Source organism: Neomonachus schauinslandi, chromosome 9, assembly GCF_002201575.2.
Source record: "Neomonachus schauinslandi chromosome 9, ASM220157v2, whole genome shotgun sequence".
In the NCBI taxonomy this organism is placed as follows: Eukaryota; Metazoa; Chordata; class Mammalia; order Carnivora; family Phocidae; genus Neomonachus; species Neomonachus schauinslandi.
In genome coordinates this window covers 11,766,619-11,910,797 of record NC_058411.1, presented here as the reverse complement: position 1 = coordinate 11,910,797, position 144,179 = coordinate 11,766,619, and the positions used below count along the sequence as shown (strand labels likewise).

General features: G+C 44.8%; 2 protein-coding genes across 5 annotated transcripts in view; both read right to left on the bottom strand.

The window, feature by feature from the left end:
* TC2N (tandem C2 domains, nuclear) overlaps positions 1-12,404 on the bottom strand; it is a 24,167-nt gene extending 11,763 nt beyond the window's left edge. For all 3 annotated transcript variants that reach the window (XM_021679638.1, XM_021679639.1, XM_021679640.1), the window contains exons 1-7: positions 12,310-12,404; positions 10,745-10,975; positions 5,723-5,890; positions 3,828-3,919; positions 2,531-2,606; positions 1,867-1,967; positions 1,360-1,476 (exon numbers count right to left, since the gene is read on the bottom strand). In XM_021679638.1, coding sequence (XP_021535313.1) covers positions 1,360-1,476; positions 1,867-1,967; positions 2,531-2,606; positions 3,828-3,919; positions 5,723-5,890; positions 10,745-10,975; positions 12,310-12,376 — 852 coding nt within the window. In that variant the 5' untranslated portion in view covers positions 12,377-12,404. The remainder of the gene's footprint in view (positions 1-1,359; positions 1,477-1,866; positions 1,968-2,530; positions 2,607-3,827; positions 3,920-5,722; positions 5,891-10,744; positions 10,976-12,309) is intronic.
* Positions 12,405-55,680: 43,276 nt separating this feature from the next.
* FBLN5 (fibulin 5) lies at positions 55,681-131,292 on the bottom strand. 2 transcript variants are annotated; one of them, XM_021679641.2, is made up of 11 exons: positions 130,873-131,292; positions 126,756-126,810; positions 124,760-124,811; positions 120,992-121,246; positions 76,765-76,887; positions 74,029-74,145; positions 70,349-70,468; positions 66,450-66,572; positions 65,308-65,434; positions 62,536-62,731; positions 55,681-56,645 (listed from the first exon to the last, which is right to left on the bottom strand). In XM_021679641.2, the coding sequence occupies exons 1-11, from the start codon at positions 130,887-130,889 to the stop codon at positions 56,484-56,486; spliced, it is 1,347 nt and encodes a 448-aa protein (XP_021535316.2). In that variant the 5' UTR covers positions 130,890-131,292; the 3' UTR covers positions 55,681-56,483. The 2 variants fall into 2 exon arrangements, with proteins under 2 accessions (XP_021535316.2, XP_044773881.1); XM_044917946.1 differs by lacking the exon at positions 55,681-56,645 and adding an exon at positions 59,217-59,306 and having other exon boundaries at positions 130,873-131,256.
* Positions 131,293-144,179: the final 12,887 nt, after the last annotated feature.

Sequence of the window (144,179 nt, the reverse complement as noted above, 5' to 3'; positions counted from 1 at the left end):
TACTAAGAACATTTTTCCATGTCCTTAAAAACTCTTCCTAAACATTATTTTTTATAGCTGCCTAAGTATTCGATCGCATGGTGTTATGGTTTAATTTTGGCCCCAAAAAAGATATGCTGAAGCCCTGATGTCCAGTAACTCAGAAAGTGACCTTATTTGGAAACAGGGTCCTTAAAGATGTAACTGGTGAAGTTAAGGTGAGGTCACAGTGGAGTGAAGACACAGCGACAGATGGAAAATGGCATGTGAAGATGGAAGCACAGAATGAAGTCAAGGAATGCCAGAGATTGCTGACCATTACCAGAAGCTAGGAGAGCAGCATGGAACAGATTCTCCCTCACTGCTGACACCTTGATTTCGGACTTTCTCCAAAACTGTGAGAAAGAAAATTCTGTTGTTCTAAGCCATCCAACTTGTGGTACTTTGTTACAGCAATCCAAAGAAAGTATAATGCCCATGGTATATATACCATGAATTTTCTCAACCATTCCCCTATATAAGACATTTAGATAGTTTCCAGTTATTCCCCTATGAACAAAATTGCCAAGAATACTTTATATATTTTTTACTTGCATTTTAAATTATTTTCATGGAACACATTCTAAGTAGAATTACTATGTAAAGGCGTATAAATATTTTAAGGCTTTGATGTGTTTTGTAAAAATAATTTCCAGAAAGTTCTCTGTTCTAGAGTACCCTACAAATTTTTTCCTAATTTTAATAAGCAAAGAAAGAGAGAACAATGTGTAATTTAAATTTTTATTTCTATAATTACTAGTGAGAGTAAATTTTTTCACAGTTATTAGTTATTTGAATTACCTTATTTTTAAATCATATGTCCTTACAGAAAACACCTTTCATTTGCATGGAAAAACACTAGCCTTTCAACATATATGAGAAGACAAAAATGAAGATGTATTTAAACTAATGTGAAATCTAAAATCTGTAAAACCAAATATAGGATCACAAGTCTTCTGATTATAATAATTGGGAATACTTAAAAGAAATTTATTACAATCATGCAATTACTCTTCAAAATCAAAGTGGGCTAGGAGGAAAGAAGATGAAAATACAGACATTTATTTTCCTTTCATACAAGTAGTCTCCTTAGATATTGTTCATTTTGTATATACTTTAGTGATTAAGATTTTCTTTTTAAATGCATCTTAATATTGGACAATGAAATATCAAGTATTTTGGGGGCACAAAATTGTGTTTAAAAAGCAAGGAATATGTAATTTGCAATTTCCCCAAAATAAAACACTTTCTCATTCCAATTCTTCACATAGTTTAAAGTGACAAATATGAAAAAAAAAAAAAAAACCACAAAAAGAAATTCAAACACAAAAAGCCACTTACATTAGAGCCCTCCTTTGCTGAAGATTTGAAATGCACGGGTTTGGGCAATGTTAGTGTTCCTTTTATTGAAATAGTAGGAGTGTCTCCACAACTAGAAGGCCAACTTAAATCTCTGCACTAAAAAAATTAAAAATACAGTTTGAATTTTACAGAGGACCCTGACAATACAAATATTTGATGTATTTCTTGAGTTAATGACTTAAATAAAAACTATAAAAAGTAAACATTAGTGTACAGAGATCTTTTGTTTCATCTACATTAAAATAATTTGACATTTAATGTTCCAGACATCATATCAATTTCCTTCTTGAGGTTAAAACCACAATTCCATCAGACCTACAGATTTATTTTCTTTAGAGTCTTTTTAAAATACTGTTTTCTGCAAAATACCACAGAATCCTAAATTCTAAAGAAGGTATTGTCCTGTTCCACAGAGAGAGTAACAGATGTTTATAATGAAAACATTCAATTTTGTAAGAAAAGCTGATATTAACTAAATTAACTTACCTGCAAAACTGTGATCCAGATCTGCTCTACTGAAGAATTATAAACCACTTTCACATTCAATCTCCCAAAATCTCTTTCATCTCCTGACAGAGTAATTGTATCTAAATTGTAAAAGGACAAGGACATTTGAAAGGCTATGCAATCCTTCTAATCCAATTACGCTTTGATACAATCCAATTTTAAGAGCACAACTGAAAAATACCATTATTATTTTTTTTTCTAAAAAATAGAAATTTGTCACTTTAATAAGACAAAAATCACACTTCAATGTTATTATTGGAGTGCTAGGGAAAAACCTCCTATAAAAAGTACATGGCTTGAAAACTTAACTCAAATATAGTCTGAGAGACTTAAGTTAAAACTAAGATAAACTTTCCCAAATAACACTGATATGGCTTTAATCCTGGACGCTTCTGGAACTTCCTTCACTAGAATACTTCAAAACAAACAAAAGGCATTTAACTGTTTTGTGTTTTTTTAAAGACGCATTCATGTCTGAACACTAAAAAATGGGCCACCTGATCTGAGTATTCATATGCAGATAACAGATATAACCACCTGGAGGTTTTCTTTTTTACCTTACCATATATTTGCTCAAATTACTATTAGGTAGAAATAATTCACTTAAAAAAAGAATATAAAAAGAAGACACTTTATTCCTTACCCAGGCTTCTGTTACTGCCCTGGGAATTTTTCCTTGAAGAAGAAGTGCTAGGCATGCTGGACCATGAATCATGTCTCTAGAGATAAAAATTGTTCTTAAGTCCGATATCACACATCAAACTTTAAAGATTCTGAAACTTATGCCCCAACACCCACCCTAGTATCAAACTGCATGCTAACCATGTTGAAAGTGTTATTGGTCAGAATGCCCCTCTTTTAGACACTAAAGGGAGAGAAAAGCTTTGTGTGTGTGTTATCAGGAAAATCTTCAATAGCTTACTCAATCACATATGGGGAAAGCCTTTGTTGTTTGGGGTTTGGTTTTATAATAAGGAAAAAGGGGTTACTGCTTATGTTTCCTACTTGAAAGTACCCATAAAAATAAGAATACATTTGGAAGTGTCCTATTACCTAAAAACCTATTAAGTAGCAGTCATCAAAGTGTGGTCCCTCTGAACCAGCAAGATCAAAATCAGCGGGGAACTTGTTGGTAATACAAACTGAAGCCCCCAGTGCAGAGCTACTGAATTAAAAGCTCTGGGGGTGAGACCGGGCAGCCTGTATTCTAACAAGCTCTCCAACCTATTCTGATACACGTTCAAGAGCTGGTGCTATAAAGAAGTAATTCTGCAAAAAATTAACTCGACTGAGGATTACAAACGATTATTTAGAATACATTTCCATTTTAATAAAATACCTGCATATACATGCACATGGAAAAAAGCCGGCAAGTATATATAACAGTATTTTCATGGTGCTTTTAACCTCAGTTACAGGAATATAGGTGATTTGTCTTTTTACTTTGCTTAACTCTATATTTTCTAATTTTTAATAATAATCACAATTTATTTATACTTTTAAAAGAAACTTTTTAAACATCAAAAAATTATTCTATTTCAAAAACAGGAGGATGCTGTGTTAATATTAATGAATAATTAAAATCCTGTATCTCAATAGAAATACTAATTTTTACTAAGTAGGTAGCTATCTTCAATAAGGAAGGTTAAATCAATAAGCACTTCTAACCATACCATTTTAAATTCCAACTGCCTTCAAGATTGCCTGAGTACCTACCAACTGAGAGATGTAAGATTCGTTTTAAAAAAAGACTGCCTTTTAGTATTCAGCTGAGTGAAAAAATGCACATGGGAAATGCTAAGTGTTTATTCTTCAGCTATTACCACAGATTTATCTACAAAAGATCTACACATGTTGCTTCTAACGTAATTCACACATTCCTCAATTTTTAGCTTGAAAATAAATTATCGTATACAATTAAATTTATATCAATAATTCACCTGCATGAACCACTGAGATGAACTTGTAAGATCAAACATAGACTTGCTTAGTCCAGGGGAACTGGGAAGTTTGCTGGTCCTTAAATCACAAACTATGAAGGGACATGGAAAAATTTCTTTATATTAAAGAAGAAGAAACATTGGAATTTTACTTAATCACCATGAACTAAATCTCTATAGGAGTGCATCATGAATATTAATGCAAACTACTTAAGAAATAAAGTCTACTAAAGTTTAAATTTTTTTTTTCAATTATTTTACTTTTGTTCTAAATAGAAACCAACATAAATCAAACAACACATTTTCACAACCATATCAAATATCAAGCAGGAAAAATTCGTTCTTTTTGCTTACATTACATTTCTCCATTCCATAGGAATACTCTAGTAAGAGAATGTAGGTTTTCTGTGCTAAATGCAATTCATCTACATAATGAGCATTTACTACATTAAAAAAAATACTGAATTCCGTATTTCTAGTTTATATTTCTAGTTTCCCACCTAAACTAGAAGATTCTTTTTTCTTAAAGATTTTATTTAGTTGACAGAGAGAGAGAGGGAACACAAGTGGGAGAGGGAGAAGCAGACTCCCCGCTGAGCAGGGAGCCAAAGCGGGGGGGCTCAATCCTAGGACCCTGGGATCATGACCTGAGCCAAAGGCAGACAGTTAACCAACTGAGCCACCTAGGCACCCCCCCCTTTATTTTTTAATTTTATTTATTTATTTGACAGAGAGAGATAAACTAGAAGATTCTTAAAAAATGGAACTCGGTATATTAACTGTGTATTCTAACACAGTGCTGAAATAAATATTTAAATAAATACTTCTGCCTTGTTTTTAGCACCTCACCGTGAATTCAGTTGTTGAGATAGCTATATACATTAAAAACCTAAAACACAGAATTTTGTGAATCAGATATGTATGACAGTCTAAAATTGATACAGTCCTCAAATATTAAACTAAGAAACTTCTATGATCATGTAGGCATTTTCTGTTTTCTTTGTTTACATCTGTAATCTCATGAGTTTGTAAATTTATAATTTTCACTGACTGGAGCAGGAAAGAAAAAAGCTAAAAAAGGGGCGCCTGGGTGGTTCAGTAGTTAAGCGTCTGCCTTCGGCTCAGGTCATGGTCCCTGGGTCCTGGGATCGAGCCCCACATCGGGCTCCCTGCTCCACGGGAAGCCTGCTTCTCCCTCTCCCACTCCCCCTACTTGTGTTCCTGCTCTTGCTATCTCTCTCTCTGTCAAATAAATAAATAAAATCTTTAAAAAAAAAAGCTAATAAATATCTGTTGTAGAATTTCTGAATGGATAGATGATATACAAAAAATGAAACTTTTCAAAGAAGGACAAATAAAATAGAATTTGGAACTACCAATACACATAATTAATTAATCCTTCAATTTTTCCATTAAATAGAATACCACAGAGACATCATCATGTTTACCATATCACTTCTGAAGCCTGCTTTTCTCTTATTTTTTTTTTGTTTTTGATAAGAAGAATCATTTCTTCCAGGGTCTTAGATTTAACTTGATTTCTACATTTGTTAAAGAGAAACACAAAGAGTAAAAAGAAGAAGAAGAAGAAGGTAGCGGGAGGGGAAGAATGAAGCGGGGGAAATCGGAGGGGTAGACGAACCATGAGAGACGATGGACTCTGAAAAACAAACAGCGTTCTAGAGGGGAGGGGGTGGGAGGATGGGTTAGCCTGGTGGTGGGTATTAAAGAGGGCACATATTGAAGGGAGCACTCGGTGTTATACACAAACAATGAATCATGGAACACTTCATCTAAAACTAATGATGTAATGTATGGGGATTAACGTAAGAATAAAATAAATAAATAAATAAATAAAATAAAAAAAGAGAAAACACACAAAAAAATTTTCATACCTGATCCATACAGTCTCACTGCTTCTGAACGAGGAGGAAGGCGCCGGCTCAAATCGGGTGAAATGTGCTGATAACTAAAGCATGGGTTGTATATATCACAGCCGGGTCCGTGCTGGGATGAACTGGAAAGTTCTACCTTTCGATCTCCAAAAGATGCTCTGGCAGTTCCTGAAAGTAAGTCTAAAGTTTTATAACACCCTTTTCTTTTCTTTTTTTTTTTTTTTAAGATTTTATTTATTTGTTCATAAGAGACAGAGAGAGTGGCAGAGGGAGAAGCAGGCTCCCCGCCGAGCAGGGAGCCCGATGCGGGACTCGATCCCAGGACCCTGGGATCATGACCTGAGCCGAAGGCAGACACTTAACCATCTGAGCCACCCAGGCGCCCTATAACACCCTTTTCTTGGAGTTATTAGCTAACAGCTGGTGCATCCAAGGCAGAGGAAAAAATTTTGTCTCAAGTGACACCAAATCACATGTGTTTGAAATATAAAAAAATAAGCACACATTTATTGAGCTCTGCATGGAATCTTCTGCCAGGGACCAGCCATGAACCCTGCTCTCAAGGCAGTCTGGTAAATTTTTAGCATTTTTTTTTTGCCCCATAAACAATTCTGTATTTTGTGATCTGAGTTTCCTTTCATTTTTCTACTTACACAAAGAACAACTTTTAAGTAAAAAGATTATCATTTTTTGATGAAGATGCAGAACATTTATAAAAATTGACCGCATGCTGAGATACACAGAGCAATTCTCATTCTGGGACACACACACAACTGAAATGCGCGCACGTGTGCACCTCGAGACTCGTACAAGAATGTGCATAAGCATCATTATCCAGCATGGCCCCAAATCGGAAAAAGACTCACCCCAGTTCAAATAGGTATGTGTGTAATCCAAGCATAATACATAGGCAGAGGGGTGCCAAGAGGGAGTTATGATGCCAGGGACCTTTGTAAGGACCCTTAAATCATTCAGCACACAAGCACCACCACAAGTCTGTTCATGGTAACAAGAATACTGTCAGGAGTAGAGCACCAAAGATGACTCACTACCTTTATAGGCTATACCTAAAAAAGAATATTCTGATTTCATTTCTCCTTTACAGAATTCCAATTTTCCCCTCAAACGGTATACAGTGATACCATTTTTAAAGTTCAAGAGGAATTTCTCTCAATTTATAGAACCACAGTGCTATAAAATTAACATAAAGTAACATTTACATTATACCTCTCAAAAGCTCTAATTAAAATTTCAATATTTATGCAAAATGCATTCTCTTAATGGATAGGTATAAAGCAAGATCAGTAAGATGTTAATGATAGAATCTGTGTGTTACAAAGCAGTAAGCAACGGCTGTAATCAGACCCATCAGTAAGTAAGCAATGAAACAAAACACATTTCAAATACCTGACACATAATTTCAGTCATTACTGACAGTGGTCTGCCCTATCTCCCTCTCAAAATTTCCTTGTCAGCCCATCACTACTCACAAGCACATACACATACAGCATGCGCCTGTCTGACTTCTAGAGTTAGACACCAAGAACACTTTCTTGACTCTAATAAAGTCATCTTTCTCTCCAATATGATCAAAATCAGATGGCTTTACCACATACTCTTTGAGCCTATAATTTAATTGTAAACCAATTTCCTCATTCATTCAAATCAAAAAGCAATCTGTGTTCTAATGATCTAATAAAACAGACAAAAGAAGAACTACCACACATTGCCAGGTAGGTATTTCCTATTTTCTGATTATGAAAATAATACATAAGATACCCTAAATGTTTAAGAATACAGACTTTATTAAATAAATTATGGTACATCTATAGATTTAATACTATGGGGCCATTAAAAAGCAATGAGCATGAAAACATGTTCACAATGTGTGATATGAATAGAACAGACTGCAAAACTGTTTACGTGGTTTAATCCCAATCCTGTTAACAAGTACAAGAGAAAGAGAAAGACCAATGATCAGGGTACACCATAGCCAAGAGCTTTTAAACACTGTTGTTTTTTTTTTTTTTTAAGATTTTATTTATTTATTTGACAGAGAGAGAGAGAGAGGGAACACAAGCAGGGGGAACAGCAGAGGGAGAGGGAGAAGCAGGCTTCCCACAGAGCAAGGAGCCCGATGCGGGGCTCGATCCCAGGACCCCGGGATTATGACCTGAGCCGAAGGCAGAGGCTTAACCGACTGAGCCACCCAGGCGCCCCTAAACACTGTTTTTGAGAGACACTGCTGACGTGCAAAACAAGGCGATGGGCCAAGCACAGGGTTCCTCTTTCCTTGAAGAGGGAAGGAAGGGAGGGAAGGAAGGTCGGTCAATCACTCCTACCAAACCCAAGTCTCCTATAGATAACAACAGTACACTGTAGACCAAAACCAAAATGAACAAAAACCCTGAAGGGACTGGAGAGTGAGCAGAAGCAGGGCATATTCAGGACAGCACGGACTCTTGGAAGAAAGGGAATGGCCACTGTTAGCCTAAGCACAAGCCAAAGTTGGCGCTGCACAGGGCAGATAAAATGACAAAGGAAAATCCACACTCTTTCTGGCCTAAAGAACCAGATGGCAGAGTTCAGAGCAACCACAGCTGCTAGAAAGTAAGGTGGGAACCTTGGAAAGGAGAAAGCCCGGAATTCTGTGAATAAAGTCTGCTCAAATATCTGGCTGATCCCTGAGCCACACATATGCGGGGCAGACTCCAACTAAGGATACAAAAACCAAGCTGAGATAAGAGCTGCCATCAAAGACAGAATTTGCAGCACAGCCCAACCAAGTTGATTGCCTGGTTAAAAGAAAGAAAAAAGGAAAAGGAAAAGGAAAAAAAAACAAAACCCTCTTGTCTCAGAGTAATATAACAGATTCTAAAGTGTCCACGACACAACATCCAAAACCCAGAATACAATCCAAAATTACTCCATACACAATGAAACATGAAAAGGTGACCCATTCTCCAAAAAAAGACAAACCACAGAATCCAAACCTAAGAGCCTCAGATGTTAGAATTAGCAGATAAAGATACTAAAGCCCAAAGACACAGAAGAAAATAGGCTTACAATAATGCAAAAAAGAAAACGAAATCACAGCAAAGAAACAGAATCTACAAAAAGAACCAAATGTAAATTCAACAACTGAAAAACACAGTGTCTAAAATAAAAATTCACTGGATGGGCTTAACAGCTATATGGAGCTGACAGAGGAAAAAGACAATTACCTTGAAAATTAATAATATCCAATCTTAAGAAGAGAGGGGGAAAAAAACATTGAACAACAACAAGCAAAAGAAGTCTCAGAGGCCCATAAAACAATATAAAAAAGTCCAACGTATGTCTAATTGGAATCCCAGAATGAGAAGAAAGGATGGGGCAGAAAAACATATTTGGAAAAATATTCTAGATTTTGATAGGATTTTGGATTACACTGTTACATGCATTTGTCCAAACTCAACAAAAACAAACTTAAAACTGAGGCAGTTCTTTGTGTATAAGGTTTATGTCAAAAGAAGAAAACTGTAAACAGATAGTGAACTCTGGTAAATTACATGTATGCTTAAGTATTTAGAAGGAAGTGTATTAATGTCTGCAATTTACTGTGAAATGTGTTCTCCACCACCCCCAACTCAAAAAGGATTAATAACAGAAAGAGGAACGGATAAATAGATATGTGATTAAGTATGGTAAAATATTAATGATCGATTCTATGTGGTGGATATATGGGTATTCACTGTTGTATTCTTTCAACTTCTCTGTTATGTTTGAAATTTTTCATAAAAAACTTTGAGGGGGGTGCGCCTAGGTGGCTCAGTTGGTTAAGCGACTGCCTTCGGCTCAGGTCATGATCCTGGAGTCCCGGGATCGAGTCCCGCATCGGGCTCCCTGCTCGGCAGGGAGTCTGCTTCTCCCTCTAACCCTCCTCCCTCTCATGCTCTCTGTCTCTCATTCTCTCTCTCTCAAATAAATAAATAAAATCTTAAAAAAAAAAACAAAAAAACTTTGAGGGGGGAAAAAACATTTTGACAGTGTTTCAATGGACTAAAGCAAATTATTATTATTTTTTTTAAAGACTTTATTTATTTATTCATGAGAGACAGAGAGAAACAGAGGGAGAAGCAGGCTCCCAAGGAGCGGGAAGCCCGATGTGGGACTCGATCCCAGGACTCTGCGATCATGACCTGAGCCGAAAGCAGACGCTTAACCATCTGAGCCACCCAGGCGCCCCAAATTATTTTTAACATACAAGAATTACATGTTGTTTCTTCTTATCATCATTACTCCACTGGCCTCTAACAACATCAGCCAAAATTTACCCAATGAATCTATCTCACTCAAGTGGCTATTTAGACTGGGAAGTTACATATACACTGGAATATTACTCAGTCATCAAAAAAAAAAAAGAAATCTTACCATTTGCAAGGACGTAGATGGAACTAGAGAGTATTATGCTAAGCGAAATAAGTCAGTCAGAGAAAGACAAATACATGATTTTACTCATACGTGGATTTAAGAAACAAAACAGATGAACATAGGGGAAGGGAAGGAAAAATAAAATAAGACGAAATCAGAGAGGGAAACAAACCATAAGAGACTCTTAACCATAGGAAACAAACTGAGGGTTGCTGGAGGGGAGATGGGTGGGGGGATAGGGTAACTGGGTGATGGACATTAAATACAGCACATGATGTGATGAGCACTGGGTGTTGTATGCAACTGATGAATCACTCCACTCTACCTCTGAAATTAATAATACACTCTATGTTAATTAATTGATTTTAAAAAATTTTTTAAAAGGCCACATTTACATACAAATGTGTTGATTGTGGTCAGATTTCATAATGGGACCTCTCAAAAATATTATACGTTAAGTTCCTCTACAGAAAAAGCAAAACATAAAAAATAAAAATTTATACATAAAATAATTTTATATCTTTCAAGATACAAAAGAGCAAAATCACAGAAACAATAGCATTTAAATGCTATGTGTTGATTCTTAAATCCTGACGTGTCATTGTTTACCTTCAAGTCCCTCCAGATGTGAAGGAGTTCCTTGTACCCTGGGCTGAACATATGACAGCTTAAACTTGGGCACCACAAATGGTACTTCTTTGCCATCAGATGGTAATTTGGAAAGTAAGTAATCCTCAGTACAGCCAACCTGAGGCTTTACCGAAACAGCAGTCAAAGGAGGGACACAGACAGGTGTATTCTGACTCTCGGAGACTGCTTTAATGTCTCTCTCCCTGGAAACTGCATGTAAAAGAAGAGAAAAGAAAAATCACAAATATGAATGTAGAGTTATATATAATAATCTAAAGTTAGCATGCTTTGGTACTTACGTAATCAAACTGCAGATACAGAAACTACTACTCGTAGATCCTACCAAGCACTTCTGGAATCTACATTAATTCTGTCCAGGCAATATTTGAGAAATTAATATACTATTGCCAGAGTATATTAGCTTATCATAATGGTAAAAGCAGTTTTTAAAGAAACTCATTCCCACAAAAGAGTTCACAGATGGAAAACAAGTTTATTTTGTACTTAATTCCACGATGCTTTCGAGTAAAATACTGTCAATAAAGCAATTCTTGTTGTCAGTACTGGTGGTTAACATCAGTCTTAAATATATAAAAGAATTCTGAAAAGAAGCTGAAGGTCTCAAAGTCTACAAAAACTTTCACCTAATCACAAAATAAAATGTATTTTTACCCTAATATAATAGCAACTCTCCCTGTGCTAGCTTCTTTGACCCATTTCATCCCTATCTCAAATGCTCTATGATTCCTAAGCTGGTGACTTAGGATGGGGAGGTAAGGGACACCCAGAGTTCATCTTTATGTACAATTAGTATTGTCTGTTGACTTTAGAAATGAAAGTACAACAACTACTGTGTAGGAATTTATGAAATGTTTTAATGCAAAAAGAAGCCTTCGTACTCAAATATACTAGAAAGCTATGCTCTAGATGAAGGAATACAAGAAAAAACTAGAGAAAAATAAAGTTCCAATCGTAACTCTGAAGAGATGAGGAGACCATGCAATTGAAAGGGAACTCTCCAGGAGTTCTTTATAAATATGGGGTCTTGATGAAACAATGGGTCTCTTCTCCATTAGTCTTTCATTTGTGAAAAGGCATTTTTTAATGTACTGTTCATAAACTAGAAATTGTCTATTCAAATGAAAACATTTGCCAGAGTATATTGTCCCCAAACACACCCAACACTTTTCTCTCCCTGCCTTTGCCTGTACAATTTCATCCACCTATCATACTCAGGTCCAGTTTTCACCTTTTCTTCCTTCCTTCTTCCAACCCAGCTGCTGAAATCCATTCTAGACTCCTATACCAAATGCCATTCTCTTGGTGGTGATGTCCCAGGGTGTCTCTGGGGTTGAATGTTGAATTTCTCTCTCTCCCACCATGCTCCAGGGTACTTTAATACTTACCTAGTGTGCCTCCTATTTATGTTTCTGTCTCCCCCATGAAGTTAGGAAATACGTCTCATTATCTTTGTATTAAAAAATGCCACACATAAAAAAGACATTAAATACATGTTTGTTGAAGTCAAAAGAAGCCAAACTCACAATTGTGCTCTTCTGTTCCACCATAGAAACATCCTCTACAGCAACTCTTTATAAATTCTGCTGCCATTACATCCAATTTCCAATTCAGCAATTGATCCAAACTTCCAATTTTAATATTAACCTGTTCGTAGAATAGAAAACAAGTTAACATGATCACGCTTAATGCCATTAGATATCACTAAATAAATTGTATTATCTGTCTTTCTAAGATGAATGAGGAATACAAAGCAAAAATATTTAGAGGAAGATAAGTTTTTCATCTTATATGTAATTCTGTATGACGTAGTTATACAAAATTACAAGTTATTAAAATGACATACTCAAAAATCACTAACTGAACAATCCCAATGTTAAATCTGGAAAAAAAAGAAAAATTCCACCCTCAATTTTCTTTTTTGCAAGGTACACCCAAATCAATGCCCAAGCAAAATTTCCTAGAAAATAAGGCACTCATAAAAAGTGTGAAAAAATTTCACTTCCTCCAAATTATTCTTTTGGTAATCCAAAGGTCCTATAATGGGGCAATAAACAACTTCATACTTTATAAGTTGGTTTAACATTTAGAATTACACTAACAGAAAAATATATCTTAAACACTATATTTACACACACACACAGATTACCAGCTACCTAAACCACATATAACGTAAACTGGAAATAAAGGGAGTCCGCTTTATTTTTTTTAAAGATTTTATCTTTTTTAAAGATTTTATTTATTTATTTGAGAGAGAAAATGAGAGAGATAGAGCACTAGAGAGGGGAGGGTCAGAGGGAGAAGCAGACTCCCTGCTGAGCAGAGAGCCCGATGCGGGACTCGATCCAGGGACTCCAGGATCATGACCTGGGCCGAAGGCAGACACTTAACCAACTGAGCCACCCAGGTGCCCTAAAGATTTTATTTTTAAGTAATATCTACACCCAACATGGGGCTTGAATTTACAACCCCAAGATCAAGAGTCACGTGCTATATTGATTGAGGCAGTCAGGCACCCCGGGAGTCTGCTGTAAATTAATCAGGAACATAAAATTGTCTAAGAACTTCACATCCAACTGCCCACTTTGACCTCACTGACTTACTTCCAAATGCACTCTCTTCATTTATGCATACTTATACTCTGTACATTTTTCATGGGAAATTTCAAATGTTCACAGAAGATGATAAAATGGTATAAGAAAACCCCTATCATCCAGACTAAACAGTTACCAATTCACAGCGAATCTTAATTCATCTCTGCGTCCCCACTTCTGTTTCTGGGATCTGTAAGTAACAAATCTTCTGACTTTACTTCCTTTGTGTGGGTGTACGCGCCTTCAATCAAAATGACCCCGGGGGGTTTCCACTTCCCCAAAGTGGGAACTTGGATGATGAGGGAGCTACCTGCCAACCCCGGTAGGTGGCTTGCACCTCCCCCTTCAGCAGGTCATAAGCTGCATATTCTCAATGTAATATACTAGCTCCCGCTTCCAAACACAGTCACCAACAAATTATTTGTCAAAATGCTGGACTTTTGCCCATCTGATGGGAAAGAAATGATATCTCGTGTTGTTTTAATTTGCATCTCTTTCACTGTGAGGCTGGGCACGTTTTCATATAAGGCTAATCTATATTTGTTTCCATGAACTTGCTGTTCATTATCTCTTGCCCATCTTTTTATAAAGCTATTGGTCCTTTTCTGCCTCCGTTTATTTTTTTTTTTAAGATTTTATTTATTTATTTGACAGAGAGGCAGCGAGAGAGGGAACACAGCAAGGGGAGTGTGAGAGGGAGAAGTAGGCCTCCCGCGGAGCAGGGAACCCGATGCGGGGCTCGATCCCACGCTCCTGGGATCGTGACCTGAGCCGAAGGCAGACGCCTAACGACTGAGCCACCCACGCGCCCCGTTTTAGAGTATTTTTATATATTTGAGAGATTAATACATTGTCCATGATATAAGTGGCAAGCATTCTTCCAGTCTGTCATTGTCTTTTTATGGTATTTTCTACTGAGACAGAGAATGTGTGTATATATAAATATTTGTACACATATATATAGAAACATATGAGTGCTTGGATACACACACATGTAGTTATACTTACCTATGTTTTCCCTTTGTGCTTCTGGATTTGGAGTCACAAGAAAGTTTTCCCCATACATAGGCCATAAAAGACTTCACTCATGGTTTCTTCTAATACTCTGTATGATGTTACTACTTTCCATACTAACAGCCTCGTGTATGATATGAGAAGTAGATCCAATCCTACCTTTCCCAGTTGGCTATTCTGGTATCGAATAAATCACCATTTATTTAAAATTCCGTATTTTCTTCAATGATTTTAGAATGCTGTCTTTATTACAGACTAAATTTCTACACACAATTGGGCGTATTTCTGTATTTTCTATTCTTTTCAATTGGTCTGTCTTTTCCTGTACCACATTTTAAAAATTGTAACGGCTTATAAGAATATGCTTTCATATGTAGGAGGACTAGCTTCCCATCCTTACTGCTCTTCAATTTCAAGGTTTTCCTAACTATCCTTGCTTGTCTGTTCTTGCAAATAAATTTCATAATATGTCTAGCCCCAGGAGGAAAAATCTAATGGTACTTTCATTGGGATTCTGTTGTATTTATAAATGATTTTAGAAAAAACCTGCATTCTTAAGATGTTGTGTATGCCTACCCAGAGCATTAAGTCTGCGTTTGTATCTTTGGGAGTTTTTATAGTTTTTTTCATATAAATGCAGAACTTTTCTTGTTAAGTGTATGCTTCTCATAAATGGCATCTTTTCTTCCATTGTATCTTGTAACTAGTTTGTTTTAAAAATTTATACATTTTCAGAGTGCCTGGGTGGCTCAGATGGTTAAGCATCCAACTCTTGATTTCGGCTCAGGTCGTGATCTCAGGGTTGTGAGATTGAGCCCCATGTCGGGCTCTGCACTCAGAGCAGAGTCTGCTTGTCCCTCTCCCTCTGTTCTTCCCCCACCTCGTGCTCTGTCTCTCTAATAAATATTTTTTAAAAATTTATACATTTTCAAAATCCCTTTTCAGCCCTAGTTTAAAGAATGCATTCCTTGACCACTCAGACCATATTAATTTCTCTCATTTGTAAACATCTAGTGAACTTTAAAAAAAGAATTTTATATTTTTCTTGACATTTGTGACACTTGTTCTCTCTCCCCTTCTAGAATATAAACTTTTCAGAAACAGTATTATACTCACTTTCTACTTCACACTCAGCACCCTATATGATGCTGGGAATATAGTAGGAACTCAGCTAATATGTAGTTGATAGAGAAGGGAACAAAGTAGAACAACCAGCTCATATAAAAACTCAACAAACTCATCAAACCACATTCCTGACCCTAGTCAGCCTGCAAATACTTTACATTCATCGTGAGAAGGCCGTGGGAGGATGGTTAAAAATGATTACTACTTCTGGGGAAAAGGTCCTCAAAGTTGATGGCCTTGAGTCATCCAAAATGAACTGGGGACTATGGGGGAGGAAGGCAGCAAAGGAAACAAGTTTATGTGAATAAGAATAAGGCAGACAGAGTTTGCATGGCCAACTAGTAGAGGGCAGAGAGGTGCACAAAGAGAGAACCACAGACATCAGCAGAGGGTCCCACTCTAGTATTCAGCAGAGTACTGATCAGAGCATGCGTGCAAGCAAATTACAAGTCTGGGCAAAGACCACCAGAAAAGATTACAAAAACCATACCAACACTCACCAAGGTTGGTAATAATGCCTGTCCCCACCCACCAAACTGGGAAAACCACACAATTCACAGAATATTGGGTAGAATACTCAGAAGGGTCTTGCTTCCCTGGTGAGGAATAGATAGCCTTGAACACTAGTCTGCTTTCCACCTAACAAATTTAAAAAGCAAGACTCAAAAGGATCAAACCATTTTCCAAAAAACCATGTCCCAAATCAAACAAATGTTATAAAAATCTAAATAATATCCAGCACAAAAAGTAAAATTCTGGCATCCAATAAAAAATTACCAAACATGCAAAAAAAAATAATAATAATGAGAAAAATCAATCAATTCTGGGTCCCACCCAGAAATGACACAGACAGTTAAGGATATTAAAACCGTTCTAACTCTATATGTTCAAAAAGTTAAGAAGTGACATAAAAGATACAAAAAATGACCCAACTTCTAAAGATGAAAATTACAATATCTGAGGTGGAAAATACAGTGGCTGGGATTAAAAGCAGATTAGATATTGCAAAAGGAAAGATTAATGAACTGGAAGGTACAGTTAAAAGAAATTACCCAAGGGGCGCCTGGGTGGCTCAGTCGTTAAGCGTCTGCCTTCGGCTCAGGTCATGATCCCAGGGTCCTGGGATCGAGCCCCGCATTGGGCTCCCCGCTCGGCGGGAAGCCTGCTTCTCCCTCTCCCACTCCCCCTGCTTGTGTTTCTGCTCTCTCTCTCTGTCAAACAAATAAATAAAATCTTTAAAAAAATAATAATAATAATTAAAAAAAAAAAGAAATTACCCAAAATGAAACAAAGAGCAAAGAAGAATAAAGACAAAAGAGCAATCTGTGACCCACGGGACAATTTCCAGCAGCCTAATACACTCGTAATAGAAGTCCATGAAGGAGATGGGGGGAGGAAGAAAAAATATTTGAAGAAATAATACCAAAGTTCTTCAAATCTGATAACTACCAACCCAGATCTAAGAACCTCAACAAACACTAAGCATAGGAAGTATGAAGAAAACCATGCCAAGACACATCATAATAACATGGCTCAAAGCCAGTGATAAAGAGGAAATCTCAAAAGCAGCTAGAAAAAAAGAACTTGTCTTTTATTTCCTTAAATATAGCCCATCATAGTTATTTTATTTTTTTAAGCTTTATTTATTTATTGGGGGGGAGGGAAGAAGGGCAGAAAGAGAGGGAAAGAGAATTTCAAGCAGACTCCCCACTGAGCATGGAGCTCACAACCCTGAGATCATGACCTGAGCCAAAATCAAGAGTCGGACGCTCAACTGACTGAGCCACCCAGGCGCGCCCCCCACCATCATACTTATTTTAATAATCTATGACAGGTAATTCCAATACGTAAGCTTTTGTAAGTTTACTTCTATCTGTTGTTTTGGCTGATTCTTATTCAGGTTGTGTTATTTCCTGTGCACTTGGTTATCTTTAACAAATTATTCAGTGACCTTGAAACTTGACTTGTAGAACTCTTTACAGCCAAAGATGAAAATATACTCTCAGAGAATATTTGCATTTGTTTACCGTATCATTTTATTTAAGCAGGTTCCATGCCCAGCATGGAGTCCCACATGGGGCTTGAACTCACGACCCTAAGATCAAGACCTGAGCCGACGGGGCGCCTGGGTGGCTCAGTCATTAAGCGTCTGCCTTTGGCTCAGGTCATGATCCCAGGGTCCTGGGATCGAGCCCCACATCAGGCTCCCTGCTCAGCGGGAAGCCTGCTTCTCCCTCTCCCACTCCTCCTGCTTGTGTTCCCTCTCTCTCTCTGTCTCTGTCAAATAAATAAATAAAATCTTTAAAAAAAAAAAAGACCTGAGCCGAAATCAAGAGTCAGACGCTTAACCAACTGAGCCACACAGGTGCCCCTTACGGTATCATTTTAAATTCATACCTTGACATAGAATCTAATTTAAAAATGGGCAAATGATGTGCATAGATATTTCTCCAGAGACAGATAAATGGCCAATAAATGCATGAAAAGGTGCTTAACACCATCAGTTATTAGGGAAATGCAAATCAAAACCACAATGAGATACCAATCCACATACACTTAGGATGGCTATAATCAAAAAGATAGACAAAAACAAGTGTTGGCAAACTGGAACTCTCACAGATTATTGGTGAGAATGAAAAATGGCTCAGCAGTTCCTCAAATACTTAACCACAGAATTACCATATGACCCAAGAACTCCACTCCCTAGGTCTCTTATACCTACCAGAATGAAAAATATATAGCCACACAAAAACTTGTACACAAATGTTCATGGCAGCATTATTTATAATAGCCAAAAAGTAGATATGACCCAAATGTCCATCAACTAACAAATGGAAAAACAAAATGTGGTATATCCACACAAGGGAATTTTATTCAGCCATTAAAAAGGAATGAAGGGGCGCCTGGGTGGCTCAGTCGTTAAGGCTCTGCCTTCAGCTCAGGTCATGATCCCAGGGTGCTGGGATCGAGCCCCGCATCGGGCTCCCTGCTTGCCTGGAAGCCTGCTTCTCCCTCTACCACTCCCCCTGCTTGTGTTCTCTCTCTCGCTGTCTCTCTCTCTGTCAAATAAATAAAATCTTAAAAAAAAAAAAAAAGAATGAAGTACTGATTTGTGTTACAACATAAATAGACCTTGAAAACATTATGCTAAGTGAAAAAGGCAAGACATAAAAGATCACATATTGTATCATTTCGTTCATATGAAATGCCCAGAATAAGCAAATCCATAGAAACAGAAAGTACATTAGTGACTGCCAGGGGCTGAGGGGAGAGGGAGAAATGAGGAGTGACTGGTAATGGGTACAGGGTTTCCTTCAGGGGTAAATAAAAATGTTCTAGGATTAGCGATGATGGTTGCACAGCTTTGTGAATATATGAAAAACCACTGAACTGCACACTTTAAAAGGGTGAATTTTATAGTATTTGAATTATACATAAAGAAAAATAAGATATTAAAAAAATTAGACCTTGAAATGTTTTTGGACCACCAAGGTGATGTGAACTAGCTCCTACCACCACCCATGGACTGGTGGTTACAATTTCCTAAGGACAGGTTTTCTTCCCCTGTTTTACTTGGCATCAAGGCAACTTTCCTTACAGATCTTTGAAAGAGGTAGAGTGAGTTTTTGTCCTTGACACCACACACCTTTGGGAATCCCAGAATTAAAGGCAGAGAGTCTTTTGTTAGCTTGCCTTGTATTTTAATAAGCCCAGGGCTGACTTATAACTATGCCTCCAGTCCTGCAAATTCACCAAGTTCTTAATCAAATCTAACCAAGTTGCCCCGGTTTAGCAAATGCCCTCAGAGCAAATAAGACTTATGGATTCCTTTAGTCTCAGATTTTCAGCTTTCTTTTAGATTTTGGCATATTAATTCCTAAGTACCTTTTTAAAAAAGCTTAAATGAGCATTCTTAGCTATTTGCAGTGTGAAGGTTTTTCCAAATGTCTTAACTATATTCCCAACATGAAAATTCTATATTTACTTCTCAAGTTAAAATGAACTCTAGGGAGTTAAGACAGGATTTGCAAAAACAAAAGACAGCCTGATACAGTAACTTCAGTATTATAGGGCACCTGGGTGACTCAATCAGTTAAGCATCCGACTCTCAGTTTTGGCTTAGGTCATGATCTCAGGGTTGTGAGATCAAGCCCCACGTGGGGCTCCATGCTGGGAGTGGAGCCTACTTAAGATTCTCTCTCTCCCTCTGCCCCTCCCCCCCAAAAAATAAATAATAAAAAAATAAAGTAGTTTCAGTGTTACTTGTGACCTCAGCTGATTACGGTAGATATTTAAGATTAAAAATATATTCCAGGGAAAAGTTTACTTTAGAAAAAAATTAATTTGAAAGGGAGTCTAGTTTTAAAGAACTATGAGTAGATGACTCGTTCTTCTAGGTATCATGTCTCTTTACCCAACTAAAGTAAATAAGATTGCAGGCAAGGATATCCAAAGAGACCAAAGAAATATTAGTCCAGAAACATATGCACACATATATGGAAGCTTGACATATGATGCTTATAGATCACAGGGAGGAAAACCAGAATATTCAGTAAATGATGCTGGGAAAAACTGATTACCCATATGGAAAAAAAATGAAACTGGATCCCCATCTCACACCACACAAAAATCAACTGCACATGGATTAAAGACATAAATATGAAAGGTAGTATTTTAAAGCTTTCAGAAGAAAATATCAGACTATATCTCTACAACCTCAAGGAAGAGATAGATGTGTTAAACAAGATGCTGAAATCACAAACCGTAAAGGAAAAGGCTGACACATTCAACTACACTATAGAATGTGTCCATCAAAAACGACATAAAGTAAACAAACAAACAAAAAAAAACACATAAAGTAAAAGACAAAACAAGCCTGGGGAAAAGATACTTGCCATATGCACAATTGATAAGAATAAGTACCATAAATAAATAAATGCAACTTCTGGAAATCAATTTATAAAAGCAAAAAAAAAATAGTCAAAAGACAGACATCTGGGGCGCCTGGGTGGCTCAGTCGTTAAGCGTCTGCCTTCGGCTCGGGTCATGATCCCGGGGTCCTGGGATCGAGCCCCGCATCGGGCTCCCTGCTCAGCGGGAAGCCTGCTTCTCCCTCTCCCACTCCCCCTGCTTGTGTTCCCTCTCTAGCTGTCTCTCTCTCTGTCAAATAAATAAATAAAATCTTTAAAAAAAAAAAATAAAAAAATTTAAAAAATTAAAAAAAAAAAAGACAGACATCTCATACAAGAGGAATTACGGAAGGTTTGACATCATCAGTAATGAAGGAAATGTAAGTTAAACCACTAATGGAGTACCAATTCTTACCTGCCAGACTGTTGAAAAGAAACAATTCAGATAACTACAAATGGTGTACAAATGTCTCAAATGTTGAGGAAGGGAACAAAGTGAACACTTAACACACTGCCTGTGAAAGTATAAACTGGTACAACCACTTTATAAAACAATTCAGTGTTATCTAGCAGAACTGAAGACCCACAACTCTACTCCTAGGCAAAGACACATGGATTAAAATGGCCCTAACAGGTGCGCCTGGGTGGCTCAGTCGGTTGGGCATTTGCCTTCGGCTTGGGTCGTGATCTTGCGGTCCTGGGATAGAGCCCCATGTTGGGCTCTGCGCTCAGCCAGGAGTCTGCTTCTCCCTCTGCCCCTCCCCCCACTCGTGGGTGCTCTCTCTCTCAATGGATAAAATCTTAAAAAAAAAAGGAAAAAGGAAGAGCCATAACAAAACAGCTTTTAATGGCAAAAAGTAAAAATTAAATTAAAAAAAAGAAAACTGAAAACACCCCTAAATATCCATTAACAGGGAGATGGATTAACAGTGGTAAAGCAATAGAATGATATAGAGCAATAAAAAGTAAATGAACTATAACACATCAACATCGATGAATCTCATAAATGTATAAAAAAGTCATGGAATAGACAAAACTAAACATTACATTATTTATGAATACAGACTTATGTAGTAAAACTATACAGAAAATCAAGGAGTGTAGAAAGAAAAAGACGCAGAAAGATACAATTAGGGCTTTGAAAATACTGACAATGTATTATCTCTAAAGCATGATATAAGTGGCTTTTATTTGTATTCTCTAAATCTGTGGATGGGTCAAAAGTACTATTTTGTACATATGAAATAATTTCTCATTTAAAAATTAAAGAAATGTATGGTCATGGTAGCAAATACGAAAAATACTGAAAACTATATGAAGAATATAAAAATTATCAATAATCCCAACACCCTGAGATAACTACAATATTTAGAAGAAAAAATAGGGGCGCCTGGGTGGCTCCGTCAGTTAAGCACCTGCCTTTGACTCAGGTCATGATTTCAGGGTCCTGGGATCAAGCCCCCATGTTGGGCTCCCTGGTCAGTGGGGAATCTGCTTCCACTTCTCCCTCTCCCTCTGCCCATTCCCCTGCTCGTGCTCTCTCTCTCAAATAAATAAATAAAATCTTTAAAAAAGAAAAGAAAGGAAAAGAAAAAATATAGTGTGTTTTCTTCCACGATTTTGTTTACTTTTTTTACAGCCTTATTTAAGTACTGACTTCCAGTAAATTGCACGTATTTAAAATGTACAATTTCATGAGTCAAACATATGTATACATTGGTGAAAGCATCTTCACAATCAAGAAAATGAATAACCCACCAACCCCAAAAGTTTCCTCACCCCTCTTTCCGATCCATCCCTCCTAACTTTTCCTTGCCTCATCCTCAAGTAACCACTAATCTGTTTTCTGTTGCTTTCAGCTAGTTTGCATTTTCTAGAATTTTGTCAGGTATAGTTTGAACATAGTTTATGCATATGATTTGCTGTTGTTGATACATTTTTCCAAAATGATTTACCAATTTACACTTCTACCAGCAGAGTACAAGAGTTCCAGTTGCTTTATATCCTCGCCAACACTTGATTATTGGCCTTTTCCATTTTAGCTATTATTTTCATATTCCAAATGTAAATACACATAAAACGTGTCTGAACAAGCAACAACAAAAAAACAAACTTTCAATGATGATTGAAGTAAAACCCCTTATAAAGAAATTTTCACCTAAGAGAATTTTCCCTTGAATGCATAATAATAACTGAAGCAAAGCCCCTGACATATGCCTCATGAATTCTGATCTAACCAAAACGTCTGATTTCTACATAAGATATTGAGAAGAATCATAGATAGACAAGAAAGAATCACATGACTTAAAGGTAAGCCGGGAGTATCACAGTACTGGAACTTAGGTGAAATGCCATCTGACACAGTTTGTGAAAGTGTCACTTTACCACTAATAACACCTGAACCCAACAGACCAAAATACCACTATGATAGTGGTCATAATTTGAATGGGGGAAGATGAAAATCTTTCTTATAGTAGTTCTATTCAATATGCTCAACTTGCTCTCAGCTTCTCCTACTTAACCATGAGACAGGAACAACGCTGTGAGATGCACTTTAACATAAAGGTATTATTCTGTTGTCCTTACGTTCTTTCCAAACGGGACTGTAAACTCCCTTCTACCACCCTGTCACTTCTTCTAATCTTTGTTTCTCAAAATAAGGACTCTACTCTCCTTATCTTTATTTCCTCATTCTCTATTTACTCTTCAAATTCATTCATATTTGACTTTCATCCTTATCATTTTGCTTATATTGTGTTTGCTGAGATCAATGACCTCCTATCCTAACTACCAAAGCCAAGACACCCTTAACCAGTTCCTATTTTCCAGATCCCTCTGACTCATTTGAGATAGATTTCTCTCCTGATTGAAACTCTTTCCTCTCCAGGCTCCTATGAACTACTGTCTGCTAGATTTTCCTCCTTCTTTCCTGACTTCTCCTCACTCTCCACGGCTGTCTCTCTACATCACTTAAATGTTGGTGTTTCCCATCCTTGGTCTTCTCTTCTCACTCTATTTACTTGAGTGATTTCTTCCACTCCCACAGGACTAATGACCGCAAACCCACCATGCTTCTAACATTTACAACTCTTGACTTCAGAAAATCCCAATACTAACACATCTGCCAACCAAACAGGTCTGCCAGCCGTCCTACAAGAACCTTACTCCTTTTCCCTCAACCTGAATTAATCTGGTTCCTTTTTTTTAAGATTTTATCCACTGAGAGAGAGAGCGCCCATGTGCTCTCTCTCCATGTGTTAGCTTTATTCATGAATACAATGATAATTCAAGTGGAGCCAATACAAGAGATACTTTCGAAATATTTTTCTTGAAGGGTTTAAAGAAACACAAATTTTTAAGAAGACTTTTTCCTCCAGTTATGAAGGTAACGCACAGCCATTGACAAAAACTACAAAATACAAGAGATAAAAGGTAAATCTCGAATTCCAGCTCTCAAGGGCAAGCAATATTAACATTTCCTTCCAGAAGAAGCAGTTTTTAACCACAATAAAGTTACATATCAAAATATTAAATCAGTAAATAAGGAGTGTTGTTGTTGACTCAATATCTTCCAGGCTACTTTTTACAATATTAATCAGGGGAAAAAAACAAATTCTACTATAAGCTTACCTGGAGTAAGAATCAGAATAATATTCTAAAAACCAAAGCAATCCTTTCACACGCTGTATTTTAAGTATTCTAAAGGAATCCATGTTTTTGGCTTGGCATCTGTCTTGCCTATATCTGGACGTCTATCTGGGTGCAATATACCCCACAAATCAGCCATGCCGTTTCCCTTTATTTAAAGGAAGGGACAGCAAAGGAGGAGGAAGAAAAAAAAAAATTGGAAGAGACAGAAGCCAAATCTAAAATCAAGCTGAGTGTACAATTCGTGTTTTACAAAAACCATAGGGAAGTACCATTGTTAACACCCCTTCTCTGCTTCTAAAAGTTTCAGGAACATCACAGATAAAAGATTCTCAGCGAACCTGTTCTTATCCGACTCTCCATCTTTGCCCAGAGCCCCGCCGGGCTAGGGTCTCCCCTCCCTGCGGTCGGGGGCTCCCACTGAACAGACTCCGGCAGGGCGGGGGCCCGGTCTCGCGCGCCCCCCCCACGTTACGGCCCCCCCCCCCCCCCCCCCCCCCCCCCCCCCACCCCCGCCCCCCGGGGCCCCGCCCCCCCCCCCCCCCCCCCCCCTTCGGCCCCCCCCCCCCGCCCCGCCCAGCCCACGGTGAACCCGGCCGTCGAGGGGCCCCAAACCTGCCCAGGGCTCCCGAGAGCAGGTGTCGCTGAGGAGACCCGGGAACGGTCCCCGGGGCCCCCCAACCCAGACGATATTTCTAAAGAGTTAAAGGAGATGAAAACCCATACAGAACAGTTCGCCGGGTGAGGCTGGGGGCGAGAAGCTCCTCTGCTGGGGCAGGGGCCGCTCTCGCACCGCCCCCCCGCACTCCGCGCGCCCGACCCGGAGGCCCGAGACGGCTGCGGCGCCAGGCCCGCGCCACGCTGCGCGCCCGGCAGCGGCCCCACGGCGCACCTGAGCCCGCGGCCCCCTCCCCGCCAAAGACCTGCCGCCCGGCCGCCCTGCACGTGCGGCTCCCCGGGCGCCCCCGCTCCACGCCGCGCTGAGCCGGCGCCGCTTACCTCCTGCCCCGCAGCGGCCACTCCGCCGTGGCCTCCCGTGGGAGCCGGGCCCCCGGTCACCTCGCGCGGCCGCGCCCTGAGACCCCGCCTCCGGTCCCTCCGAGTCCGCCCCGCCCCCCCCGGAGGTGCGCGCCGAGGGGCGGGGCGGGGCGGGACAGGGCGGGGCGGAGCCGCCCCGCCGATTACCTGAGCGCGCTGGGCTGGCGCCCTCGGCTTCTCCCGTCTCGCCACTCCCAGCCCCTGCTCTGGACTACGCCCTCTGGCAAGATCTAACTCGGAACCAGGCAGAGTTTGGAGTGCACTGAGGGGTCAGAAGGGAGATTAAAAACGAAGAGAGGTATAGGAGGAAAGTTACTGGCCTGATGAACTTCTTTGTATAGGGAGGATGGAGCGGTCTTTCTTGCCAGAGGGGTGGCTGCACCCTTTTCTTAGAAACAGAAGAACCTTTTCTAAGCTGCCTTGTATTTGTTACCTAAGAATCAGCCTGCTTCTCTTCACTTTTGTGGCTTTACACCTACTACCACCTTGCCAGCGATAGGTATGTTGGAAGGAATCCTCAAGGCATCTGCTACAGTGCCCTGGCCCCCCATATTACGCTGGAATCCCTTCTAGCGCCCTGACAAGGAGTGGGATGGCCCTTTTATGCTTCCCGTGCTGGGAATCTCAACACTGTTCTTAGAAAGTTGTTGAGTGACTTCCTAGATGATCTGTTGAATGGCTCAGCTTTTGAATGGCTGATGAGGTATAAATTGAAATTACTCTCCTTGAGGGTCACGACACACTTACAGACCTAAGAACTGTGTTTTACTTGGTATCATCCTGTAGTTCTCAAATTTATTTGACCTGAAGTGTGGCAGGCCAAAATATGCCACTTTGGCATAACGGGGTTTTTTTGTTTTTTTTTTTTTTTAAGTTAAAAGCACTTGAGAAACAGCAGATACAAGATCGCTCTGACCTTCCTTTTTCTTCCTGAAAACAGAAGATGAAACTCCCAAACGAAACACGTCGTCCCTGTACCAGGAGACAAAAACATTCTTATCACCAGAGACAGGGAGTCGAGGACAAAGGAAATCAATACACAGAAACCTTCCTAGTCACTTCACCATTAACTGCCTCAGCTCAAGCCCCTTTTTCACTATTTACGACCCTTTGTCCAACTTAGTGTGTAAGTGTTCAGCTCTAACTGCTTTTGATCTCCGTTTTCCTACAAGGGCTGCTGTGCAGCATGTAAAACACTGTATGCTTTGCTCTTCTTAATCTATGTCAATTTAATTCTCAGCCCCAGCCAGAAACCCTAAAAGGGTGGTGGTAAAGTTTTGCTTCCCCTACACACCACACAACTGTCTTCTTAAGAAATGCCTATCGCCATCCTGGGCCATTAATGTTTCGATGCACACAGTTTGATAAACACTACTTGAAAGCCCTTGTACATTCACCTTCGATAATTTCTCTATGCAAAGTCCTGTACTGTTTACACAAAGCTCTCACATGAGTCATCTCATTGAACCCTCACAATTATGAGGTAACTGTTATTATCCTTGTTTTACAGTTGAAAATACTCAGAGTCAAACAAATAGTGGTTGCCCAAGTATAGAGTCAAGATTGACTCTGGACTTCAGACTCCAAAGCTCTTAAATATATATTATATAAAACATGTGTGTGCACATATATGTATGTATACGTATATGATGTGCTGTACTTAAAGGTCAAATGAGAAAGCAAATATATATATTTTCTCTGACACTTTGTATTAGAAAAACTCAGTTTTCCACCTGTTGTAGGGGAAAACCCAGTTCTTTCCTCCTGTGTTTCTCTTGCCCCTGTACCTTCTTGACTCCTCATACAAAACACTTTCATTCTGACATTTCTGGTCTCCAACTGTGTGAAGGTTTTTCCCCACACCACACAATTCTCTGCAACACCAGCTAGATGTCCTACAATTCAACTCAATTCTGACATTACTTCCCAGAGAGAGCATCAGATCCCACAGGTGAAGGGCTCAGTCCCATAAGACTGCCTCCCTGCACTGCCCCCCCCCCCAACATCACATGCCAGCCAAAAGCCCAGGTTATCATCTGTGCTTCTGACCAACCAGCTATAGATCAGAGGTTCCAATGACCCCCCCCCCCCCGCCTTCCTTGGGTTCAATTCATTTGTGAGAGCATCTCACAGAAGAACTCAGGGAAATGCTTACTTAATTTTACCAGTTTATCAAAGGATATGATAAAGGATACAGATGAACAGCCAGATGAAGAGATATATAAGGCAAGGTCTGGGAGGGTCCTGAACACAGGAGCTTCTGTCCCCATGGAGTTGGGGTGTATCACCCTTCCAGTGTGGATATCTTTGCCAACCTGGAAGCTCCCCAATCCCTGCACTATTGGGAAGCTTCCTCACATCGGCATGATCACTTACGAACCCCATTTCCAGCCACTGTCCCCTCTTAGGAGGATGGGGCGGGGGGTAGGTAGGAAATTCTGAGTTTCTAATCATGGCTTGGTCTTTCTGGTGACTGGCCCTCATCCAGGAGCCCACACAGAGTCACCTCATGAGAACAAAAGATGCTCCTAGTGCTCTTATCGCTTGGAAATTTCCATGAGTTTTAGGAGCGCTCAGCTAGGAACCAGGGGCAGAGATCAATATTTATTTTCTATTATCTCACACCCTTAAATAGAGCCAATCCTTGGCTAGCAACCTCCAGATGCCTGTGTTAGTTCTCAAGGTGAAGGACCTTTACCTATCTTTTACTCTCCTGGGGCACCTGACATCATAGTGCAGGGCACAAAAGTGTCTGTCACTCGAATGTGCTGAATGAACAAAGAATGAGTGAATGTGTGAATGCTCGGTAATACTTACTAGACTGAGAACTTGGTTCCCTAACTGAACAATCTTAACAACCGCCTCACTGATGGAGGAGTCCCAAGAGAAAGCACTCCCTGAATTGTTCTTAGTTTCAGTCCATCTTCCATCTAAAAAGTCTTTCTTAGAAGAATCCACTCCTATTGACAGATAGAGTTCTTTGAAACAATGAAACCATTCCCTTTGTTTTCCTTGAAATGGGCCTTCTTCCTGTTCTGCTTTCAGAGGCGAAAGGCTACATTGATAGGGATGGAGGATACTGTACACCTTTCTTTGTGTCCTTCCGTTTAAACTCTTCCCATAAAGTGTTGCAACATTCCGAGTGGCTTTTGTGTGTTGATTTTTAATGTTAAATATGTTTTTAATGTTTAATGTCTTTTATTCGTTGGAGCAGATCTGAGGAGAAAAATATAATCGGGTTGATGCAGATAACGCTGCTGCTTAGATTTTGCTACCCCTATTCTTTCATTTGACAGAGATAAATCACTTAATCCCTGTCCTAATCCCTTTTCATTCATCCTTCAGTACAGTTTACAAATGCTTGGTGACTCAGTCCAGCCCTACCTCTTAGCCTCACCTTCCACTGCCCCCACCACACATTTTTGACCTTCTGAATTAGTTGCTATTCCCTAAATTGCCAAATTTGCACTTCTGTTCCCCTGACCTCTATTTTATAGGTCATGAGTTGACAAATACATGTTCATTCAGCTGAAGTATCACCTCTTCTGGAAGGTGAAACTTCATAACACCCATCCCAGAGTGAATTAGGTACTCTACCTCAGCCTTCCCACCACCATGCATCCATATCTCTGTCATGGCCCCTACACAATAATTGTAATTGTTGGGTTCTTTTCCCACTTCCTACTAAACTCATTCTATGTGAGTTACCAATAGACAGGAATTATGACTTCCCAAGCACCTAGCACAGTACCTGCCACATAGAAGGCCCTCAAGAATTTGTGGAATGAATGAGAAAAGAAAAATCTTTAAAAGAATATGAACTCGGGCGCCTGGGTGGCTCAGTTGGTTGAGCGACTGCCTTCGGCTCAGGTCATGATCCTGGAGTCCCGGGATAGAGTCCCGCATCGGGCTCCCTGCTTGGCAGGGAGTCTGCTTCGTCCTCTGACCCTATCCCCTCTCATGTGCTCTCTGTCTCTCTCATTCTCTCTGTCTCAAATAAATAAATAAAATCTTAAAAAAAATAAAAAAATAAAAAAAAATAAAAGAATATGAACTCTTAGAGCACTCATGAAAAAATTTCGCAAATATAAATGGTCATTTGGATAGAAAGGGGTAGCAGACAGATTTTCTGCCCTAGAAAACAGAAGCCTGTACATAGTTATTCATTCGTTCTTTCATGTGCTTATGCAACTAACAATCTTGAGTACCCATGGTGTACCAGGAACAGTCCTGAGCACTTGCTTCAGAGGGAAGTGACCTTCAGCAGAGCCATAAATGCTCACCAAACTTTTCATTCCTTTTCCGGAACATAAAGCTAAGCTACTTTGTCCATTCCCCCATACATGTGGCCAGTTCTCACTGATGGAATTTGAGCAGAGGTAGAATTTCACTTCTGGGTCTAGGCAATTAAGAACTGGTGAGTCTTTTCCCCACTCTCTCCTTCTTCCCATTCTTTGACTACCTTAGACCATTGCTAAAGCTGAAAATGCAACCAGATGGAAGCCCAGGTCCCTGATTGACTTCAAAGAACAAGGCGCCCCCCACCACCCACTAATCTTGACTGGATTATGGGCGCCTGGGTGGCGCAGTCGTTAAACGTCTGCCTTCGGCTCAGGTCATGATCCCAGGGTCCTGGGATTGAGCCCCGCATCAGGCTCCCTGCTTGGCGAGAAGCCTGCTTCTCCCTCTCCCACTCTCCCTGCTTGTGTTCCCTCTCTCGCTGTGTCTCTCTCTGTTAAAAAATAAATAAAATCTTTAAAAAAAAAAAATCTTGACTGGATTGTGATGTAAGTGAAAAATAAACTTTATGGTATGAACTACTAACATTTGTGGATTTCTCCCCCCCGCAGGTAGCTCTATATACCCTGATTAACACAGTCATAAATGATGGCATATAGATTAAGACACTAGAAAATTGTTGTCTCCTGCTCTAGGGATTGCATGGGAGACATGGAACATGAAAATCTATCAAAGGTATTAAGGTCATAGAGACTTTAAGTTTGTCCCAAGTGGACAAATAAATATCTTTATGGATACACAGCTCTCTGTGCTCTCTCTCAGGTGGCCACCAGATCAGAATGTTGACATTTTGGGGCACATGGGTGGCTCAATCAGTTAAGCATCTGCCTTCGGCTCAGGTCATGATCTCAGGGTCCTGGGATAGAGTTCTGCATCAGGCTCCTTGCTTAGTGGGGAATCTGCTTCTCCCTCTCCCTCTGCCCCTCCTTCTGCTCATGTGTGTGTGCTCGCTCTCGCTCTCTCTCCCTCAAATAAATAAATAAATAAAATCTTTAAAAAAAAAAAAAGAAAAGAAAAGAATGCTGACATCTTGACCTGAAAGCTAGCATAGAATCAGATTCATCACATCATCTCCAACATCTTTATCAGCCCTTGTGAATCTCTTACATGCACTTTGAAGAATTTCCCTGAGTGAGCTGCAGGAGGTCCAGTGTCCCTCAAAGTGGAGTACAGAGTTTACTCTTGGACAGCATGGGTTTGAATTGCACAGATCCATTTATACATGAATTTTTTACAGTACAGCACTGTAAATGTATTCTCTCTCCCTTATGATTTTTAGTAACATTTTTTTCCTCCAGCTTACTTCATTATAAGAATATAGCATATAATATATATAACATACAAAATATGTGTTAATTGACGGTTTATGTTATCAGTAAGGCTTCCAGTCAACAGTAAGCTATTACTAGTTAAGTTCTGGGGGAGTCAAAAGTTATACCCAGATGTTTGACTGCTTAAGGGGCTGGCACCCCTAACCCTGCCTTGTTCAAAGGTCAACTGTTTGTTGAGAGATATAAAATAGGACTGAGATAAGCTCTGAAGGCTTAGAAGAGAGGTTGTATGCTAATCTTCAGGACACATGCTGAATAAACGGGATTGTTTACAGTGGGGTGAGTTTCTTCTTTTTTCTTTTCCTTCTCCCGTCATCTTCTTTCCTGGGTAACTAGTACCCACTAAAGCTAAGGTAAAAGTGGGAAAATGGCTGGTCATAGATGCTCCACCAAGAGACCTAACATGATGGAGGCCTCTTTTCTCAGCGCCCTTGCCCCAAAGTCCTTCCCCAACACATGACCATCCTCCTCCTCCAAACCCCGTTAATCAATGAAACTTCATAGCACCAAAGGCTGACGGTTTCATGGAAGCCTAAATGAAAAATATTCAGCCCCTAGGACAAGAGGAATAGCACCAGTGGGATCAAAGGAAGGTTATAAAAGAGGATAGGAAGAAAGAGAAGATTCAGAAAAAAAGAGGATTTTCTACCAACGATAATATCAACTCACCTGGATGGAAAGCTGGTCCAAAGAGGAGAAAGACAGGTGGAGCGCATCTTGTGTACCTGCCTCAGGATTCCAGAACAAATGCCCCCAGACTCACTGAATAAAGCAGAAAGACATCTAAATCCCTACTTCCTGTGAACTCTGCGTGGGTTGGAAGAAATTATTCAAACCTGAAGAAAATGCTCTGCATTCTTCTGGACTCCATGTACAGTGGCTTACACTGTGCCAACTTGCTTAAGCTGAAACTACATTTTCCACAATTTCTTTCTCTATATGGTTCTATGTTAGACTGACCAAAAGAAGAATTTGGACAAGAGTTGGAAGGTACAAATGAAACAAAGATTTTACTCTTGAAAGATTCCCATGATTACAGTGGCAGAAAAACAGAGATGCTGTCAGGTTCTAGCTTGTCCTTGCTCCCCATGTCTCACTCTTCTTCCTAACCACTGGCCCTGCTGACTACCTGAGTCCCAGGCCCACATCCAAAGCTTGGCTGGGGATCTACAGAGCTGACAGCTGTCCAAAGGCTTTTCCACAGCTCTTCTGTGGATTCTACTTGAGGGGCTAGGTGTGCCCCGCTTTCTTGATGCATTCTGAGTTCTGACCCTCTAAGTTCACCTACACCAGGGCTTCTTGGGGGCAGGTTAGACTTTGATCCTTCAATCTCACTTCCAGACCTTTATTTCCCCCGTTTCTCCCACAATTCTGTAAGATCTTATTCTTACATTAGTAATACTCTAATGGTTCTGCTTCCCTGATGGAAGCCCTCTGATTTGCCATGCATGTACTTGGCTGCCCAGTGGGAAGATTACATGGATTGTACCTTTCTTCCCTTCCCCTATGAAAGACAAAGTACTGGTGTTATATATAGGACTACAAACATTTAGGTAAAATTACACACTGGTAGAGATCTCTCCAAGTGAGGGTAGTTATTTAGTTGTCCTCTGGTATGACTCTACTGTAGATAGAAAGTGACTCTCTTGGGGCACCTGAGTGGCTCAGTCATTAAGCATCTGCCTTCGGCTCGGGTCATGGTCCCAGGGTCCTGGGATCGAGCCCCGCATCGGGCTCCCTGCTCCGCGGGAAGCCTGCTTCTCCCTCTCCCTCTCCCCCTGCTTGTGTTCCGTCTCTTGCTGTGTCTCTCTCTGTCAAATAAATAAATAAAATCTTAAAAAAAAAAGAAAAGAAACTGACTCTCCACTTTTCAAGCTTAGAAACTTGCTTCCTTTCCCCTTTAGCATTCTAAGTTAAACTCTGTTGAAGAAGAAGTCTCAGTCAAGCTCGCTAAGGGCTGAGCTAGACAATAGGGTCTATGAATATTAATAGGGCCTATCTCTGAATATAGCATGAGGAATAGAACTGTTGCAGGTCCCAGACATTTCTATCTTATGGTCCAAACACTACACCCTGCAGAAACAACCACATGGGAGGCTGAGTGATCATCAGACGGTTGCTTGGGGTGGGAAGTAGAACCAAAATTAAAGGAGTTAGGAGAAATACCGAGTGATTAATAGCAGCAAGTTATGATAGCCATCATCAATACCACAGAACAGACTGGCCTGTCACAGTTGCAGACAAGCTGTGTGGATTCACTCACCAAGGGTACAGTCTTACCTATACACCTCTTTGTGGTAGATTACAGTCTTGGCCCCAGTTCTTCATCCCTTACTGTACCTATCGTCTTTGCCATGACTTTGAATTTCTTCCACTCAAGGAGTGGAATATATTTCCCTACCCTTTGATTATGGGTTCAGCTATTTGACTTGCTTTGGCTAATAAGGTGATACAGAACCAAGAATGTGAAAGTTCTGAGCTTAGCTGAAGAGGCCTCGCATATTTCTGCTTACCTTTTTGCACTTCTGCCAATGCCATGAGGAGATTTTGCCTGAGCCAGCCAGCTGATCCAAGGAGGATGAGAGACATGGAGTGGAGTCATTCCAGATAAGCCCATACTGGATGAGCTAATCCCCAGCTGACTAGCAGACATATGAGAAATGAGAGATGATTGTCATCTTATGTTGTGGCAAATGGTGACTGTTACACAGTAATAGTTTCTTGACACACCCCCAACCATGATTTTCTTTTCTTTTTTTTTTTTTTAAAGATTTTATTTATTTATTTGACAGAGAGAGATAGCGAGAGCAAGAACACAAGCAGGGGGAGTGGGAGAGGGAAAAGCAGGCTTCCCGCCGAGCAGGGAGCCCGATGCAGAGCTCCATCCCAGGACCCTGGGATCATGACCTGAGCTGAAGGCAGATGCTCAACGACTGAGCCACCCAGGCACCCCCCAACCGTAATTTTCTGTGGTGAGGTGGAGGAGGTGCTCCCAGCCCACTGTGGCCCCAGAGTTCCATGCCAGTGTGCCCAGGACGCCCTCTCAAGTCACTAGGGGGCACTAACTGGGCCAACAGTAAGTAAGAGGATTCGGCCCCACACCCTCAATAAAATTCTGTTTGACATTTTCTATCCTTTTGGTCAGACATAAAATCTAAATATCTGACACAACAGGAAAAGAGAGAGATTTCAAAACTCTTCGGAAGACTATGTCTGAAGATTAGTGGTTGTTTATAAACGCAACTCAAACTCACTATCTGAAATAAAATTTGAAGGCTATCATTTGTGACTTTTGTTTTCATCAGAGTTTTAGGAAAACTCATCCGCCCGGCAAAATCCCCAGGCAGTGTAGGATGCCAAGACTTTCTTTCGTTCTCTTTAAAATTGCTCCAACTCCATAAGGAAAATTCATGAATAAATGTGGTTGGCAGATGAACCACATATCCAAAGATGTATTCTTAGGACAATTTCAACTTAATTTGTTAGTTCGAAGCATGCATTGATCTTTATATAAATTAGAGGCATTGGTTGGAAGGGGAGGTGTCCTCAAAATATTTTACAGTCATTTTTTTCTTCAGACATTCCTTCTTTCCCCATGACTCCCTGCCTTTTGCTAGCTTCCTCCTCCACCCTTCTACTTTATGAGGGGATGGATGAAGTTGGGATATTTTTTGAGGAAATGTGGGAAGTCTGCAATCCATTTCCTACTTGATGTGAGCTTCATTTACCAGAAGGAAAAAGAAAAACAACAAGGCAAACACACTTCCAGCAAAACTGGACAGCAGCTCCATGGACTGGCTTTTAAAGAGCTATTGTATCACTCTGTGAGGTGACAACACTCCAGGGATAGGACAGGGTCTGTGAGGCCCAGTGAAGCATACTCTCCCATTCCTAAAAAACATCCCCTCAGGAAACAATTTGGCATTTCCTGCAAAACATGAACTAGCTTGGCAGTCTGGCCAACTCATCACCCCTGTTCATCTCATACCACATGCCTAATTAATAACAGTAACTAGTCCGAGAACATAGTGAATACAACTTCAATAGGAAAAGGGGGCAGGAGAACAAACAACACCCTTGCCAAATGGATACGCATGCACACATGCCTACACGCTTACACGCATACGTAACATATACATATACTTAACATATAAAGCCACTTAAAAATGTTGAGAAATACAAAATGCCTCAATCAAAACCACTTGGCATTACTGAGAACAGGGTTAAAAATTACTTCCCTTCTCCCATCCAAATACATTTGGAATGATAATAGCTGCCATTCTCTGCTGACCTATCATATGCCAGGCACTGTGTAATGGTGTGTGTGTATGTGTATATATATATATATATTTTTTTTTTTTTAATTCTTGCGGCAACCCTGCAGAGTGGGGATTATTATCTAAACTTTATAAATAAATAACCTTTCTGAGATCACAGGAAGTGATGAAGGAGTCAGGATTTGACCCTGAGGCTTTGTGTGACTCTAAAGGTCAGGCTCCTTTTATTAAATCACAGGCTTGGTCAGCAAACTGGGAAGTCCAGACATAGGAGTTATGTTTATATAAATCCAATTCATTACTTAAGGCCCATTGAAATCGCCATCTCCTCTATGAATTCTTGACTTGTTCTAGACAGAGCTCCAATGGTTACAAGAAACAGAAACCCACTCAAATTAGTTCAAGTAAAAGAGAGAACATGGTATTCTGGGCAAGGAGACAAAAGGAACACACTTTTTCAGGAATCTCAACAAATGAGCCCTAGGAAGGACAGGACCAAGGTAGACCAGACATGCCTCGGCCCCACATCTTCCAGAGACTGCTTCTTTCTGCACACCTGCACATCCAAACCCACCTCTTAGAGTCTCTAATCCCTCAGAGCTGCAATCTGCACCCAGTCCCACAGTCTGCCTTGAGGGCAACTCTGCTAGACCTTTGAGCTCAGGGCCCACGACCCAAAGGAAGTAACTGCATGTCCCTTTCCAGATTCCAGCCATCTGATAGGCTCAGCTCAATGTTTCCACACACAAGGCACAGGTTGCTGGCTGGTCTTCCTCAGCTTACAGTTGGGCACCCCTGGGTCAGATATTGACCTTGGCCCAGTCCAAGGCAGTGGGGAAGGGAGGATCACATGATCTGCTGCTGCACCTTGTGGGCAGGGAAGCACCCTGAAATCCAGTAAGTGCTCAGCTCTTACTCTCCTTTTCTTTACAAGGCTGGCTTATGCACCTGCTTTAGCACTCAACTTTAAGTTGCCTCCTCTTGTTCTCCAAATGCCTTTTATCTTCTAGGCTCCTAGAGAACCACATCTTATCTTTATGTTGCAATGCCTAGGGGAGTGCTAAGAACACAGTGGACACTTAAACATTGTTTACTTTGTTAGAGTTCATCGTGGGGCAGGACAATGCAGATGACCAAGAAGAATGTCTTCACTCTTTTCCTCGCCCACAGAAAGACCAACAGAACTAGAAAGAGAATATAAAATGTGATCACAAGTCTTTAACCTCACTGGCTTAGGTGCCTAGTGGAAAAGAAAAAGAATTTGACCCTGAGCACACAGACTATCTAGAGGTCCTTCTAACTCTTATTTAAAGAAGCATCCAGGCCAATAGCTCTCAACCGAGAATTAATGCTTCCATGTAACATATCCTTGCTCTGATTCCATCCGTTTATCACCCATTCAGAGAAGTCTACTAGAATTGAAATAAATGCCTCTTCTGCTATTATAGTGGTAAGTTTGATTCTGCTCCAATTTGCAAAAAGAAAAAGAAAAAAAAGTAAATAGTTTCAAACCTTGGTATTCAATTACTAGTAACAAATCACTGGAAGCCATGCTACAATTGGCATTGTAATTGAAATCTGTTAATGTGGGACATTCTGCTGCCAAGCGCTGAGATGACGCTAACTGTATCAATGAGGATACTGTCAGCCACAAGTAACAAGAAGACCCAACTGAGGGGCGCCTGGGTGGCTCAGTTGATTAAGCGACTGCCTTCGGCTCAGGTCATGATCCTGGAGTCCCGGGATCGAGTCCCGCATCGGGCTCCCTGCTCGGTGGGAAATCTGCTTCTGCCTCTGACCCTCCCCCCTCTCATGTGCTCTCTCTCATTCTCTCTCTCTCAAATAAATAAATAAAAGCTTTAAAAAAAAAAAGAAGACCCAACTGAAATGGTCACAAAAATAAGGAAATGTATTAACTTGTGTGGTGGCTTAAATCATGTTCATAATTCTTTGAAATTCCTCTCATCAAAGGTTGGGCTCTATGTCCTCTCTCCTTTATGTAGGCTAACCAATAGTGACTGGTTGACCAAGAGAGTACTATGGAAATTACGGAATGTGGAAATAAGGAAATAGGACCTAAAAAGCTGTACAATTTCTACTTGGCTGTCTTTGCGTGCTTGCTCTTGCAATCCAGCCACCTTGCTCTAAGCAAGCCGCAGCAGTGTGTGGAGAGACCCACAGGGAGAGGCCCACACAAAAAGAACCAAGGGCCAAGACCCTCAGAGCCGATGGAGCCATCTTGGAATTGGATCCTTCAGCCCCTGGTTGAGCTGCCCCAGTCGACACCTAGTGGAGCAAAGACAGCCTTCCCCACTGAGCCCTGCCCCTATAGCATTCAGAAGCTAAATAATGATAAAATGCTGTTGATTTAAGCCTCTACATCTTGGGTGGGCTAACCGGAAAGGAAGTGTAAAGGTAGGTGGGACTCCAGAGTCATTGCTTTAGCAATCCCATTGTGTATCATTGAATGTTTCCCTTCCTTTTGCTCTGCTCTAGATTATGTAAGCTTTATCCTAAATCAACTTCCCTTATGTTTGTAGAACGGCTTCCAGGGACAATCAGACCTTCTTTCTTCAATTCAGATGACGGGGATAGATTGAATTCCCCCAAACTTCTCTTGGGAGATCAACTTTTCCAGAGGCCGGGAAACATCTCTTCCTATCTCTTTGGCCAGAACTCGGTCACATGCTCATTCTTGAATCAGTGACTGGTATAGAGGACGAGATAACATTTTGACTAAACAGGCCTACCCCTTAAGTTGAGATCAACTCCCCAAACCATACTGCTGCTACTTATGGGATAAAATTGATGTTGGGAAAGCCACTTCATTGATTTAAGACTTCCGAAAAGAGGGTCTGGTACATGAGAAAGCCCTCATGTTGTGACAGACCCCAGATATGATAACTAGAAAAAGATTCACAGGATTGGAACTGTCCTGAGTAAGCTACACAAGAACTAGCTTTGTACAGATCGTCAAGGACTTAAAGTCTACTTTCTAAACCCATTGACTCAGAACCTTTCCTTTGTCCCCTGTCCTGGCATCTCCCACTTTTGTCATCTGTCTCCCATTATCAGCCATCTGCATATTTATACCTACTCTCTGGCAAAGGTTGGCCCAGCAGGAGAAAAAATGCACTATTCAATTTCTGGTAACTTTATTCCAATTTCCCTCAGAAGAATAACCCCCCTGAATAGGCACATATTGGTGTCACAATTTTTCCTATTTTTGCGGATAAAATAATTAAGGCTTTATGGCTTGAGCAGATTACTTCTCCCTGCATCTATCTATTCAAATGAGGAGTGAAAAGAGTAGTCAGAAGATTGATAACCTTTCCAGCTCCAAGAATCTCTGCGTTCTGCCTCCTCTCCTCTCCAAGATGGCTATAACCATGCCTGAAAATCAATGTCATTTTGTGGCAGTCATGCTCTATGCTCTTCTTTAGAGTCACCATCTCCCTATCTTTAGTTTGCTTTCACTGCTCTGGGCCATCTCCAAATTCTGCCTTCCTTCTTCACTTCCAGGACTAAATGTGACAAGGATTCCTTAACTTTTCTACATGGAGATTTTCCTGCTCATAGCTATTGGTATTGCGCTGACTCCTTTAAACACAGTACAGTGTTGGGATGGAGTCCAGAAAATATTTAATTTCTCAAAATTGAATAGGATAATTCTTGGGAAAAAAACACATGTGTGGATTAAATTTAGGGTGCTCAAAGTAGACATCTACTTAGAGTCTGATCATGAGAACCACCCTGTCCTCCACTTCAAATGTATACTTCTAGGGGTGCCTGGGTGGCTCAGTTGTTAGGCGTCTGCCTTCGGCTCAGGTCATGATCTTGGGGTCCCAGGATCGAGCCCTGCATCAGGCTCCCTGCTCTGCGGGGAGCCTGCTTCTCCCTCTCCCACTCCCCCCTGCTTGTGTTCCCTCTCTCGCTGTGTCTCTCTCTGTCAAATAAATAAATAAAATCTTTTCTAAAAAATGTGTACTTCTAGAAGTGGCTACTATATTTTCCCAGGATGTCACCCCTTAGTCAGAGTTCATTGGCTCACGAGAAGGCACCTGAACCAAGGAGTGTCCATCAGAATCTTTCTCTAGAATTTTTTTTTCCAAACTATAACCAGGAAAGAGCAGTCAGTTCTCTTTTTAGGGATGGAAGAACTTTTGGTGGACATACCTCCAAGGGAGAAGTCAATATTCAATAAAATAAAGTAGATATTCTGAGAGAGGTAAATATGGTGTAAGAGGTTCCAAAGGCACAAGACTTTTTGGTTACGTTCATTCCTGAGGGAAGATGCACCCTGTTTTTTCCACTGTTCTAGTACACAAGCCACACTGGGTATAAACCCACAAATTACATCTTTTGTCTAAGTTAACACATGTTTAGTTCCTGTCACTCAAACACAAGACACTTAATGTGAATTCTCAAAAAAACCAGGTCCCTACATGATTCTTTGGAGCTGGGTCTTTGGCTTTTTCATTTGATTGTGATTTACATACATTTTTATTTGCTTTGCATGCTCACCTCTCAGTATTTGTTTAAGGCATAGGGTACTGGAAAAAAACATGGAATTTAGTGGCAGAAGACCTGAGTTTAAATTCTGGCTTTCATACTTTTTTTGTGGCAGTGCAAGGACCTACCTGAGACTCGATCTCTTTCCTGCAAAATGGAAATAATAATAGTGTTTCCCCTAGCAACCTCTCATGGTCATTATGATGATCAAAATAAGAAAATGGGAAGGAACAGGTCATATTCATCTTCGCACTCCTAATGTCTACATAAAGGGTGGGACAATGGTGTAGATACTGAACAAATCTTCAATGAGTGAAAGAAAAATATCAAAGCACAAAGCATTCTGTACACTAAGCACTAATTTAAGTATGAATTAAAATGATTAAGACCATTTCACAATAGTGGAGCGTATGTATAAAGATTTACGTTGGCAGGTTAAGTTGATCTTTGGGCTGAATGACAATTTTGTAACTTCCTATAAGCTTCCTATAAACCAGATGTGAAGTGAATGGAACCTGTGTCCAGTACCCCTCTATTCTCTTTGGTTATTCTCCCTCTGTTTGGTCCAGACAGTGTGTCAAAGTCTCTGGTCCTAAGTTCTAAAGTGGCCAATGCTTTGAAGCTGCTAGATGCTATTGCAGAAACATCAAGATGGTGATAATGGTGAAGAAAGTGGTTATTAAAATGATCTAAGGCCCTTTCACTTATGATAATTAGCACATAAACTTAACTCTCCCTCTGGAGCATCAACACACCTAAGGCTCCTACAAAACTCTTGGGATGGAAATTGCCCATTTGTGACTCCTTTTTCCCTTCCTAAATGCCTATTGCAAAATTATACAAAGAAGACATGAGGATTCAAGAAGCACCGTTACCTGGGGCCATTCAACGTAGGGGCAAACAGATCTATACACTGTATTATAATACAGCAGAGTGTGGCCACCAATGTTTATAACGATAATACTGAATCAAACTTTAATAGTCAAACTTTAATAGTCTGGCTACCAATACAAGAAAGTGGATAAAAGGGGCGCCTGGGTGGCTCAGTTGATTAAGCGACTGCCTTCAGCTCAGGTCATGATCCTGGGGTCCTGGGATCGAGCCCCACATCGGGCTCCCTGCTCTGCGGGGAGCCTGCTTCTCCCTCTCCCACTCCCCCTACTTGTGTTCCCCCTCACGCTGTCTCTCTCTCTCTCTCTCTCTGTCAATTAAATAAATAAATAAAATCTTTAAAAAAAAAAAGTGGATAAAATTTAATTTTTAAAATCCACCAGAATGACTAATACTATTTTAAAGGTTTGGTGCCTCAATAGGTATATTCCCAATTTTCCAAAACACAGCTCCCAAAATGATTTATTTTCCAGCTATTCAAGAAGGCCTTAGTTTTTGGGTATCATTGCTCATTCAATGGTTCAATAAGTTAGTTGCAGGTACTAGATGCCCATAACTTAAAGCTCCTAACCCTTAACATTGTATAGTAGGTGAAAATGAACAACCTCCCAATAGTAAGTGTATGCTGTTGGGATAAAAATGCTTTGCCCCACTAACTTTGACTTCTTCCATTTATAAGGGAAAATTTATCTTTGGCCAAGTTTCCTACAGCAAAGATTGTTGGAAAGAAAATGCATTCTTGTGGGCTTTAGATATTTTTTTAAATGCCCACCAATAGATCACTAACTTATTGTTAATTGTTTGAAATAAATTATCTCCCACTTTCCTACCTTCATAGATATAGTATTATAAGTGTGCTTTCACCTCTGCTGTACTAATGAACCATACAGAAGAAACTTCCTTGGCATATTGAAGGAGCAGTGAGAGGGCCAGAGCAACTGGAGCAAGAGAAAGAGAGGGAGAAGGGGAAACCAGGGAAGAGGCGCATAGGGCAGGGTTCAGGGTAAAGGAGATTGCATGGGCCATCGTAAAGACTTTTGCTGTTATTCTGAATAGGCTGAGAAGCCATTGGAAGGTTTGGAGTAGAGGAATGACATGCACAGATTTAACTTTTATTTGGATCACTCCAGCTGTTGGGTTGAGAGGGGATGGCAGGGAGCAGGAGCAAAGCTAGAAGCAGAGAGCCTGGCTAGCCAACTCACTATAATGGAGGCATGAGAGGAGGGTGGCTAAGACCAAAGTAACAGCCATGAAGGTGATGGGTGTGAGGGCTGAATGATACAACATGAGCAAAGACATAGCACAGTGATTGCACAGTCAGTCCCCAGTAGATGAGGGTTAATATCAGTAGGATGGCATTCTGAGCCCCAAGACTCATCAATAAATGGTTGGCTGGTCAAGTGACAGATCCAGCTGCGTGATCACAAGTCAGAGTCAAGGTCAGGATTAGAAAAGGAACTTTTTGAACATTTCTACAAAGATCAGCCAAAATGAACTGAAATTGAGTCAAAACTAGAGTTTATGCTTCCCCTCCTTGAACTGTCTGCTTGGATCATTTTAAAAATTACACACACAGGGGCACCTGGGTGGCTCAGTTGGTTAAGCGACTGCCTTCAGCTCAGGTCATGATCCCAGGGTCCTGGGATCGAGTCCCGCATCGGGCTCCCTGCTCTGCGGGGAGCCTGTTTCTCCTTCTCCCTCTCCCACTCCCCCTGCTTGTGTTCCCTCTCTCACTGTGTCTCTCTCTGTCAAATAAATAAATAAAATCTTAAAAAAATAAAAATAAAAATAAAAAAAAATAAAAATTACACACACACACACACACACACGTACACATGAAAAACCTGTGATCAAAAGGGTTGTTGAAATGCTGCAGTTGCCCAGAATCCAGCCTGGCCTTGCAGCACTCATAGATATTAAAAATCATTTCTAGGCTCTTATATTTTTTGGTTTAACAAGCACAAGAGGCCATGAACTCCAATATCTGAAGCAAACGTGTTAAACATCTGGGATCTGGCGTAAGTTTCTCCTGTGGGATGCATTGTTTGTGCAAACTTTTATTGAATAAAAAAAAAAGGACTGAGTTTCAAAATATTCGTGTAACCTAGTAAGAATATTTCTCTGAAACCAGAGTCAAAACACAGAGTTCTTCAAACCATTGAATAAACTTAATTTAAAATCAGGCTAGAAACCAGTTCTTAAAACAGAGAGTGTCTAAATGGAATCAAGCTTACGGATCCCGAGCTCTCACGCTAACAAGAAATGGCTCGTCTAAATTAAGTGGATTTTTCCAGATTAATGGCTGAGGGGCTCACAACCACTCTCAGAAAGGCATGGCAAGCTCTGTCACTTAAACACAGTTGATCTTGGGCAATTTACTTCACTTCTGGGCTTGGTTTTCCTTATTTCCTATTAAAAAATTGGAAAAAAAAATACTGCCCCACAGATCTTGGAAATTTGTAAGCATAAAAAAGTAGAATACTAAGGGTGACAGAACTTTTAAAGCTCTCTAAAAGTAGACACATAGAAGAGGAAATATAGAGAGGGAGGAGGAAGAAGTAGAATGTAAGAGATTGTTATTAGAGTATGGGAGAGATCAAACCAGCTGAACAAAGCTCTGAAAGAAGAAAAGCTAAGGGGAGTCTTCTGGAACGTTCCTCAAGGATGGGACAACGTCTCATATTGTCTCCCCAAAGTGCCCAGGGCAGCATCTACTGACTGACAGACGGACAAGTCCTTCTGATTTCTACAACCCAACCCAACCCATTCTAAGGGTGGGTGCAGGTAAATAAGCCTACCCCACAGCCTGTCTCTGGCAGGCTGAAGAACAGGAAGTAGAAAAGAAATATGTCTCCCAACAGGGGAATAGGTGTGACTCTTTCAATCCACATCTCCCTTCTGAGAGGGGCTGCCAGTCCTTGCAAAGTATTTTCATGCAGCTGAGCATCAGGAGGGGTTTGGCCTGAATGGTGGGCTGAGGGGCTGAGTTTGAGAGTTGGAGTTGTGCATCATAGGGTAAGATGGATTTGGAGTTTGGGGACTTCACGGGCAGAAGGGATGTGGAGGCAGGTTGAGCATGGAAGAGGGAGCCAATGAAAGAGCAGGGACAGAGAGCTAAAATGTGCATTCCTCTCTGTCTCATCTCCCCTCTCAAATCCTCAATAAAGCTGACTACACACCCAAATGAAAATGTTGTTTGTGTTAGCTTTCCATGGGTGCTACAGGAAAGTAAAACAAACTTGGCTGAAAACAACAGAAATTTATTCTCTCACATTTCTGGAGGCTTAAAGTCCAAAATCAGTGTGTCAGCCAAGCCAAGCTCGCTCCCTCTGAAGGCTCTAGAGAAGAATCCTTCCTTGCCCCTTCTAGCTTCTGATGGCTCCTGGAAATCCTGAGTGCTTTTTGGCTTGTGGCCACATCATTCCAGCTCTGCTTCATCTTCACATGGCCTTCTTTCTCTCTGTGTATCTTTATATGTCCTCTATTTTTCCTATAAGAACATTCATCATTGGATCTAGGGCTCACCTTATTCCAGCGACCTCATCTTAACTTGATTAATTACATATCCAAAGACGCTATTTCCAAATAAGTTCACATTTTGATGTTCCATGTGGACATGAATGGAGGGGGGAGGATACTGTTTAATCCGCTAAAGCGTTGTTTCATCTTGTCTTTGTGGAAATCAAGCAAGAGGCAGAGCTTTATGTCAGGGTCAACTTGGCAAGGGACTGGGTTGGTAGTAAAAGGCCTTGTGAACCAAGTGAATTCAAGAGAAGTTCAGTGTTTGGAATCAGAGGTGACTATGAAAATAAAAGCTCCTCCGCCTCCCATGGGAATTTTCAGAAATCGGGAAGGGCTTTGGAATTCCATAGGGCATGGAATGAGGAGTTCAAGGCAATATTACCTAGACCTTGCAGACCAAGGAGACCACAGCTGGCTTTTGCGTTACCAATAAAACAAAGACACCTGTGAAAGGAGAAGACAGAGAAGTGGAAAAGAAGGAAGAACAAAAGCAAAAAAAGGTAGGGAGATGAGTAAGAAAGACAGATGAGTCTTTGAAGGATGACCAAGGAGAAAGAAGCACAAGCTCTTTAGAGTCGGGGTTAAGGATCTAGCATAAGATCTGGTATATAAAAAATACTCAAGATAAGTTTGGGGAAGAAAGAAAAGAAGAGAGGGTGGAAGGAGGGGAGGAGAGAGAAGGGAGGGAGGGAGGAATGCAGAGAGAGAGGGAGGATGGAGGGAGAGGACTCATGGCAGGTGAAAAGAGCTAGAGCAGGAATCAAGGAACCTACATGCCTGTCTACCACCAGGTCAAGGGGGCTAGTCCATCCCCCACCCTCACCTCAGATCCTTCATTGTAAACAAAGTAACTGGACCTTGTGACATAATCTCTAAATTGTTTCAGACCTATATGGTCTCTATGGGGCATTATCAATAAAATTCAATAAAACTACCTCCCTGGTACATCCAGAGGGTATTGGAAGAGAGGAAATGTTGCTAGAAACCATATTCCCAGTTTGTAGAAAGTGAAGATGATTCTGGGGCACCAGGGTGGCTCAGCCAGTTAGGTGTCTGACTCTTGATCTCGGCTCAGGTCATGACCTTAGTAGGGTCATGGGATCCAGCCCCGCATCAGGCTCTGCCCTCAGCTGGGAGTCTGCTTGAGATTCTCTCTCTCCCTACCCCTCTTACCACCTCACCCTCCACCCCCCTCTCATGCATGCATGCTCTCTCTCTCGCTCTCTCTCAAATACATAAATCTTAAAAAAAAAAAAAAAAAAGAAAGTGAAAATGATTTCAAGTCTGAAATGAAATGGAAATTGCTAAGGGTATGCTTAAGCAAATGGGGCCGCTCTGGTCCTCCAAATTCCAGGAACTGTTTATAAACTGAGTCGTGGCTCAGGCGGATGGCTTAGATATTTAGAATATTTGAGGTGAAGAAAGGCATGGGCAATTGCTGCTTGCTGGATAATAGGGAAGAGAAGCACCAAGCATTTCTATGTGCATCATCTTATTTCTCAAAACAACAAGGAGGTAGCATTATTTCCATTTAACAGATGGGGAAAGTGAAGTTCATAAAACCTCAGCAACTTACTCCAGGTCACAAGCTGGTAAGTGGCAGAATTGGGACCCAAATCCAGCTCTGTTCAACTCCAATCCCAGAGTTGGATTCTCCTGCCTCACCAGACTGACACAATTACACCCAGGTGTCTGAATTTTAGAGAGCAAAATTCCTATAAAGAACCTGAGTGGTGTCCATCCTCTGGTGTAAAGAAAGCAGACACGGTTTGAATTGAGAGTGATGGTTATCTGGCCAGGGGCCAGAGCAAAGAGTTGTGAGAGCAGGGATTCTTAACCAGGTCAGAGCCAGTAACAGAGCAGAAGCTGGATAAAAATTTGTTGAGGAGTTGTGTAGGAGCACCTGGGTGGCTCAGTTGGTTAAGCGTCTGCCTTCAGCTCAGGTCGTGATCTCAGGGTCCTGGGATTGAGCCCCGTGTCGGGCTCTCTGCTCAGCGGGGAGTCTGCATGTTCCTCTGCCCCTCCCCCTGCTCATGTTTGCATTCTCTTTCTCAAAGAAATAAATAAAATCTTTAAAAAAAAAAAAAAGTTGAGTAAATACAGGATTCAGGGTTAAAATTTTCTATCGGTCACAAAAGAAGGATCTCAGGCTCCAAGAGGCCACGTGACTTGCCCTAGGTCAAGAGAACCTAGAAGAGTTCTCTCTTTTTTCCAGAGAGAGCTGGGAAAAGAACCAAAGATGTCTAGACTTCCAGACTAGAGGTCTTCCCACTACATTACCATAACTCCTTAGGTCAACAGAATTTTTCCTATACATTTAATTAAATGCAGTATACTCTGGGGGAAAATGAATGCTAACCTCCAACCAAGAACATTTATTTGCCTAATGGGTTGACTAGAAAATGACTCTGCTGCTTCAGTAAGCTACTAGGTGGCATGGTTAGTGCAATTTTCAGTTTTCATGTTACACTATGAGTCACTTTTGTTTATCTTAGCATTCTTTCCTCATATGTGGTATGTGCAGACGATAATCACTGAGGATAGGCACCCCATCACTCTCACTCAAGGAAGTGACTGACTCTCTGTGAGTGGATGACTAAACGTATTTGATCATCGAGGTCAAAGACCGGATCCCCCATCAAGGTCAAAGACTGGATCCTTGGGTCCTCATCCCCAAGGGGCCACCTTCTCCTCATCCCCAGGGCCACTTCTCAGAAGGACCCTCAGAGCTCATCACATTCTCTCTGTCCACACACACACTTCTGACCGTCTTCGGAATACCTCCAACTGGATGTCTTACAGTCATTTCAAGTTCTGTCCAAGGTATCCGTGTCATTGAGACCTATGTATTTACTCCACTGTATGTAAATTATACTTCAACAACAAAAAATAAAATAAATAAAATAAAATAAAGAAGCAGGCTTAAAATGGAATTCATCTTCCCCCACTACCAACACTCCTCCTCCTGAAGTATTTTTTAACCTGGTTCCGGGGGTCCCTTAGCCTCCACACCCAGTACGTCACCAAGACCTATTGATTCCATCTACTGCAATTCTCTTGAATTTTTCCCCTTTTCCTCCATTTTCTCTTGCCAGTTTCCACGATCACATTCACTCACATGACACTGACCCCCCTACTTTGTGCCAGGCACTGCGCCAGCCCTTCAGTCTATAGTGATGAGCAACACACCATGTCCTGAAGGAGTTTGCAGTTTCCGTGTAGCAATCACAACTTTGGAGATGCAGGTAATGCACAAGGAGCTATTCGCTCTACACAGGAGCAGGGGGTGGGGTGGCAGGGCAGTTGGAGTTTCAGGCATGGAACTGACCTCTGAGGGGAATGTTGACAGATAAACAGGCATCTGCCAGGTGGGTAAAGAGGAGAAATGGCAAGGAGGAGAGCTCTAGCAAGAACATCTGGAGAGAATATATAAGCCTTTCAGGTTGGGGGGAGTTTGTTTCTGAACTGATTATAAAAGAGGGGCAAGCGGTGGGAGAAGGAGCCAGAGAAGCAGGCAGGGACCAGACCGCGGAAGGCTGTGTCAACCACGTTCAGGTGTTTGAACCTTAACCTGTGGGCAGAGTGGAAGTCAGTAGAGAGTTTCAAGCAAGAAACTAGTCAGCTTCACTCTAGAAAGATCAGTTTAGAGATAATGATCTCTTATGTGAACAACCGCAACAATTTTCTTGACTTCTGTCTCCCCCATCTCCACATACCATTTCCAAAATGTTCTTCCTAAAAATGAGACCATGTCCCTTCCCTAGTTAAAAAGCAAAACAAAGCAAAATAAAACCCCTACAATAGCTCCCCACAGCAGACAACAGCAATTCCCAAACTCTAAAGAAAATTGTTCCTGGAGATGCTGATAGTTGTTCTAGTAGGGGACACGTATCCCTTGCAAGTAAGTTTGATTAACCTTTATACAAAATTAAACATGTTTCCTTTTTATTGCAGAACTTCTCAGAGCCTTTGATTTTCTTTTTTTTTTTTTTTAAGTTTTCATCTATTTATTTGAGAGAAGACAGAGAAAGAGAGCACGAGTTGGGGGAGAAGCAGAGGGAAAGGGAGAAGCAGACTTCCCGCTGAGCAGGGAGCCCGACTTAAGGCTCGATCCCAGGACCCTGGGATCATGACCTGAGCCGAAGGCAGATGCTTAACAGACTGAGCCACCCAGGTGCCCCAGAGCCTTTAATTTTCTAATGTCAACTGTGAATCTTTAAAGAGGAGATTCAGATTCCCCAATTTATTACACAAGTGAACTCTTCCATCTGAGCACTGGCTAGCACCTCCACGGACTAGTGTTCTGTGAAGTGATGGCCTCTACACTAAGTCCGAGCTCAATTAGATGAACAGGGACATAAATAGCCTGGCCTCAACTTCCATCACTCCCTGCCATACACATGTCTCTTCATCCTCTGCTCTGACCACGCTGTCTTCCAGAACCATTCCCTTCCTATGCTTGAGGAGTTCTTGGTCATTCTTTAAGGCATAGCCGAATATCAATTCCAATGTGAAAAAGTGGTGTATGGGTGGCAGTTACAAGGATATACAAAAGACCAAAAAGACTAAAGGCTGCTATCCATAAAACCACACTGTGTTTCTTAAATTCCACATATGAGTGAAGAAACAAAACAGATGAACATGGGGAAAGGAAGGAAAAATAAGATGAAAACAGAGAGGGAGGCAAACCATAAGAGACTCTTCTAAAAAAAAAAGATTTTATTTATTTTATTTGAGAGTGAGAGCACGAGCTGAGGGGAGAGGCAGAGGGAGAGGAGAAGCAAACTCCCCACTGAGCAGGAGCCTGACTCAGGGCTCAATCCAAGGACCCTGGGATCATGACCTGAGCCGAAGGCAGACACTTAACTGACTAAACCACCCAGGCGCCCCTAAGAGACTCTTAACCATAGGGAACAAACTGAGGGTTGCTGGAGAGGAGGTGGATGGGGGGATGGGGTAACTGGGTGATGGGCATTAAGGAAGGCACGTGATATAATGAGCACGGGTTGTTGTATGCAACTGATGAATCACGAAATTCTACCTCTGAGACTTAAAAAAAAACAACAATAAACAAAAAGCCACACCATGTACCATTTTGGAATTGTTTGGGTGAATAATTCTGTAATCTGTGAATCCGTGAAGAGTGCTAGATTATGTTTTACAAAGAAAGGGAAGGGCTGTTGCTAGCACAGAGACCCTGGTCTCTGGAAACTGTGCACTGTCCTGTATTTAAAGGGAGTCTGGTTTTTCCCAGCCTCTCTGCTCCAGATTACATGAAGAATCTAGGCACCGTGTCCAGCCCCTAGATGCCATGATGGACTAGGGACAAAGAGAGGGCTAGATTTTTTTTTTAATGTATTTCTGGGAATGAGTGGGGGTAGCCTGGCCCCTGGACAGGGGGTGTTGAAATGAAGGAAATTGACCCTAGAATGGAGAGACTGGAGATCAGAAGGAACCCTGAGAAGGAATCCTCATGAAGAACAACCACAAGGAAGACCCAGGGTTGGATCACCAGATGAAGATACTTTCTTTTTTGTGCAGGGACAACAGGAGAAGAAGGAGGAGGAGAAGAAGAAGAAGAAGAAAAGAAGAAGAAGAAGAAGAAGAAGGAGGAGGAGGAGGAGGAGGAGGAGGAGGAGGAGGAGAAGGAGAAGGAGAAGGAGAAGGAGAAAGGAGAAAGGAGAAAGGAGAAGAAAGAAGAAAGAAAAAGAAGAAGAAGAAAAGCAAGTCCTGGTTCTATTCAGGAAAGGGATGCTCTGAAGCCTGGGGAGAAATTCTGTGTGCTGGGAAGAGAAGACAAGAGGAGCTGGAAGAGCTGTACTTTGCCCCTCAGATCCCACTGTGCTTTCACTGGATGGGTCCTAGCCCTGACCCCCTCCTTCCAACTTGGGATGGAGATCCAATGGTGGGGGTGGAGGGACAAGTCAGAGAAGGGAAAAGGAGAATGAAGAGAGGACAGGGAAGAAATGGGAAGAGAGAGCAGAGGGGCAAAGAACTCCGCCCCCCCCCGCCAAGCCCGTGACCCCACTCAGAAGCACAGTAAGCAAGTGGAGTTGAACCTCCGGAGGAAGAATAAGACCACCAGCTCCATGTCCACACTCCACCCCTTCTTTCCCACCTCAGCCTTCAGCAGGTTGTTGAAGAGCTGAGTAAAACCTGGTGAAAATTAAGAATCAGAGCCGACTTGAAGCAGTTTCCCAAGATGCAAGCACGTAGGGAATGTTTGTGAAGAGCCCAGTATTTATTAGGTGAGTATCAGCAGTATTAACGGGAAGGAGCGACCACCTCTCCTCCCAGGCCTGCCCCATCTTGAAATGTTGCTCCAAATGCGGCAACCTGCTCCTTTTTGGTGGGCCTTATTGTCCCCAGATCCTTATAGTATACCTGGGAGCTCTTCACCACCTACTTGTGAGAAGTCCTGGCTTGTATGATCAAAAAGATGCTGTGGAATTTTTTAAAACCAGTATGGAGGACCCTAAGAAGATAATACATTCCAAAGTCCCAACAGGGAAAAAAGCAGGAGGCCAGGGGGGTCTGGCTCTCCCCAAATATGCATAAATTCTGAGCGGAAAAGATCCTCGTGACTAACCATGATTTTCCTGGAAGAAGTAGATTATGATTTTGATGTGCCTTTGCACATAAAACGTCAGCGGGTTACTGGACCTGGCGTGGGTCTGCTTTTCAGAAAGACTGGCAAGATGCTGTGTGGAAATGCCAGACTTGGGGTGGAAATCTCCATGGGGTATTTTTCAATGCAGAACCAGAAAAAAACAAAACAAACCCAAAACATAAGACTACAGGTTACTGTAAAGAGCTATGTTATTTGCAAATGCCCCAGCCTGGTATCACACCCATGATGGTTTTTTTGGTAAACATTTTTAAGAGCAGGGGGATGTTACATGTCACAAATGTAACAGCAATCCAGGCTCCTCTTTATAGATAAATTACAAATGGTTTCGTACAATGAAACACAGAAGAACTCAAGGCACCTGTTTTAGAGTCTTTAAAGTAGAGTTGCTATCTGGTGACACAAGCCAGTTCTGCAACATCAGATGCATTCTGTAGAAGGGTGAATCCAAGAATTAGAAAAAAAGGCTAGGTTGAAACCAGAACAATCTTCCCCAAACAAAAACTACTTTTACATGACATCAAGCCACCCAATGACTCTCTGGCTCTAAATCAGTCATAACTAATTGATTAATCTTGATAAATTAGTGTCATAACTGATGTAGGAAAGAACATCAGGGTTCAAAGCCTATGGCCAAGAAAGAATTCTTGAGACGTCTTTGGTGCAAACGTGTGATTTTATGTAAGCACAGGGACAAAACCCGTGGGCAGAAAGCTGCAGCGGGGTCATGAGGAGCGGCCCATTATATACTCAAGTTGGGAGGGGTCTAGGGAGAGGGTAAGCCTCCCAGATATTTTGGAAACAAGATTTCCAGGACCCTGAGGCGGCTTGCTATTGTTAGGAAAGGCCATTTACTACTGTTTAGTAAACCCTCAGTCATGAGACCCTTCAGATGTATATTGCTGGGCCATATGCTTGGAGGTTGATTGCCAACACATATCTTGGGGGGTTTAGAGATAAAGGAAGTTTCCAAAGGAATTTTTATATGTTAAAGTAGACTTACAGGATCCTTGGGGTGGGGGGGTGGTCAGGCTAGGATTGTCTTTCGCCCTTAGCAGAGTATTAACATTGAGGCAGTTGAGTCCCTAGAAGAAGGTCACTCTGCCTGTTTCAAGGACATGTCAGTGGCTGTAGGTAGTAAGGAAATTGAATAATTTTTCTTCTACCTTTGTTTCCCACATCAATAATGACCTTGATGTTTGCATCTATGTACAATTTACCCCTACCTTCATTTTACATTATTGCTCAAGAATATCCCAAATTCTGGGGCTCCTGGAGGGAAGGGTTCAGTCGGTGAAGCATCTGCCTTCAGCTCAGGTCATGATCCCTGGGTCCTGGGTTGGGCTCCCTGCTCAGCGGGGAGCCTACTTCTCTCTCTCTCTCCCCTGTCTCTCTTCCTCTGCCCCTCCCCCCGCTAGTGTTTTCTCTCTCTCTCTCTCAAAATAAATAAAATCTTTGAAAAAAGAATAAAAAAAAGAATATCCCAAATTCCTGGAAAAAAAAAAAAGTGCTGTTAGTCACTGCCTGTGAACATGTAATTCCCCTCTATGAGAAGACACCAATATCGGCAACTTAGTAGATGATTCCCAGGTTGAAACCTGTTTTCTCACCCCTATGGTTTATTTCACTGATGGCTGCAGGCAAAGATTCATAATGAGGAAGCATTAGCAAGTCAAAGATTCTAACTGGAGCTGTCCTCCCAAGAGCTGCCAAAGTGATAATAAATCTTGCCTTTCCGTGCTCCCTTTGTCCTGAAGCCTCTAGGCTTTTTGTTTTCTTTTCTTTAATCTTTCAGTTGCTCACAGATTCTAATGAAGACATCAGCCATTTGTTAAATAAAGGCACTAAGAAATTCGAGAACAAGAATATCAATAAGAAGGAAAACTGTGTATTTGTGGTTGATGAGCATCAGCCAGTTCCAAATTAATGAAGAGCTTTAACAAATGTTTGCTTTTTTTTTTCTTTTCTAGAAAAGGAAACACTGCATTTCAAAGTATAAAGTCTGTTGGGGCACCTGGGTGGCTCAGTTGGTTAAGTGTCTGCCTTTGGCTCAGGTCATGATCCAGGAGGGGCCTGGGGTCCCAGGACTGAGCCTGCATTGGGCTCCCCGCTCAGCAGGCAGTCTGCTTCTCCCTCTGCCCCTCACCCTGCTCGTGCTCTTTCTCAAATTAATAAATAAAATCTTAAAAAACAAAAACAAACAAACAAACAAAAAAGTACAAAGTGTATCGGGGTGCCTGGGTGGCTCAGTCAGTTGAGAGTCTGACTCTTGATTTCAGCTCAGGCCATGATCTCAGGGTCTTGAGATCAAGCCGTGGGTCAAGCTCCACAGTCAGCACCTGAGTCGGCTTGAGATTCTCTTTCTTCCGCTCCCCCTGCTCATGCTCTAAGTAAGTACGTAAATAAATAAATAACATCTTAAAAAGTTCTCAAAGTACAAAGTGTATCAAAAAGAAAGAAAATTTTCACCTAACGATTTTGTTTTCTTTCAACGTATTTAATAATTGTAAGCTGAGGCATCTTATACTAAATTTCAAATATGTATCTCTAGATGTTCATAAGAATTTTTAGTTGTATAAAATAGGTATGTCTTAATAATTACGACAATCTAACCAAAATTGTTTTGTTCACACTGCTAAAAGGCACTGATCACATTGTATTTCAATTTTGTCCCGCGGGCTGCATAAACCCTTGGGAAACTATCTTATCCATATACTGTATCTGTCTCGTTCATCTCTCTGAAGCCAGAAACCGGCTGAACCAAAGTTGGGTGGGTGGCTGCTCAACCAAAGCACGTCCCCCTCTAAAGACAAAAACCTTCTGCAAACAGGATTTCATGTGTTGAGAGTGGAGTAGAGAATACCTGCTCCTTTGTCGTGTCATCTCTCTCCGGACTCATGGCTTACTCAGCTGAAGAATTTATGCACATTACAGTAAACAGGCCACAAAAATACATTTATAACCACTGCAGATGAAGTAATCAGACCTACTTAAATGTTTTCACCATCTGGAAAAATAACACCCCAAGGGCCAAGACAGTTACCTAAGAAAATTTCTAAGTCCATTACCCAGGCCTGAGAGGCAACAGGTAGGTGGATTCCATGCCAATTAGAAAATGTTATGATTGGCAAACCACTGTGAAACTCTAAAATTGCAGTTTAATGGAAATGCTGGCTGTCATCCCCCAAGTACATTTCAAGGAATCACAAAGCTTTAGCCTGAGAGGCAGCTGAATGGATGTTTTCATCCATGTTGAACCCAGAAGATTAGGAGGTAACACAAGGAGTTTTGCAGGTGTCCCAGCCCGTAATCTGGCGCCCCTTCTACCAAAGAACTTTCATTCTTCAGGACTTGATGAAGCAGTCCAGAGCAGGGCTCATATGACAGGCTCTCGGCCCAGCTCGGGGATGAGGCAAAGCCGACAAGCACGGGCTCCGAGAGCCCAAGTATCTGAGCCCAAGGGAAGAGGCAGCCCCATCAGACTCTGGGGAAGCACAGAGACTTCCTGTTGCTTCTCTGTGACTCAGAGAGCAAGCTTATCCCCAACCTTGTGAATATAAGATTTCCCAAGGGGTGGGGGAACCCAACAGCTTTTCCGGTCCTAGGAGCCTCTATAACGATTTCCCAAATGTTTTGGGTTTGGCCTTACAATACACACTTTGCCCCAGGGCATTTTTCCCTTAATTTTTAGGCCCCAGTGTATTTTAAGGTAAATTGATCCCACATGCTTCTGATTCATTTACACTGAACTCATCAGACCATGTTTGGAAAGAGCCATCTGAGGTCCAAGAAGCCCTTTGAGCCTGCTTTTATGAGTCTCTCCGTGCCTTTTTTTTCTTAGAAGCAGGAAGCCACATTTTGACGTGGACAAATAAAAGGCGAGCCCCAGAGACTCGGGTCTGGTTCCAAGTGTGGCACCTCTGAACCGATGGGTCCTCAAATCACCAAGACACAGGCTGCCTTCCTTCCTTTCCTGACATTAAAGGAAACCTTACCCTTGTGCTGGGTTGAGCCGAAGTCGGAAATTCAGAGCTGCCTGGTGCTGAGCTCACATAAACCATCAGCATTCCGAACTCCACACCGATCCCTGACACCCAAGCCTCCCACACGAGGGGAGCCCCAGGCTCACGACCACCTCCTGCTCTTTTGCTCTGCGGAGAGCTGAGCAGGGGGGCCCCCAGCGCTGGCAAGCCTGTAGGAAACTGTCCTTACTCTTCCAAGCAACGAAGCTGAGGCATTCTGAGCCGTTTGTTGTTGATGTTGTTAGAAACACCCCTTGAAACTGACCGCCCGATGGGAAGTGGCTTGGATGTGCTTCATTTTAGTTAGAGAAAGAAGAACCACAGCCAACAGCAAAGTCAGGTGTGTAGGAGTATGGGTGAGAGAAATGCCGTCTGGGCGCAAGGGAGCCAAAGATGCTCTTCCCTCCGCTGAAGACCCAGCTGTGAAGGATCCGTGAAACCCCTACTTGCACTGTTGACTCTCTTTGCCCCTGCCTGGGGTTCTGAGTCTTGAAGGAAAGCCAGAGTCCCCGATCAGAAAAAGGATGATGAACCCCGCATATAACCAAAAAGATGCTGAGGGCAAGGTGACCAAGTCAGGGCCATATTTGTCCCCCCTCGCTTTATGGGGTTTATAACAATGCATTCTCAACTCCAGCTATTTACTAGAATTTTTAAAAGTCCCAAAGCCTGGGCCCTACCAAAAACCAACTAAATCAGAATCTCTGGGGGCAAAGCCCAAGAAATCAGGTTTTTTCTTAAAAGCTCCACGAGTTATCCTACTATGCAGTCAGGGTTGAGGACCACTGATTTAAAGTAACGCGAATACACTTGTGTTCTGGAAGAGTACCTAGAAATAATTTACATGCCAGAGGGATGGTTGTTTTCTAATTGAATGAAATAGGATTCAGGCTGATGCTAGCCCCTACCTTCCCCCACCTGCAGCCCTCTGCCCCGCCCCCAACTCGCCTGAGTTCTAAAGGACGATCAAGCTCTCCAGGGAGTGTTCACGTCAGCGCACAATAAACAGGTTTAAAGAGAACTAGAACCAACCCCGAATGCTGAATCATCTACAATAGTCAAAATGAACCAAACACAAGATCTCTTCAAATATTTAATCAGTTTAGAGACCTCTGCCTTCCAACCCAGTTGGGTAAAAATTCTAAAGAAACACGATCAAGGGGTCCTCGAAGAAAACACTGGGGTAAAATGGAGAGGAGCTGGGTTTGGGAAGTCAGAACATAACATGTGTCTTAAGGCCTTTTTAAGGAATCCTACCACTTAATTTTTAAAAAATACTCAAAATGCACAAGAAAGGATTAAACAGTTATACAAATTTAAGGACAACGAAAACTTCTTTGATGGCCGAAAATGCCACACATGGTTTGGAAATAGACTCTTTAAAAACCCTTAGATCCTGCTGGGGTTTCTTTCCGTAGCCTTCTCTGTGCATACAAGAAGCGAACTAGCTACAGCCAAGGGGCCCAGTGAGCTCTCTGGGGGCCTCGGCAAAGAAGCGATCGGCGAGGGACAGAAAGAAGGCGTGGAAGAGGTGACAGGAAGCTGTTCACAGTCTTTGAACATGGACTCAGACCCCAGCGAGCCTAATCTATTTCCTTCGAAAAATATGAAAAGAAACTGAAGGCCTTGAAAAATCACCGTCGATCTCAGGTCAGGGTGCCAATAATACTTTCCGATAACTGCGTCGTAAGAATTAGGGGAAGCATGTCCTTCAGAGTGACGGGTCTACCATGCTATAGGCAGGCTCAGGACATCGGGCCGACTCCTCGGGAGACGGTCAGCAAGAAAAGCGTAACATCTGTCCCACTTTACTCTCCCTCTCGTTTCTTCTCTTCTCCTGTCCCTTGGTGCTGTTGAGAGGCAGTGTCAGCGGCCCCCCAGCCCGGGGCTCAGAATGGGTACTGGGACACATATATCCGCAGTCGGATCACGGAGCTGCCTCTGAAGTTGATGACCGTGTTGACAGTGATCATTTCCAAGTCCAGCTGGATGTCCCTCGGCCCTTTGATGGGGCGTGTCATCACCAGGGTGGCACTGATGGGACCGGTTTGCTGTGGGCAGAACCGGGGATACCAGTTAGACAAGGCCTGGCCGACGTAAGGGGACAGGTGAGCGGGACCCCAGAAGTGCTCAAGCAACATGGGTGAAGGTTGGGGAAAGCTGTTGGTTTGGGGCGGTGGGGGGCGGGGGGCTCTCGTGCAATCACCAAAGCAGACGGCCAGGTGATCTGGCCTCAGGTGCCTCTGCAGCCCCAGCCGGGGCACTCCCCTTACAGCCCTGCAGTCAAACTGGACCCCCTTGGTGCCGCATTCTCCCCTTGGCTTTGCCCACGTCCCACCTGGCTTTTTCCTGCTAACTCTCCAGGGCTGCCCCGAACTGTAATTCCTCAGAGGAGCATTCTCTACTTCCCCCAACCTCATTCAGGTCACCCTGGGACCCTCTGCCACTGCGCCCAGTCTGCCCAGGGTGGAAAGTTCTCATCGCTGTGCATCACGGTCCACACTAACCAGTCTATGTTGGATGTCTAAGTCCCTGCCGGACTACGAGCTCTGTAAGAGCCAGGACTGGGATCACGTTTTTCACCGCTGTCCTCCCCCAGAACCCAGCCTGCTGCCAGGCACACGGTAGGTGCTCAGTAAATCTTATCTTGAATGAAATAATGAGGAACTGATGGAACTAACCGCATGTCATAGGGCCATCACTTCATTGCTTGGGGGGGCTCAGCTCTATAACGGGGGTTTGTACCAGATCACCAGTTCTCAAGCAAACAGCCTCCAATGCACCTAGGACATTTTTCCCTAAACTAACAATTCCAGGGACCCATTCCAAGATTTTCTGCTCGAGTGGATGTTTGGATAATGCTGGGGGAAAGTATAATTTGTTTACAGGCCTCCAGGTGGTTCTGACGTGCAGTCCCTGTGGGAGCTCCCATTAAACACCCTGTGGGTCCCTCCAGCCTCACCACCCTGTGACCCTAGTGCTCTGGCCCTAATGATTTCTTGTGAGCTCTTCTCCTCCACTGAGTCTTGCTCTAAGACTTTTGAGGAGCTCAGCAGGGAGTCTGCTTCTCTGCCTGCCGCTCCCCCTGCTTGTACATGCTTTCTCTCTCTCTCTGACAAATAAATACATAAAACCTTAAAAAGAAAAAAATTGAGAAGTGCTGATCTAGAAGCACAAGACCCAATCTGGGGATGCGGGCTGTCATACTAAAGGTATGTCTCATTATTTCCCTGTTTTCTAAATAAGCAAACCAAGGCCCAGTGAGGTTAAGCCATTACATAGGGTCACCAGCTAGCAGGGGCAGAGCTGCCCAATCCCAGGCCTTTTCCACGGCACACGATTATCAGAAGAGACTGCTGTGTGTTTTTACTTCTTCTCCCTAGCACTGCCCTTCAGGAGAGATGCTCACGGGTCCATGCAGTGGCCAGACAGTGGGCTCCTGGAGAGGACATAGCGTGAGAGAATAAGGAGATGCCGGGCTATCACTTTCTATAAGCTGCAGAGCCCAGCACCGTGCCCAGAGACTGAAAGCAACAGGCTTGCAAAATCAAGAAGCCTGGCTTGCTGAAAGCCACACCAGGTGTTTTATCCGTCTCCATAAAGGGAGGGCTCCCCACAAAGATCCGACACCCCCAAGAGCTGCCACAAAGAGGACAAGGGCGGGACAGGCGGGTAGGTGCTGGCCAGGTACCGGGACCTCCCCTGTGCACTAGGCTATCAACAGCCTGACACCCATGCAACTTCCTCTGGGCATCCGCCGCCTCTGTTCCCGTCAGCATTGGCGCAATCGGCACCTCCTTACACAGAGGACTTCCTTGTCGACTCCTGCAAAACTGCGGAGCGCTGGGCCAGCATTTCAGAAGGGACAACCACACAGGGAAATGCCCATGGCATTTACATATACAAATATCTCACCAGCTTTCACTGTTGGCATGAACGAAGGCCAAGGGCTGAGGACCTTGAGCTGTGGGTGGCCCTCAGGAGGGAGATCTGCAGAGCTCAAGGTCCAGGAGGGGACTGGAACGACTGGGACCTTCCAAGTTGTTCACTTGGGCTTTCCTGATAAAGATCTCCGGAGGGTCATTGCCTCTCCCATCTGGAAGGAACCCTAGAGGTCGGCGGGTCTGAGGTCCGCCCGGGGCCAGATCTGCAGCAGCCTGAGGAAGACCTGCCCATAAGCCCACGGGAGGACTCAAGCACCTGACAGGGGAGCCGGGGACAGCTACGTCCACCACTCATTAGGCTTTTGGGGCATAGTCAGGGCATTGATGAAAGAGGCCTCCCGAGAGTCCCTGCTCATTGGGAGGCTTCATGGTCATTGATGCAAAATGATGCTTATGATCCCAGGCATTTGGCCATGACCTTTCGTACATCTCTTATTTAATCCTCATTATCCTACAATGTAAGTAGGTGAAGTACACTACAGAAAGTCACCAAACTAGCCCATGACACCGGAGTATCTGACCCCCCAAATCCTGCTCTGACCACTACCCTCTGTGATAAGGTCTCAGGACCTCTCAATTTCCTGACCACCCACCACACGGACTCTACGGAAGAATCACCACCTTACACTGTAAACGTTGGCCTGGTGGCGTGTCCCCCTCCCCACTGGTGTGGGTTCCTCAGGGACGGAGGCCACATCCTGTTTGTTCCTGGACTCTCAGTGCCTGACTCAAAGCCGCATATGACACACTGCTGAATTTATGTTCGTGCTGGAAGAAGGGATGAGTGAGGCCCACCACAGCGAATGCAGGTTGCAAACTGCCCACCCGACGTGCATCTTCTTGGCCTTGGTCTCACACACGCTCGGGGCTGTTTTGAATCAACCCACGGGATGGCTCTGTCTGACTCAAGCAAGCAAGTCAGCTTCCCTTGGACCAGCCACCTGATCCACACGTGTCATGGAGGAAACGTGTTTTGGCACAGTCCGAACCCCATGACCGTGCTCCTTCTTCTGGCCCTAATTGTGTCCCCGAGGCACCTGGCCAAGGCCAGTCAGCCACCACAGGCTGCCAACAGTGCTCGTGAAAGGGGCACGTGGGCGCGTGTGTGTGTACACATGCCTGTGTGTGCACGTGCGTGTGTGTGGTTTGCTGTGTGCTTGTAACACACTCCGCGAATCTCAGGGTGGGGAAGCCTGAATGGCCCTCAAGCCCCACCTCCCACACCACGCTCCAGTCCCTCAGCAGCGCGGCCAGGCTCCAGGGCCCGGGAGCTCACAGCCTCCTGTCAACAGTAGCAGCATCCATCACAGCAAAAACAACGCTATTGGGGGGGGCCTGGGGGGCTCAGCCGTTTAAGCGTCTGACTCTTGGTTTCGGCTCAGGTCATGATCTCAGGGTCGTGAGATCAAGCCCCATGTTGGGCTCCAGGCTCAATGTGGAGTCTGCTTGAGATTCTCTCTCCCTCTCCCCCTCCCGCTTGGGCTCCCGCGCTCTCTCTCTCAATAAATAAATAAAATCTTTAAGAAAAAGAAACAATGTTATCAATACAAAGTAACTAACACTTATTGAACACTTTCTACTATTACTAGAAGTTAAACTAGACTTTTCTTGTTATCTCAGTTTCTGCTGAATCCCAAAGCTAGAAGAGTAGGGGAAAAGACGCCACATCCTAAAGGGAAGTGTTAGAGAAGGGATAGATTTTGATACCCGCCTGCCTGGGTACGAATCCTGCTCAGGTGCTTCCTAGCTGTGAGACTGTGGGCAAGTTGCTCAGCCTCTCTGTGCCTCAGTGCTCACATCTGTAAGCTGGGACGGTCGCGCAGGCTGTGTCACAGGACTGTTGGAGGGAGGAAGGGAGTGACGTATGGGAGGCGGCTGGCGTGATGGCGGGCCCATGCCGAGCACTATACAGGATTTGCTGCCACTGCCCTTTGGGTAGTTCCTGTAGCCACGACTTGCGACGCAGTGGCCAGCCCGATCTGTTTCCCTCCCTCTCACCGCCATGCTGCGTTAAACACGCTTACCAGCCCCACCTCAAGCCAGGGGGGGTTTCAAGAGAACTGTTCAGGGATGTGGGTCCTCTGGTGTTTAAGAGTGCAGACAGCGGTGCCTGACTCTCCTGGAGAAGTCTACACACGACAGCCCAGATACCCGGAGCCGTGGCAGAGGGGGGGCAGGGGCTGTTAGGGTCTTGCCAGAAACATATTAGCATACGGGCAAGATACCAGCCCCTGGGACCTTTTCTAATCTGTTCTAACCTGGGCTTCTGAGACTCCCCTGTTTTTAGACCGTCCCAGCCCCAGAGGCAAGGACTGGAAGATTCTGCCTGGAGGTAGGGAGAGGGAGGTGGAGACCTCAGATACGCTGTCCTCTCACAAGCCCTGGGGGCGGGCAGCTCCCTTCAAAGTGGAGAAGCTTCCATGGGCCTAGAGATCCTCACAGTGCCCCTAGAGGACTGCATGCTGTATTTGTTAGAAATGCAGGTTCCTGGGTAGAGTGGGCTGAATAATGGCCCCCAGAGATCTCAGGCCCTGTAAATAGATCCCCAGAACCTGTAAATATTACCTTATAAGAAAAAGGGATCTCGGGGGTCGCCTGGGTGGCTCAGTTGGTTAAGCGTCTGCCTTCCGCTCAGGTCATGATCCCAGGGTCCTGGGATTGAGCCCCTCATTGGGCTCCCTGCTCGGGGGGGAGCCTGCTTCTCCCTCTCCCACTCCCCCTGCTTGTGTTCCCTCTCTCCCTGTCTCTCTCTCTCTCTCTGTCAAATAAATAAATAAATAAAATCTTTAAAAAAAAAGAAAAAGAGATGTCGGCCTGTGATTAAGTGAAGGATCTTGGCACGGGGAGATTATCCTGGATTATCTGGGCAGGCCCTCAATCCAATCACACAGGAGACAGAGAGAGACAGGGAGATTTGATACACACAGAACCAGAGCAGTGTGACCTCGGAGGCAGAGACTAAAGGGACATGGCCACAAGCCAAGAAACGCCGGCCGTGGCCGGAAACTGAAGGAAGCAAGGAAGGGTCTCTCCCCTAGAGCTCTGGAGGGAATCCGGCTCTGGGACAGCTTGGTTTCTGCTCAGTGAACGTGATTTCGGGCTCCTGGCTTCCAGAACGGCGTGAAAATAAATTTCTGTTGTCTTAAGGCACCAAGTTGTGGTAATTTGTCACAGTAACGATAGGAAACTGATACACTAGGCCCCAACCACCGTCTTCTGAAAGAGATTCTCCGGAGAGGAAGCCCGGCAATCCGTTCTTTGGACAAGCGCCCTGATTCACACTGAAATGTGAGCAGGGGTCTCCAAAGAGGCGCGGCCACCCCAGGGTGGCAGGCGATGAAGCTCAGTGACGTGGGGGCACAGGATTACGTGTGTGTAATTAACAAAGAGGCGAGTATATTTTAGGACGTGTGTTCTAAAATGTTTTCCTGATATGCCATCCAGTCAAACTTTCTACAATGACAGAAATGTTCTTTATCTGAGCTGTATGAGCAGCCACAGGCGACCACTGAGCACTTGAAATGTGGCTAGTGCCACGGAAGAACCTAATTTTTCATTTCATTTCATTTCAATTCATTTATCCCAAGAGCCCCCATGGTGACTCTGCTGGACAACACAGATGGCGCCCACTTCCGTGAGGCAAGCCTTTATATTGGCCAGTTTCTGGAAGTGTGTAGTAGGCAATAAATATTTGTCAAATGAGCGGATGGACAACTGGATATGTGAGTGCCTCCTCCAGGCAGGACAGAAGATTGCATCTTGGCCTGACTTCTCATGATGCAGACGATGAGGATCCGGAAGCTCATAAAAGAGAAGCAGTTTTCACAAAGCCGCCCAGAAAGTCATAAGGTTCAGAACCTCGAAGTCCCGACCCCCACCCACTCCCCTGTTGTCTCTTCACACCCGCCCCTCCTAGCTGCTCTCTGAGCTGTTCCTAGAAGCACGCGCCAGGCTAACAACACAAGCATTGTTAAAGACGGTGACCATCCCCTCTTACCCGCATATAGAATTCTCTGCCCTCGTTCCCAGACTTGATCTGGAAAATGTAATAAGCCCCAGGGTAGCGGGTCGTGGCTTGCATTTGGAAGATGTCAGCAGGAACAGAGCGTCCTGACACCACATCCATATCCCGGTACAGGATGGTAAAGGGCTGGTCTCTGCAGCCAGGATTCTCAGCAGGACACATACAGCGGCTGTTGGGAAGGGAAATCATGCGAGAATGTGGTAAATCCTTTCCAGATGCTCCTTGTACCTACTTCCTCCCTTAAAACACTGAAAAGGAGGCTACCCCATTTTTAACATCTGAATGCTGTAGCTGTAGATCCTCTCTGCCCCTGGGTCTCGTCTAAAAACTCACCAGGGTGTAGGTGAGCTCTCTGTGTCCTAGAGAGTGGCCTATTCTGACCAATCAGATATTCCTGCTACTAGAGTATCAGCCTTAGATGTCTGGTTTGCAGAATGCTGGCACATTCTCTAATGCACTTTACATCTGTCATGTATTTATTTGGCAAAATGCGTCACTGGTCACATCGCCCTTCACTTCCCCAGATATACATACTCATAAAAAAATTCTAAAAGTAAGAAATCACATGAGATTGACAGGAACTGGGTGGTCCTTGGACATTCTCTGTAGTACTTAGCACGGTCTGTGGAGAACATCACTTCATCTTTTCATTTGATAAACAAGAGCTTAGAACTCACTAAATTCACTATAAGACACAGTGTTAGACACTGGAATTGGAAGGATCAATAAGATCCTGACCTCAAACAGTTCATCTTCTAGTAGGAGAAATAAATCAGGGACAAAAATATCTCTACTACAAACGGCTAATTTGAAACGCTAGTAACAACATTGTCATAATATGAAACCATTGACTCTCTTTCCCAAGGAAGGCCTGTTGTAGACGCCCCTCGATGTCTTCCTAACCGCTCAGATCTCTCACCTCATCCCTGAGATTCCCCCTAGGGGTCAGAGTTCACAACAGGATAAGGTACGTCTGTAGGTACGTTGCCTCGATGGGCAGAACTGGGAGTCAGCCTTGCCTCGTTTCTGTTGCTCTCCCCAAACTTCTGATCTCTCTTCAAAACATTGGTTGGTTCTATCTCCAAAATACAGTCCAAGTCCAACCACCTTCACCACCCCCTTTATCACAGCCTTGTCGTTCAGGCTACCATCAGGTCTGACCTGGCCCTCTGGGATGGCCTTCTAATAGGTCCCTCCCCCTTCAATCCATTACATGGCAGCCAGAGCGCCCATGGTCAAAAAGCCAGATTCTGTCTCTGCCCTGCTTGAAGATTCTCCAATGGCAACCCCTTGCAACGTGAGTAAAAACTAAACACCCACTTTAGCCTGTAAGACCTATGGGGTCTGGCCTCTGTCAATTTCCCTCCGATCACTGCCCACTTCACTCACCAGGCTGCAACAACTGGACCTCCTCCGTTCCCTGAAGACATCGAGCTCTCCACCACCTTGTAGCCTTTGCACACGCTGTCCCCTCTGCTCTTCTACCCTCTGTCAACATCGACTCGTTTTCCCATTCCAGCCCAAATGTCACTTCCTCGGAGGAGCTTTCAGACTCCCCAGTCTAGACCGAGTCCAACCTACATTTTCCTTTTATAAATTCCCATTCCTCCGGCTCATAGCACCTATCCCAATCTGTGGTTATGTTTTCATTGATGGGACAATTTGCTTAATGTCTTTCTCCTCCACTCTCAGGAGAGCAAAAACCATGGTGCCCGGCTCAGGTGTTGGCCACGTAACAGGAGCTCGACTAACACAGAATAAAGGAACGTATAAAAATAATTTTGGAAGTTTTGTTTTTTAAGGTCGATCAAAATAGCCAGGCCAAAATGTCCCTGGTGGCCAAATGGCCCCTTAAAATGTCACGCGTCACACAGAAAAGACTGCTTCCTAAATTAAGAAGCTTGGAGGAGGGCCTGATGACGGAGGGCAGCTGAAGAGGATCACAAACAGCTGGGGGAGGTGGCACTGCAGCTAAGATCTGAAAGATGGGGCGGGTCCGTCTATGTGGCAGTGGGAGAAATGCCTTCCATATGGTGGAAGTGGGTGAGCGAAAGTCGGGAGGCTGGCCGCTCCAGGGTGTGGGTAAAGGTGAGGGCAAGTCCCATGCATGTTGGCAGGGGGACAGGACACGGACAAGGACATGAGCTGGAAGGAGGCGGCTGGCGTCAGAATGAACAGGTCCTGGAGGCAGGCAGTTTTCAGCTGTGTGCCACGGACCTCCCCGGCCACCCTGGCTCAGGGCTGTGCATTGAACTGGGTCAGTCCCTGGCTACAGACAAGGGCAGCCCAGAGGATCCCGGGGAGAACCAGCAAATGCGAGCCGAGAGAGCAGCCTGACACTCCTCTCTGCCCCAAAGGACCCTGGAACCAGAAACCAAAGGGTTGCTACAAGCACAGCTCTTAGCATCGAGGGAAACTGTCTGCAAGGACCAACCCCCCACACCCCACCCGCCCCTGCTTTGTCCTCTTTTGCCAGTTTTTGTTTGGAGCAGGAAGCACCCTGCTAAGCCATGAATGGCTCTTAGATGCTGCTTTCCTAGAGGACAAGACGGATGTGTCTGATTCATCCCTTTATCTCCACACACAAGGATGTACCTGTGTGTGTGTGTGTGTGTGTGTGTGTGTGTCTGTGTGTATGAGTGTGTGGTAGGCAATAGGCCAGGCAGGGGCACTCTCCTCTACACCACACTGGCAGCCTCCTGACCCAGGCCCCTCACTCATGTTCCCATTTCTCAAATGACTTACTTATCACTGATCCGCAGATAAGGCTCCTCGCAGCGGATGGGGTCAATGCACTTGAAGCCCCCCTGCAAATTGTAGCAAGTCTGCTGCAGGTTACACGTGTGGTTTCCGTGCTCACACTCGTTGATATCTGAAATGCAGATAAGAGGCTGAAATAGGACAGGGCTACCCAGGTGTGTGTGTGTCTGTGGTGGGAGCAACCTGGGTCTTTACTGCAGAACTGCATTGTCCGCTGTGATAGCTACTGGCCACGGGTGGCTACTGAGCCCTGGAAATGGGGCTAGTGCAAGGTGAGATGTGCTGTAAATGGAAAAGACACACAGATCTTGGCCACGCGGTACAAAAAGGAATGCAATATCTCATCAATAGTTTTTACACTGAGCACATGTTGGGATGATAATATTGTACATGTGTTGCATTAAAAAGATATATTCTTAAAATTAATTTTACCTATTTTTTTTTATTTCTATATGGCTCCTATTTGTAGCTGACTTGATATTTCTATTGCCCAGCACTGCCATGGAGAATTCTTGCTTGGTGTTCAGGTAAGGTAGGTTCGAGGAGCTGAAATGGGTCAGTGGCTCAGCTCCTAGCCTCTCCGCTGGCCCCAGTGGGTGGACCAGGGGCTGGGAATCAACCCAAGCAGCCAGTCTGAAGGAGACCTACACAGGCCTTCACAGCCTGGGATCCTGACCCTTTGGGGGACACACAGTCAGATGTGTGAGTTTCCCTGGCTTCCGCTCTCTAGGGAACCAGTAGAGAAATGCTAACTAGGCTACTCTCCAGGGGCCGTGACAAAGCCTGGACCATGGTCCATGAGTGGGGCCAGGCCACAAGAAGCCTTGGTTGGGTCTGGAGGAGTCCTCTGAGGGGTCGCAGAGATCCGCCCTGGAGGCCGGACAGGCCACCTCTACCTGTGGAGTTCATGACAGAAGCGAGAGTACCCATGTCCTTTCTGAGGCCAAAGTGTGGGTCACAGGACGGGAAGGCCAGACATCCTGGCCAGAGCCTGCCACTCTGGGAGCCACTGGAACCCACTCATGCCCTCATCCCTGCCACCTTCCCTAGATGAAGACATCCAGGTGACCCCCTAAGCCAGCCCCTCCTCACACCTCCCCCAGCCAGGCCCCTCTGGACAGCCTTACCTTGGCAGCTTCGGTTGTCATCCAAAAGAATGTATCCAGGGGGACAGGAGCAGAAGTACGTGCCGGGCTGATTCACACACTCGTGTTGGCAGAGGAACTCAGAGAAGCTGCACTCATCCATATCTGGGGGTGACAAGTCACACCTGCTGCTTATAATCAGACTACCTGGGGATGGGGGCTTAGTGGTTTTCTTCTCTAACTCCCACACCCTCCTGACACATATGACAGCACATTTGTGGCTACAAAGTTGCCATTTTACTTCTTGCACACTCGGGTGACGGGGAGCTCACTACCTACTGAGGAAGCCTACCGACATTTGGACAGCTCTAATTGTTAGCATGTTCTTCCCTATAGGGAGCTGAAATCTGTCTCCATCAAACTTCCCACACGTCTACCTCTGGCGCAGCTACATTATCTACTCATTACAGACTCATTTTGCCCAGTTAGGTAAATGTACCTTCCACTTCTAGAGGTGGGATTTGTTTGCCCACTGGAGTTTTCTGGGTGCAGAGCTCTTTTTTTTTTTTAAAGATTTTATTTATTTATTTATTGGAGAGCGAGCGAGAGAAACAGCATGAGAGAGGAGAGGGTCAGAGGGAGAAGCAGGCTCCCCGCCGAGCAGGGAGCCCGATGCGGGACTCGATCCCGGGACTCCAGGATCATGACCCGAGCCGAAGGCAGTCGCTTAACCGACTGAGCCACCCAGGCGCCCTGGGTGCAGAGCTCTTCTCCAAAACCCAAAAAAACATTCCCTTGGCCCAGTCTTCTGAAAGGGCAACTTTACCAGTGCCAATGGCCCTCTATTCACCCCAAAGTTGAGAAACAATATTATTTCTAAAGTCACAACTGAAAGGGACATATCCGGGAGGCCAGGGATGTCCATTATATTAAAATGTCTTTGTGTCCAAAAATCTCCTTGAAAAAGAAAACTCTGGAGTGGCCCGGGTTTGGCGAGCGTATCATCCCTGGGTGGCCCGCCGGCCTCAGGAGGTCGCTGGGACCTGGGAAGCTGGAGCTGGGCCACCTTCCAGCTGCAGAGGTGGGGATATGAAGGAAGAGCCATTGACCATGTTGGCCGTGGCAGCCAATGCAGAGGGCGGTTCCGAAGAGCCAGCTCTTCATTGCACACAGAGTTTGGCAACAGAGCCCCCGTTTGAGCCTCATTCGAGAGGCGCGCCAAAGAAAACATGTTTTTCTTTCATTTGTTGTTTCCCGAAAACTTGCTTTCCCTAGTTTCCCCATGTGACATGTCCTCGGATTGCTCTTTCACTCACAGACCACTGGTGGCTGGAATCACCCAGGGAGGGTGTCAGCGCAAATAAGGCGGCTTCCCCACCGCTGGCTCATTCTGGGTGTGACATGCCTAACTGCCTCTCCCATCAGAGAAGGAGAAACTCCTTCCCGTCTCTCCCAGGGGTCTCCAGGCAAGGGGTTCAGAGCCAGCGGAACCGCGATGCTGATGTGAAAAGTTAAAACATGCTCAGTGAGGCAAGATATGCTTCTGGCAACTCCTCTCCCCCTCCCCTGGGACCTTGTAGAGTCCCAGGGCTCGGGGCCCAGCCCATCAACAGAGGGTGTCCCCCTTGATCTCGGTCATGTTTGTAGATTCTGGTCCATACCTCCGGTAGAAGCAGTAATATAAACCTGCAGCTCCCGAGTGCTTGCGATGTACCAAGCGCTGGGTTAAATGTTTCAAATCCCTCATTTTTTTTTAAGATTTTATTTGTAAGTCATTTTAAGTAATCTCTCTACCAATGTAGGGCTCAGACTCACAACCCCGAGATCAAGCGTCGCACCCTCCACCGACTGAGCCAGCCGGGCGCCCCGTGCCTCATCTGATTTAATCCTCGCCTCAGCCCTATGAAGGAAGCGCTATTATTAGCTACGTTTTACAGACGAAAAATTGAGGCTTACAGAGGTTAGGTAGCTTGACTAAGTTCGCAGATAACGAGTAAGCAGCAAACCTGGGATTTGAAGCCAGCCAGCCAGCCTCCAGATCCTACGACGGGTCAGCACAATGCTGTAATGTCTCCCTGAGTGATCATGCTCAGGACTTAAAAATCAGTGGATTTGAGGGGTTCCAAGGTTGGGGGCATCCCCTAAGTAGGACTGGCTCCAGGGCAGATGGAGAGGGCAGCACCCACCTCCACCTCCTGTTGGGTAGGGAGGGGCCCTAAATGGGCCAGGGGTCACTCTAAGTCTTAGAAACGGGGGCGTCATGGTGAACATGGGGAAGATGGTGATTTCGGATAAAGTGCGTCAACGGAAAATCCTTGCCACACCACCAAGGATGTAAACTCTCTGAAAAGCCAGAAGTCTCTCACACTTACACCTAGAAAAAGTCAACTAACATGGAACAACACTTAGGCACACCAGCTTTTTTCATCTTTATGACCACCCTATTGCCTTGGCCAAGGAAAGAGCTAGAATTTGAACCCAGCTCCGTCTGGGTCCAGTCACCCCCCTATACCACCTCTGCAGATGGTCAATAAACACCTGTGGAGGTGCAGAAACAACTAATTTTGTCTCAACAAATATTTGTGGAGAAACAAATAATCCCATCTCATAATGCTAAACGTTCCCCCTCTTAGGCCCTTGGCCCAGATTCCCCAAGAAGTGCCATGGGAGGAACTGAAATCTAGGAAGAAAGTAGCTTTCCATGCCTGAAGGTATTTTATTAGTTTCTGGGACTGACATTTAATCCATTTAAAGCTCTCTCTGCAACTGCATTCTTGGGGCTCCTGCTCTCTGGGCCCCAGGGAGAGGTGCTCAGTTGTTCAGAGAACTCTGTCCCCAGAACAACCCAGTCCTCAGTGAGGCTACCAGACAAGTTTCATTCATGACCTGGGTCAGTTCCTGTCACAGTGAAACCCAGGATTAAGTAACTTTCCATTCAGCAGGACAAAAAGATTTTCACGCCTTAGGGTATGGTTTCTTTATTTTGAAAAATACAGTGAAGCATCGTTAATTTGGACTGTGCTAACTCACAGCTGCTCATCATGCCAAAAGTGGACAGAATGGAGTTTACTTTAATCCAGTATTTACAAAAAACAAGGAAAGAAGGGAAGGAAGGAAGAATGGAAGAAAGAATGAGCTGTACATGGCTCTGTGCGGGATGCTACAGGGATTTATATGAGTAAAATGCCATCCCTGTTCTCAAGAGTTTGTAAGAGTTTACAAGTTTCTTGTTACAAGGCTTAATAAGAAAATTATAATAGAGTTCACAAGAAAGCACTGGCAGAGAATCATAGCTTCTTGGTCTTGGAAGGAATTTATAAAAGGTCAATAAAGCCACCATATTATGTTCTCACAAATTATTACGAATTAATTAATGCAATGTTCAATCATTTGTTCACTGCTTTGAGAACTGTTGATTGTATGCATGTTATGTGCCAGTCCTGAAACTAGGCACTGATTATTTGTAGAGATTTTAGAAGTTCACAAAGTATTTTCACTTACCCATATGATCTCATCATTCAGTGCCCCCGCCAACGCTACCCTGTGACATACGCTATTATACCAAAGTCATTTCCCTCGACAAGCACTATCTATGCTAGCCCCAGGACTCGTCAGTGCTGGGCAGGCACAGATAATTCAAACCAACTCACAGAATTGGGCAACTCCTTTCCCTCTTCAACCCCATGTCAGACCCTAAAGGCAGCTCTATTGGTTTTTGCATTAAGGGTCAAATGACAAGGGAGGGGACTCTACTCCACCTTTCAGGAAGTGACTCGTCTCTGCTTTGTGTGGCTGTGACCCCACTGGACTGGGAAATGTCCCAAACTGGGGATGTGTCTGGGAAAGGAGAGGAAACACCTGTAAAGGAAGCCCTTGTCCTCCGCCCCTCACCCCTGCACCCCTTGGACAGATGGAAGTCTCCAAATGCCAAAGCCCATTACCACTGCAATGAACACCGTCATCCTCAAGTTCATATCCTGGGTCACAGCGGCAGATGAAAGAGCCATAGGTGTTGACACAGGTTTGCACGCAGGGGTTCTCTGTGGCACACTCGTTCACGTCTAGGGAAAGCAAAAGCACATACATCACTGACCATTCCCACAACAGAACATCCCCACTGACGAGGCAGAAAATGCACTGGCAACAAAATCTACTGGTACCAGGAGACCAGACTCACAGGTGCCAACGTGGATCTTCATCCGGGACCTCTTAGATCTAGAGCTCAGACCCCAGAGTGTTCACCGGAGGACCAGGGTCTCCATTCACATGTCCCTCCTTGCTCACAAGTTGTTCATGAGTTGGGCAGGGTAGAAACAACTCGTACATACATCCTGTCCATGTGGATACATGTACACACATACCCCTCCTAGTAAGTCCAGTCCCCACAGGATTTCCAGGCAACATCGGCTCTTTCCCATCATCGGATGCATTCTATCACTGATTAGCTCTTCCCTCACCCCTGCTGACTTTGAAGTTTCAGGTAAACAGATAAATAACCATGACCATTCTAATAATAACTCTTTCCTTGCCACACCACCACCAAAATTCCTATGTTGAAGCCCTAACCCCCAACGTGACTGGATTTGGAGATGGGGACTTTGGGAGGTGATTAAGGTTAAATGAGGTCATACAGGTGGGACCCCCATGATGGGATTAGTGCCCTTATAAGAAGGGACACCAGAGAGCTTGCTGTGGCTCCCTCTGTCCTGTGAGCACACGGTGAGAAGGCAGCCGTCCTCAGGCCAGGAAGGGAGCCCTCATAAACACCTGTCCATGCCAGCATCTTGATCTTGAAATTCTCACCTCAAGAACTAGGAGAAAATAAATTTCTGTGGTTTAAGCCACTCAATCTGGTATTTTGTCACAGCCGCCTGAGCTAAGACAATTACTCATAAGCAATGTCACTCATTATTACAAAAGGATCTCACACTTACCAAATCCTTACAAGGACCACTGCCCCATGTTACAAGTTCAGTGCGTTAGGGAGAGGACCACAGGGTGGCACAGGGAAACTTTTAGATAATGCAGTATTTCATCATCTTGAGTGTGGTGATGGCTGCATGGGGTATACAGACGGCCAAGTGTATGAAATAACGTGCCTTTAAGAGTGCAGTTTATTGTACATCAATGATACATCAATAATCTTAAGGTTGTTTGAAGGTTGGGAGATGTGCCCAAGTCCAGGAGCTACCAAGAGCACAGTTGGAACCGCAACATGAGTCAGGGGTCTTTCCATAATACCTACGAGTCATTTATTCTGCAGAGCTCATCGGGATGAGGGAAGGGGGAGGAAGGAGCCCCTTTCTCCACTGGCACTGGCTGACCCGTTTTAAGCACACCCTCTCCCAAGCCCCATATGCCAATGACCAAAGTTCCAGCTGAGAGAATTTCTATCCCCTTCAAAGTCCGGGTAAACCTCTTAAGGCTCTGAATAGAGATTTGAGTGTTTTCAGAGTGAAAAGGCTTCAAGGGGAACAGCTTGAGAAGCTTTTCTTCACGGGGAGGGCTAATCCCATGCCCACAAAGCTCCTGCTTCCTTAGAGCTGTCGGGGGGAGTGGGGGAGAGAAACAGGGCTCTGCAGGGAGGGTCCAGCGAGGCACCAGTCTCCCCAACAGAGCTTGGAGGCTCTGCACCCCAGAAGCCAGGAGATGCCGTGGCGGGGGCCTTTGAGTCAAGTGCAGGTAGGACGGAACTGCCAGGCATTAGGGCTGGTGTCCTTGGCTTCTGGCCACACGCTGACACGCCAGGATGAGGGAGCTCGGGTCTTGCTCTCTTGCAGCTCTCAGCTGCCTCTGCAGAACAACAGGTCCCCCTGGGACCTCTGCCCCCTGGGATCCACACGGGCCCAAGTGCCCTTCTGAATCGTGTGGTTGCAGGCCACACCCGGCTCCAACCTGCTGGACAGGAAGCCTGGAGCCTTGGTTCTCTCAACTCTGCCACCCCCTGGCTGCATGACTCTGGCCACGTTGCTTAATGCTTCTGAGCTTCGATTCCCTCCTCTGCAAAGCAAGGTGACATGCACCTGCCCTACCTATCTCCTCAGGCTACTGCTGGGGTTCAGTGAGGTTAACAGACGTGACGATAATTCAAAGAGCACAAAGCACCCTTCCCTGCACGAGGTGTGAGGATTACAAAAGCTCAACGGAGAACGTAGCACCTATGGCACCCATGGACCCTGCTGATGCAACATCCCCGTGGCTGGGTGCCCGCGTCCAGGCCTCAGCGCGCTGCTGGACTTGGCACTGCCTGGTGGGTCATCTGCTCCCCTTCACAGGCCTGTCCCCGAGAGGCCTGAAGGACATCGGGGCCTCTGCGCTCTGCTGCGCACGGCTGTTCCTCGCGAGGTGCTGGAAGCACCTTGCCAGCCTCTGGGTGGACGTCTGGGCTGGCACTTCCAACCCCCCGGCCTGGGCACAGAGAAGCCTGCATCTGCCCTAGGTCACTTCTCACAACAGCAAGGGAACCAGGTGCCTGCTCCCTGCTCCAGGGGGACGGAAGGGCCCCTGTTCTACCAGCTCCCTCTACCTCCAGGCCCGGCCTCGGCTCTTAGAAGAAAATTACCTCTCCTGGCAAGAGGAACACAGTCGAGACTTCTTCGAACAATTAGCAGAACCAGCTTTGGAGGAAAGACAATCCAGGATCAGCCCCTTTAACGCTGATGCCTTCCTGTTTACCCAATGATTTAGATACGATTAAGCTAATGGAAACATAATATCCTCCAGCTAGCTGGCTCGGAGCCTGCCCGCCAGACCTCAAATGGTGTGACAAGGAAATGGGCCCTGCAGAACCTGGTGGCCGGCTCTAAACAAAGACCTCATTCTGAGTCCCCGGCACTACCTCCACCCTGGACAGAGCCGCTGCCAGGGGCTGGAGGCCTGGGTGGGGGCCGGGGGTGGGGCGGGCAGGACTTGCACGAATTCCTTGGGCCTTGAGCCCCCATTCACTTCCTGAGCAGAAGAAATCTTCAAATGGAGACTGCAGAAGGCATGCAGCTTGCTTTTCTCGAGTATCAGTATTTAAAGTGCTCATGTAAAACTCAGAAAATGCCTTTGTTTTGGGGCCCGGCTTGGCTCGGTCAGTTGAGCGTACAACTCTTGGTTTCAGCTCAGGGCATGATCTCAGGGTTGTGAGATCGAGCCCCACGTCAGGCTCCGCATCAGGCTCTACGCTGGGCGTGAAGCCTGCTTGAGATCCTCTCTCTCCTCTCCCTCTGCCCCTCCCTCTTCCCCCTGCTCACTCACTCTCTCTCTCTCAAAAAAAAAAAAAAAAAAGCGCCTTTATTTCACTCTGTTTTTGTGGGGAATGCTGACCACCCCTCTTGAGCATCAGGAACTGAACTCAGGCTACAAGACATGCGTGAAAATTTCCAATTAGCCCAGAAAGCTGGCAAGGCGACTTGTGGAAAGGAGACACACAGAGAGAAGCAAATCCATGAAACCATAAGCCCCAGCTGCTGGATGACTGGGGTTCTCCTCTCAGCAGTACTCAGAGCACTTTTTGAGATGTTTCCCACGGTGACCTGGAGCAGGAGCAGACGCTAACCACGTCAACTGTCAGACTCCAGAGAAGACAGGATCTCGCATTCCACATTGTGTGCAAGGGCTCATTGGCCTCGCATACCTTGGCAAGACCTTCCATCTTCGTTGAGGGTAAAACCAGGGTTGCAGGTGCAGGAATAGGATCCAGGAACATTCGCACAAAGTTGCTGGCAATAGCCGTAGCGACATTCATCAATGTCTGGAAAGAGAAACGCTAGCAAGGTGAGACATTTTTTCCCGATCACCAGTGCCGCACCCGGCAGCATGACCATCCATCGCTTCCAGAGCAGGATCAGGAAGGGAGGGGAAAGAGAAGACAGTACCGACTGAGTGTCAGGGATGGTGATACCCTCCGGAGTCTAAGGCTCAACCCACTTACAACCCTCCCTGACCCATCTCAGTCCCGTGAGCACCTGCACCTGTCTGGAAAGTTCTAGAAGAAATGTCTGCCTTCACTGGGATATGGGACAAGACAGCCTCCAAGATTTTATCCAACTCCAATACTCAAAGCTAAGATTTATCCAACAAGAGTCCACTCGAAGATTCTGTAGAAACATCACACGGCCCCGGGAAGGGACAAGTTGGCTTAAAATGTAAGAGGAATCCACAGCCTTGCTCCAACAGGCTCCTCCCCAGCTCTGTTAACAATGATCTGTCTAGCGCTCGGGAACAAGAACAAGTGTAGGCCAGGACAAGCAGGGCAGCACGGCAGTCTGGAGACCTATGATCCAGTAACACAAGGATGCCAGAGTTCGCCTTGGATCTCCTGCTTGCACCAGAGCAGACATAAAACTCCGGATAAACACGCCTCTCCCAAGCCATGGCTGGCCTTTCCCGAGCAAGCAGCTCTGGGGCTGAATGGAGCCTTTTAGCAGAGCTGGGCAATATGCCCTCCCTGCTGACATGTACCAGTCAATGGGGAGCCTGATGTCATTGGGAAAGCACTTCCCAATACTCCAGGTTAATGGGCTGATGGGCAAGAGAATTCACTCCTCTGGGATGGGATGCCTTGAATGGGAAGCCTACAGATGGAGACCCAGTCCTGACCTATACAAGTAACCTGCTGTGACCCGTTGATCCGACTGCAGCTATAACTGGTCCTTATCTTATCCCCACCTCCCCCAGATGTTCCCTCCCCAGTATCCCAGTTCCTTGGAACCAGAGTCCAGCCAGGGCTCTGGAGACCAGTTCCGATTCTGTCTCTGTCCCTGGTTTCTACCACCCACTGCCAGAAAGGACCCCTTCTCCACCTTAGCCAGTGTTCAGCCCCCTCAGAGGCTGTGCCCTGCCCTTGTGATCCTGTTTTACATCTGAGCAGCTGCTACTTCTAACCCGGCCCACCACACTGCCCACTGAGCACTCTGCAGCTCCTGCTGGGAAAGCACACTGACTAGTGTGGTCGCTGGTCCTGACCTTTCCCAGCATGCAGCTGGGCACGTCACCGAGGCCAGGGAGGTCTTCACTTCGGATATGAAGTGTGAGCGGGTTGAGCATATGGCACCACGTTAGGCTTACAGGAGCATCCCTCCCAAAGCTTCAGGCCCCCGTGGAAGAGAACAGCCCTCCCAAGGAGAGAAAGGTCCCAGTTGCTGGCCCCCCTCACGTGGGGAAGGGTTTCCTGGCCCTAAGGTCTCAAAAATGGAGCCTGTGTCCCGCTCACCTGGTCCTCTCTAGCGCTCCCTGGTGGTGGAAAAAAAAACTGGCCTGAGAGAGAGGTGCCAGATTTTTTGTTCAAAATGTTCCCCCTCTTTGAGTCTCAGTTTCCAACTCTATAAAAGTTGGATGACATAATATCTAACATCCCTTCCAACTCTGAGAGCCGACATATTAAGTTCCTGTACAAATAACTCACTCACACTGATCTGCTTATGTTCAAATCAGTGGCATCAAATTTTCCATAATAGCTGCGGTTGGTTAAAACGCACAGTGACCATCATATTCACAAATGCCCCCGTGTGCAGCCAGCTCTCCAGTGCACGCCTGGAAAGAAGAACCAAGCCAAGTCTAGTCTGGCTTATCAGGCCCCAAAGATGCTTCAGACAGGGCTCTAGAGCAGACTGACACTCAAGTCTTAATCAAGGGAGTCTTGGAAAAAAGAACCTTCTTTTTTTTTTTTTTTTTTTGTTTCCATGATGTTGTTTGGATGTTTCTCCACTCCTCCAGGACTGATTTTTGGGCAAGAGAACAGTGTCTTAGAGAACTTAAACTGGTAAGGCTTTTCCAAGAAAACACAGCATAGAAATCACACCCTAGAAATAGAATTCAAGTGACAGCTAGAGATTGCTATGAATTCATTCTCTTGGCTAAACCAAAACCAGAGGGGAAGAAAGGCAAATAACTCTCCAGTAAAAATAAACAGAGAGATCATATAGCGGATGCCAACTGCAAGGGACAAAATTCTCAATTGGTGATGACTGACTCCTTCAGAGTAAAAAGACCACAAGCTAGTGTGGTGGGTATTGGGAGGAGGTGTTAGAATCTACTGATCCACATTTGAGATTTGGAACATTTCTGTGACTGAGCAAGTGTTCCCTTCTCTTAGTATGATTAGTATGATTTCTAACTAAGATAGAAAGGAAGCAGGTCTAGGCAAAATCAAATAGGAGCCCTTAAAACTTACATTCAAAAACTCTGATAATGATATTGACATGATGGTCACAACTGATTTGAAGGAGCAGTGCATAGCCTTCCACCTCCCTACCCTCCCCCCCAAAGAAAAGCCCACTGTCCTTAGGCCACCCAGTTATGCCCCCATTCCACAATACCCCTGGCGACCATTAACTTCCAAGAGCCTCTGCGAGCCCCAGGGAGCTGTTACCTAAGCACTGGCCTTCCAGAAGCCAATAGCCATCGGTGCAAGAGCAGGTATACCCTCCTTCCGTGTTGATGCAAATCTGGGTAGGGTTGCACTGGTGAGAATCCGTTGCACACTCGTCCACATCTGTAACACAGACATATTCCGGAAAACGTCACCTACATTTATCCAGAGCCCTGGAGCCACCAGGAGTGCAGGCTGCTTGCTTGTCCTTCCGGGAAGGAGGTGATAATGTCTACAGGTTACATCCAAGGAGACGGACACCCCTCCCTGATGGATACCACCAGGAGACACTGACCTTTTTGGAGGGGGCAGACCTAGTCTGCTCCCCAGAAATCCACAAAAGAAAATGGCCAAGAAGAGAACACACATCCTGGGGGAGTCTTCTGAGGTCCCGCCCCATCACTTTCTGAAAACAGGTCACCTTGATAATAACCATGACTTGATTTAGAAACACGTTTTGTCTTAGGTGGATTCATGCAGATGTTAAACAGGGGTCTGTTGTGTACCTGCCCAAGAAACACCTCTGAGAACGTAACAGAAGAAAAATAAACGTCTCCCGCCAAAGGAAGCTAGGAGTGGAGCCACTTGATTGTATCCTTCACGAGAATCGTTCCGCCTGGGGCTCCTGCACCTTCCCGAAGCTTCACGGAGCCCTGCAGCCTTCCTCCCTGCTCCAGAGCTCCTGGGACTGATCTCCTCCTGCCCTCTGCTCAACACTGGGGCTCTCTGCACAGCTGAATGCCCCTGGCCGTCTGTCTGGCAGTGTGTGGGTACCTGTGTCCAAGTCAGCCCCTTCTCCCTAATCAAGAGCTTCAGAGCGTAGAGACCAAGCTATACGCATGGCACATTCCTCAGGACATCGGGTGTACACACTCAGCTCTCAAAACTATTTCAATGGAAACAAATCCTTCTGCCCTTTCTCCCTGCACTGCTCTTGAGAGAGAGTACTTGGCATCCTGTAACAGGACCTCCTGACACCACACACTCTCACTTCCATCTGGAGGAGGAGACTTTCCGTAAACATTCATCTATTAATTCACTGCACGGGATCCATCAAGCGCCCTGGATCCCACGTCAGTGCCTCCCCTCCTTGTCAGCCTCCCTTTCCTATCTGTATTTTAGCAGGGCGCCTGCATTTCGCTCCCCTCACTCCTGCACTCGGGGAGGCCTCAGCTACATCTTCTCCCTGCCTCCTCCAAAAGGACCACACGCAGTTGGAAACAATATTAAGAGCTACTCACCGAGCACGTGTAGCATGCATATGCTGTGTACGCACGTCATGTGTGTCGTGTGCACGTGTACCACGCACATGTAGTCCGCATGTCCTGTGTATATGCGGTCTGCCCGTATTGTGTGCACAGGTCGCGTGTATATAGCACACGTCACAGATGCTACCATATTTATTCTCACAAACCCTACCAGGGGGACTCATGACCCCCATCTTACAGATGGGAAAATTGTGCTGATACAGTGAACAAGTACCAAGCCAAGAGCTGAGCCCAGGGCTCCCTGCCTCCCTGACTCCAAACCCCGCTGTGCAGGAATGGCCGAGGTCATATCACCAAGGCGGGTTCAGGTGACACCACCAAAGTCCACCACCCCCCCTGCGACACGTCAACACCGATGATGCCAATCAATCCCCGCCCCACCCCAAATGATCAGAGGTCTGGGCATTGCAGGAAACCAGCCTTCAGTCCTCTAAATACGCAGCTTCCAAGAACGCGGCTCCAAGGTGGTGGCAGCCTCCGTTCCAACCCGACACGCTGATGACGTGCAGCCTCCGTGGCAAAAACCCAGCCTGTTCTTGGCTGCAAGAGCTCCTGCCTCTGCCCTTGGCCTCCATTCCACCCTCAGGGCTGCCCACCCAGCAGAGCCTCCCAGGGGAACCAGAGAATAATGCTTGGCCAGCAGCCACTCAGGCTCCAATCCCTATCGAAGACTATGATCATAAATAATGTCACTATCGGCCAACGCATAGTTACATTTTTCTGGCCCGGAGTGATGGATGGCAGCCCTACCCTGGGAACAACAATGCCTCAGGAATTTGCATGCTTTTTCCTGCCTTGAGGGGATTAAAGGGTGAGAGTGACCCAAGGGGAGAAGAGCCATTAGACTTGGTGATAGCAAGTTCCCAAGACTCTGTGTTTGTGTAACTCGCGACACACACAATGTGCCGACGGACTCCTGCAGAGAGAAACCGACCTCGTACCAGTGGGCCAGACGGGGCTCCCCAGGGGCGTATGGGGCCTGAAAGGATGCAGGCGTGCATGCACACGCACACACGCACGTGCAAAACAGTCCAGCCTAGAAACTACATCTTGAAAGTGCATTTTTTGAAACACTCCGCCACTTTTACTGAGTTAAAGAATTAACTCGATTCGACGGCAATTCTGTCGACGTATGTTCAAAACTCTACATTTTCCACTTTCACTCACCGAATGGATTGTCAATATATACATATTTTTTTTGAGAACCCTCTAAGTCCCTGGAGTTTTTTGGAGGGTGTGTCTTACCTTTATATCCTGAAAAACATACCCGGTGTGACGCTGCGTCCATAGTAAATGTTCAGTAATTCTTTGGTGAATGAATGAATTGAACACATGAGCAACAAACATGAATGCCTTTAAGCCCCCCGGACAAGTTTCCACAGCCAGCATGCTGGCAGGACCGTTTCTGGTGTATGGACTTTAAAGACAACCCACAACCAACCCCCCTGAAAACCACCGTCAGCTTACACACCTGGTGGAGCAGAAACTAGAATGTTCTCACCGCGGGGTTCCACCGGGGCTGAAAGACTCAGCACACATTCCAGCTCACAGCTGAATTGCTTACATTAAATACATTCGACTTAAATAACAGAAGGAAAAATACATCGAACCACTCCAAGGACATTCTTTGGCAAAGGGTCCTTTTCTGCATCAATGGAAAAGTACAAGTTACAGCAACCTGAGTAAGTGTCATTATCCCCGTCTGCAAACCACACCTGCTAGTTCCTTTCCCGTGTGATACTTAGGAAGAGTCTCCCAAGAAAGAATGCTCGGTTCATTCAGTCCTTTACTTATGGATTCATTCATCCTTTATGTTCTACTGTGGCTCTGTGTGTGTGCGTGTGCGTGTGCGTGTGTGTCCTATCGAACCTCCAGGCCATTTGGGAGAGCTGGCCTCCAGCAGGGCCCTCCAGCCATGTCGCTCCCAGACGGAGGGTTTCCTTAGAGTCCCCTGCCCCCTCCCTGCCTCACTCCTGGGAGCTGTGGTCCTGGTCAGCTGCCCAGGCACCTGGACGATTCCACCAGAGCATCCGTGGCTCGTCTCTCCCCAGGTGGCACAATGTCCGTCCCCTCTCCACGTGGCCAGCGCCCCAGCAACCAGAGGGGAGAGCTCACTCCCGCCTCCAGAACCTGGTGGCGGATCGAAGCCCCAGCCCTGCACCTGCCCAGGAAGAAACTGTCCTCTGCACTGAGTGGCACAGCTCTGCTGACCTGTGCAGCTTTGTCTGAGCTGTCACCTCTTCCATCAGATGTCCCCAGAGTGGCCTTCGATGGAAACCTTCTCAATCTGAAACAACTGCTCGCTCTGGAAGGTCATCAAGATCAGTCACCTCCTTGCCACCCTCTCAGGAGGCCGCAGGCTGGACTGGGTTCCCAGGCCTCAGGACAGTGGCCCACATATTAGGGATACTTGTTTAGGATTTTCTCACATCCCCGACCTGATGGAAAGCTTCACGTGGGCAGGTGCGCTAAGACAATGTGAATAAAGGATGTCCATCAAGGTCAGTTGGAATCTCACAGTGGCGGCAGATGGAGGAACTGGCCCCAAGACATCAGAAGGCAACTGCCCGACAGCCCAGACAACAAAACAAATGGGACTCTTTCAGGCTGACTCGAGAAACACCGCGGGGAGGGACCACAATCTTGGTGTTGGTTCATGGGTTCTTCTATAAAGAGCTCCATCAGCAAGCATAACAGACTAAAGGTACTGTCATAAATCGGTTTGAATATAAACAATATGCATATGCATGCCAGCTCTTTATCATATTTGAATATACATACCATATACAAAGATGCATTTACACGTCCACATTTATTCCTGAGAGTTAAAGGGAAAATACTTAAACGGTTTTCATAGCACACACTCTAATTGAAATTAAAGGTCCTTTAAAAACTAAGACAAGGGCGCCTGGGTGGCTCAGTTGGTTAAGCGACTGCCTTCGGCTCAGGTCATGATCCTGGAGTCCCGGGATCGAGTCCCGCAGCGGGCTCCCTGCTCGGCGGGGAGTCTGCTTCTCCCTCTGACCCTCCCCCCCCTCTCATGTGTGCTCTCTCTCTCTCTCAAATAAATAAAAAAAAAATCTTTAAAAAAAAAAACTGTAAGACAAAACAAAACAAAAACCAATGATTCATCCATGCCCACGGGAAGAACATTTCCTAAGCCGTTCTGCCTGCACCAAAGCCTAGGAGGGGAAAAAAAAGACCAAAGGGCCAAGACCTCCCCAGAAAGGGCTAGTGGGTAAAAAAAAAATAACCTTGGGGGCAGGCAGAGCTGGGTGTGAATCCAGGCTCCCGCTCTTGATAACTAGGTATCACTGAGCAAGTTCATTAGGCTCCCCGACCCTCCTCAGGTGTTCTGCTAAATAGAGCTAAGTAGAGTTCATAAGTTAACGCGTGCACAGGTCCTATGGCCACTGCCTGGCACACAGTAAGTGCCCAAGAAATTTTAGTTCCCTTCCCCAAATGAGGTGCTATTTCTAACAGCTGTGAAAGGTAGGGGATGCATGCCCCTGCCTCGGCTGGCTTTGTTCTGGGATTCACCAAAGACACCAAGCTGACAGCACTGGGGCTCAGAGGGCTGTAAGCATGATCAGCTCTATCGTAACCAGAGCCGGGGACTTTTCCCCCTAGAGCGGTAGACATGTGGCAGGAGACTGGGACAGAGTGAAAAAAGATAGGGTAGGTATATTCCTTCACGGGGCCTCAGTTTCCACCTCTGCACTTCGGCATCTATGGGTCCATTTACGATTCCACAATGGCAGATGTCCAAAAGCCTAGGAGTACGTGTGTCCGACCTGAATTCCAGAGCCAAATGTGATCAACATTTACCCCACCTATGCTCTTCCCTCTTGCCATGTCTTCTGCTCTCCAATACTGTGGATAAGCAAGGGGTCATCCTCGTGAACCCCTGTGCACAAGCTCAGAGGAATGTCTCTGTTCTTGTGTGAGAACAGCCATCAGCCAAAGGGAAACATTCTCACTGGGTGACACTGGGAGAAAACATCCAAAAGTATTTGGAAGGCAACACCTTTCCAAAGGCCTTTTTTGGAAATGGCAAAATCATTTCCTTGGTAGTAAATTTTTACCCAGTGAAACAACGTGTTTTCCCAGCCCATTTTTGTTCCTTCCTTGCTCAAGCTAATGGGGCTTGATAAGAAAGAAGAAAGTAACAATGGCACATTCCTACGCCTCCAGCTGAAGCCAGTCTCAGGCCTGCTGCTAGGCTGGGTCAATGCCATTTTTCAGCGAGACAAGCCCAGCCAAGGCTGGAAGCTACACAGGACCTACTTCCCAAACACCTGCTTAATTAAAGACCTCAGCGTTTGAGAACTCGCTTGTTGAAATCCCAGGACATCTGCACTCCATGTGTTTTATGGGTCCTGGGCAATAGTCAGGAACCAGATCTTTCTGTGTTTACAACACTTTTCTCAATGCTTGATATTACGCTTAGAATACAAAGCTTGCTCATATTGTACCGCTAATTAGGCAACAAATATGTGGTCCATTTTTCCAAACAACAACAAAAAAATCCTTTCCTCTTGGATGAAACCAGCTGAAATGCAGGTTCCCACCTCTCTGTGGATTCTATTTTTCTATCCATAAAGTGAGAGCTTGGAGGAGAGTTCTGGAAGGCCCCTTCTAGCTATGACCTTCTACAGAAACAAACTATGCAACTAATGGAGAGCACATTGTTTGGTCTTGGGTAATTATTTTCATCAGAGTGCTTGGTAAACATCAGCTGACTTCAGCTGCTTTCAAAATGGGCAGAGAATTGGCCAAGCCCATTCAACTTCTGCCAGTATATGAATGGTCACTGAAGTTGTTGGGGATGGGGGGGCGAGGAAGGGATGACACGTATCTTCCCTCTTGAGTGTCAGGCATCAAATTGTCCTGACAGCAAGGAGCCAAAGCTGCTTATGGCCAGCCTCGACGTGGTATTTTTTTTTTAAAGGGCATGAAGCTTTAATTATTACCATGATCGGAAACCAAGCAAACGTGGAGCTCAAACTAGATTTCCATTTACTGAAATTCGTGCCATTTGTCCATCAACAGAGAAGGATTTTTGAACCTATACAAGCCAGTGGTTCCCAAACCTAGCCACCCAAGAGAATCGCCTGACTCAATCAGAATGTCTGGGGTTGAGGCTTGGAAAACTGTTTAAAGTCAGCTACATGATTCCAGTGCAAAACCGTATTTGGAACTTGCCATGCCAGACCAATATTTCTCACACTTGCATGTGCATATGAACCAGTGGGGAACTGGCTAAAATTCAGGGTCTGGTTTGGTAGATTTCTGCATTTCTAACAAGCTCCCGGGCTTGCCAATGCTGCTGGCCCTGGGGCCAAACTTTGTGCAGCAAGGGGCTAGATTCTCGTGAGTGATATTTGGTTCCGTATCCATGCAATCTGCTCAGAGTTTCAGAGGCTGTTCAAGGAGTCCAGGAGAGAACTAAAGTGTTCAAATATCAAGCCAACGATTCCTAACTGGGTATTTCTCTACGATCAAACCCACGGGTTACTATACACTACCAGGATTTTAGAGTCTTACTAAACAAGTTTGCAGCTCAGTCTACACCAGACCAAAGGCTCTCCTGGTATACAGAAACAGCCGTTATTCAATTCCACCCTGCAGTGTTGGAGTGCCTCGGGTGAAAGCATCGTGTCCCTTTAGAAGTTCTGGCCCGCTTCAGTTAGCCAGTGGTGTTTGATTTCCTATGAGTAAACTCAGTTTCCCAAACATTAACAAAGTTCTTAGAAATCCTGATTCAAAGTGATGAGAAAATGTGCAAAAGATTCCAATTAGAAAGAAGGACAGTGTCTTTCCTCTGAACGCAGACCATCCCTTTTCCATAAGCACGGTCTAGAAATCCTACAGCCCTTGAATCTTACCATCTTCGCTGCGTCTCCCCACAGGCTCCTCCTCCTTGTCCCCTCTGAGCCTATTCCTGCCCCATGTCCTGACTTCCTTGTCACCCTCAGTGCCACGGTCTGTGATCTCCTTGTCCCCGATGCTCTTCCAATACCGTGGTTAAGGGCATCACTGTTTCCTAGTATCCCAGGCTAGAAACCCCGGGCATTCTTCAATCCTTCCCCCAACTCCCTATTCTCACATAATTCTCCTTCTGGAAATCTTGCAAATTCCCCTCTTTCTTTATGTCTCTCCCCAAAGACTCCAAGGCTTCATGGTATTTTCTCTAAATGATTGAAATAACTTTGTTACTAGTCTGCCAGCCTCCAGTCTCTCCCCCTGACGGCAAGCTAAACACAACCTCCAGAACCATCCAAGACACAAAAATGATCATGTGGCTCTACTCCTCAAAATGTTATAGCCCCTCCTTAGAAACGCCATAGCTTTCTTTTGGCACCTCGGCGACCTAGCACATCAAGCCTACTTCCCTACTCCAACATGTGCTAAGCACATCTAGCTTTACAGCCCTTCATATCGTAATTACGTAGTTAGCTGCATATGGCCCATCTCCCTCTACCAAACTGAGAGTTTCTTGAAAACCAGAACTGGGTCTTATTCACATCTGTATCTTAAGCTCCTAACACAGTGCCTGGCATGGTGGAGAGAGTATGGAAATAAATTATATTTGAACGAAGGCACTTCATTCTTGGGAGTTTTCTGAAAGCAAGAGGGAAAGTGTGTTAGGCCACGGGGCATTAGAAGAAACCAGTTTAACCATCCATTCCTTTAGAGGCCTGTATCTCATCCCCGTGGGTTGAAGGCTATCTGGCAGACAGCTCCAACTCCAGTAAAGCCTCAAGCCTCAGCGTGTCATGTCTGGGGCTTTATTCCCACCCCAGGCTTTGCCCAGGGCTGATCTGAGCGTGTCCTCAACCTCCAAAGGCTTTGACACGCCATGTGCTTGGCCTGACGGAGTAAGCTATATTTCCTCTTTCCTCCTAGAGAGCTGGATGTCCAGTCAAGGACAAAGTTTACTTTCAACAATCACTAGAAGGAGGAACATCAGAGGAGAGAAAAGCTACACCTTCATTCCGGCCTGAAAATGGGCTTCAATGGGACCTCTGAGGGCACAACCAGGAAATCCAATCCATTTTTCAGGTTCAGGACAAAACCCTCAGCCTGGGGCTGCCTGTGAGAATGCCCAGCTGTGCAAACTCACCCCAAGGAATCAGCCTATCGTCAGCAACACACACTCCCTGCCAGGTCACTCCCAGAGCCTGATAACGAAATCTTCATGTGTTTTGTTCCCCACACCTGAGTTCAGAAACCCTGCTACCACTTCTGACTCCATCACTAACTAACCAGGGTGCCACTGCATGTCACTGACCTTCTGCATTTGCTTTCTTATCTGTGAAACTGGGCCACTACCACCTGCCCTCCTAGTGCTTGCAGGCCAGTGGGGAAGACTGCCATAGAAAAGAAACAAATGTGTGGAGGGCACTGCAGGGGGCTATGAGAACATAGAACTGGGAATGTCCCAAATCTGGGAGGTGAGGGCAGGTCTTGATACTGAACAATGATGTAGAGGAACGGTTCCTTCACATACACCTAATCTGGAATCCTGGGACAAGGGAGGGAAGTGACAGATGGCTCTTTCAACGTAAGAAGTTACAAGCAATAGGCCAGGAGGTGATTGAGAATCTAGATATTTCATCCTGAGAGCAACCTACTATGTCTCCTCTCCTGCCCCCACCCCTCCACCCTGCTCCTGTCTCTAGCAGACAACCCCAGCACACCAGAGAATAACTCTTAAGGCTACAGCTCAAGAGAAGGTAAAACCTCAAGGCAAGGAGGAAGAGGGGATAAGCATGGAGAGACCAAAGGGGTTGGGAAGAGGATACTAGGGATGTTGTCTCCTGGCTGGGGGGAGGGGCACATGTCCTGAGAGTCTGGAAGTGAAGGCCCACCCCAAACAGCCCAGGGCTGAAATAGCCGCACCTGCTCCCCACCACCCTTTGGCCTTGGTAAGAGTTGGATTCTATCACTTGAGCCTAAAATAAATATTTGAACTAATTAAACACTTTTCTGAATTGCGTGTTTACCCAGCCCATGGAATAGAAGCTGTCCTTTTATAGCCATTCTTCTCTGGTCCCTAGCAAATCCCTGGATTTCTCTAGTGTGGAAGGCAGGGAGAGGAAGGAGCTGCATGTGGGGCCAACCAACTAACTGACCTGCCAGACCACTCTGGCACCCCCCATAAAGAGTAAAGTGCCCAAGTCCCAGTGGCAATAAAAAGCTAAATAGGATTCATTTAGGCCACATATATTCACCATGAACCAATACTGCTGTAGGTACTAGGGATTCAAAGATAAATGACACATGGGTCATGTCTGTTTAGTTTAGTAGGGACCAGATAATTCCAATTAAATATGGTAAGTGCCATGCTGGAGCAAAGCATGAGGTCACTTCCAGGAGGAACAGACTTCCTGGAGAAGATATTTGGGTGGATCTAGACAGATGATGTGATAGAGGCTGCCACAATGGATACTGTCCTCCAATATCCATTCTCCCAACTAAAGACTGTATTTTTCAGCTTCCCTTACAGTGAAGTGGGACTATGTGACTAAATTCTGGCCAGTGAAACATAAATAAAAATAATGCATCACAACTTCTGAGTCATACTTTAAAATAATGAGTGTGTGGTCCCCTTGTCACTTCTCTCCTCCCTCTGGCTGGAATGTAGGTGTGATGGTGAGAACCAGGACAGCCATCTTGGATACAGAAGTGAGTATGGAAATAAGCTATATTTCCTCTTTTGAGTTTGGCCAAGCCACTCCACCCACCCTAAACTACCTGCCTCTGGACTGTACCATGAGGGAAGATTTAAATTCTCTCTTATCTAAACTAGTGTGTTGAAGGTCTTTTTGTTATAGCAGCTTAGCTTGTAACCTAATACAAATGAATAGGAGTTAGCCAAAAGATGGGCTCCCTGTGGCCCTGCCCTCCTAAACCTGACGGGTGGATGCACACTGGCCTGGAGTTTCCCTGCGACCCTTCCCTGATAAACCTAAAGGAACTAGAAAAGGGGAAACAAACAAAGTCCAAAGTCAGTAGGAGGAAAGAAATAATGAAGATCAGAGCAGAAAGAAATGGAAGCTAAACAAAAAATAGAAAATATCAATGAAACTAAAACTTGATTCTTTGAAAAGATAAACAAAAGTGATAAAACTTTAGCTAGACTCACTAAGAAAAGAGAGAGGACTCAAATAAATAAAATCAGAAATGAAAGAGAGGAAGTTATAACTGATACCAAAGAAATACAAAAGGCCATAAGAGACTACTATGAAAAATTATATGTCAACAAGTTGGACAACCTAGAAGAAATGGATAAATTCCTAGAAATATGTAATCTTCCAAGACTGAATCATGAAGAAATAGAAAATCTGGATAGACTGAAACTAACAAGGAGATTGAATCAGTAATCCAAAACCTCTTGACAAACAAAAGTCCAAGACCAGATGACTTCACTGGTAAATTCTACCAAACATTCAAAGAAGATTTAGTACCTACCCTTCTCAAAATTCTTCCAAAAAATCGAAGAGGAGAGAACACTTCCAAACTCATTTTATGAGGCCAACATTAACCTGATACCAAACCCAGACAAGAACATCACACAAAAAGATTACAGGCCAATATCCCTGATGAACATAGATGCAAAAATTCTCAACAAAATATTAGCAAATTGAATTCAACAATACATTAAAAAGATCATACCCCATGATCACATGGGATTTATTCCAGGGATGCAAAGATGGTTGACATTTGCAAATTAATCAATGTGATACACCACATTAACAAAATGAAGAACAAACATCATATGGTCATAAAATTCAGCATTCATTATGATAAAAAACTCTCAACAAAGCAGGTATAGAGGGGATGTAACATAATAAACATAGTAAAAGCCATATATGACAAACCCACATATAATATCACACTCAATGGTAAAAATCTTAATGTTTTTCCTCTAAGATCAGGAATAAGACAAGAATGCTCACTCTCACCACTTTTATTCAACATAGTATTGGAGGTCCTAGCCAAAGCAATTAGGCAAGAAAAAGAAATAAAATGCATCCAAATGGCAAAAGAAAAAGTAAAATTGTCACTATTTGCAGACAACATGATTTTATATATAGAAAACCCTAAAGACTCCACCAAAAAAAACTGTTAGAACTAATAAACAGGGGTGCCTGGGTGGCTCAGTCAGTTGGGCATTCAACTTTTTTTTTTTTTTTGAGATTTTATTTATTTGAGAGAGAGAGCGAGCACGAGAGAGCACCAGTAGGGGGAAGGACAGAGGGAGAAGCAGGTTTCCCGCGGAGCAGGGAGCCCAATGCGGGGCTCGATCCCAGGACCCTGGGATCATGACCTGAGCCGAAGGCAGACGCTTAACAACTGAGCCACTCAGGCACCCCGGGCATTCAACTCTTGATTTCAGCTCAGGTCATGATCTGGGGGTTGTGGGATCAAGCCCTACATTGGGTTCCATGCTCAGCATGGAGTATGCTTGAGATTCTCTCTCTCCCTCTCCTTCTGCACCCCCCCCCGCTCATATTCTCTCTAAATAAATAAATAAATGAATAAATGAATAAATAAATAAATAAATAAAATCTTTTTTAAAGAAAAGAACTAATAAAACAAATTCAGTAAATTTGCAGAACACACTATCAATATACAAAAACCTGTTGCCTTTTTATACACTAACAACAAACTAGCTGAACAAGAAATTAAGAAAACAATCCCACTTTCAATTTCATCAAAAAGAATAAAATAATGGGGAATAAATTTAACCAAGGAGGTAAAAGACCTGTACCCTGAAAACTACAAGACACTAATGAAAGAGACTGAAGAAGGTACAAACAAATGGAAAGATATTCCATTTCATCGATTGGAAGAATTAATATAGTTAAAATTTCCATAACACCCAAAGCAATCTACAGGTTCAATGTAATCCCTATCAAAATCCTAATAGCATTTTTCACAGAAATAGAACAAACAATCCTAAAATTTGTATGGAACCACAGAAGATCCTGAATAGCCAAAGCAATTTTGGAAAGAAGAACAAAGCTGGAGGTATCACAAAGTTATAGTAATCAAAATGATGTGGTATTGGTATAAAAACAGACATATAGGGGCGCCTGGGTGGCTCAGTTGGTTGAACGACTGCCTTCGGCTCAGGTCATGATCCTGGAGTCCTGGGATCGAGTCCCGCATCGGGCTCCCTGCTCGGCAGGGAGTCTGCTTCTCCCTCTGACCCTCCTCCCTCTCATGCTCTCTGTCTCTCATTCTCTCTCTCTCAAATAAATAAATAAAATCTTAAAAAAAAAAAAAAACCCAGACATATAGATCGGTGGAACAGAACAGAAAACCCAGAAATAAACTCAATGTATATACGGTCAATTACTTTATGACAAAGGAGGCAAAATATAGAATGGGGGAAGGACAGTCTCTTCAATAAATGGTATGGGGAAAACTAGACAGCCACATGCGAAAGAAAGAAAAGAAGAAAGAAAGAAAGAAAGAGAGAAAGGAAGAGAGAAAGAAAAGAAAGGAGAAAGGAAGAGAGAAAGGAAGAACGAAACTGGACCACTATGTTACACCATACACAAAAATTAACTCAAAATGAACTAAAAACTTGAATATAAGACCAGAAACTACAAAACTCCTGCAAGAAAATATAGACCGTAAGCTTCTTGACATGGTTCTTGGTGATAATTTTTTGGATCTGATTCTAAAGACAATGATAACAAAAGCAAAAATAAACAAATGAGTTATATCAAACAAAAAAGCTTCTACACACAGCAAGGGAAACCATCAACAAAATTTTTAAAAAACTAAAAAAAAACAGTCTACTGGATAGGAGAAGATATTTGCAAATCATATATCCAATAAGGGGTTAATATCCAAAATACACAAAGAGCTCATATGACTCAATAACAAAAATAAATAAACAAATAATCTGATTTTTAAATGGGCAGAGGATCTGAATAGACATTTTTCCAAAGAAGATACACAGATGGCCAATGGGCACATGAAAAGATGCTCAACATCACTCATCATCAGGGAAATGCAAATCAAGACCACAATAAGAATGGTTGTTATCAAAAAAACAAGAAATAACAAGTGTTGGTAAGGATGTGGAGAAAAGGGAACCCTGATGCACTGCTTGTGGGAATATAAATTGGTACAGCCACTATGGAAAACGGCATGGAGGTTCTTCAAAAAAATTAAAAAATAGAACTAACATATGATCCAGGTCCACTTCTGGGTATTTATCCATAGAAAAGGAAAACACTAATTTGAAAAGATATTTGCAACCCTCTGTTCATGGCATCATTTTTTACAATAGCCGAGATAGGGAAACCACCCACGTATCCATCAATGAATGAATGAATGGATAAAGAAGTTATAGCAGGGGCTCCTGGATGGTTCAGTCGGTTAAGCATCGACTCTTGATATAAAATAAATAAGTCACGGGGATATAATGTACAGCAATGTGACACTAGTCAATAATATTGTATTGCACACTATGTAGCTTTAAATGGTGACAGAGGGCAACTAGACTAACCGCAATCATTTCACAGTGTCCCCAAATATTGAATCATTAGATTGTGCACCTGAAACAAAAGTCAGTGAGGAACAGCATGTACAAAGGCACAGAGGCATGAGAGGTACAGCACGTTCAGAGAGCCAAGAGCAGTTACCATGAGCAGACATACCTGGGTGAGCACCGTGAGTGCAAGGGGAAGGGGGAGTGGATTCCATTTGTAAAAGGGTCACATGCCATGCTAAGGATGCTGGAGGAGGAGGAAATGGGAGAAGGAAGAACTGGAAAGGGGAAAAGAAAAGAAAAAAAGACATAGAGACAATGAGGAGGAAAAATAAAAACACAGCCATCCTCTCTGCATGTGGGTATTTGTATGGGCTCTCAATTGATTCCCCCCAAAAGCCCTAGCCCTTCGCAGTTCTGTAAAACCTAGCATTAAGTTTTATGTTTTGATGAGCTCTCTGAGTTCACTTCAACCAGAGCAACTTGACCTCCATATATTTTTTAAAAAGCACAATAAGGTGAGCCTGAAAAAATGTGGTCCTTGATTCTAAATGGTTGAGTCATGAGTCTGTTCATAAGAGTCTGCCCAGCTGGGTTCTTAATTAATGCTTTTTTGATAAGAGTTAGTAGCAATCATGAAGGAAATTCTCATAAAGAACAATAAAAACAAATGGCCCCAGGTAACTCCCAGTGACCACCACACGTCTCTGTGCCCCTCTGCCACAGACTTGCTAGAAGTTGTCTGCAATCACTCCTCTACCTCTGCATCTCCCACTCTCTCTCTAACTCACTCCCATCAGACTTCCAGGTGTTTAATCCTACTACAGCCTCTCTTCAAGGTCACCAATGATTTCCACAATGTCAAATCCAATGCTAAGTCTTTATCCTTACTACTTCTCAGTATTCTTTGGCACGGTCAACCTCCCCCTTCTTCTTTAAAGATTTTCTTCATTAGAATTCCATGATCCTCACCCTCTCCTGGTTTGGAAACTTCCCTAAGGTTATCTTGGTAGTCAGTATGGATGGGTCAGGACACAACACAAGCCTTCCTTTTGAGCCCAATCTGCTGTCAACCCTCACACCCTAGCTGACCCGCAGCCTTGCACAGACAAAAGAAGTCACTAAGTATTTGCTGAACTAAAAAATGCTGCCAATGGCAGAATATTACAACACAAAGGAATTTAGAAATCCTCCAGTCCAATGTTTCTCTACCTTGACTGTACATTTGTATCACCTGGGAAGCTCTAAAATATATTATAGAAGCCCACCCCAGACCAAATAAATCACAACCACTGGAGAGGCTCAAGACAGATTTTAATGTGCAGCTAGATTAACTACTTTTCTAGCCCAATGGTGTGTATTAGAATCACCTTTGAGGCTTGTTTTTAAAAATTCATAGAGATCTTGATTCAAGAGGTCTAGAGAGAGTCCCAGGAATCAGTGTTTTTAATAGGCGTCCCAGCTGATGCTTGTCCAGGTATGCGTACTTGCAGAAACACTGGACTAGTCAAACCACAAGACCGAGCGACTCGAAAGCAGGATCTACATTGTATTTACCTTTGTAGCCCCCTACTCTAAGCACAGTGCCTGGCACAGAATATTCATTCAAAAACTAGTTGCTCACCTCACACTCATTAGGATGGCTGCTATAAAAAGGAAGGAAGGAAGGCAGAAAGGAAAAAAGGAAAGGAGGGAGGGAGGAAAAGAAAGTATTGGCGAGAATGTAGAGAATCTGGACCCCTCATGCATTATTAGTGGGAATGTAAAATGGTGCAGACACTGTGCAAAGCAGTATGGTAGCTCCTCAAAAAAATTAAGCATAGAACTACCATATGATCCAGCAATTCCATGTTTGGGTATATATACAAAAGAATTGAGTGGTGCCTGGGTGGCTCAGTCAGTTAAACGCCCAACTCTTGATTTCAACTCAGGTCCTAATCTCAGGGTCATGAGTTCAAGCCTCGAGTAGGGGCCTACTTAAAAAAGAGAAAGGAATTGAAAACAGGGTCTTGAAGAGATGTTTGCACATCTCTTCAAGCAGCATTATTCACAATAGCCAAGAGGTGGAAGCAACCCAAATGTCCATCGATGAACAGATAAACAAAATGTGGCATATACATACAATGGAATATTATTTGGCCTTAAAAAGGAAAGAAATTCTGACACATGCTCTAACATGGATGAACCTTGAGGCCATTACAATAAGTGAAAAAAGCCAGTTACAAAAAGACAACTTTTGTATGATTTCACTGATAGGAGGTATCTATAGTAGTCAAACTCATAGGAACACAAAGTAGAATGGTGGTTGCCAGGGGCTGGGAGGAATGGGAAATGGGCAGTCCATGTTTAATGGGTATAGAGTCTCCGTTTTGCAAGATTTAAACCTTCTAGGGATCTGTTTCACAGCAATGTGAATAGACTTAACACTTGAACTGTACACTTAAAAATGTTTAAGATGGGGGCGCCTGGGTGGCTCAGTTGGTTAAGCGACTGCCTTCGGCTCAGGTCATGATCCTGGAGTCCCTGGATCGAGTCCCGCATCGGGCTCCCTGCTCGGCAGGGAGTCTGCTTCGCCCTCTGACCCTCCCCCTATCTCATGTGCTCTCTCTCATTCTCTCTCTCTCAAATAAATAAATAAAATCTTAAAAAAAAATGTTTAAGATGGTAAATTTCATGTTCTATGCTTTTGCCACAATAGAAAATTTAATACCTGTAAATCAAAGCCTATTTGCTCATTTAATTTCATTCTAAATTGTATGAATTGTTTCTACCCAAAGGCATAATCGACCTGTGATCTGAAATCAAGTCCCAGTTTAGAAGCCGCCAACAGCCCACATCTGCTCTGTAGCCCCCTTCTCCACATTGGAATGGAGTCTTGAGTCTCCCTGCATGGGAGCAGAGAATCCCGAGAAAGGGACTGGAGTAGGCGAAAGATGGAAGTGTAGAAGAGATGAGGAGGGGGCACCTGGGTGGCTCAGTTGGTTAAGCGACTGCCCTCGGCTCAGGTCATGATCCTGGAGTCCCGGGATGGAGTCCCGCATCGGGCTCCCTGCTCGGCAGGGAGTCTGCTTCTCCCTCCGACCCTCCCCCCTTTCATGCTCTCTCTCAGTCTCTCTCTCTCAAATAAATAAATAAAATCTTAAAAAAAAAAAAAAAAAGAAGAGATGAGGAGGGAGGCAGGGAAGTGGGGAAAAAGACGGCTAGACTGTGACACGGTGCGTCTTGTAGTTTAGTAACTCAGTTCAAAGGATGGCACAGTTTGGTGGGGATACGGGCTTTGGAGTTAGATCCATTTCAAATCCTGCTGCCCCATTTTTTTTTAGCTGTGTAATTTTAAACAAGCATTTTTCCTGTTTTTCTCTTTGTTTTTAGCTTCTAAAAGCCTTGGTTTCCTGGCTTTCCCCATGGAACATTAACTCCTGGCGTTTTGGGAGGATCCTGTGCAACTAAAGCCTTTAAATCAGCACCTGTCATGGAAATGGCCCTCGGTCAAGGTTAATTGTTACAGCTTCATGTCAAGAAGGAGGAGGAGGAAGAAAGGAAAGAGGGAAAGAGTCTACCTCCTAAAAGAAGGGGAAAAAGAAGGATCGAAAGGCAGGTTCTAGTCCAGACTCGACTTGCCTTCGAGCAAGTCTTTCTTAGCCTGTTTACTCCTCTGAAAAGTGAGGTCTGAGGTCTCTTTTATCTGGAAAGGCTGATGAATCTGAATCTTCTATGCTCCAGATGAGTTTCCTATCGTCATCACTGTCTACACCTCTTACCTATGCAGAGCTAAGGAGGCCCTCTGGAGGACGCAAGAGGAAAAGACATAAACATGGCGAGAGATGCCCACAACTTGCCTCTGCATAAAAATGAGGACAGGACTTTGCAGACCCAGACTATTACAAAGTAGGGAGAAAACTCAAGGTAAGGGGATGACCTGGGTGAGGAAGGGCTTCTTACCTGATGCCACTTAAAAAGTAAAGGGAGGGGCGCCTGGGTGGCTCAGTCGTTAAGCGTCTGCTTTCGGCTCGGGTCATGGTCCCGGGGTCCTGGGATCGAGCCCCGCATCGGGTTCCCTGCTCAGCGGGAAGCCTGCTTCTCCCTCTCCCACTCCCCCTGCTTTTATGAAAGCATGGGGACAAGACCCGTGGGCAGAAAGCTGTCCCCCACTCCCCCAGCTTGTGTTCCCTCTCTCACTGTGTCTCTCTCTGTCAAATAAATAAAATCTTAAAAAAAAAAAAAAAAAGTAAAGGGAGCACAACTGAGTTACCAGCTTTCTAATCAGTCGAGGTCAAGTGTCTATTATATCAACCTATTACAATGGATGGCTATTGTTACAGTATATGAACATTGTTTTAATATGTGAATGTTCTTGCAATATATAAATCTTGTTACTATGTATAAACATTGCCATCTTTCCTGAGATTTACTCTGAAATAACAATGTTTTAATATTTCCCTCTATCTCTCTTTCAAGACCTGTTTAATAGGCATCTTCAAAAGGCTTCTCAAAAGCTTAGGAAGACAGAGAAGTTAATGATTCACTCTTTTCTCCTTCATATGCCAAAGTGGTATTTATTCAAAAGGGAGAAAATGTACTCATCAAAACAAGGAATGTTCATCCATTCATTCATTTAACCAATATTCATTGACCAGTGCAGAATGGATATGCATTTTTCATCCTTTGTCTTCAAATGCCCTTTTAGAAACAGAATTCAAATGTTTTTATCTACCTATATTCTCTTAGGCAAGTCCAAGGTACTACCCACCTGTTATTTTAAGGGTTAAAAATGAAGTGGAGATGGTTAGCATATAGAACAACAAGTACACATCAGGAACTCAAACAGCTTCACCACTGACTAGGTTTACGTCCATTTTGCCTATTTACTTTCAGGGATTCAGTTAGATAAGAATTTCCCCTGGAGATGTCATTTTACATGCATTTCTAGAAACTTACTAGCAGAGAGGAAGTACTTTCCTCCAGGTCACAGGAGAAACAAATGGGAAACCAATTACCTAGTTCTAGGTAATTTAAGACTAGCTCTGATGGGCTCACACTACCGATTTTGCAAGCATCCTCTCACCCACCCACTCAGTGTCTGCTTCCCAGGCCAAAGGAGGAAGGGAGTAAGATAGAAGACAATTTTGGAGGGCCATTAAATTTTTGGTGCTTATTTGCAAGGCTACTTTGGAATATGGAATGGACAAATTGGCTGAGCAGAAAGAGGTAATCCTTTGAATGCGTGGTCACCAGACATTCATTTGTCATTCATTAGATCAGCAAACATTTACCAAACAATTTCTACATTCTTGGCATTATGTTAGGCACTGCGGATACCAGAGTGAATAAATCATATTCCAGACAAATTTTGCAGAATCAGTATCACACAGATCATACTCCCTATTGACAATGCAGCTAAGTATAAATCAATGACAAAAAATAAATAAGCCAACTCCCATAAATGTGTAAAATTTAAAACTCATCACTAAACAAATCATGGATCACAAGAAGTAATCACAATAAACCAGAAAATTCTTAGAACTTAATTGTAATGAAAATGCTACATATCTAAACTTGTAGGACACAGAGAGAAACAGATAGTCCTAAATGCTAATATTAGGAAAGAAGAAAGGTTTAAAATTAGTGGGCTAAGCATCCAGCTTAAGAAGTTGGAAAGGAACAAGAAATCCAAAAAATTAGAAAGAAGAAGGTAACAAACAAAAGAGCAGAAATTAATGATGAAATAAAAAGCAAAAAGTGATCAAAGAAATAGAGGAGGTCAACACAGCCAAAAAGTTGTTTTTTTGAAAATGACTAATAAAATGAATATGACTTAAAAGCATTTTTTTAAAAGAGCACATATTAGGAATGAAAATTGCAACAGAACTACAGATTCAGCAGAGATTCAAAAGATAATACAAAGAATGCCCCCAAAAGATGCAAATTAATCTGAAAACTTAAAAGGACAAATTTTTTTTTTTAAGATTTTTAATTTATTTATTTGACAGAGAGAGAGAGACAGCGAGAGAGGGAACAGAAGCAGGGGGAGTGGGGGAGGGAGAAGCAGACTCCCTGCTGAGCAGGGAGCCCAATGCGGGTCTCGATCCCAGGACCCTGAGATCATGACCTGAGCCGAAGGCAGCCGCTTAACGACTGAGCCACCCAGGCACCCCAAAAAGGACAAATTCTTAGAAAAACATAACTTTGCAAAATTGACTTAAGAAGGAATAAAAAGTTCTAACTGTCCCATAACTGTTGAGAAAATTATATCCATAGCTAAAAATCTTCCCATTAAAAAAAACAAACAAGCCAAAAACCAAAAACAAGAGACCCTGATGATCTTTTGGCAAATTCCAATAAGCTTTCCATGAATAGATCATTCTAGCCTTCCAGAGAATAGAAAGGGAAGAATATCCACTCTACCAAGCTAATATGTTGATACCCAATTCAGTGTCTGATTTCAGCTCTTGATTTCAGCTCAGGTCATGATCTCGGGGTCACGGAATTGAGCCCCGCGTGTTGTGCTCTGAGCTCAGCTGGCAGTCTGCAGGAGATTCTCTCTCTCCCTCTCCCTCTGCCCCCCCCCCCGACTCACACTCACTAAATAAATAAATAAATAAAATCTTTAAAAAAAAGGAATGTGACAGGCCATTTTAACATAGAGACATTGAGGAAAATATCCTAAGCAAAATATTAGTCAAACAAATCCTGCAGTATGTTTTAAGCAAATTATACTATATCGTGACTAAGTTGGTTATCTTAGGCATGAATGAAAGGTGGCTTAATAAAACCTATCAATGTAATTCCCAACATAAGCGGATTTTTTAGCATATAATTATCTCAATAGTTGTAGAAAAAAAATCATAAAATTTAACACCCACAAATTTTTTTTTAAAGACAGAAAACTCAACAAAACTCATTCTTTTTTTTTTTAATTTTTTTTTTTAAAGATTTTATTTATTTATTTGACAGAGAGAGACACAGCGAGAGAGGGAACACAAGCAGGGGGAGTGGGAGAGGGAGAAGCAGGCTTCCCGCCGAGCAGGGAGCCCGATGCGGGGCTCGATCCCAGGACCCTGGGATCATGACCTGAGCTGAAGGCAGTCGCTTAACCAACTGAGCCACCCAGGCGCCCAACAAAACTCATTCTTAATGAGGGGTCATTACACACAGTTCTTATACCATCAGGAAAAAGACAAGGATGCCCACTGTCACACCTATATTTAGCATTATTCTAAAGGTACCAGCCAGTTCAGTAAGACATGAAAAATATATTAAAGGTATAAAAATTAGAGAAGAAACAAAACTCCCATTATTCATAGATAGCATGATTGTCAAAATAACCCAAAAGATTCTACAAAGATTTGGAAATAATAAGAGAATTTCACAATCCATTTGGATAGAAGTTCAATATTCAAAAATAAATTGCATTTCTATATACTAACAACAAAAGGGAACCCTGAAATTTTTTAAAAGATACCATTCATATAGCAACAAATAATATAAGATTCCTAGGAATGAATCTTGACGAATATGTTCAAGACTTGTTTGGAGAAGATTATAAAACCTTATTAAAAGATATTAAAGACCTTAAAAAGGGGAGAGATTTGATGTTCAAGGATATAAAGACTCAATAAAGTATAGGTATCATTTCTCTTCAAATTTAGCTAAAGACTCAATAAATTACAACAAAAATCTCAACAGAGTGTTTTTATTTTTGTTTTTGTTTTAAGGCACTTGGCCCAAGAATGAAGACATTCCTGAATAAGAAAGTGCAGGAACCTGTCTTATTAGATAATAAGACTTATTATAAAGCTGTAATAATTAACGCTGAGTAGTATTGGTGCACAAATTGTCAGTGGAAAAGAACAGAGATAACAGAAAAATACAACACAGGTGGGGAACCTGGGTGGCTCAGTCGGTTAAGCATCTGACTTTCGATTTTGGCTCGGGTCATGATCTCAGGGTCATGAGATCGAGACCCGAGACAGGCTCCATGCTGGGTGTAGCCTGCTTGAGATTCTCTCTCTCCCTCTCCCTCTGCCCCTCCCCTCCCTAAAAAAAATACAACACAGGTGTGGAGTTGATAGGTAAAACGGGGGCCATTACAAAGTAATGGGGAGAGAAGGAACTATCCAAAAAAAGGTGTTGAGGTAACTAGTCATTGTCCATACAGAGAGAAGTGAAACTGGATCTGTGCTTCTCACCATATACACAAATAAAATCCAAATGGATTCAAGATTTCTATATGAAAGGAGAGACCTTAAAACTTTTAAAAGACAATATAAGAAAACATATTTATAATCGTAGGGTGGGGAAGGATTTCTCAAACAAGCCCTCACAAAAACACTAACTACAAAAGATTAATAAATTTAACTACAATAAAATTGGGAATGTCTGTTGCTCAAAAAACACCATAAAGATAATGAAAAGATAAGCCACAAATTGGGAGAAGATATTTGCAACCTATAAATTGGAAAAGGACTGGTATGTAGATATATAAAGAATTCATACAAATCACAAGTACAAAAAAAAAAGAATTCAATAGAAAATTGAGCAAAAGATAGGATCAATTTCACAAAAGAGGAAACACAAATGGCCAATACATATATTAAAAGATGATTAACAGGGAGACAAATGATAAGAGACTCTTAACTCTAGAAAACAAACTGAGGGTTGCTGGAGGGGTGGTAGGTGGGGGACGGGGTGACTGGGTGATGGGAATTAAGGAGGGCACATGATGTAATGAGCACTGGGTGTTATACGCAACTCATGAATCACTGAACTCCCTCTGAAACTAATAATACACTATATGTTAATTAATTGAATTTAAATAAAATATTTTTAAAATAAAAATAAAAGATGATTAACCTCATTAGTAGCCTAGGAAAGGCAATTAAGAGCATGAGGAATAAAACATTTTACAACTATAGATTGGCAAAAAATCAGTAAGTCTGTCAATACCAAGTGTTGGTGAGATTGTAGATCAAAAGAAACTCTTCATCACCGCTGATTCATGTGCAAACTGGTGTAACTAGTTTGAGAAACAATAAAGCATTATTTTATAAAGTTGAAATTTCCATCCTTTATGGCACAGCTGTATGGTTCCCAGAAGAATATTCATAACATTATTCTTTGTAATAACAAAAAAAACCCCTAAAAACAGCCCAAATGTCTTTTGACAAAAGAGGGAATCAATACATTGTGCTACAGTATGTCCTCACAGCGAAGAAGCAAAACAAAGCAAAAAATAAGCTGCAGCTACACACAACAACATGGATGGGAATCTTAGAAACATAACGCCAAATGAAACAAACAAGCCTCCGAAGACCTTGGAAGGAAATGCCGGGGGTGATGGTGGAGAAGCCCACAGGTTCTTAGGTCGGGTGCTGGCTTCTCCCATGTGCACAGTTAATAAGCTTCTGGCTTACATATGTCATATAATTTTGTGTATATGGCAAATATTGCATAAATCCTTTCCACAATTCAGCTTGTGGTTTACTAAGACAGACCGACAACAGCTACAATACATTCTGATAAATAATGGACCAATTTTTTTTAAATGCTCTGGAAACAATTAGTCCTATAGATTTTTGTTAAGTTTTTATTTAAATTCCAGTTAGTTCACTTACAGTATAATATTAGTTGCAGGTTTACAATATAGTGATTCAACAATTCCAAACACCACTCAGTGCTCATCCCAAGTGCCCCCTTTAATCCCCAGCACCTATTTCACCCATTCCCCCATCCACCTGCCTTCTGGGAACCATTTGTTCTCTGGAGTGAAGAGTCTTGGGGGCGCCTGGCTGGCTCAGTCGATGGAGCGTGCAACTCTTGATCTCGGGGTTGTGAGCTCAAGCTCCACATTGGGTATAGAGATGACTTAAAAATAAAATCTTAAAAAAAAAAAAAAGTCTGTTTCTCGGTTTGCCTCTCTAGTCCTGTAGATTTTATAAGAACTAAGGGCTCGGGGCATCTGGGTGGCTCAGTCGTTAAGCGTCTGCCTTCGGCTCAGGTCATGATCCCAGGGTCCTGGGATCGAGCCCCACGTCTGGCTCCCTGCTCAGCCGGGAGCTTGCTTCTCCCTCTCCCACTCCCCCTGCTTGTATTCTCTCTCTCGCTGTGTCTCTCTCTGTCAAATAAATAAATAAAATCTTTAAAAAAAAAAAAAGAACTAAGGGCTCTACTGCATACTAATAATATTAATAATAATATTGTGAGATAAGCAGGGCTGGAGTTGTTATTCTCATTTTACAGAAGAGAAAACGGAGAATCAGAGAGTTTAAGACATTTGTCTAAGATCACACAACTAGTGAGCGGCAGAGCTACGGTCAGACCCAAATATCCTGGCCCCGGCCATGAAGTCTTTCTGTGGATGCTTCTCCCTTAAACACTCGTAGGAAAGATTCTAGTCTGTTTCTGATACCTCAGTACTGCACTCCTAACATGATCCTGGTCCATCTTCAGAAAAGCGTTATTCCATTGCTCTTAAGATTTTCTTTTCTCAGTCTTGGGGCAATGGTGCATCCCTGGGCCATTATTCCAGTTTCAAAAGCTCTTGGAAGCTATCCTGCACTTTGTAAGTGACTAATGGGACTTTTTTTTAAAGAGCAAAAGTTAGTAACTCTAATGAAACACATCTTAGGGAATATATGGCTACATCTAGCTACGCATCCTACCTACTGAACACCTTCTAACATCACATGCTCTGTATACATTCTCTCTTCTAATCCTCACAGAGAAACTTCTGACATAAGCATTATCCTCATTTTACAGATAAGAAAGCCAAGGCTGTTCCTAAGATTTACTATAACAAGAGGCCAGGAGATCAAGAAGGACCAACAGCCCTGCACATGTGAGCAGAGGCATTTGGAGGGCATGACCAGCAGGATCACCACGTTAAAGCAAAATGGGATCAGAAACACACAGGTGCTTTGATGTGGGATGATGATGATGCTTATACACGGTAATAATCTACCACTCTTTGTTTTTTATTTTTTGTTTTTCCTAAGGGCAGGAGGCAAAGGAGAGCAGCACCAAAGATTCAAGCAGGGCACTAGGCATTTCTTGACTCAAGCATCGTAACAGCCTGATGTTTCCATAAAGAGGATTCATGGCATTATCTCCCTAACAACTTTTTTAACGAAAGGGAGAGTTAGTTGTCTCTGAGGGGCAGTCTGTGGGATGGCATGGACACCTGCAGCCCTGAGAACAGGTGGGTGGCACAGATGACCGTTCAAGGCCCCTTCCTTCTCTACTAGTGATCATCCCCTAGTGTCATGGAAGGGTGCCTGGAAAACGTGTGCAGAACCAGCTGGAGAGTGCCTCCTCTGTTATCTGTCCCTCTTGGCTCACAACAAACTGATGGGTCTTCTCTTTCTTCTGTTTCCATGTGGAAGCCAGGCTCCCAGGTACAGCTCTTACGCCCTCAACACCCGAACTCCCTTCGCGTGGTAACAATCCCACAATTGTCCTCTGAGGAACCCCCTTTCAGTGCATGCGTTCCAGGTGGCTTTCAATCCACTACTGGCTCCTGGGGGGGGGACTTCCTTGTGACGTGGTAAATCAAAGCCTCCCATGTTGCCGGCCACAGTGATGAACTCAGGGATGGGCACGTGAGCCCCGTTGGCTACCAGAGCCTCACCACATCCTTCTGCTGGAGTTCTAGGGATCGAGCCACTCTCTCTGGGTTCCTAAATGGATAAAACAAAAGCCTGCAGCTGCCGGGGCTATTTCTTGAGAGAGCCTTTTCTGAGAATGAAGAAACCTTTGTATTTGGAGACGGGAGATGAAGAGAGGAAAACACCCAAGTCCATATGATATCACTTGAACCTTTGAATCCCACCATGTCTGAGGCTAATTCTACTCATGGTTTTTTCAATTATGAAAAAATAAATGATATGGGCATGTAGGTGTGTGTGTACGTGCGTATGTGTGTGTTTTGCTATTTTATTTTTTTGCTTAAACCACTGTGAGCTGGGTCTCTGTTGCTTGCAACCACAATTAATACACTCGTGTAATCAAACTGCCCTACAGCTTTATTGACCTGCAGGGTCCTGACATTGGCACTGTCAAAAGCTAGAGCACCAAGAGTAATATAAAGTGAATGTGTCTCCTAGAAATCTCTGCAGAACACATCAGTCTAAAGTAGCTCTTCCCACCCACTTCCGTGTCAAGGCACACAGAAAATTCTAGAAGTGTGTAAGGCACAATGGGGAGAGCAAAGCGATTGGGCCAAGGATTCAGGCATCCCAAGTCCCTGCCAACCATCCCAAAAGCCGAAGGGACCAATCCCCAGGCACACCTAACTCCCAGGAGCCAGGTGGGAAGCCTTACTAGAGGAAAAGTAAAAGTGGAAAGTGGGAGAACATGCTTCAGAACAAGTCCTCAAGTGAGTCTGCTCTTATCAAAATGAGTGACCTGCCTTATCTGACAGTACATTCTTCTTCCTCCATACACCATTCTGGAACAAAATGCTTTTAAATTATTAGCATTGTTTTTCGAAATCCCCCTGCCAAAACCCAGCTGTTTCTGCACAGTCAGGCTTTCTAGGGTGTGCGGCTGTGGATTCGTAGGAAGGACCCCTCGCTCTGCTGAAACTGCTGTTGCTTTTTACAGCAGACCCAGACTAGCAGCCAAGAAACAAGGGGACAGAAGGTCACTGGATTGGGGGTGGAGGGAGGAGTCTCCATAGAGCTAGGCCAAAAGAATGCCATTATTCAAGAAATGATTGAAGAGTTTCTTCAAGACTGGCCAAAGGAGTCATTCTCTTTGAACTCTGGGGGTTTAAGAATGCCGAGCACCCAGTCTGCAGATTCCTCTGTTGACCCGTTGTGGTCAAAGATAGAAGGGTGGAAAGAGCTTCTTTTCTTTATAAATCCAGGAGCTTGACTTTGTCGATGAGTGCACAGAATCCAAGGAAAGGCATGTTGCTGTTGTTGTTGTATTAACAGCAACATCTTTCTGTTCATTCAGCACTTATTACCCAATTGTCTTGGACAGCTGACCCATCAGCAAGATCAACAAACATTACTGAACCCGCTCTACATGCAAGACAGGAAGTGAGGAGTATGAGAGAGAGACAAAGATACCTAAGACATGAGGCTTTAATATGTAGGGAGCACAGACACATTTCTAGTTAAGTCTAAGGTAGATGATGATCAATGCCCCAACAGAGGTACAAGCAGCATTCTGGGAACTCAAGGCAGGCTGGGGAAGAAATTGCAATGGGCTTCGGATGGATGGGGTAGTGGAAGGAATCATGTATGGGCTGATCATTAAGGACAAGAAAAAAGAATGGCTGGGGCGCCTGGGTGGCTCAGTTGGTTGGGCACCTACCTTTGGCTCAGGTATGATCCCAGGGCCCTGGGATTGAGCCCCTGCTTCAGGCTCCCTGCTCAGCAGGGAGTCTGCTTGTCCCTATCCCTCTGCCCCTCCCCCCACTCATGCATGCACGTGCGCGTGCTCTCTCTCTCAAATAAATTAACAAAATCTTTTTAAAAAAAAGAAAGGAAAGAAAAGCAAAATGGCATTCCAGTGATCTCTGCCCTCAGAGGGTCTGCTGAAGGAACAGGACTCTGTCATGTTATGGGCCAAACTATATCCCCCCAAAATTCATATGGTGAAGTCAAATTGTGTCCCTCAAGATTCATACACCGAGGGGCCTGGGTGGCTCAATCGTTAAGCGTCTGCCTTCGGCTCAGGTCATGATCCCGGGGTCCTGGGATCCAGCCCCGCATCGGGCTCCCTGCTCCGTGGGAAGCCTGCTTCTCCCTCTCCCACTCCTGCTGCTTGTGTTCCTGCTCTCGCTATCTCTGTCAAATAAATAAATAAAATCTTAAAAAAAATAAAAGATTCATATACCGAAGTCATAACCCCTAGTGCCTCAGCATGTGATTGGATGTGGAGATAGGGTCTTTAAAAAGGTAATTAAATTAAAATGAGATCATGAGATGGGTCTTAATGCACTGTGACTGGTATCCTCATACAAAGGGGGAATTCAGACACAGAGGTACACATAGAGGAAAGCTGACGGGAAGACAGCCTTCTCTAAGCCCAGGAGAGAAGCCTGGAATAGATCTCTCCCTCACAGCCCTCAGGAGGATCCAACTCTACCAACACCTCGATCAGACTTGACCCATGTCTAGCCTCCAGAACTGTGAGAAAAGAGATGTCTGTTGTTTAAACACCCCAGTCTGTGGTATTTGCTATGGTCACCCAAGTACACGCCTACATTTTGTGTGCTTCCCCCTGTCCCTGAACATCTCCCACCCTGGAGACTGCCCCCCCCAACCTCCCAGAGGGAAGTGGGCCACCTTGCCCTCCTCCCTCCCCAAAGTGGTCTCAGGGTTCTTGTTGATGAGACCCTATTAGTGTGCATGTGGCTCATTGTGCTTGATTCTAGAACCCCACACACTCTTCATGGTCTGTAGGCCGCAGTGGAATGTGATCCTGGCAAGCCTTCCCTCTTCATGAGAGCTAAAAGCCAAGTTGTACTATCTACTATTGTCTTAATACTTTCTTTTTTATTAACCCCATTGTGGCTTGTCTGCCTGCCAAAGTACCAGGATTTCCTGCCTTTTTATCCCCCTGCCCCCTATCTTCAGAAGGAGATAATGCTAGCAGACGAATTTGTTCTACTTACAACTCTTTATGGAGCTTGAATGTGGAAAGGACAGAAATCTATGACTTACAAAGACGGTTAAGTGTGGCGCATCCATGTAGCTGCACTGGGGGCAAATACTTTTGAAACAAGACTCTGGTTAAGGTTGCTGAGGCCTCTGCCATGAGTTCATTTTAAAAAGATAGTTCAGGGCGCCTGGGTGGCTCAGTTGGTTAAGCGACTGCCTTCGGCTCAGGTCATGATCCTGGAGTCCCGGGATCGAGTCCCGCATCGGGCTCCCTGCTCGGCAGGGAGTCTGCTTCTCCCTCTGACCCTCCTCCCTCTCATGCTCTCTGTCTCTCATTCTCTCTCTCTCAAATAAATAAATAAAATCTTTAAAAAAATAAAAAATAAAAATAAAAAGATAGTTCATTTTGCACCCTCACTCACCTTATCCTGACAAGCACTAGCCTGACCAAACTTAGAGTATCAGAGTGAGGGCGCCTGGGTGGCTAAGTCGTTAAGCGTCTGCCTTCAGCTCTGGTCATGATCCCAGGGTCCTGGGATCGAGCCCCGCATCGGGCTCCCTGCTCGGCAGGAAGCCTGCTTCTCCCTCTCCCACTCCCCAGCTTGTGTTCCTGCTCTCGCTATCTCTCTCTCTGTCAAATAAATAAATAAAACCTTAAAAAAAAGAATATCAAAGTGAACACAGGCAACCGAATCAGAGATCCTGCCTTGTTCATTTGTTATCCCCAGTATCTCAGCACACACGCCTACCTAAACCAACCTCAGAGATCATCCACCTCTTAAAGGAGATGAAACCCACAGAGAAGTGATCTGCCCAAGGTCACTCAGCTTCCAAACCCAGCCTCTTTCTGCAGCTAAGCGCTGTTCCCTGGGATTAGGAATCCAGAGACCTTGGGCTTCATCCCAGCTCTGCAAATGACCTGAGAGGAGATCCTGGGCAAATTACATCTCATCTCTGGTCTCCCGGTTTCCCAAATGAACCATAAATGTCCCTTCTCTGTGTAGACTTCCTTGACTCCCTTGGGCAGAATTAGTTGCACCCATGATATACAATCCAGGATGGCCATGTGGTGGTCTCCACAAGAACTGGCAACCTGCCCCCCACAAACACACCCACACACCCACCCCCAACAAACACACACTCCACTTCCTGTGGGTCCTCGAAAGAGTCCTGCCCCCAACTGGAGGATGAAGTGTCAGCCAGCTGGGTCCCAGCAATACCTTCAGGGAGTCTATAACCACCTCAGATCTCATCTCCAGCTCCCTTTGCCAGAGAAGATCAAATTTTACAGTTAAAACCCAATTCCAATCTGGCAACATCTCAACTTTGCTCTTTTGAAACTAAAGGGGAGGAGGAGGCCTCAGACACTTGAGGGTTCTAAAAGTACCAATTTGGGAACTATGAGCAGTGTTCTGTGCAAATCAGTCATAAAATTTTAATTCACTTACTCAGAAAGTTCCCAAGAGACTCACAGCTGTGGCGCCTTGGCTGGGGCCCATCGTTTGTGAGAACATGGTGCTGACAAGCTCAAGATCAAGGTCTCTTCCCTTTGTGCCAATCAGCTCGTCACAGAAGAAAGCCCTGAGCCACAGTCAGAGCCTGCATTCCCTCACTTAGCCTCACCACGGCTCGCTCTCCTGTAATTTGCCTCAAGACAGAAGAGGAAGGATATATGGGCTTTTCCCCACCTGATGACAGGTGAGCTGAGCATCATAGTTTAAGCACAGCCCCAAGAGGCGCAGACTCAGGCACCCACACCTATTTTCAAACAGTTGAAAATAGAATTACCCTATGATCCAGCAATCACACTACTAGGTATTTACCCAAAGAATACAAAGTTACAGATTCAAAGGGATACGTGTACCTCGATGTTCACAGCAGTATTATCTACAAGAGCCAAATTACGGAAACAGCCCAAGTGTCCATCAACTGATGAATGGATAAAGCAGATGTGGTATGTATGTATATAATGGAATATTACTCAGCCATAAAAAGGAATGAAATCCTGCAATTTGCAACAACATGGATGGGTCTAGAGAGTATAATGCTAAGCAAAGTCAGTCAGTCAAAGACAAATACCATATGATCTCACTCCTATGTAGAATTTAAGAAACAAAACAAAGAGGGGGAATAAAGGGGAAGGAGAGGAGGCAAACCAAGAAACGGACTCCTAACTCTAGAGAACAAACTGATGGTTCCCAGAGGGGAGAGGGGTGGGGGAGATGGGGGACATAGGTGATGGAGACTAAGGCCTGCACTTGCTGTGAGGAGCCCCGGGTGATATATGGAAGTGCTGAATCCCTATTTGTACACCTGAAACTAATATTACACTGGATATTAACTAACCGGAATTTAAATTTAAAACAAACAAAACAAAGCGCATCCAGGGCATCTTATGGGAGGAGCGGGGTCTGAAAGTCAGCAAGCCTACACTCTGGTCGGCCTCTCCCACAGACAAAGGAAGGGATACTGGGGACAGTCACAGAGCCTTTCCAAGTATTCTGTGAAAGAGGGAAAACAATCCTGAGACTACCTACTGGGCTGTTTGAGGATTCAGTGAGTGACTGGATGGGAAAGCATTTGGAAAAGTGAGAGGCAGTGTTCAAGCGGGAATTACCACATTTAAGGGAGTCGATTAAGGATATAACCTCAGGATCCAGCCTCCCACAGCAAGAAGCCAACCTGGTCCCTGGCCAACGCCTGCTCTCTGGAGCTAAGTAAGATCGAGATGGTTCTCTAACAAGGATCTATGTCAGAGGGCTGAGGTGGGGGATTTCCCAGAAAGGCCTGATTGTGAAACTCCTACATCTTCACCCCACTGGTCAATCTAAGAGGATGCCTGGCTTCATGAGGAGCTCGTGTTTTACTCCAGCTGCTTGCAAACTCTCCCCAGGTGTTACAAAGACACTGCCAGATTTCCCACGGAACAGGCTATCATCAAGGTCAGAGCCGATTTCATCGCCATCCCTGGAGGCCCCTTTTCTGGAGGGACTCGGAGAAGGGCTCACCTCCGCCTCCCGCTTGCAGGAAGTCTCCAACCAGGACTCTGAGAACATGGGGGTGATTGCATTAAGAGATGGCCCAGTAATGAGTCCCGCCCCCAGAGCTTAGTCTAAATGCAAAATCACTGCCTCGGGAGGAAAGATACTATCTCCAAAATCTACCTGCTTCCAGAAGCTACCCTTCACGTCGTTGTTGTAAGTAAGCCACCCTTTACCTCACGTCATCCTGAGTGGTCAGGGCTGGAGAGAGCCTCGGAGACTGTGGTCCAGGCCTTCTCGTACAGATGGGGAAAATGGAGCCAAGAAAGAGAAGGGATGGAGCTGCCGTCACCCACTGGCCTTGTGGCAGGACTAAGATCAGACGGAGACCCCAGACCACCGGGCCCCTCAACCAGGAAGCTTCTTCAAACAGAAGCCACACCCCTCCCCCACTCAAAAACCTGTGTTCACAGAACAAAGCCCAAGCCATTGGCATGGCCTTCAAGGCCCCCACAGTCTAGTTCCTGCCAACTTTCTCAGCCTTCTCTCTCCTGTGCCTGCCCCACCCCCAACCCATGTCGCTGCTGCAGCCACACACTGGGTATCAAGAATAGGCAGGTGACCACTGGGCTCATGACCAAGGCCGTCCCTCACCAGTATTCCTGCCTCTATGTCTCTACCTACACTGTTTCCTCAACCCAGAAAGCCCTTTCCCATCTCCCACGTGAAAATCCTACCCAGTCCTCCGAAGAGTCTCTTAAAGGGCATCACGCCCATTCCCAGAGCAGAATTCCTATTCCTTGTGGGCACTCCTCCAGCACCTGGCAATACTGCGCCCACCACCTCTTGAACTTGGGCTCATGTAAAGATTCTCATGGGTTATGTACCTCCCCCCCCCCCAACCCCCACTCACCAGCACTCAGCTGTGAGATCCTGAGGGCAGGGATGGAGTCTTACTCATCTTTACATCCCCTCTGAGCACTTGGCAGTGCCTGACTCAGAGAAGTGCTCAGTGACCATCTGTTTCATCAAAGGAGTGCACAGATGGGCTACACCTGTCTTTATGGGAGATTTCTCTGACCCCCAGCACGGCCAACCTGCTTTTGATGCCGTCCCATGACACTGGGCGATAATTAACTAGTATGTGTTGGGCTCCCTCTTTCCTAACCCACTGCCATCCCACCCCAACTCCTGGCCAGAGTGCGCACTCCCCAGGGCAGTGATGGTGCCTGATTGACCTTTGGTTGCCCAGCACGGATCCCAGCACATAAATGATACATGAAGGAATAAAGTCCATTAATGATAAAACTAACCTATTTGGACAACTGAGACATAACAGATTTCCCTTGCTCATTTCAATCCTATACATACAATTCACCACGTAAGCTTTTCTGCTTGTTCAACAAATATTTATCAGGTGCTACAAATACAACAAGTTCCTGCTGGATAGAGAGTTGCTAAGTAAATAATCCCAAATGTCTAAGTACCGTAGTTATGGGGCATGAGCCAGAAGACACAGGACGGGATGCTGTGGTCACTGCTAAGTTTGCCCTGAGTTCATCACTCGCCCTAGTGGTCCCTGTCCCACTCTGCTTCATTGTGGTCACAGGGGCCCCGGTGGAGATGGCCACCCCTCACCCAGCTCAGATGCAGAAAACAGATGACTTGTCTTTCTCCCACTGGGAAGGAAGCAGAGTCGGGTTTTTTGTGTCTTTGCATTGCTTAATATAATCTCCCCCAAATTATTATCTCCTGCTTCCCATGGGAACTGTTGAAGATGCCAATTTCATACTGATTCCGGATGCAAAGTCTGTTCTGTCTGACCTCACTGATTCCTGGGGGATGTGTTGAGACCTGTGAAATATGTGAAAGCTCATAAATCAACTCTGGCTGGCGTTCTGCAAATGTCTTAGTTTGAGGGAAAGTCAGACGGCACTGACAAGTCCCCCGAGCCTTGCTGCTTCCCCAGCCCTGAACCGCCCACTGTCCCCTGGAGTCCGTGGATGCTGGCTGCCTGGGGCAGGGCCCAGCACTGGCTGTCCCCATCTCCCCTCTGGCCCAGCTCCGACGAGCCGGAGGGGAAAGGGAGGTCAGTCCTTGACATCCAGTCTGATGTCTGAGGCCCTCTGGAGGGAAGGAATCCTGTGAATGTCCTCTCCCAGCCAGCCCCCAAGGAGATGGCCTCAAGACCCTTCCCCAAGCATGCTCCTTTGCTTCCAAGACAAACAGGAGCCTTGGGCTCAGGGGGTGTGCTTGAGTGAGTGATGAGAGGTTGAGTTAGGAAATGAGTGAGGGCTCCTTTCTCACTGCTTGGGTTTAACAGTGCACACACTCCCCTTCCCTGCACTCATTCATTCGTTCATTTGTTCATTGGTTCATCCATTCATTCGACAATCATTTATTGAGAGCCCACTCTCCCAGATGCTGTGGATAAACAGTGGATGCTGGGGCCATGCCTGCACCCAAGAAACCTTCCAGCCCCCACCAGACACCCCACCCACGGCCCCAAGCCCCAACCCCCACATCCTCAGGAGGGCACATGGGCACCTGCTGCCCTCTGCCACACACCTGGGGGCTGCCTGGAAGCTGTGAGCTTTCTGCTTCCAAGAAGGAGGGCAGCAGGCCTGCTGGGGAAGGTGGTCTGATGAGGGGTCAGCCCAGCCCACCAGCCCTGCCCCAGTCACAGCCTGCCAGCCAGTGTGGTTTGGAGTCCGCCTTTCTGCCCAGGCGTCCATGTGTCCAGGGAAGCCGGCAGCCAAAGAGAGAGGAGAACACACATACCCATGTCACTCCTCCTCGGAGCTCCCAGAGCTGAGAGCGCCCCAGAGAAAGGATCAAAGGCAGCCTGTCTGGCTGAGTGGGGTCAGAGTGGAGAAGGGGAGACGTATCACCAGTCACAATCTGAAAGGCAGTCCCTCTCTGTCTCCCTCCCCTTCCACTCCTCCTTCCCAAACTTCCCCACCTGGGCTAAGCAGCCCCCTTTCCCCCGGTGTCGCCCCCTGTGACCGGGTAAGGATTGGTAAGATGGGCAGCCAACAAAGCCACTGTTCCTTCCTCGAGAGCAGAGGGTGAGGGAGGGACAGCAGTGACTGTTTAGGGGGTGCCCACCTGACTATGGGACACTCTGCATTCCTTTGCTAAGCTTCAAAACAACCCCACAAGATGCATGTTATTATCCCATCCTGTAGACGGGACCTTCAAAGGGTATAACACCCTGAGCCGGGCAACTGTGCAAGGATAGGATTTGAACCCCAAATGTCTGAATCTACAGCCCATGCTCTTCCCCACCCCCATTTTACTAACTCCCACTGCTCTTCGGCCTGATGACCTCTCCCTCCAGGTCCTTTGAAAATAAAGATCTCCTTTCTTTCCCTAACAGCGGGTATTATAACTTGAGCCTCTCAGACGATATTTACATGAGGCTGTTGTCAACAACATTAAATGTGATTACTAATGTATTGCTTTAATCACTTTTCTTGTACTCAATGCACACACACTCTATAAAACGAATACTTCGTGGGGCGCCTGGGTGGCTCAGTTGGTTAAGCCACTGCCTTTGGCTCAAGTCATGATCCTGGAGTCCCGGGATCGGGATCGAGTCCTGCATCAGGCTCCCTGCTTGGCGGGGGGTCTGCTTCTCCCTCTGACCCTCCCCCTTCTCATGCTCTATCTCATTCTCTCTCTCAAATAAATAAATAAAATCTTTAAAAAAAAAAAAACACAAATACTTCGCATTCCTATGCTATTTTGACTTCTTTATCTCATTTAATCCATTTCTGATAGCATAACAAAGAGCTCCCAAATCACTCTGTTTCTTGCATCATGCTGGGGCGAGGGCAGGAGCCACAGATGCCCTTGTAACACCAGGCACACAAGCAGGTAAGAGCTGCGGAGAATATCTGCGGGAGCTGCCAACCTATGTGAGTGGTGCCATTCTAGAGTTGGCCAGTGGTGTACTCGATCCCCTTCCATCAAAAGGACATTTGAAAAGAAATCTACCAGTAGCCTTGATGACAAAAGAGAAGATGCAATCACCTTCTTCCATCCCAATGCACTTGGAAGCTTCACACCACTATGGAAGCACCACAGGATGCACCTCCCACACGTTTAACACACACACGGCTACGCAGTCCGATCAGCCCTGGCCCCGACAGCTAACGGTGCCCTGCTGCCCTCCAGCAGGCCCTCTCCGGCGAGCTGTTCAGACACCCACCTTGGCCACAACCATCAAGAGCAGAGCTGAATCAACCCGCTGTTGAAAGTTCACACTTCCTCCAACCTCTTGCAACACCACTTGCTTGTCACACACAACCGGCTAATTCCAGAATGGAACATAATTGAAAGAAACAGGACCAGACCAAGGAACATAAGGTGAGAGCCAAGAAAAATGTGTAGGTCATTGAGAAAATTCCAGTGCTAGGCACTGGGGACGTGCGTACGTCACAAAGGCACCAAGGGCTGGGCGGGTCCCATAGTGGGTGCCCTCCCCACCCCCCCCCAGTGTGGGGGCCGGTCGGCGCACCGCGCCTCCTCGCCGCCGCAGGCCAGGGCCAGTTCCCAAAGGCGACTGCAGCTGTAGGTGGGAGGGGCTTCCTTATGCACGGAGGACAGACCCAGTCCTGGCAGATGTCACTGAGCACGTGTGCTGGTTGAAACCCAGAAGTCGAGAAGGGCCACGTCACGGAGCAATCCGGATGAGAACACAAGAACGGAAAATCCAGACTGTCTTCCTAAGGATTGGGAAGATTCAGAAAAGCAGAACGTTCTCGAATTGGAAGAGACCCGAGAAGTCATCTCCTCCAGGGAATTTAAGCCTTTGGTGTGCACGCCACAAACCTGTTCTACAGATGGAGGAAGCCCATGGATCCCTTCTCAGAAGAATGCTTTGAATTGCATGAAATTAAATTCACAGGGAGACCAATTATATTGAGAGGCAGTTAAAATATTTTTAAAATAGATGTGTGATGTAGGAATATATAGGCTTCTTCATCAGGGCAGTACATAACAAGATGGGACAGCAGCTTGCTATCGTGGACAATTCTGAAGTAGCGATTAGTGAGAATGATATTTCAAAATATGCCAAATACTTCAAGACACTTCAGAGGAACTGTTACAGCTGTAATGTGGTGTATTAATAGCTGTGTTTCTCCCGTTAATACTGCCCCAGGGACCGCTGAGGGTCATACAGCTTATTGCCTCCAAAATGGACAATGACAAATTTCACTAGAAGTTAATGGGAAAAAACGTGATGATGGAGCCCCTGAATTCTAGCTGCAGACCCCAAATTAAGACCCTTACCATCCTCCTATCCCCTCTTTTTGCAGAAAGGCGAGTGACTTTCTTATGCCCCACAGCTAATAAATAGCAAATCTGTTCAGTTATTCTCAATGTCCTCTCTGGTCCCTTTCCCACTCGGTCTGCCTCACTTTAGGCTTTAAAAAAATTGGGGGGGGAGGCGGTGTTTTTTGTTTTTTTTTTAAGATTTTATCTATTTATTTGAGACAGAGAGAATGAGAGACAGAGAGCATGAGAGGGAGGAGGGTCAGAGGGAGAAGCAGACTCCCTGCCGAGCAGGGAGCCCAATGCGGGACTCGATCCCGGGACTCCAGGATCATGACCTGAGCCGAAGGCAGTCGCTTAACCAACTGAGCCACCCAGGCGCCCGGTGTTTTTGTTTTTAAACAAAAATAATACAGCCTTCTAATAGATTCAAACAATATGGGAATTACATTTTAAAAATTAAGTTTTAACATTTCTTTATTTTTTTAAAGTTTTTATTTATTTATTTTTTTAGTAATCTCTACCCCCAATGTGGGGCTCAAACTCATGACCTCGAGATCAAGAGTCACATGCTCTACGGAGCCAGCCAGGCCCCCTTAACGTTTCTTTAGATGCAGTTCTATCTAAGAATAGACAGATGGACTACAGCCTTGCTTGAAAAGTGTGGTTCTGGGACCAACAGCGTTGCATCACTGGGGAGCTTGTGAGGAATTTGGAAGCTCAGGACCCCACCGCAGATCTGCTGAGGCAGAACATGCATTTTCCTGGGAGAAGAGCTGTCTTCATACTTGCTGGAGTCCCTTCTCTGCTGAGGTCTCCTTGGAGACCCCTCATGCCAACCAGTGGCTAGAATCCAACCCTCAACCCTCCAAAAGTCATGCGCTATTAAACCTAATTCCAGGGGAAATAACAAACGCTAATAGAATAACAGGACTAAGGATTTGGAGCAGGAGAATTCATAACGGAATGATTGGACTTGAAATAATGAAAACAATAATTATAAGAACTAACCTGTTATTAGCCCTTACCACAAGCCAGCCTCCACGCCAGACCATTTATGTGCATACCTCATTTAATTCTTACAAATATCCTATGGAAGTTGGTACGGTTCCCCCTCTTTACAGATGGAAACACTGAGGTTCAGAGAGGCTACCTGTCCCAGCCAATGACTGGGAAAGACTTGAAGCAAGATGGGCTGCATGTGGACAAGCTCACTGAGGCCCGGTTCACAAGGACGGCAGAAGCAAACCCAACTGTGGAGCCCCTGACTCAAGCCTGGTCCCATTTCCTCCCAGGCCTGCCTGGTCCCAGTGCCCTCAGCAGCCAAAGGAACCAAAGGAACCGAGTCACCTGCGCTTCCTGCATTTTCCTTCTGGTCTCATCCCTGAGGATGTGGTTTCAAGTTACAGCCCAAGCCTTTATAAAAAATAGGGAGAAAAGCCCGCAGGAGCCGCCTCATGGGGGGCTAAGTGAAGTTTCCAGGAGCTCCTGTCCTTGCCTTATCTGCTGGGAATGAATGTCAGGTTGGAATGACTTCTCACTGCTTGTTTCACAGTTTAAATAAACCCAGGCTTTGCTGGCTTCTCGAAGCGTAATCTGACTGAAATCTCACGAGGGAAGGAACTGGGCAACATCCTGAAAAGTCTCCAAGGTGGGTGTGTACCATGCTCAGTTTTCGGTCATTTTAAAGGTTTTAAAGAATGAGGCTTTCAGTACATTTTCAGACGCTATGAATCTTTCTACAGGTTGTCATCGCAAGACCCTAGAGTCTTTCCTGATGAACAGTTTCCATAGCGATACCCCATACAGACGCTGGACAAGGTATTTTCCCACATTCTCTGTGAGTTAGACCTTGTTGTGCCCATTTCAGAGATGAGGACACTGAAACCCAAGGCTCACACCCAGGAAGTGGCCAAACCAGGGTGAGAATCGAGGCCAGTCTGACGTCCAAGTTCCAGCCCTCTCCGCTGCAGAACGCACAGCCTTCCCACCTCTGCCTTCTCTTCACCATCTCGGGGACCCATCACAGGCTACCTAGTATTTCAGCTGCTTCTTTTGTGTCTAATCTCCCTTCCTTGATGGTAACCTCTGGAGAAGAGCCCCATGGCCATGCCCAGACACCCTGCCTCCTCGGTGCCCAGGCCATAGCCTGGCACCAACAGGTGCTCTGTTACCATTGGTTACATTCAACATTAGTTTAATAAAAACTGGCTGGTTTTCAGGAACAATAACTCAAGAGAAAGCCTCAGGCTAGCACCATCCATCTTCCAGAAAGATCCATATGTGTGCCTACCTGACTACTCAAGCGCTTTGATCAATGACAAATCCCCATGGGGTGCCTGGGTGGCTCAGATGTTTAAGCGTCTGCCTTCAGCTCAAGTCATGATCCCAGGGTCCTGAGATCGAGCCCCGCATCGGGCTCCCTCCTCTGCGGGGAGCCTGCTTCTCCCCCTCCCTCTGCTTCTCCCCCTGCTCATGTTCTCTCTCTCTCTCTGTATCTCTGTGTCTCGAATGAATAAATAAAAAAAAATGACAAATCCCCGGGCCAGAAAAGAGAATAATGGCATTGCTCATAATTTCACAAATGACCAGAAGAGCCCCTGAAGTCCCTGGGCTCTAGTACAAGACTGCTTGCTCAACCGCAGAACATTCCATGAGCATCTGTCACCAGTGGAGTCCCTAAATTTGCCGCTAAGCCAAGTTGATTGGCAAAGCCAGAACTAAGAATGTCCACCCAGAGAGGTGACAAAGTGAGCCCCACAGGGGATAAACACACATAAATAACTGGCATCCATATTCAGGGACCTTGGCCGAAGGTGCTGTTCTCCGAAGCAGTGTGCTATGGTAGGAAGGTTCCTGAGTGGGGGTTCAAACCACGGGTGCTCCAGCCCCTCAGCTCAGCTCCCCTTTTCCTGAGCCTTCAGCACCCACACTGTAAACCCCACGGCATCCTGCCTCTTCAAAGTCTTTTGGCCAGCTCAGACCCCTTGATATGTGCTTGATTTTACCTTTTATCTGCATCTTGGGTGCATCCAGGTAGGTAAGACTTCCCTGGAGCAGCCCTTTCCTCCTTGACGACTAACCATGTCCATCTGGCCTTCCATCGCCAGAGAAGCTGGCCACCGATCTCCCAAGGGCCCAGGATCTGGAGGACACATCCTAACCAGCCATGAGTCCTACCGCCCTCATGAGGTAGCTGTAAGGCTGAGCACCCACAAGCCAAGATGCCAGTTTTCTTGATGACACAAAACTTTCTTGGCTCATGGGCTGCAACTCTTGGGTCACTATTCACTCCGTAAGTGTGAATAAGTGTAAGTCTGGGACCAACAGCATCGCATCACTGGGGAGCTTGTGACCCCGATTTACATCTAGGGGTTGGGGGACTCAAACCTGAGGCTGAATTTTGTTCCAGAAGGAGCAGGGTCTAGTTGCCTCCAAAGCAGAACCCAAAACAGAGGGGGCGAGAAGGAAACTCAGGGGTACCGGGGACCTGTGCCCTGAGTCTGGCCCTGCCTGGTCTGCAGAGATGAGCCACAGTCTAATTTGGACACAAGGGAGGAAACTGCTTCTTTGAAACTGGGTATAAAACTCAGAAAAAGGAAGCCACGGTGAAAATATATGTCTTGTCTTGTCTTATAGTTCATGAGGAGAAAGCAGGGCAGAAAGAGGACAAAAGAGCAAGGGTGTTACCTATGAAGCAGTCTGCCAAAAAAAATTTAATTTGAATTGGATCAGGTCTCTAGATCTAACTATTACCAGTTTACAGAAAAACAGAAGGCATGAAGGAATATGCTAAATACCACCCCAAAAACGTGATCAGCAAAATCCCAAATGTAAGGAATTCTACAGGACAAACAACTCCGCCTCGTCCACAAGAACGGGCAAGAGAAACAAAAAAGATTAAGAGACATTTAAGAGACTTGTCAACAAAATGCAATTTGTAGACCTTATTTGGATCTGATTCTAACAAACCAACAAGAGAAAAAAAAGACATTTATGACATGATCAGGGAAATTTGAACACCACCTGGATATTTAACGATAAATAGGAATTATTGTTGATTTCTGTAGGTTTGGTAACGGTGTTGGGATTACTTTTTTTAAAGAAACTTTATCTCTTTGAGATACATCCTGAAGTATTTAAGGATAAAGTTATATGATGCCTGAGATTTGCTTTAATTAATCCACTGGGGGAGAGTAAAGTTGACTGGGTCAACCCAGCAAGGCTGGGTCTGTGCTGACAATTATAGCAACTGAGTGATAAGTAGGTAGTGTTCATTACATTCTCTGCTGTTGTCTAGGTTCAGAATTTTACAGGAAAAAATTTTAAATAACAAAAAAAAAAAAAAAAAAAGGCAAGAGAAGGCCCTCGTGTTTAATCAGGGCTCCAACACAGACTCTCTCAGAGGCTTTGAACAAACCTTAAACTTGCCGAGCCTCATCCAGAGCCTGAATGGGTTCAAATTCTGACTCATCCTCATTCGCTTAGGCTGGATTTCCTAACCTCTCCAAATGGCTCGGGGGCCTTACCAGTATAATAGGAATAATGATAGTCCTACCACGCAGGGTTGTCAGGAGGAGAAAATGTGTTAATTCACATGTAAATATCCCCCCCTCCCAAAGGGGAAGCAGTTTGCTCTTATTACCAAGGCCTCATCACTCTTGTTTATTAGTTTCATCTTGATGGGGAGGAGGAGAAGACTCCTTTGGAGAAGCTGTCCTCCCTCCTAGGACACCCAAATTTCAGAAATGTTTCCCAGTTCTTCCCAATCACACACCGCTGGTTCCACACTTCCTCAAGCTCAGATCAGCATTCTCCTCCTCCAGGTGGTGAGAACCCTGTGCTCACCTCTTCCTCCTTTGTTAACAATGCTCCCTCCTGGTGCCTTCCCCCTCTTCAGCCATCTCTGTGCCTAGCTTCCCTTTGCCTGTTCTCAAGCGCACCTCTCGCATCCTTGTTTCTGGAGGGAAGCAGACTCCCTTCCTGGTCCCTTCTCTTGCCCCTCCCCTGTGACGCCACCTCTTACAATGCCCAGAAGGACCTCTGTACATCAGGAAACCGTGGGGTGCAGGGAAGGGAAGTTAGAAAGAACTCAGAACTTATGAATGCATAATGCTGAACTTTTTGGAAATGGATGGGCCCGGTGCCAGGCCTCGCTAGGGTTCCTTGATTCTATTCTTCTTACAAAAGGGCCATTATGAAGGCTCCACATCTCCCGTGTGACAGGTTGGGAGCTGTAAAATTGCATGACGTCATGGGGACCAGGAGATGAATAGGTTTTCCAGCCCCATCCTTCTTCTCAAGAGCCCTGGGATCCTGGAAAGGAGTCTGTGGGAGGGAGGGGGCCACTTCAGGGAGCCGTGCAGCAGCTCCCAGCTGTTCCTCAAAGGGGCCTCTGGGATCACCCCAGACATCAGGCAGAGCACCCTGAGGCCCCCTCTGAAATCCCGGAGTACCCCGATGGGTTATCACACCCTCTGCCTCACTTCCAGTCTTGCACTCGGCGCATCCAGCCCCACAGGACATCCTGGAAGAGGAGCTCCACCCCAATCTCTCCCTTTTTTTTTTAAAGATTATTTATTTATTTGAGAGTATGGGTGGAGAGGAGGAGCAGAGAGAGAGGGAGAAGAGACTCCCCGTTGAGCAGGGAGCCTGAAGCGGGGCTCCATCCCAGGACCCTGGGATCATGACTTGAGCCGAAGGCAGACGCTTAACCAACTGAGACACCCAGGCATCCCCCAATCTCTCCTTCTCTTCTCTTCTTCTTTCTTTTGGGGATCATTTTTTTTCTACCAGACAAGAGAGGTCATGTGGCCGAGTTAGGAAGGTAGATACTGGTCATCAGTCCAGTGGCCTCCCATCCTAACCTCTGTCATCACTAACTTGTTGGAGTCCATGCTCCCTTTCCTAGAAGATGAAGAAGCAGAAGTTCAACTGGTAAAGTCCCTTCCAGTTACGGCGGTCCTGCTGCACATTTTAAGGAAGTACGCTACCTCCTTCTCCACCAAACCGCGTCCGTGGCTTGACTGGGCCCCACACTCTTTGCCTCTGCCCACTCATCTATATTCAGAGTGACCATCAACCAGCTCTCCCCTCCCTCCCTCCCCACCCCTCCTTCTCCCTCTCTCTCTTCCTTCCTCTGTCCCCCACCCCTCTCCCACACATACACACCCCATGTCCCTTGCGACCAGTAAGAATGGAGAAGTTTGGGTCCAGGTGCATCCAATTTCCCCTTGCAGCTCTGAAGGACACTTGTTTGCATGCTATTTCCATGTATCCAGATGGAAATGCACACTCATTTGCATGAGCATATACAAGACATTACGAAATAACCAACCCAAGCCTCTCTAAAAGCTCAATACTTCAGAGCCCTGAAATGGGACCAACAAAGATCTCACTAGGTACACCAGTGGTCTCCAGAACTTTTGAGGTATGGGAAGGAAGTATCAGAACTTCAAAGCACATTTATTTTTATCACATCTTCTAAAATGTTCTAGCTTTGAATGTATGTGTTACACTCCTCAAACCATATTACTATAACAGAATATGTATGTAATTTATAAATATGTATATCATGGGGCTCCAGGCTCAAAAAGATCTTGGATATGGGGTACATGATCAAAAAAGTCTGGAGCCATCATCACTCTAGACCATCTGCCAAAGCTGGAAACAGTCACAAAGGGTTTTGGTCCAACCATCAAAGCAACCAAGGAAGGATCCCAGGTAACCCTCCACCAAGGCCACACTGGCCAACAGACACCAAAGCTCACTAGGGCACCAGTCAAACCACTTGCCAACCCCCTTGGGGCCTCATGCCATGTGGGGTCTCCTTCCTCCCAGAGGTCTACTCTTGCTGTGAGTTCCCATCAGTGAGGCTCATTTTAGCCAAAAGAACATTGGCACCCACCCAAGGAACCCACTCTCTTTCCAGAACGGTTGGCCGTGGCCTTCAAGACTTCTTTTATTTCAAGAATATACATTCCATTCAAGGGTGAGGAGTGTTGAAGAGAAAGTGCTGGTCCTTTCTAGATCTTCTCTCTGGGATTCACTAAGTTAAACAGATGCATTTATTCTTGAATGGAAAAAATATAAGCTCAGTCTTTAAATAGATAGATGATAGAGAGACAGACAGATGAAAATAAAGAAAAAACAAATCGGCTTTCTGGGGGCGCCTGAATGGCTCAGTCGGTTAAGCATCTGCCTTCGGCTCAGGTCATGATCCCAGGGTCCTGGGATCGAGCCCCGCATCGGGCTCTCTGCTCCGCGGGAAGCCTGCTTCTCCCTCTCCCACCCCCCTACTTGTGTTCCCTCTCTCGCTGTGTCTGTCTGTCAAATAAATAAAATCTTTAAAAAACAAAAACAAAAAAAACAAATCAGCTTTCTGGATGAGAACCATGATGTGACAGCAATCTAAGCTACTCTTGGGTGGGAGGGTTGTTGGGGACAACAGGCCGCTAAGCGGGAAGGAACTCTGTAGAAAGTAAGTCATTGCTTCACGGGTCAGGACTTCATCATTGCTGGATTAAGACTTCCCCAGAGCACAGAAGCCTGAGACTCTGGGCTACTCACCCACACACTGGTTGCTTTCATCCATCTGATATCCAAAGCGGCAGATGAGAGGCCTCGAAATCGTGGGGTAGTTTGGAGCTGAGAGCGGTGGGGCCGCTGCAGGGTACGGACCTGAGTAGGGGTTCGAGTAGGGGTTCGAGTAAGGCCCTCGGTACACTGGGTTTGTTCGGGGGATGCATAAATACCCGCCGTTTTGGTTAACACACATCATGTCTCCTCGGCAGGCCTCCGGGATGGTCCGGCATTCGTCAATATCTGGAAACCACAGAAAGGATGAGGGTTAGCGGCTCCCTGGCCACGCCGTGCATGGTGCCTACTTCAGCCAAGGATCCCAAAGCAGTCTGTACCAACATCTGCGCCCAAACACGGAGGGCAGTCCCTGGCTCATCGCTGAAGGGACGCTCAAACGCCGACTAAACTGAATCCCATTGACCAGCGTCGCCCAAAGATCAGCCATCAGAGACCACATCACAGTGTGAGCCGTAGCCGCAAACCCCATATTATCACCCACATGTGAAACCCAAGGAAACACTGCCAATTAACGTAAACAGAAAGTACCAGTAAAAATGAATGTTTAAATACGGAAATAGAGGGCGCCTGGGTGGCTCAGTTGGTTAAGCGACTGCCTTCGGCTCAGGTCATGATCCTGGAGTCCCTGGATCGAGTCCCGCATCGGGCTCCCTGCTCGGCAGGGAGTCTGCTTCTCCCTCTGACCCTCCCCCCTCTCATGTGCTTGCTCTCTCTCATTCTCTCTCTCTCAAATAAATAAAAATCTTTAAAAAAAATAAATAAATAAAATAAATAAATAAATACGGAAATAGAGCATTCATCTGTGAGTGTACCATCTAAAAACATCCCAGGTGCTCCCATGTACCCATATGACACTCGGGAACACTGGGATGGACCTCATAATTATTCCCACTTCTACTCCAAATAACAGCTGGGCAGGGGAGAGAGTCCCTTGCATCAAGGAAGACAACGCCTGGCTGAGAGCTAGTTACTTGTGAAGAAAGTGGAGGCTTACTGGCAAGTCAGCTCACACGGTGCCAGCAAACAGGCCCGTGTCCAGCCAGGCTGGTGTTCTGCTTGTTAGGCCTGGAGCGGGGGAGCTAGGTTCCCTAGAAAATCAGCCTTGCAAGGAGTGGGGGCAGGGGATGCCTGAACTCTGGCTCCAGCACGAGCAGCCCACTGCCTGAGCCCACGCGCTGGGCCCTCTCACCAGTCTTGGGGTCACTCCACGGGGGACGGGAGACTGGGGGAGACATGCTCACCCCAGCCAGCTCATCCGAGACACGCGCACCAACTCCCAGCTCAGGAAAGGGAAACGTTGAGGCTCAGATGCCCCGTTCTCTAGCGGTAAGCCTGAGACCCTCCAGAAGTCTGGTGGGACAGAAAACAATGGTTGCCACCCTCTCATCTCCTGGCCCATCCTCGTCCCCCAGCACTTCAAATCTAACTGCCAGCCTAGACTGTCCATGGCAGGGTTTTGTTCCTTAGCACTCGTCACTTTTTGGAACCATCTCTCTCCCCTCTGGTTCTTAGCTGATGTGAGCTCTGGGAAGATACATGATCTGGCTGCAATCAAATATAATCAAAAAGCTAAATACATCCCCGAGGTGGGAGCAAGTGGGGCTGCCTTATTATCTTTTTATATATGCTGTGCTCCATCCACAACAAACTATTCTATACTCTGAATGTCCTTTCCATCCCTGGGCTTTGCTTCTGCGGTTCCTTCCACCAGGAATGCCATTTCTCAGGATCCTACTCATCCTTTAATGCTCAATTCAAATGTGGCCTCCATGAAGACTTTCTTTATTGACACTCCATCCAGGTCTACCTCTTCCACTAGATGACGTACTAGGAGAATAGCCCCCAGAGGTCAGTCCTGATCCTCGGAACCTGGGACTGCATCAGGTTACCTGGCGAAGGAGAATGAAAGGAATTAAAGCTGCTAACCAGGTGACCTTGAGATGGGCGGGTAGGAGATTACCTGGGTGGACCCAGTGTAATGACTTAAGTCCTTAAAAGCAGAAGAAGAAGAGGCAAGAAGGGCTGGTCAGAGAGATGTGACAATGGAAAAAGAAGAGATCCAGAGCCCACGAGGGACTTAACTCACAGTGGTGACTCTGAAGATGGTGGGGGGGGGGGGCTGGGGGGAACCATGAGGCAAGGAATGAGGAGGCCTCTAGAAACCAGGAAAGGCCCTCTACTGACAGCCAGCAAGGACTCAGGACCTTCAGTCCTGCCACTGCAGGAAACGGGATTCTATGGGAACATAAATTGGTCCCGCCACTACAGAAAATGGTATGAAGGTCATCAAAAAATTACAAATAGAACTACCCTATGATCAAGCAATCCCAGTTCTGGGTATTTATCCAAAGGAAATGAAAACAGAATCTCAAAGAGATGTCTGCACTCCTCTGTTCACTGCAGGATCGTTCACAATAGCCAAGACGTGGAAACCACCTAAGCGTCCATCAGCAGATGAATGGATAAAGACGTGTTTATATCAGGATACACACACACACATACACACAATGTTTGTACACACATACTCAATGGAATATTATTCATCCAAGAGAAAGAAGGAAATCCTGCCATTTCCAACACCATGGATGGACGTAAGTCACAGAAAAGCAAATACTGTATGATCTCCCTTATATGTGCAATCAAAAAAGCCAAACTCATAAAAATCGTGAGTGAAATGGTGGTTGACAAGGGCTGGGGACTGGGAGAGGCTGGTGAAGGGCACAAACTTGCAGTTATAAGTCAAATAAGTGCTGGGGAGCTCATGGGCCTCATGGTGAGGATAGTTAACAGCACTGTACTAGAGACTTGAAAACTGCTAGGAGAGTAGATCTTAAATGTTCTCACTGTAGGAAAAGAAATGTAACTACGTGATGTGAGGGCGGTGTTAAGCAAAGGCTCTGGTGAAGATCATATTGCGATATGTACGTGTATCAAATCAGTAAGTTCGTGCACCTTAAACTCACACAATGTTATGCATCAATCATATCTCAATTTTTCTAAAAAAGAAAGTGAATTCGGGGCGCCTGGGTGGCTCAGGCGTTGGGCGTCTGTCTTCAGCTCAGGTCATGGTCCCGGGGTCCTGGGATCGAGCCCCACATCGAGCCCCACATCGAGCCCCACATTGGGCTCCCTGCTCGGCTGGAAGCCTGCTTCTCCCTCTCCCACTTCCCCTGCTTGTGTTCCCTCTCTCGCTGTATCTCTCTCTGTTCTATAAATAAATAAATAAAATATTTAAAAAAAAAAAGAAAGAGAGTGAATTCTGCCAATAATACCCATGAGCAAGGATTCTCCCCTAGAGCTTCCAGAAAGAAACAAAGCATTGCTGGCACCTCGATGTTAGCCTGGGAAACCCCTAAAGAGCTTCTGACCTACAAATAATTATAGATAATGACCTATAGATAACTTCTAAGCTGAGCCGTGAGGTACATTTTTGTTGTTTAAACCACGAAGTATGAGGCAATTTGTTACAGCGCCATCAGAAACTAATACAGACGGAGAGCCCCTTGGGGACATGGAACAATCCTTGCTCATTTTTGGCCCCTCATGGGGCTGGCCACAGAGCAGGAAATTGATAACGGGCATTATCGACTTCAGACATTCTGTGGCACTGTTTTCTTCCATAATCCAGGCCAATACAGATGTGATAATATCGAGCAGCAGCTGGGAAAGAAACGGCCCCACCATCGGTCTGTCACGGAAGGCCCCCCACCCAGTGCAGGATCCTCGGTGGCCTCATACCTAAACACTGTCCTGACGAGCGGTCCAGATCGAAGCCGTTAGTACATTGTTGCTGTAGGGAAGGAGAGAGGAGAAAGAGGTAAGGTCGTGTTCCTTACTTTTATTTATTTATTTTTTTACTATAAAAGTATTATAAGGACATCACAGAAAGTTCGGGAAATAAAGTAAAGAAAAAAAAAGCATCCATAATACCAACACCTGTATTAGAAGGCCTATTTGCCCCCCTTCTTTTTAGTATTTTCTTATAATCGTTTTACACTTAGCATTATGCTTTAAACTCCCCCGCACCATTGCTTCAAAACCCCCAATATCTGCAGATTTGGGGCTGTTTCCTGCTCTGCTTATGAAGAGCAGGAATAATCACATCTGATCCGCACGATGATGAGGCACATCCTGTGTTCATCTCTTTCTGGGAGTGGATATGACTGCTTTCAAGGGCAATCACTCTCTTGCTCTGGGTGCTATTTGACCTCCCCTTCTCAGGGCCCCCTGTGAGTGCCCTGCCCCCTGTGAAGCCCCCTAACCCTATCCTCTAACCTAAAAAGCTACACAGCGATGCAGCCCGTTTTGTAAGAAAAGTAGTATCGGGGAAATCCCCCTATTTCAGTCTCCCCGAGACAATTACACAAAGACGCTTCCAGAAATGGACAGGTCTCAACAGTCTCCGAAGGTTGTGGTCTTCACGTGCAACCTGTGTTTACAACTTTATGGCCTTAGAAAAATGTCATGGGGGCCAAAAGTCCATGGGCCTCTGGGGAAGACCCTGGAGACGGACATTTTATAGGAACAGGCGGAGAAGGAATGTTTGACTTTGGGAACCCCATCCTTGGCCTTCTCTGCGCCTTCCAGGGTTTGGCTTCCCCACGCTGTGGGCTGGTTTTCGGAGAGGATGGATTCAGCCTGCATTCATGGAAGTGGGCTCAGGAGTCTTAGGGCCTTGGGGCAAAAGAAAGGGAGCAAATGAGCTAGGAGGCAGTGCCATAAAGCTCGGGACACTAGGAGACCGGAGTCCAGGCCTGGCTAACCAACTAAGCACCAGGGAGGGTTCTAGTCCACCAGCCTGCCTGGCTTCAACTCCTCCCTATAGCCCCTAGTCACAGCTTCCTATGCTCACCTGTAAAATGGGGGTGACAGCGCTTAGTTCTGGGCAGCTGCAAGGACTGGATGTGTTCATGTATGTGGAGTGCTTAATGTGCAGTAAACACAGGACCGGGACACTGTCCTCTCTGGGCCCAGATGTCACCATCTGTCACCATGAGGCTGGATCAAAGGACTCCAAGGGCCCTCCAAGCTCTATGTCTCTGTTACTCTTCCCAAGATCCTTTCTATCCCTAATAGCCTGAATCCATTTCGAAATTCTTACTATGAAGGGAAAAAATATTCCCCCATCCACCTGTGGCCCCTTCACCCTGCTCCAAGGTGAGGCCTCATTCATTTGTGAGCCAGAGACAGAGAAGCCGCTCTGAGTTTGCAGGAGGGATGTGCCCACATTCTCAAAGGCTGACACGAACGTGGCTTCATAAGGTCTGGGCGCTGCAGGCCTCTCCCAGACCCCTGCCGGAGCCTGAATCTCCCACCCCCTGTGCACACTGCTGCCAGGGGGCTCGGCCCAGAGGTGGGACCCGCCTCCTCCGGCCGGGGATGCGTGTCTGCGGGAGATACACAGACCCACGGGGGCCACAGGCATGCAGGGCACTACCGCCCAGAAGCCCTAGAGCACCTCTGACTTTTTAACATTTACCATAAATCAAGTCCCAAAAGACACAAAGGAGGCAGTGGATCCGATTCAAAGTCTTGGATTGGGAATCAGAACACTCAAGTCCCAGCCCTGTCCCCAGGGCAAGGGTCAACTTCTCTGAGCCTGGCCTTCATCTGGGCGCAGGGCAAGGCTCAGCTTCGGTGAACTGTAAATCCTGGGATTTTAAAATGCATGGCTGGACCCCCTCTCCCTGATTTTTAACACGCTTCTAGGTAAGAAACAAAATTAAAATCCTACCTGTGCATTCCCAGGACTCGGAAGACAGAGAGCCAGAATGGTAACAGTGAGGATCCTGCAGGGAGCAAGAAGTCGAGACATAAATGCCCAAGATAGCTCCAGAATCCAGGGCTGGGGACAGAGATCTCAGGCTGCCCATGTATTTACAATGGGGACTCCACTTTGTGTATATAATTTGGGGGCTGGGGTGCTCCCAAGGTCAAAGAGGACTCCAGATACCCCCAAACATCCCAAACAAAATCATGTCCCTTCTATTAGTTTTATATGTTGGGATAATGTGTTAGATGACTTTTTTTTTTTAAATAAAAGGTTTTGTTGCTTCAAAGACAAAATCTAAAACCCACCACTGTGGCGTGACCAATGTATGGACCAGCTGCTTTGTCTTTACTTCTCGCAAAGTTTTGAATATCTTTATTCTGAAATGGTAACAGAGTGAATGAGACCACAGCCTCCTCAAAAGATGAAAGGAAAGTGCCAACATGCAGCATTTGAGTTCTATGGAAGAGAAGTGTCTCGGGAAAGTCTCCTAATCCCAGAGCACGCTTCACATAGGCCCCAATGGCAAAGAGGGGCCAGGGGACCTGGGCAGCCGGGAGAAGAATGGATGCAGAGGGAAATCTTAGAAGGAGGAGCCCAGGAGTCCCGTGGGTCGGGCTGGCTCTCCATTCACAAGCCACCGAATCTCTCTGAGCCTGAGACTTCCACCCTTCCTCCCCCGCAAGCTTCTATCCAGTAAAATCATGGTTGCCAATAGGCTTTAAAAACACAGTATAGATACCACCTCACATCCATCAGGATAGCTATAATCAAAAGAGCAGAAAACAGCAAGTGTTAGCAAGGATGTGAAGAAATTGGAGCCCTTGTGCAGGGCTGGTGGGGAGGTACAAGGGGGCAGATGGGTGCCAGCACCCCAGAACATTAAAAATGGATTTACCATATGATCCAGCAACTCCACTCCTGGGGAGACACCCAGAAGAAGTGAAAGTAGGGACGTAAAGAGATATTTGTACACCCATCTTTATAGCAGCATTATTATTCACAATAGCCCAAAGGTGAAAGCAGCCCAAGGGTCCATCAACAGATGAATGGATAAACCAAGTGTGGATCAGAATATATTTCAGCCTTAAAAAGGAAGGAAATTCTGGCATAAGCTACCCCGTGGATGAACCTGGAGGACATGATACTAAGTGAATTAAAGCAGTCACAAAAGGACAAATACTGTATGAGTCCATTTATATGAGAGACGCAGAACAGTTAAAATCCTAGAGACAAAGAGTAGGACGGTGGGTGCCAGGGGCGGAGGGGAAGAAGGAATAGGGAGTCAGTGTTTCACGAAGACGGAGTTTCAGTTTTGCGAGATGAGAAGAGTTCTAGAGATTGACTGCACAACAACATGAAATGTACTTAACGCTGCTGAACTCTACACTTAAAAATGATTATGATGGTTTAGGGGCACCTGGGGGGCTCAGTCGCTTGAGCGTCTGCCTTCAGCTCAAGTCATGATCCCGGGGTCCTGGGATCGAGTCCCGCATCAGGCTCCCTGCTCCGCGGGGAATCTGCTTCTCCCTCTGCTTCTGCCCCTCCCCCGTGCTCATGCTCTTTCTCTCATTCTCTCTCAAATAAATAAATAAAATCTTAAAATAAAGATTTAATTAAAAATTTTTAAAAATGATTACAATGGTTTAGGGATCCCTGGGTGGCACAGTTGGTTAAGCGTCTGACTCTTGGTTTTGGCTCAGGTCATGATGCCAGGATTGTGGGATTGAGCCTCGAGTTGGGCTCCATGCTCAGTGGGGAGTCTGCTTGAGAGTCTCTCCCTCTCTGCCCCTCCCCCTGCTCACTCTCTTGCTCGCTCTCTAAAATAAATAAATAGGGCGCCTGGGTGGCTCAGTTGGTTGAGCGCCTGCCTTCAGCTCAAGTCATGATCCCAGGGTCCTGGGATCAAGCCTCGCATCGGGCTCCCTGCTCAGCGGGAAGCCTGCTTCTCCCTCTTCCACTCCCCCCTGCTTGTGTTCCCCCTCTCGCTGTCTCTCTCTCTCTCTCTGTCAGTTAAATAAATAGAATCTTTAAAATAAATAAATCTTTTAAAAAATTATTACAATGGTTAAAAAAAAATCTATGTAAATGAAGAGCTATTTAGTGCTATTATTGTTCAGTTCAACAGTGATTTATCCGAGCAACTCCTACTTGCAAACAAGGACCCTAGACAGAAGAGCAACAAAACTATGACCCAATCGCTGCCCTGGGGAGCTGGCTGGAGAGCCACCTGAATTGATAACGTCGATACACATTGGTAAGGGCACTGAGAGAAATACCCAGTGAGCGCCATGAGAGCCAAGCTGGAGGCAGGTACAGGAAGGTCAGAGAAGACTTCCCAGAGGAGGTGATCTTGAAGACCTGCTACTATCAACATACACCTCCACTTTATAATCCCTCCCTTCATAAAAAGAATGTTCGATAGATGACAAAGCTGACTCAATCCAGGACACAAGGCTCATCTGAATTAGCAACCCTGGGTAGTTGGAGGGCCCTGGAATTGAGCTGACATCCTCCAGGGAGAACAGAACCGTGACATTGTGCTAGAAGACACAGGCCCACTTCCTTCATCTAGTCCCCGATCAAAAGAGTAAAGACCCTGAGAGTCCACACATTTTCATTTCATCTGAGTGCCTGTGTGAGCCAGGTTCTAGAACGCCAGAGACAGCTCTGACCTTATAAAGTGCAGAGCCAAATCCCAGGGCTTTTTGATATTTGCGACGGCTAGATTTATATCTGGAAGGAATGGAAGAACAATAACACATTTATTTTCCAAGCTGTATATTATGAATTTCAATGTTTTCCTGTTTCTTCACATGAAGTTTCCTTTCGCTTGGTTATAAAACCCTGTCTCGTTTATGTTGGAGACAGAACAGCCTGACTGAACGCAGTGGGCTCCAAGAGCTAGTGCTGAAAAGGCATGCTAACCCCATTTCTCCCCCGACTCCCCTACTCCCAGTTCCCTTTGGCTGGAGGGCAGCCCTGGGACAGGTCTCCTCGGAAAGGTCCAGCCTGAAGCCCGGCCTCCTGGAAGAACCACAGCTGAGTCCTGGGGGCCAAGTAAGTTTCAGGCCAATGAATCGAGAGGGTTTTCTGAAAGTGAAGGAACCCACGCCCTGCTGCTCTCTCACAGTCTCACGAACAGTTACACCTTGTCACGAAGAACTCCAGAAAACTCTAAAAATAAAGGAACTATAGAAATTCTAGGGGAGACTTGGATGCTCATAACTGGTCCCTGGAACTTTCAAAAACAGGTGGGTCCACCCATTTTGTGCACCAGCCTACAGTGTAAGGAAAGCCAGAGGGGCCAACTGAGTCTCAGGGCTATCTGTCAGAGAAGTGCCGGTCCCCAATACAGGACCACCCTTGCCCCCCGACACACACACAGTTCATCTGTCTAAAGCAGCTACATTTTTAAAAGTTCGCTAAAGACTGCAGATATAATCTGGATAAAGTTCTTCAAGGTTTAAGGATTCCTTGACTGAAATTGCAATTTCCTTAAAGAATAGCAAAACGTTTGCTTACATGTATTTCTGTCTGTAGTCCCCACTTTTCATTGGCTTGAAACTTCTGGGTCGCATGCCCTTTGTGAATCCCACGCAGACATAGAGCAAATCCAATTTCGGGATGTTCGGCTAGCCCGTCCGCTTGTCCAACAGCCAATGCAGCAAAATGATTGCTAGTGAACTAGTAATTGGTCTCCCAGCTTTAGAAATATATATGTGTATACATATACATATACATATACATATATATATACTCTAAAACGACACACAAATTTGCTGCCCTTTCAGAAAAGAAAGAGTGAGCATCAAGCTCTGAGGTTTTTGCAGACTTCTCTCGGATGCTGTCTTCTGAAGCCGTATTATAAAATACCCACTCCCAAAAGAAGGCTTCAAGATGGAAATTACAGAGGCGCAGCTTTTTATAATTAACAATATCATTGCATCACTAGCTAATGCCTTCTCCAATATCCTGACACACAGCCTGAATCCCAGCCATAGCCATTTTCCACCCATCAGGTTTTTAGTAAGGTTTCCAGACCCTGGAGGAAAAAAGTCTTGAGCGGGGGGGAACCTACCTTTTTAATCCTGGCATGTCCAAGATGTGTGAGCAGGAGCAACAAAGGGGAAAAAGAAAAAGTTGGCTGCGCAGGACCTCGGAGCCGGCCCTGAACTTCGGCTCCCTCTGGGCCCTTGGGGCTCGACCGTATTTTATTCCAGGGGGACGAGCCAGTCGTGGGGAGGACAAGGGGAGAGCCTGGGTCCTCCGAGCCACTGGAGAGCCCACAGAGAAAGCACCTGGTTTTGCTTAGCCCTTTTCAGTAATTCAGCATTAAACCAATTGGAGGAGGAATTTTAAAAATGAACACTTCATTTTCTAAGTATGTTAAACAATGCAAATGGGGCCTCAGTCTGGACACAGCTGGTTCAGATTACAGCGCTCACCAACTGGCTAGACTCCTCACAACAATCTTGGGGCGTCTGCCAGGACCCAGCGCTCGGCTGGGAGGAGAGCCCCGGCCCGCCGCCCCGCCGGAGCAGCCGCAATCGCGCTCCCCGCATCTCTACCGGAGGCGATTGGCGGGCAAGTGCAGGGGGGCGGGGGGCGGGGAGGGCCCGTTGACCCTTTACTTCCCACCCAGCGAGGACCGCGCTGCCCGGGCCGACCCGGGCGGCCAGGCCGAGGCGGGGGAGGAGGATCCGGCACCCCAGCCCTTGGGAGGCTGGGGACGGCCGCGGAAGTCGTCGTCCGGAAGACGGACGACTTGAACTCAGGACAGACACAGCGACCGGGCCCCGAGTCTGAGGATGTAACTGGGGAGCCAGACCCAGGGAGGCAGAGGCTTGGGGGAAGCGACGGGAGACTCACGGTTTTCTCGAAGAAGGGGTGGGGAGCACGAGGGGGTGGGGACGAGGAGGAGGATGGAATCTGGCTGAGGCTGATTCAAGACATCAAGCTTGTGCAATGCAAACCTTCCCGAGGCCACGCGCCCCGCCCCGCCCCGTCCTCGTCCCCTGATTCTCGGGGGGCCACGTTCCTCCTTTAATGAAACGGTGTCCAGTCACAAATCCCCACGCCGTCCACCTTACACGGACTCGGTGTCGTATTATAGATCTCAATAAAGCTAGAAAAAATTAGAATTTTTTTTAAAAGTGTTCCTTGGCTCGAAAGGGATTTTAACAAGTGAAATGGTGATTTGAAAAGACAAAAAAGGACAGTCGGGGAAAGCAGAATGATGGATAAGAACCTAAAAGCATTATGTTCAGTGTTTCACATTCATTGTATGGGGGGGGGGGTTCCAAATTATTTCTTTTTTTTCCTTTCTTTCTGTTTTTAAGCACTGGAACCTTTTCGTGAGATGAAGTCTTACCAAAGACACTATTCTAGAAAAGACCATGGTGGGATTGGCAGTAGTCCGAGCCCCTCCTTCCCCACGTGCATCTTCCCTTGGGCCCATCAACAAAACCTTACCTACAGCTGGAAAGGCCCTGATGCGTCCTTTCTCCTCACCATAACTGTGTGCCATAGGAATCAGATCTCTATTTTATTGGTGTGGGATTAAGAGAGGTTAGGTAACTCCCCCCTGGTCACACAGCTGGTCACTGACACAACTGAGACTCCAAAGTCTACATAGTTAGCCTTCTCAAAGGCCATCTTTTTAGTAAGTAAATGAAATCCTACTCTAACAATGCATTTGGGGCACCTGGCTGGCTCAGTCAGAAGAGCGTGCTACTCTTAAATTCAGGGTCATGAGTTGGAGCCCCGTGTTGGGTGTAGAGATTACTTAAATACAAATAAAATCGTGTAAAATTATAAAAATAAAAATGCATTCAACAAAAATGTCAGGATACTAATAGTTGTCAAAGCTGATGTCTACTACAGTATTCTATTTACTTGGCATATGCTGAAAATTTCCCACAATAAAACATTTTTTTAAATACATTATATTTACAAGGTTGTTCACTGATCCCAATTGCCAAGGTTTATAAACAGCCTTAACATCCATCAGTTGGACACCAATAGGGTTAAATAAAGGAGGGGACTTCCGAAACCAGACTATTGTGCAACCAACAGAAAAAGCTAGACACGTAAGAGTACATACTGGACGAGTCCTTTTATATAATACAGAATTCTGAATGAGGTAGGGACTTCGAGGGGCACTTCTGGATGCTGATAACATTCGAATTAGCAATCTGGGTCCTGGTTACTCAGAGGAGTGTCCACTTAGGATTCATGAAGTCTTATGTATGTTACACTTTATTATTTTTTTAAAAAAGGACTGAACCAGCTCCGTGTGTGCTTAATATTGAAGGATTTCCAGCAGAGTCAAAATGGTAGAATATTGGTAATTTTACATAGCTCCATAGAATATATTAGTAAGTGTAAAAGCAAGTTGTAGAAGTGTGTAGCACATGTCACCATTTGAGAAAAATATATACACAACTTCTTGCTTGTGTATGTAAAGAAAAGACATCTCATGAAGGATACATGAGAAACTGTTAGCGTAGTTTGTCTCCTGGGAAGGAAACTGGGTAGGCAGCTGGGGAAGAGAAGTGAAAGGAAAATTTGCTCTTCGCTGCTCACCTTTTGGTAAAATTTGAATTTTGTACCATGAGCATGTATTAACTATTCAAAATATGAGGTTACTCTAATTTAACCATATATTAGGGGCGCCTGAGTGACTCAGTCGGTTAGGCGTCTGACTCTTGATCTCAGCTCAAGTCATGATCTCAGGGCCTTGAGATCCAGGCTTTACACTGGACATGGAATCTGCTTAAGATTCTCTCTCTCCTCTCCCTCTGCCCATCCCCCAACCTTTCTCTTTCTCTCTCTCTAAAAAAAATAATAAAAATAAACATGTATTCTATTTACGTAGCGCTATTTGGGGAGTAAGAAGAGTTTTAAATGACTAGTCCATGGACCTCACTTATAGTATCAACCTTCTTGAAGGAAAAGGAGGGAGAGAAAATCAATATGCCTGTTTTCTACAAATTGAGCAAATTGAGGATCTTGAAAGCGAAACTGTCCAGGGACCCATCTTGGACCAGAGATTGTTTCCATTTTAAAACTCCAAGGTTGGGATGCCTGGGTGGCTCAGGTCAAGCATCTGCCTTCAACTCAGGTCATGATCCCAGGGTCCTGGGATCAAGTCCCGCATCGGGCTCCTTGCTCAGCAAGGAGCCTGCTTCTCCCTCTGCCTGCCTCTGTCTCTCTCTCTCTGATAAATAAATAATCTTAAAAAAAATAAATAAAACTCCAAGGTTGGAAGAGGGGAAAGACTTGGTCTTTGTCTTGGTTTCGCCACCTCCCTGCTGGATGACCTTGGGTGAATCACTTAACCTCTCTGCCTCTTGGTTTCCTCATCTTCAAAAAGGAGATAATATTTACCTTTCAGGGTTGTTGTGAGAATAAAATAAAAGTTGGTTATCCTCATGATTGTCACTGTGTCCAAATCCTTATCCTATACAATCCCCTCCGAAATATCTTTAATAACTAGCGAATTATGCACTTCCATGGACAAAAGGGAATCCTAACCTCACTAAACAGCCCAGGTCACCATTGAACAGCTCACATTGTTAGAAAGTTCTGCCTTGAGTTGAACCCAAATCGGCTTCCCTATGTGATTCTCCCCTCTGCAGTCCTGGGCTACCACTCCCCCTTCTATGTGGCTACCAGCTTCCTTTTCGTGAAAACAGCTCCCTCTCCTAGCAGTGCTGGTGTCCTCTTCCCCAGGAGGAGCACCCCGGGTTCTTTCAAGGGCTCCTCCTATGTCATGTGACTCTGCCGCCAAATGCTCGGTCTCCTCCTCCGTGGCCGCATCAGCCTTTTGTTCAAACTGACTTGGCATCAACAAAAACAACCCATGGTACACAGGTTGCTAACACCCTCTCCTTCATCCCGTGTTTGGACTGTGAATCCCCCTTAACGGAGAACAAGGTCATCCACGTGTCCTCTTAAATTGTCATCCATTGTCCAAGATCTTTTCCAACATGAATTTTACTATGTAAACTATGAAGTATCCCTCCCAGCTTTGACAACTACGTGTCTGCTGACTGTGACTTCTTTGACTTTATCAGAGTCATCAATAAAACACTGACTAAGACACGGTCTGGAGTGATGTGCTCTGTCCAGGTTGGCCCCGATCTGCTTCTCTTTCTTCAACGTTTTGGGGCCACTGCTGATTGTCTAACTTGGGGTGTCACCAGCTTCTCCCACTCAGCGTACATGTCCCCATCCATAAAGACTTGATAAGAGGCCTTGTCAGATGTCCTACTAACATCAAAACACATGTTATCTATAGCATTTCCCGATCTAGCAATTCTGTTTTAAAAAAGGGAATGAGGTTTGCTGAGCATGAACTGCTAGGGGACCCTTGCTGGCTTCTTAGGAACCATCACTTCCCTAAGTGTTTTTCCTTTTTTAGTTGCTACATCGAAATCCCAACATCTGCCCCTCCTGCCATCATCAGAATCAAATACAATTACAGCTATGACACAACTTCACAAAATGTACGTGGTAGTGAACATCTAAAAGTTTATCATCTACTGAATGGGACCTTCCTGGCCCAGTGAAGCTCAAGGTCCTCACTGTGCCATGGGTTAGAAGACAGATGGGGTATTTAAAAAAAAAAAAAAAAGATGATATTCAAATTGGGGGGATTTCACAAAATTATACATTTAATGATATATTTTAATTATTAATATTAAGTTGTTTAATGTTTTACTGTCCAAAAATAATTACATCACAATGCCTTTCAGAAAGCAAAAGCAAAACAGGGAAGACAATGTTATTGAATGTCTAGATCATGCTAGAATCCACACAAACCCTCTCCTTTGACCACCATAATAACTCTGTAAAATAGGAAGCCCTCCATTCTGCAGATGAAGACAAGACCCAAAGAGATTAGGGCCACGCAGACAATAAACCCAAACAAACAAATTCCAGCCCAAACCAAGCCTATTTGGCTCCAGGTTCCTCATGCTTTCCAGTTACCAAGATTTGCTTTCTCTGACTTGCTGGTACATGGCTGATTCCTTCCTAGCACCCCGCAAACAGTCTAGAACTCCATAGGTCCTCCTATCATTACCTTCTCTCCTTTTCTTAGCATGAATAAAGCACTCAGCTGCAAGAGACGCTAGGAGATGTAGCCTGTGTCCTGAGCGATCACAAACCGACTTACCTAAGAATCTGGAGTTCTCTTACTGGGAACGCAGAGAATGGACACTCGAGGACAAGCAGCTGCTTCCGCCATAAACCCTAAGGAGCATCAGTTGTGTCTCTACTTTCCTTGCCTGTTTCTATTCCTATAGTAAAGATAGTTCTCCATTGTGGGGCACCTGGGTGGCTCAGTCAGTTAAGTGTCTGCCTTCGGCTCAGGTCATGATCCCAGGGTCCTGGGATCCAGCCCCGCATCAGGATCCCTCCTCTTTTCTGTTCTGTTTCTCTGGAGAAACCCGACGAATATAGGACCCTAAGTAAATTTTTAACCTTCTGAGCTCCAGGTTTTCAGCTTATAAAATGGGGGCAAAAATAACAACATGGTGCTGTAATAAAGATAGTGTTCATAAAGTACCTAGCAGGTGCCAATGCACAGTAGGCCCTTAATAAAGATTTGGAACTTCTCCCCCCACTCTCTATAGTGCAAGTAAGTTTGCATCAGCCAAGGGAGGGCACAAAGAGGTTCCCTCATCAGTCTTGAGAAGGTTTAAAAGGGCATTGCCTGAAGGAGGGGACCTAGTCCTGAAACTTATAAATCATTTACTGTAACCCCTTAATTTTACAAATGTGAAAACAAAAACCCAGAGAGACTCATTTACCTAGGATCAGAGAATTAGGGGCAGAACAGAAATTGAAACCCAGATTTTCAGGGTTTCTTCCCTGATGACTTGGGATCTCTAACTGTACTTTAACCAACTTGTTCAAAGACGTTAGAATTTTCTGCACATGCTTGGAATTCTCAGGAAATTCAGCAAATTGTGAAAACACCTGGGTTTTTCTTATGGATTATTTTCACTGGCCGTGGTTTTAACATATAACCACATGTAAAATATGGGATCTCTACTATAAAAGACTTTAGGCAAGCACACCTTCTGCCACGGGGCCCCAGATTTGCACTCAAGAAAATAGCTAATGGCACTCGTCTATTTGCCATTTCTATTTCATTTTTGTCTCTGTTTTCAGACACTTAATGTGGATTGAGGTTAGGGCAAACTTAATATGACTTCATGATGGCATGATGTTCAAACTATCTCATTTCCTATTCACAATCCACCTAAGATTAGCAGTTCCCAAATTCCTCAATTAATCAGACCAGTAGAATCAGCACCTTCAAAAATTAGAGGGAACGATATTATCTGTCAACTTTGAATTTTGCCAAAATAAAATTAAAAATTTACACGACTATCCTATATGTCATCATATTGCACGAAAGGAAGGACTTTTAACAGCAAACATAGGACAGACCTTGCAAGCCTCTCTATATATCCAGATAGGATAGCAAATTTTTTTTTTTTAAGTTTATTTGAGAGAGAGGGAGAGAGAGTGTGCAAGCAGAGGGAGCAGGAGAGGGAGAAGTGGGTTCCCCACTGAGCAGGGAGCCCGATGCTAGACTCGTTCCCAGGATCCTGAGGTCATGACCTGAGCTGAAGGCAGACGCTTAACTGACCGAGCCACCCAGGCGCCCCTGGGATGGCAAATTTTAACAATGCGCCTGGAGAATTTAGGAAGGGAAGCAGCATGCATTATTTGATCATCTCCGTTGTCCTCCAAAAAGTAACAAAATTGACTCCTTACTTGTTACAGTTTTAAGATGCGCTATGTGAAAAAGCTTTCAAAATAAAGAACAAGGAAGAAGGGGTGCCTGGGTGGCTCAGTCAGTTAAGCCTCCACCTCCGGCTCAGGTCATGATCCTGGGGTCCTAGGATCGAGGCCCACTTTGGCTTCCTGCTGAGCCAGGAGTCTGCTTCTCCCTCTCCTTCCGCCTGTTGCTTCCCCTGCTTGTGCCCTCTGTCAAATAAATAAATAAAACTTAAGAAAGAAGAGAAAAGGGCGCCTGGGTGGCTCAGTTGGTTAAGCGACTGCCTTCGGCTCAGGTCGTGATCCTGGAGTCCCGGGATCGAGTCCCGCATCGGGCTCCCTGCTCGGCGGGGAGCCTGCTTCTCCCTCTGACCCTCCCCCCTCTCATGCGCTCTCTCTCTCTCTCATTCTGTCTCAAATAAAATCTTTAAAACAGAAAGAAGAGAAAAAAAGAACAAGGAAGAAGGTAGCTGGCAGTGCATCCATGGGCTCATGATGCTGCTTTCTCTGCTTTCATGAAGTCCAAGTTCAAAATTTTCTCTAATAAAAAGCATCGTTCTTTAGGAAATATGACCCAATGTTAAGATTTGATAAAGCTGGGTATGTGTATGCAAGTGTTTATTCTGTACCCTTTGAACATACTTTAAGTTTTGTCCTTGCCATCCCTGCTTGGAAGTTTTTGTGGGCTACATCCAACATCTGGGCCCACACAGTTTCTTCTGACGCCTTTTTTCCTGAGCCTGGGTCACACCTTCTTCCTTGCCTTACTCACAATTTTTTCTTGAAATCTGGACAATTTGGATGATACTGGAGCAAGTACGATATTCTGATGTAAAAAAACCTGATTCAATTTAAACCGACGAAATCGGTTTCCCCCATGGGAGAGTGCAGCTCCTGGTGTCTCTGCTGTTTTTATATTCTTTTTTTTTTTTTTATCCTGTGCTCTGGCTTCCCAGAGGTTGCTCCTGCGTGGCCTTAACGGTCCTCAGAGCCCGAGCCGCTTCCATCCCCGGCCCGCGGCCCCGGGGTGCAGACCGAGAAATGCTCTAAGGCCAGTCCTTCCTTGGCTTTCTCAGTTCAGAGTCTCCCCGCTAAGTTCCCACGGGTCGGCCCCTCGCCCTGTCTGGAATTGCGATCTGAAGACGGGCAGAGCTGACTTTTTGCCACGTTTCCTTCAAGTTCAGCATTTTTTTTTTTTTAAGATTTTATTTATTTATTTGAGAGAGAGAGAGAATGAGAGACAGAGAGCATGAGAGGGAGGAGGGTCAGAGGGAGAAGCAGACTCCCTGCCGAGCAGGGAGCCCGATGCGGGACTCGATCCCGGGACTCCAGGATCATGACCTGAGCCGAAGGCAGTCGCTTAACCAACTGGGCCACCCAGGCACCCCAAGTTCAGCACTTTTAACAGACAAAGTCGCAGTTTGTGCATAGTCTACACCGGCCCCCACCATGCAGCCCACCCCCTCGGGCAATAAAGCTGCTGGTTTGCATGATTAGCTTTTGCTAGCTCTTCATGATGGGCTTGGTGCGAGGGAAACTGGGAGGTTTGGGGAGCCCCAGGCAGGAAGGCCTACAGACTCCAGTGGTTCTTATCGGAAGCTCTAGACATTTTTCAAAAATCAACAATGTTCAGTTTCTTGCCTGTTTCTGGTCAATTACCAGGGCCCCCAAAAGGTTGTTTTTGACCATTTTAGTTTCCTACTTTTTTTTTTTTTTCTTTCCAGGGAGGGATGGGCTGATATAGCCCATCGTCCCACTGCTATAGCCAGATGTCTCTAAATATCCTTACCGTGTCTTCTTACATGCTTGAAATATCTGACACACACACACATTAAAGGATGACAGCAGAAAATTATTTTTCACCAAGTCAAACTAATGGCCCAAGGAGGGGGGTAAATAAAAGTGGAAAGACTTCTAAAAACTGAAGTCTTCATTTCTCCAGTGGCAGTTCTGTGGAGAATTGATTTTCACTCTCTTGAATATTTTTCAGCACAGGAGCTGCAATGGGCAAGGGCAAGCGTGGAGAGAGCAGCCCAGGTTGAGCCCGCACACCTCGGCTGCCTCTGGGAGGAACACATCTGCACGTGGTGTGGTAAATGCTTTAGGGAGACGACTTTGAAATGATTCCAAAAATTCCAAAAGACTACACATTCCATGTAAGTTTTCAAAAATAAAAAATTACCTCATTAGTCTAGAACTTGTGACTCCATCACCGTCACCCTCTTTATTCACGGAGAGTGCCTGAAAATCCCTTTTTTGAAGGGATTAATGTGCTAACTCACAGATGACACCACGGGTTCTTTAGAAACACACCTCAGTGGAAGGAGCTGCGCAGGAAACCTGAAGCAAATATTTAGGACTCTGGTTTCCAAGTCTTTTCTTGAAAGGAAATCATGTTTCCCTTTCACCGTCTGGGATGGACTGTCCTCTGGGAAGTGTTTGCATTTGCCCTGGGTCAGGAAGGGCTTGAGGTTGATTCCCCATTGCTAAAGTGTCTCACAATACAAGGTCCTTCAACATCTAATTGCTGTGTATTTTTTTAAAGATTTTATTTTTAAAGTCATCTCTCCACCCAACGTGGGGCTCAAACGCACGACCCCAAGATCAAGAATCGAACGCTCCCCAGACTGAGGCAGCCAGGCATCCCCAAATGCCACATATTTTAGAAAAAATGATGTCGCTTACATTTCTAACAGGCCAAAGAAATCTGGGAAACAACCTTACCAAACTCTTGACATTAAGTTCACGGTATTTTCAATCGAGACTTAACTTCTGAGGGTCAGAGGATGCTGGAGCTGAACAGGAGAGGACTCTTGTGAAAACAGCCACAGATGAAAATGATCACAGTTACGGTATCATGATAGAGCAAATCATTCATTTCTTAACCCCAGGAGGGCTGAAAGCCTGATGCACAGAAGAACCAAGGCAGAAAACCAAGTAAGGGTTCAAATATTTGCCTTAAGTTTTTATTTATTTACATTCTTGAATTTTTCTTTATCTCCAAAGCAAATACTGTTGTAATTATAATGGATGATTAATTCACTGGATGTATTAATTATGGCAAAGGCATGCTGTAAACCCCTCAGATATATCCTATGTTCACATGACCTAAGTCCCACGGACAGGAAAACAAGGTTCAGGTTCGTAACATTTTATACCCCATGATTGCTGGTTAAGGGCAAGAACTGTTTGCCTCTTATCTGACATTTAATTTGCTAGCTTGCTTCCTTCTAGAGTGCTCAAATCTTGCTCTAAGATGTGCTTAACCACCATTCCCCCTGGCCCCATTTGGCCCCTGCCCGTGAGGCCTCCAAGTGCTTGGTACGTCTCACATTCCTCCAGTGATCTGCACACGTCTCTCTCTCCCACTTGACTAGGTTTCTCCTGCCTCAGACCCTCCCTATCCCCTCATTTTTAGCAGATAAACTCCCTGCCAACGTCACCGAATTAAATTCCCACAACTTCCCTCCACCTCAATCCACCCTCCACCTGCCCTCTCTTCCCTCACTCTGGTCCCAAGAAAGGCAGCCTTCCTCTCTCAGGCCAACCCTCCGTGTTCCGCTTTTTTTTTTTTAAAGATTTTATTTGTCAGAGAGAGAGAAAAGGAGCATGCACGCAAGCGAGCACAAGCAGGGGGAGCGGCAGGCAGAGGGAGAAGCAGGCTCCCTGCCGAGCAAGGAACCCGATGTGGGATTTGATCCCAGGACCGCGGGATTATGACCTGAGCTGAAGGCAGACATCCAACAACTGAGCCACCCAGGCGTCCCCCGTGTTCTGCTTCTATCAGCTCCCCCTTCTCAGGAACTCTGCATGGTCTTCAGCCTCTTGGTCTGGCCTAAGCTGTGTCCTCCCAGGAGCACTCACACAGGCTTCAGCCTCCCAGCCTACCATGACTTTCCCTCCACCCAACTCATCTACTCAAGTCCTCTTTCCCCCTCACAGCCTGATTTCTCAAAGAGTTGCCTACAAACACATCTTTACTTGCTCATGACCAACTCAACCCACTTGACAATATGGCTTCTGCTTCCACCATTCCATGAACACAGCTCAAGCTCAAAGCCAACAACTTCCCAGTCCCTAAATCCAATGGATTCTTCTCAAAACTTATCTTGCCAGGGCAGCAAGCACTTCACACTTTTGACCTCTTCCTACCTTCTTGAACAACCCTTGGCTTCAGTAACACCCCCACCCCTGACATTCTTACCCACTTTTTGGCAGTAATAATCACAACTTCTAAAATCCGTGTAGAACTATAGGCTTTATAAATAAAGCATTTCCACAAGTGATACATTCATTCATTCAATATTGTGAATGAATATGTTACCTGACCATTTACTATGTGGGGGTTCAAAGATGAAAGAAATCAGTCTCACAGTCAAGGCAATTTTGTTAAAGATCACAGAGAAAGGATCGATCAAAATCAGTACTCCATCTCCCAACTCTAAAAACCATGCTCCTTCCAATACCACCATCACATAAACTGTTAAAAATATTCAAGTTCTACACCTCAGAAAAAAATGGAAGACATAACTGATTATCTTGTTGAAAAACCAAGAGCCCAATGATGCATATTACCTCTGAAAAAAAATTAAAAGGCTGGCTAAAACCTCTCAGATCCTCTTTTCATACAAAATCTTCAGCCTCTATTAAATTGTTCATACTTAACATTTCCAAGGCTCACACAGCATCCTAACAGCAACATCCGGTGAACACTTGAAGACATTAGCTTCCGTAGTTCAACTGCTGCTATAAACAACATGTGTAAGTCATTTCTCCCCCTTCTAAAGAAAAAGTCAGCAGCTGTTTGCTAAAAAAATTTTTTTATTGTGGATAAAGACATTGCCAACTTACATATATCATTTTTACTTAGAGTATTTTTTTGCCTTGCAGTGCTCCTGAGAAATTCAGAAATGCATTGACTTTAGCTCTATAAAACACAACCCAATATTAAGGTTGGGTTGTAAATTTCCCACATTTAGATATTTCCCTAAAAACCAAAAGACAACTTATCAAGTTTAATTAGAGAAACCTTAATAAGTTAAAAAGTAAAGACTGGCAAATAATCACAAATGTCAGAACATTAAAATACCATTACTTTTTCCATAGGAATATATAAAATAAATATCAGTTATACTTACTTGATATTTACAAAATTAAAGGAAATTTTTGTGGATGGAAGACATTTTAAATACTTTGATACATGAAAAACTTCATTGGTTTTGAAAAATCAGATTCAAATGCTTTAAGTCTGACGCATAATGGCACACCCCCATTAATTCTTTATCACTCCCCTATCCCTGAAGACAAAGTTTGTTTTCCATCTACTAATTGGATAAGTATTTTGAGTCTTTTCCCCCTTTTTCAATTAATCATTAAAAGGTTAAAATAAACGGGAGGCTTTCTTTGCAGAGGATAGTTAATATTTTAATTGGCTGGTTTTAAGAAAGTCATTCCTTTTTCCCCATGTTTTTGTTATTTTAGTTTTGTTTCCTTTTTTTTTTTCTTTTAAAAATCGATAATGGCAGGGTCCAAAACTCAACCAACCATGATACAGGATTATATTAAAATCAAATTCAATGGCTGGATGGCTTTTCTACTATATTATAGCAGTTGAAAACCATTAGGAATGTTGTGAAAAACTGGCAGCTAAAGCAAAATTCAACCACAAATTCTAGTAAGTTTAGAGAGAAGTAAACACTAAAAGTACTGTAGTTAAAATATTGCAGTAAAAATACCGTTTGCCATGTCCTATTGCTAAAATAACAATTATATGCTTCATCACTGTATGGTTACTAAGATTCCTTGAGCAGATGGCTCATCTCTGACACAACTTGGTTTCAGAAAAGTCGATGAGTTATGTCTGGTTTAGATCAACACACACTTAGTATGCATACCAGTGAGCTATAGTTTCAACCATGATACAACTGAAACATTAGGTACCACAGCTTGAGGACAAAGTCACATACTTAAATAGCAGCCATGAAAGGTCATGCTGTGATGTTTAGATATGCAGTGCATCCATAACAGCTTTCAAACTTACGGGTGGGGGGATGCTCAAAATGTCCTCAAAGGCCTTTAAAATATGATGATATGCTACTTAAATATGTAGCAAGCATCTCCTTTTCAAATTAAAAGATGAAACTTTTTTTGCATGTTCTCTTTCTTCAAAATGAAGGATCATGTGTCTTTTTTTTTTTTAACTTAGAAATTTTTATTTCAGATGCTCCACACTGAAATGAAACTTCAATGGCAAGGAGCACATAATTTAGGACGGCCAGTGAAAGCATCTTTGGAAGGATCATATAAAACCTAAAGGTAATAATTTCATAGAGAAATAATAATGGGCAAAACGGACAAGAGGCAGTTTGACAGTTCTAATATAGAACCTGTACAACAACTTCCTTTAAAGTGGACTGAACAAAGAACGGCGATATAAATACATTAGCTCGGGAGACAGGTGAGGTTCTGAGGCAGCGACGTCTCGGCTACTAAACATTTCAGAAAAACGAGCTTTACCCATCCACACATGAAGACTTCTAATCTTCCAATCTAAACACAGTAGACAGTAGACCGTTAATCACAGCAAAA

What these genes read in the sequence shown, in the direction of transcription:
- FBLN5 (XM_021679641.2), bottom strand. An exon ending in TGAAAGCAACCAGTGTGTGG is followed by an intron (nt 76,888 to 120,991) that starts GTGAGTAGCCCA and finishes TCTGTGTTACAG; the next exon opens with ATGTGGACGAGTGTGCAACG. An exon ending in TGACGGTGTTCATTGCAGTG is followed by an intron (nt 66,573 to 70,348) that starts GTAATGGGCTTT and finishes TGTCACCCCCAG; the next exon opens with ATATGGATGAGTGCAGCTTC.